General features: G+C 50.7%; 7 protein-coding genes across 9 annotated transcripts; 4 read left to right on the top strand and 3 right to left on the bottom strand.

Moving 5' to 3' along the window:
- Positions 1 to 8,082: 8,082 nt before the first annotated feature.
- Positions 8,083 to 10,615, top strand: GCHFR (GTP cyclohydrolase I feedback regulator). Its single transcript, XM_038741426.1, has 3 exons — positions 8,083 to 8,184; positions 8,991 to 9,085; positions 10,232 to 10,615. The coding sequence occupies exons 1-3, from the start codon at positions 8,149 to 8,151 to the stop codon at positions 10,353 to 10,355; spliced, it is 255 nt and encodes an 84-aa protein (XP_038597354.1). The 5' UTR covers positions 8,083 to 8,148; the 3' UTR covers positions 10,356 to 10,615.
- Positions 10,616 to 10,744: 129 nt separating this feature from the next.
- On the bottom strand, positions 10,745 to 42,311 carry DNAJC17 (DnaJ heat shock protein family (Hsp40) member C17). Its single transcript, XM_038741423.1, has 11 exons — positions 42,226 to 42,311; positions 30,250 to 30,319; positions 29,984 to 30,042; positions 28,552 to 28,639; positions 22,947 to 23,026; positions 22,752 to 22,848; positions 22,334 to 22,377; positions 21,014 to 21,091; positions 20,611 to 20,691; positions 20,352 to 20,468; positions 10,745 to 10,932 (listed from the first exon to the last, which is right to left on the bottom strand). The coding sequence occupies exons 1-11, from the start codon at positions 42,301 to 42,303 to the stop codon at positions 10,810 to 10,812; spliced, it is 915 nt and encodes a 304-aa protein (XP_038597351.1). The 5' UTR covers positions 42,304 to 42,311; the 3' UTR covers positions 10,745 to 10,809.
- C12H15orf62 (chromosome 12 C15orf62 homolog) lies at positions 19,465 to 20,151 on the top strand. The gene is given in 2 exon segments (XM_038741425.1): positions 19,465 to 19,582; positions 19,584 to 20,151. Coding segments are annotated over 2 exon segments (567 nt in total). The 5' UTR covers positions 19,465 to 19,496; the 3' UTR covers positions 20,065 to 20,151.
- Positions 42,312 to 47,998: 5,687 nt separating the features above from the next.
- On the top strand, positions 47,999 to 63,571 carry ZFYVE19 (zinc finger FYVE-type containing 19). Of its 3 annotated transcripts, none has more exons than XM_038741331.1 (11): positions 47,999 to 48,133; positions 50,049 to 50,170; positions 53,925 to 53,978; positions 54,192 to 54,310; positions 55,428 to 55,570; positions 56,474 to 56,588; positions 60,160 to 60,360; positions 61,842 to 61,909; positions 62,075 to 62,173; positions 62,680 to 62,822; positions 63,225 to 63,571. In XM_038741331.1, exons 1-11 carry the CDS (start codon positions 48,080 to 48,082, stop codon positions 63,301 to 63,303), a joined length of 1,197 nt encoding a protein of 398 aa, XP_038597259.1. In that variant the 5' UTR covers positions 47,999 to 48,079; the 3' UTR covers positions 63,304 to 63,571. The 3 variants fall into 3 exon arrangements, with proteins under 3 accessions (XP_038597259.1, XP_038597258.1, XP_038597260.1); XM_038741330.1 differs by having other exon boundaries at positions 61,842 to 61,921; XM_038741332.1 differs by lacking the exon at positions 60,160 to 60,360 and having other exon boundaries at positions 61,842 to 61,921.
- A 732-nt stretch (positions 63,572 to 64,303) lies between these two features.
- PPP1R14D (protein phosphatase 1 regulatory inhibitor subunit 14D) lies at positions 64,304 to 69,145 on the bottom strand. Its single transcript, XM_038741481.1, has 4 exons — positions 68,879 to 69,145; positions 67,908 to 67,991; positions 66,339 to 66,371; positions 64,304 to 64,635 (listed from the first exon to the last, which is right to left on the bottom strand). The coding sequence occupies exons 1-4, from the start codon at positions 69,143 to 69,145 to the stop codon at positions 64,558 to 64,560; spliced, it is 462 nt and encodes a 153-aa protein (XP_038597409.1). The 3' UTR covers positions 64,304 to 64,557.
- Positions 69,146 to 71,070: 1,925 nt separating this feature from the next.
- On the top strand, positions 71,071 to 97,979 carry SPINT1 (serine peptidase inhibitor, Kunitz type 1). Its single transcript, XM_038741296.1, is given in 12 exon segments — positions 71,071 to 71,235; positions 72,339 to 72,820; positions 84,295 to 84,422; positions 84,519 to 84,657; positions 84,743 to 84,913; positions 86,945 to 86,974; positions 87,096 to 87,236; positions 87,397 to 87,447; positions 90,754 to 90,767; positions 90,769 to 90,925; positions 94,010 to 94,057; positions 97,678 to 97,979. Coding segments are annotated over 11 exon segments (1,530 nt in total). The 5' UTR covers positions 71,071 to 71,235; positions 72,339 to 72,375; the 3' UTR covers positions 97,884 to 97,979.
- Positions 97,980 to 110,576: 12,597 nt separating this feature from the next.
- Positions 110,577 to 113,460, bottom strand: RHOV (ras homolog family member V). The gene is made up of 3 exons (XM_038741432.1): positions 113,250 to 113,460; positions 111,509 to 111,567; positions 110,577 to 111,092 (listed from the first exon to the last, which is right to left on the bottom strand). The coding sequence occupies exons 1-3, from the start codon at positions 113,440 to 113,442 to the stop codon at positions 110,649 to 110,651; spliced, it is 696 nt and encodes a 231-aa protein (XP_038597360.1). The 5' UTR covers positions 113,443 to 113,460; the 3' UTR covers positions 110,577 to 110,648.
- Between the last annotated feature and the right edge of the window lie 9,382 nt (positions 113,461 to 122,842).

Below are 122,842 nucleotides of genomic sequence, written 5' to 3'. Positions count from 1 at the left end.
GATCACCCTGTAACCTCCCCAGCGCTTAGAACAGTGCAGTGCACATAGTAAGCGCTTAATAAATGCCATTATTATTATTATTATTATTATTATAATTAAGTGGATGACCTTTGACTCCAAAGCCCGGGCTCTTTCCACTGGGCCACGCTGCTTCTCTTGCTCCAACCCAGCCCCCACATTTTGCTCTTTTAATGCCAATCTCCTCACTGTACCTTGATCTCTTCTAGCTGAGCGCCTGACCTTCGGCCCTCGTCCCGCCTCTGGTCTGGAACCCCCTCCCTCTTCAGATTCCCTCTCCCCACCTTCAAAGCTTTATTTCAACGCCTCCTCCGAGAGGCCTTCCCTGACTGAGCCCTCATTTCCTTCTCCCCCCACTCCCTTCTTTGTCGCCCCGCCCTTGCATTTGCGATTTTCACCTTTTACTAACAATCATAATGGCATTTATTAAGCGCTCACTACTACTATAATAATAATAATGATGATGGCATTTGTTAAGTGCTTACTATGTGCAAAGCACTGCTGTAAGCGCTGGGGAGGTTACAAGGTGATCAGGATGTCCCCCGGGGGGCTCACAGTCTGAATCCCCCTTTTGACAGATGAGGTAACTGAGGCTCAGAGAATAATAATAATAATGGTGGCACTTATTAAGCGCTTACTATGTGCAAAGCGCTGTTCTAAGCGCTGGGGAGGTTACAAGGTGATCGGGTTGTCCCACGAGGGGCTCACAGTCTGAATCCCCCATTTGACAGATGAGGTAACTGAGGCTCAGAGAATAATAATAATAATGATAATGATGGCATTTGTTAAGCGCTTACTATGTGCAAAGCACTGTTCTAAGCGCTGGAAGCGCTGGGGAGGTTACAAGGTGATCAGGTTGTCCCACGGGGGGCTCACAGTCTTAATCCCCATTTTACAGATGAGGGAACTGAGGCCCAGAGAAGTGAAGTGACTTGCCCAGAGTCACCCAGCTGACAAGTGGCGGAGCTGGGATTTGAACCCATGACCTCTGACTCCACAGCCCGGGCTCTTTCCACTGAGCCACGCTCCTGTAGTAGGAAGGTCACCCCCGATCCTGTCCACATGTTTTGTTTTGTTGTCTGTCTCCCTCTTCTAGACTGTGAGCCCGTTGTCGGGTATCATCATCATCAATCGTATTTATTGAGCGCTTACTATGTGCAGAGCACTGTACTAAGCGCTTGGGAAGTACAAATTGGCAACAGATAGAGACAGTCCCTACCCAACAGTGGGCTCACAGTCTAAAAGGGTAGGGACAATGGTCTCTGTATGTTGCCGACTTGGACTTCCCAAGCGCTTAGTCCAGTGCTCCGCACACAGTAAGCGCTCAATAAATACGATGGAATGAATGAATGAATGATCCCAACTGGCAGAAATAGACAGCAGAGGGATCATGCCTGCCCATGGTGGCACAGTCCCTCCTCAGGCCCCACCATTGTTTTTTGTTCTCTATCTCCCCCTTCTAGACTGTGAGCCCACTCTTGGGTAGGGACTGTCTCTACATGGTCAATCAATCGTATTTATTGAGCGCTTACCGTGTGCAGGGCACTGTACTAAGCGCTTGGAAAGTCCAAGTTGGCAACATCTAGAGATGGTCCCTACCCAACAGCGGGCTCACAGTCTAGATGGGGGAGACAGACAACAAAACAAAACATATCAACCAAATAAAATAAATAGAATAAATATGTACAAGTAAAATAAATAAGAGTAATGAATATGTACAAACATATATACAGGTGTTCACTTCACTAGGCCACCCTACTGAAGGAAAATTTTGGTTATGCGTAAGAAAGAACTTCTTTGTTCCAGGGGCAATTAGACCATTCATTCAATTGTCTTTATTGAGCGCTTACCGTGTGCAGAGCACTGTACTAAGCGCTTGGAAAGTCCAATCAATCAATCAATCGTATTTATTGAGTGCTTACCATGTGCAGAGCACTGGACTAAGCGCTTGGAAAGTCCAAGTTGGCAACATCTAGAGACGGTCCCTACCCAACAGCGGGCTCACAGTCTAGATGGGGGAGACAGACAACAAAACAAAACATATCAACCAAATAAAATAAATAGAATAAATATGTACAAGTAAAATAAATGAGTAATGAATATGTACAAACATATATACATATATACAGGTGTTCACTAGGCCACACTACTGAAGGAAAATTTTTGGTTATGCGTAAGAAAGAACTTCTTTGTTCCAGGGGCGATTAGACCATTCATTCAATCGTATTTATTGAGCGCTTACCGTGTGCAGAGCACTGCACTAAGCACTTGGAAAGTCCAATCAATCAATCAATCGTATTTATTGAGTGCTTACCGTTTGCAGGGCACTGTACTAAGCACTTGGAAAGTCCAAGTTGGCAACATCTAGAGACGGTCCCTACCCGACAGCGGGCTCATAGTCTAGATGGGGAAGACAGACAACAAAACAAAACATATAAACCAAATAAAATAAATAGAATAAATATGTACAAGTAAAATAAATAAGAGTAATGAATATGTACAAACATATATACATATATACAGGTGTTCACTTCACTAGGCCACACTACTGAAGGAAAATTTTGGTTATGCGTAAGAAAACTTTGTTCCAGGGGCAATTAGACCATTCATTCAATCGTATTTATTGAGCGCTTGCCGTGTGCAGAGCACTGTACTAAGCGCTTGGAAAGTCCAATCAATCAATCAATCGTATTTATTGAGTGCTTACCGTGTGCAGAGCACTGTACTAAGCGCTTGGAAAGTCCAAGTTGGCAACATCTAGAGGCGGTCCCTACCCAACAGCGGGCTCACAGTCTAGATGGGGGAGACAGACAACAAAACAAAACATATAAACCAAATAAAATAAATAGAATAAGTATGTACAAGTAAAATAAATAAGAGTAATGAATATGTACAAACATATATACATATATACAGGTGTTCACTTCACTAGGCCACACTACAGAAGGAAAATTTTGGTTATGCGTAAGAAAGAACTTCTTCGTTCCAGGGGCAATTAGACCATTCATTCAATCGTCTTTATTGAGCCCTTACTGTGTGCAGAGCACTGTACTAAGCGCTTGGAAAGTCCAATCAATCAATCAATCGTATTTATTGAGCGCTTACCATGTGCAGAGCACTGGACTAAGCGCTTGGGAAGTCCAAGTGGGCAACATCTAGAGGCGGCCCCTACCCAACAGCGGGCTCACAGTCTAGATGGGGGAGACAGACAACAAAACAAAACAAAACATATCAACCAAATAAAATAAATAGAATAAATATGTACAAGTAAAATAAATAAGAGTAATGAATATGTACAAACATATATACAGGTGTTCACTTCACTAGGCCACACTACTGAAGGAAAATTTTGGTTATGCGTAAGAAAGAACTTTGTTCCAGGGGCAATTAGACCATTCATTCAGTCGTATTTATTGAGTGCTTACCGTGTGCAGAGCACTGTACTAAGCGCTTGGAAAGTCCAATCAATCAATCAATCGTATTTATTGAGCGCTTACCATGTGCAGAGCACTGCACTAAGCGCTTGGAAAGTCCAACCAATCAATCAATCGTATTTACTGAGCGCTTACCGTGTGCAGGGCACTGGACTAAGCGCTTGGAAAGTCCAACCAATCAATCAATCGTATTTACTGAGCGCTTACCGTGTGCAGGGCACTGGACTAAGCGCTTGGAAGGTCCAATCAATCAATCAATCAATCGTATTTATTGAGCGCTTACCGTGTGCAGAGCACTGTACTAAGCACTTGGAAAGTCCAATCAATCAATCAATTGTATTTTTTGAGCACTTACTGTGTGCAGAGCACTGTACTATTGCCAACTTGTCCTTCCCAAGCACTTGGTGCTCTGCACACAGTAAGTGCTCAATAAATAGGATTGATTGATTGATTTCCACAGGGGCTCAGCGTGGATTAAAAAAAGAACACTGGTGGTCTTTTTCATTTCAGACCATAGCGATGGGTCCCCCTCGCCCCCCAGCCACCCGCTACGCCTCGCTCGCGGCCTCCTCCATCGCCCCCGACGTACTATCATCTGCCAGCGGATATTAAAGATGGTATCTGGGCACGACCAGGCTCGCTGTGCAGAGACGGCCGAGCCACCTATCGCCTCCCGCATCTGCGAAAAATTTGGGCGGCAGCACCACAGACGGCTCCTCGGCTGGAGATTAGGCATCTGGGGACGTGCTCTGCCTTCTGTCTAATAATTAATAATAATGATAATAATAATAATGTGGGTATTTGTTCATTTGTTAATAATAATCGTGGCGTTTGTTAAGCACTTACTACGTGCTAGGCGCCGTGCTGGGGTAGATACAAGGGAATCGGGTTGGACGCAGGCCCTGTCCCCAACCCGATTTCCTTGTATCTCCCCCCAGGCCTGCCACATAGCATGGCGCAGTGGAAAGATCCCAGATTTGGGAGCCATAAGTCATGGGTTCTAATCCCGCCTCCGCCGCTTGTCAGCTGGGTGACTTTGGCCAAGCCGTTTAACTTCCCAACGCTTAGAACAGCGCCTTGCCCATAGTAAGCGCTTAATAAATGCCATCATTATTATCACTATTCATTATTCATTATCATAATTATTATTATTATCATTACTATTAATAAATAGGATTGAGGGAACGGAGAACAGACTGTTAAGACTGTGAGCCCTTTTAGACTGTGAGCCCACTGTTGGGTAGGGACCGTCTCTAGATGTTGCCGATTTGTACTTCCCAAGCGCTTAGTCCAGTGCTCTGCACATAGTAAGCGCTCAATAAATACGATTGATGATGGGAACAGTGCTTGGCACATAGTAAGCACTTAATAAATACCATTATTATTATCAATCATAATAATAATGATAATAATAATAATAATAGGATTGAGGGAACGGAGAAAGTGCTTGGCACATAGTAAGTGCTTAATAAATACCATTATTATTATCAGTATTATTATTATTATTAATTATAATAATAAATCGGATTGAGGGAACGGAGAACAGTGTCTGGCACATAGTAAGCGCTTAATAAATGCCATTATTATTATTATCATTATTATTATTATTAAATAGGATTGAGGGAACGGAGAACAGTATTTGGCACATAGTAAGTGCTTAATAAATGCCATTACTATCATTATTATTAATAAATAGGATTGAGGGAACGGAGAACAGTGCTGGGCACATAGTAAGCGCTTAATAAATGCCATTATTATCATTATTATCATTATTATTAATAAATAGGATTGAGGGAACGGAGAACAGTGCTCGGCACATAGCGCTGAATAAATACCATTATTATGATGATTAACAATAATAATAAATAGGATTGAGGGAACGGAGAACAGTGCTTGGCACATAGTAAGTGCTTAATAAATGCCATTATTATCATTATTATTAATAAATCGGATTGAGGGAACGGAGAACAGTGCTCGGCACATAGTAAGCGCTGAATAAATACCATTATTATGATGATTAATAATAATAATAAATAGTGGGAGCGGAGAACAGTGCTTGGCACATACTAAGCACTTAATAAATCTCATTATTATTATCATTATTATTAATAAGTAGGACTGAGGGAACGGAGAACAGTGCTCGGCACATAGGAAGCGCTGAATAAATACCATTATTATGATGATTAATAATAATAATAAATAGGATTGAGGGAGCGGAGAACAGCGCTGGGCACATAGTAAGCGCTTAATAAATGCCATTATTATCATTATTATCATTATTATTAATAAATAGGATTGAGGGAACGGAGAACAGTGCTCGGCACATAGTAAGCGCTGAATAAATACCATTATTATGATGATTAACAATAATAATAAATAGGATTGAGGGAACGGAGAACAGTGCTTGGCACATAGTAAGCGCTTAATAAATGCCATTATTATCATTATTATTAATAAATCGGATTGAGGGAACGGAGAACAGTGCTCGGCACATAGTAAGCGCTGCTGAATAAATACCATTATTATGATGATTAAGAATAATAATAAATAGTGGGAGCGGAGAACAGTGCTTGGCACATACTAAGCGCTTAATAAATCTCATTATTATTATCATTATTATTAATAAGTAGGATTGAGGGAACGGAGAACAGTGCTCGGCACATAGGAAGTGCTGAATAAATACCATTATTATGATGATTAATAATAATAATAAAAAATAAGATTGAGGGAGCTGAGAACAGCGCTGGGCACATAGTAAGCGCTTAATAAATGCCATTATTATTACTATCATTATCATTATTATTAATAAATAGGATTGAGGGAACGGAGAACAGTGCTCGGCACATAGTAAGCGCTGAATAAATACCATTATTATGATGATTAACAATAATAATAAATAGGATTGAGGGAACGGAGAACAGTGCTGGGCACATAGTAAGCGCTTAATAAATGCCATTATTATTATCATTATTATTATTATTAATAGATAGGATTGAGGGAACGGAGAACAGTGCTCGGCACATAGTAAGCGCTGAACAAATACCATTATTATGATGATTAATAATAATAATAAATAGGATTGAGGGAGCAGAGAACAGTGCTCGGCACATAGTAAGCGCTGAATAAATACCATTATTATGATGATTAAGAATAATAATAAATAGGATTGAGGGAACGGAGAACAGTGCTTGGCACATAGTAAGCGCTTAATAAACGCCATTATTATTAGTAGTATCATTATCATTATGATTAATAAATAGGATTGAGGGAATGGAGAACAGTGCTCGGCACATAGTAAGCGCTGAATAAATACCATTATTATGATGATTAGCAATAATAATAAATAGGATTGAGGGAACGGAGAACAGTGCTTGGCACATAATAAGCGCTTAATAAATGCCATTATTATTATCATTATTATTAATAAATAGGATTGAGGGAACGGAGAACAGTGCCGAGCACATAGTAAGCGCTTAATAAATGCCATTATTATTATCATTATTATCATTATTATTAATAAATAGGATTGAGGGAACGGAGAACAGTGCTGGGCACATAGTAAGCGCTGAATAAATACCATTATTATGATGATTAAGAATAATAATAAATAGGATTCAGGGAGCGGAGAACAGTGCTGGGCACATAGTAAGCGCTTAATAAACGCCATTATTATTAGTGGTATCATTATTATTATGAATAATAAATAGGATTGAGGGAACGGAGAACAGTGCTTGGCACATAGTAAGCGCTGAACAAATACCATTATTATGATGATTAAGAATAATAATAAATAGGATTGAGGGAGCGGTGAACAGTGCTCGGCACATAGTAAGTGCTGAACAAATAGCATTATTATGATGATTAATAATAATAATAAATAGGATTGAGGGAGCGGAGAACAGTGCCGGGCACATAGTAAGCGCTTAATAAACGCCATTATTATTAATAGTATCATTATTATCATTATTATCAATAAACAGGATTGAGGGAACGGAGAACAGTGCTCGGCACACAGTAAGTGCTGAACAAATAGCATTATTATGATGATTAACAATAATAATAAATAGGATTGAGGGAACGGAGAACAGTGCTTGGCACATAGTAAGCGCTTAATAAACGCCATTATTATTATCATTATTATCATTATTATTAATAAATAGGATTGAGGGAACGGAGAACAGTGCTCGGCACATAGTAAGCCCTTAATAAATGCCATTATCATCATTATTATTATCATTATTATTATTAATAATAAATAGGATTGAGGGAACGGAGAACAGTGCTCGGCACATAGTAAGGGCTTAATAAATGCCATTATCATTATTATTATTATCATTATTATTATTAATAATAATAAATAGGATTGAGGGAACGGAGAACAGTGCTCGGCACATAGTAAGCGCTGAATAAATACCATTATTATGATGATTACGAATAATAATAATAAATAGGATTGAGGGAACGGGTGGAGGAAAGGGGGCGTGGGAAAGCCGGCCCAGCCACGTGATGAGACGGACCGGGCTCCGATTGGTGGGCTTGGCGGGGCGGGGCCCCCTCCCTCCGTCCGTCCGCGCCTCTGATTGGCCCAGGGGTTGGGGCTGTGCCCCCCTCTCCCGGCTCCGGACGTCCCTGGGCCCTCGGGCCGGGCCCTTGGAGGGGGGGCTCCTAGTCGGGGTCCGCCTGGCAGCTCGGGACGATGCCCTACCTGCTCATCAGCACCCAGACCCGCATGGTGAGGGAGGGAGGGAGGGAGGGAGGGAGAGAGGGAGGGAGGGAGGGAAGGAGGGAGGGAGAGAGGGAGAGAGGGAGGGAGGGAGGGAAGGAGGGAGGGAGAGAGGGAGGGAGGGAGAGAGGGAGGGAGGGAAGGAGGGGCCAGTGGCCCCCCGACCTGCCGGGGATGATGATGGTGATGGCATTTCTTAAGCGCTTACTATGTGCAAAGCACTGTTCTAAGCGCTGGGGAGGGGATACAAGGTGATCAGGCTGTCCCACGCGGGGCTCACAGTCTTCACCCCCATTTTACAGACGAGGGAACTGAGGCTCAGAGAAGTGACTTGCTGAGGGTCACACAGCAGGCACGTGGCGGAGCCGGGCTAATTACCCTTTTTTTTTTGTTTGTTTAATGGCATTTATTAAGCGCTTACTATGTGCAAAGCACTGCTCTAAGCGCTGGGGAGTTACAAGGTGATCAGGTTGTCCCGCGGGGGGGCTCACAGTCTTCATCCCCATTTTACAGATGAGGGAACTGAGGAGGTACAGAGAAGTGAAGCGACTTGCCTAAAGTCACACAGCTGACAATTGGCGGAGCTGGGATTTGAACCCATGGCCTCTGACTCCAAATCCCATGTTCTTACCACTGAGCCACGCTGCTTCTCTGCCCTCTTGGCCAGGGGGGCGAGGGTGGAGCGGAGAGGGGTCCGGGATGAGGGGGCGGGGGGCGTCGCCCGGGGCTTAAGTTAGGTTGCCAGCTTGCCTTTCCCAAGCGCTTAGCACAGTGCTCTGCATGCACTAAGCGCTTAATAAATACGATTCCCGCAGGAGGAGGGTCCCACGATGGTGGGGGACGAGCAGTCGGACCCCCAGCTGATGCTGTGCCTGGGAGCCACCAAGAGGAACACGCTTGGGAACCATTTGTAAGTAGGCAGAGGCGGGGACCTCTGACCTCTCCCCCCCCCCCTTCCTGGGCATGCCCTGCCCAACCCCCTCCCCTCTGCTTGGCACCCAGGGGGTCAGACAGGGCCACCCGCGCCCAGCGCTGGCACGGACTGGTACCCCCTTCTCACTCAGCCCCCGGCCCGGCAGTCCGATACCCTGTAATCAAGGCAGTTGGGGTCACGGCCTGCCCACCGATTAATAATAATAATGATGGTATTTGTTAAGCGCTTACTATGTGCCAAGCACTGTTCTAAGCGCTGGGGGGAAATTACAGGGTGATCAGGTTGTCCCACGGGGGGCTCACAGTCATAATAATGGCATTTATTAAGCCCTTACTATGTGCAAAGCACTGTTCTAAGTGCTGGGGGGATACAAGATGATCAGGTTGTCCCACGGGGGGGCTCACAGGCTTCATCCCCATTTTACAGATGAGGGAACTGAGGCCCGGAGAAGTGAAGTGACTTGCCCAAAGTCACACAGCTGGCAACCGGCGGGGCTGGGATTTGAACCCATGACCTCTGACTCCAAAGCCCGGGCTCTTTCCACCGAGCCACGCTGCTTCTGCCCAGCAGAAGCAGATTAGAGGTCTACCTCCGGACAAGGGCTTGGTCAGCCAGCAAAGCCACATCCCCCCCGCCCCGTCTTCCCCTGTTGAAGGAACGGGGCTGGGGTCCCCCCTCGGCTTCTGTCCTCCTTCCTTCCCCTGAGGGATGGGTGGGCCAAACCCACACCTCCCCGGATCGGCTGAAAGCGTGGCAGAAGTAGGGCCACCAGCATTCTTTTCTTTTATTTTGTTAGTATGTTTGGTTTTGTTCTCTGTCTCCCCCTTTTCAACTGTGAGCCCACTGTTGGGTAGGGACCGTCTCTAGATGTTGCCAACTTGTACTTCCCAAGCGCTTAGTACAGTGCTCTGCACACAGTAAGCGCTCAATAAATACAATTGATGAGGATGAAGAGGCGGTGCCAGCCCTGGAAGCAGGTGCCCGGGTTGCAGACACCCAGTGCCCCCCCTGCGCCTCGCCCCTTGCTCAAAACCCGTCCCCGTGGGGGTTCTGGCCAAGAAGGGGGTGGTCCCCGGGGGCTCTCCCCCCAAGTCCGGCCTCACTGCCCCCCTTTCTCCGCAGCTGGGAGTACTTTGTCAACGACCCGCCCCGTGTGGTCCTGGACAAGCTGGAGGGTCAGGGCTTCCGTGTGGTCAGCATGACGGGGGTGGGCCAGACCCTGGTGTGGTGCCTGCACAAGGAATAGCCCCCCTCCGCCGCCGCCGCCGCCACGGGGGAGCAGCTTGGGCCTCCCCTGACCTGGGGTTGCCCACCCCATCCCTCGTTCCTCCCCGGGCCCTCTTCCTCCTCCTCCTCTTGACCCACTGCTGGCCCCTGATGCCCAGATGGCTGTCCCAGGCGAGGGGGGCGGCTGAGCGGGCCCCTAAAGCCCAGGCCCCGTGCAAAATGTTAACCAGCCCCGTACCCGTCCAGACTTCAGGTCAATAAAGAGCTGCGGTGCCATCAGGGACTTCTTCTCCTTTCTGACAGCGGGCACGGCCTCCCACCCGGGCAGGGGCCAGAAGGCTTCTCGGGGGAGACCCCCCCGGCGACCCGGCTCCCGGTTGCGGCCCAATCCCCGCCACGACTTGCCTCTTAGAAAAAGCGTTTTTAATGGCAGTGTTAAACCGAGGGGGCTGGGGGCCGGGGGGCGAGCCCGGCTACGTGGGCAGGGCTTCCTCGTCCTCCCGCTGCATCTGGGCGATCAGCTGCTGCCGCTCCGCCGCTTGGCGCAAACGCATCATGACCAGACTCTCGTAGTCCCGCTCCGATACCACCGAACCCTGCGGGGAGAACGTGCGGGCAGAGGTCGAGGCCCCGCCGGCCCAGAGGCCGAGGAGCTTGGACGCCCCAGGAATAATAATAAAATAATAATAATAATAGCATTTGTTAAGCGCTTACTATGTGCCAAGCACTGTTCTAAGCGCCAGGGAGGATACAAGGTGATCAGGTTGTCCCAAGTGGGGCTCACACTCTTAATCCCCATTTTACAGATGAGGGAACTGAGGTATAGAGAAGTGAAGTGACTTGCCCGAAGTCACCCAGCTGACAAGTGGCGGAGTTGGGATTTGAACCCATGACCTCTGACTCCAAAGCCCGGGCTCTTTCCACTGAGCCACGCTGCTTCTCTAATAATAATAATCCATAATATGAAATATAATCCATAACTATGAATTCATAATAATAATGATGGCATTTGTTAAGCGCTTACTATGTGCCAAGCACTGTTCTAAGCGCTGGGGGGGATAAAAGGTGATCAGGTTGTCCCAAGTGGGGCTCACAGTCTTAATCCCCATTTTACAGATGAGGGAACTGAGGCATAGAGAAGTTAAATGACTTGCCCAAAGTCACACAGCTGACAAGTGGCGGAGTTGGGATTTGAACCCATGACCTCTGACTCCAAAGCCCGGGCTCTTTCCACTGAGCCACGCTGCTTCTCTAATAATAATAATCCATAATATGAAATATAATCCATAACTATGAATTCATAATAATAATGATGGCATTTGTTAAGCGCTTACTATGTGCCAAGCACTGTTCTAAGCGCTGGGGGGGATACAAGGTGATCAGGTTGTCCCGTGTGGGGCTCACAGTCTTAATCCCCATTTTACAGATGAGGGAACTGAGGCACAGAGAAGTTAAATGACTTGCCCAAAGTCACACAGCTAAGTGGTGGAGTCGTAATTTGAACCCATGACCTCTGACTCCAAAGCCCGGGCTCTTTCCACTGAGCCACGCTGCTTCTCTAATAATAATCCATAATATGAACTATAATCCATAACTATGAATTCATAATAATAATGATGGCATTTGTTAAGCGCTTACTATGTTCTAAGCGCTGGGGGGATGCAAGGTCATCAGGTTGTCCCACACGGGGCTCACAGGGAGCCCGCTGTTGGGTAGGGCCCGTCTCTCTACGTTGCCAACTTGGACTTCCCAAGCGCTTAGTCCAGTGCTCTGCACACAATAAGCGCTCAATAAATATGAACGAATGAATCCCCATTTTACAGACGGGGTAACTGAGTGACTTGCCCAAAGTCACCCAGCTGACAGCTGGCAGAGCTGGGATTTGAACCCACGACCTCCGACTCCCAAGCGCGTACGCTTTCCACTGAGCCACGCCGCAGAGGGCGGCGGGGCCGGCTCGGAGGGCACGGGGGGCGAGGGGCAGCCCCCCGACCACCCCTCCGGAGAAAGGGCTACTGATGAGACAAGGACCAGTACATGGGACCACCTGGCCGGGTGGGCTGCCCACCCGGACTGCAGGCCGCCCGCGGAGGGGGCGGATTTGGGGAGCGGGCCTGGGAAGGAAGAGGCCTTGCCCCTTCACCCAGTCCACCCCTTGTCCCTTGCCCAATGGGATGCCCCCCCTGCCACCCTCCCACGGGGCAGGTGCGGTGGCCTCGCGGTCAGCCCGAGCCAGGCCGGGTCACAGCGGGGTCGGACACTCGGAGGGACAGTCCCCTCCTGTCCCAGCCCGTGTCCGCTCCCGGCCCGCCTTGCCCGGGGACCGGAGGTGGTTAGGGTGGAGGGCAGGTGGGGTGAGTCACCCAGTCTGCCTTGCCCACCCTCCCCCGGGCAAGGGGCACCCCGGGGGAAAGGGTGCAAATTAGAATAATAATAATGATGATGGTGTCTGTGTGGGAGTGTGCACTGGACGAGGGAAAGGGTGGAAATAATAATAATGATAATAATGATGGTGTGTCTGTGTGGGAGCGTGCACTGGAAGGGGGAAAGGGTGCAAATAATAATAAGAATAATAATAATGATGATGGTGTGTCCGTGTGGGCGTGTGCACTGGACGGGGGAAAGGGTGGAAATAATAATGATAATAATGATGGTGTGTCTGTGTGGGAGCGTGCACTGGACGGGGGAAAGGGTGCAAATTAGAATAATAATAATGATGATGGTGTCTGTGTGGGAGTGTGCACTGGATGGGGGAAAGGGTGGAAATGATAATAATAATAATGATGGTGTGTCTGTGTGGGAGTGTGCACTGGATGGGGGAAAGGGTGGAAATAATAATGATGGTGTGTCTGGGAGCGTGCACTGGACGGGGGAAAGGGTGGAAATGATAATAATAATAATGATGGTGTGTCTGTGTGGGAGTGTGCACTGGACGGGGGAAAGGGTGCAAATAATAATAATGATAATGATGGTGTGTCCGTGTGGGAGTGTGCACTGGATGGGGGAAAGGGTGGAAATGATAATAATAATAATGATGGTGTGTCTGTGTGGGAGTGTGCACTGGACGGGGGAAAGGGTGGAAATAATAATGATAATAATGATGGTGTGTCTGTGTGGGAGCGTGCACTGGACGGGGGAAAGGGTGCAAATTAGAATAATAATAATGATGATGGTGTCTGTGTGGGAGTGTGCACTGGATGGGGGAAAGGGTGGAAATGATAATAATAATAATGATGGTGTGTCTGTGTGGGAGTGTGCACTGGATGGGGGAAAGGGTGGAAATAATAATGATGGTGTGTCTGTGTGGGAGCGTGCACTGGACGGGGGAAAGGGTGGAAGTAATAATAATAATAATGATGGTGTGTCTGTGTGGGAGTGTGCACTGGACGGGGGAAAGGGTGCAAATAATAATAATGATGATGGTGTGTCTGTGTGGGAGCGTGCACTGGACGGGGGAAAGGGTGGAAGTAATAATAATAATAATAATGATGGTGTGTCTGTGTGGGAGTGTGCACTGGACGGGGGAAAGGGTGAAAATAATAATAATAATAATAATAATAATAATAATAATAATAACGATGGTGTGTCTGTGTGGGAGTGTGCACTGGATGGGGGAAAGGGTGGAAATAATAATAATAATAATAATGATGGTGTGTCTGTGTGGGAGTGTGCACTGGACGGGGAAAGGCTGGAAATAATGATAATAATAATAATGATGGCATTTATTAAGCACTTACTATGTGCAAAGCACTGTTCTAAGTGCTGGGGAGGTTACAAGGTTTTCAGGTTGTCCCACGTGGGGCTCACAGTGCTAATCCCCATTTTACGGATGAGGTAACTGAGGCCCAGAGAAGTTAAGTGACTTGCCCAAAGTCACAGAGCTGACAATTGGCGGAGCCGGGATTTGAACCCGTGACCTCTGACTCCAAAGCCCGGGCTCTTTCCACTGAGCCACGCTGCTTCTCCAAATGACACAGGTGTGTGTGTGTGTGTGTGTGTGTGTGTGGGTGTGGGTGTGGGTGTGTGTGGGTGACAGTCCCCGACAGGACTTCAACCAATCATATTTCTTAATAATAATAATAATGGCATTTATTAAGCGCTTACTATGTGCAAAGCACTGTTCTAAGCGCTGGGGAGGTTCCAAGGTGATCAGGTTGTCCCATGGGGGGCTCACAGTCTTCATCCCCATTTTACAGATGAGGGAACTGAGGCCCAGAGAAGTGAAGTGACTGGCCCAAAGTCACCCCGCTGACAAGTGGCGGGGCCGGAATTTGAACCCACGACCTCTGACTCCAAAGCCCGGGCTCTTTCCACTGAGCCACGCTGCTTCTCAGTTCCTAAACACTAGTGTTCTTGAACACTAACTGTCTACAGATCACTTACTAAGCGCTTGGGAGAGTACAACACAACGCTCTCTAACCACAGGCTTACGGACTAGAAAGGGAGACAGACGTTAAATATAAATATATATGTAAGTGCTGTGGGGCTGAGGGAGGGGTGAAAAATGAAAGGGAGATAGACATTAAATATAAATATATCTGTAAGTGCTGTGGGGCTGAGGGAGGGGTGAAAAATGAGGCAGAAGTCAGCGCTTTGCACATAGTAAGCGCTTAACAAATACCATCATCATCATGAAAGAGAGAGAGAGACCGTGACTTGGGCGGCGGGTGGGTGTGGGATGGAAGACAGACAGACAGATGGACAGATGGACAGACTCCGGCGGCGGGCGGTTGTGAGAGAGAAATTCTGGTGGCGGGCGGGTGGATGGGTTGACAGAGAGAAAGAAACTCCGGTGGCAGGCGTGTGATGGAAGGAAGAGAAAGAGACAGAGAGACAGAGACAGAGAGAAAGAAACTCCGGCGGCGGGCATGTGACATGAGGGACAGAGAGACAGAGAGAAAGAAACTCCGGCGGCGGGCATGTGATGGAAGGAAGAGAAAGACAGACAGAGAGAGAGAGAAAGAAACTCCGGTGGCAGGCGTGTGACATGAGGGACAGAGAGACAGAGAGAAAGAAACTCCGGCGGCGGGCGTGTGATGGAAGGAAGAGAAAGACAGACAGAGAGAAAGAAAGAAACTCCGGCGGCAGGCGTGTGACATGAGGGACAGAGAGACAGAGAGAAAGAACCTCCAGCGGTGGGTGTGTGACAGAAAGAAGAGACAGAGAGAGAGAAAGACACTCTGGTGGTGGGTGGGTGACAGAAGGAAGAGAAATAGAGAGAGACAGAGAGAAAGAAACTCCGGCGGCGGGCGTGTGATGGAAAAGAAAGACAGAGAGAGAGAAAAAAACTCCGGCGGCGGGCGTGTGACATGAGGGACAGAGAGACAGAGAGAAAGAAACTCTGGTGGTGGGTGGGTGACAGAAAGAAGAGAAAGAGACAGAGAGAGAGAGAGAAAGAAACTCTGGCAGCGGCCATGTGACATGAGGGACAGAGAGACAGAGAGAAAGAAACGCCGGCGGTGGGTGTGTGACAGAAGGAAGAGAGACAGAGAGAGAGAAAGACACTCTGGTGGTGGGTGGGTGACAGAAGGAAGAGAAATAGAGAGAGACAGAGAGAAAGAAACTCCGGCGGCGGGCGTGTGATGGAAAAGAAAGACAGAGAGAGAGAAAAAAACTCCGGTGGCGGGCGTGTGACATGAGGGACAGAGAGACAGAGAGAAAGAAACTCTGGTGGTGGGTGGGTGACAGAAAGAAGAGAAAGAGACAGAGAGAGAGAAAGACACTCTGGTGGTGGGTGTGTGACAGAAGGAAGAGAAATAGAGAGAGACAAAGAAACTCCGGCAGCAGGCGGAGATGGAAGGAAGAGAAAGAAACTCCGGCGGCAGGCATGTGACATGAGGGACAGTGAGACAGAGAGAAAGAAACTCCGGTGGTGGGTGTGTGACAGAAAAAGAGACAGAGAGAGAGAAAGACACTCTGGTGGTGGGTGTATGACAGAAGGAAGAGAAACAGACAGAGAGAAAGAAACTCTGGCGGCGGGCGTGTGATGGAAGGAAGAGAAAGACAGAGAGACAGAGAGAGAGAAAGAGACAGACAGCGAGAAAGACACTCTGGTGGTGGGTGTGTGACAGAAGGAAGAGAAATAGAGAGAGACAGAGAGAGAGAAAGAAACTCCAGCAGCAGGCGTGTGACATGAGGGACAGAGAGACAGAGAGAAAGAAACTCCGGCGGTGGGTGGGTGACAGAAAAAGAAAGAGACAGAGAGACAGAAAGACACTCTGGTGGTGGGTGTGTGACAGAAGGAAGAGAAATAGAGAGAGACAGAGAGAAAGAAACTCCGGCGGCGGGCGTGTGATGGAAGGAAGAGAAAGACAGAGACGGAGAGAGAGAAACTCCGGCGGTGGGCGTGTGACATGAGGGACAGAGAGACAGAGAGAAAGAAACTCCGGCGGTGGGTGTGTGACAGAAAGAAGAGAAAGAGACAGAGAGAGAGAGAAAGACACTCTGGTGGTGGGTGGGTGACAGAAGGAAGAGAAATAGAGAGAGACAGAGAGAAAGAAACTCTGGCGGCAGGCGTATGATGGAAGGAAGAGAAAGAGAGAGAGAAAGAAGCTCCGGCGGCGGGCATGTGACATGAAGGACAGAGAGACAGAGAGAAAGAAACTCTGGCGGTGGGTGGGTGACAGAAAGAAGAGAAAGAGACAGAGAGAGAGAAAGACACTCTGGTGGTGGGTGTGTGACAGAAGGAAGAGAAATAGAGAGAGACAGAGAGAAAGAAACTCCGGCGGCGGGTGTGTGATGGAAGGAAGAGAAAGACAGAGAGACAGAAAGACACTCTGGTGGTGGGTGTGTGACAGAAGGAAGAGAAATAGAGAGAAAGAAACTCCGGCAGCAGGCGTGTGACGGAAGGAAGAAAAAGAGAAAGAAACTCTGGCGGTGGGTGTGTGACAGGAGGAAGAGAAAGAAACTCTGGCGGCGGGCGTGTGACAGAAAGAAGAGAAAGACAGAGAGATAGAGAGAGAGAAAGAATCTTCGGCAGCGGGAGTGTGACACAGAAGGAAGAGAGAGAGACAGAGAGAAAGAAACTCTGGCGGTGGGTGTGTGACAGGAGGAAGAGAAAGAAACTCCGGCGGCGGGCGTGTGACAGAAGGAAGAGAAATAGAGACAGAGAGATAGAGAGAGAGAAAGAATCTTCGGCGGCGGGAGTGTGACACAGAAGGAAGAGAGAGAGACAGAAAGAAACTCTGGCGGTGGGTGTGTGACAGGAGGGAGAGAGACAGAGAGAGAGAAACTCCGGCAGCGGGCGGGTGACAGAAGGAAGAGAAATAGAGACAGAGAGAAAGAAACTCCGGCGGCAGGCGTGTGAAGGAAGGAAGAAAGAGAAAGAGAGAGAGAGAAACTCTGGCAGTGGGTGTGTGACAGGAGGGAGAGAAAGAAACTCTGGCGGCGGGCGTGTGACGGAAGAGAAACAGAGAGAGGGAGCGAGAAGCAGTGTGGCTCAATACAAAGAGCCTGGGCTTGGGAGTCAGAGGTCATGGGTTCAAATCCTGCCTCCACCAATTGTCAGCGTGTGACTTTTGGCAAAGCACTTCACTTCTCTGAGCCTCAGTTCCCTCCTCTGGAAAACGGGGATGAAGACTGCGAGCCCCACGAGGGACAACGTGATCACCTTGTAATAGTAATAATAAGGACGGCATTTTTAGCCTCCCCAGTGCTTGGAACAGTGCTTGGCACATAGTAAGCGCTTAACAAATGTCATTGTTATGAGAAGGAGAGAGGAGGGAGGGGGAGAGAGAGGGAGAGAGAAGGAGGGGGGGAGAGAGAGAGAGGAAGGGAGGGAGAGGGAGGGAGAGAGGAAGGGAGGGAGGGATGGATGGGGAAAGCAGGAGAGCCAGGGAGAACCCCTCTGTCCACCAGGGTGCTTAGAACAGTGCCAGGCACATAGTAAGTGCCTAACAAATACCATAAAAAAGGAGAGAGATTAAGAGAGGGAGGGATGGAGGTGTGGGGAAAGCGGGAGAGCCAGGGAGGCCCCTCTGTCCCACAGGGAGCTTAGAACAGTCCCAAGCACATAGTAAGCGTCTAACAAATACCATAAAAAAGGAGAGAGGGAGGGATGGGGAAAGCAGGAGAGCCAGGGAGACCCCTCTGTCCGTCAGTGTGTTTAGAACAGTGCCAGGGACATAGTAAGCGCCTAACAAATACCATAAAAAAGGAGAGACAGAGGGATGGGGAAAGCAGGAGAGCCAGGGAGACCCCTCTGTCCGCCAGGGCGCTTAGAACAGTGCCAGGCACATAGTAAGTGCCTAACAAATACCATAAAAAATAAAAAAAGGAGAAGGGGGGGAGAGAGGGAGAGAGGGGGGAGGGAGAGAGAGGGGGAGGGAAGGAGAGGGAGGGAGGGAGATGGGGGAAGGGAGAGAGAGAGGGGGAGAGAGGGAGAGGGAGGGAGGGAGACGGGGAAGGGAGAGAGAGAGGGGGAGGGAGGGAGAGAGGGAGGGAGGGGGGAGAGGGAGAGGGAGACAGAAGGGGAGGGAGGGAGAAAGAGGGAGGGACGGAGAAAGAGGGAGGGACGGAGAAAGAGGGAGGGAGGAAGAAAGAGGGAGGGAGAGAGGGGGAGGGAGGAAGGGAGAGGGGGGAGGGAGGGAGGGAGAGAGAAGGGGAGGGAGGGAGGGAGAGAGAAGGGGAGGGAGGGAGAAAGAGGGAGGAGGGAGGGAGAAAGAGGGAAAGAGAGGGAGGGAGAGAGAAGGGGAGGGAGGGAGAAAGGGAGGGGGGAGGGAGGGAGAAAGAGGGAGAGAGGGAGGGAGAAAGAGGGAGAGAGGGAGAGGGGGGAGGGAGGAAGAAAGGGAAGGGGGAGGGAGAGACAGGGAGGGAGGGAGAGGGAGAGAGGGAGAGGGAGAGAGAAGGAAGGAGAGAGAGGGAGAGGAGAGAGAGGGAGAGGAGAGGGAGCGAGAGAACGCGCGCGCACTAGCGCCGTCTCGCGCGTCCCAGAGCAGGGCCCCGCCCCCGCCGGCGGGCGTGGCCTAGCGTTGGGTGGGCGTGTCCCGCCGGCCCCGCCGGCCAATCCCGCGTCTCGCCCGGGCGTTTCCCGCCCCCGCCGACCAATCCCGCGTCAGCGCGGGGACAAAAGCGTCCGGGCGGCGCTCGGCCCCCCGCAGTAGGCCGGGAGGCGGCGGCGGCGGCGGCGGCGGGGAGGAGCCGCCCTCGCCCCTCGTGGTGGATGGAGCGGTGTCGTTGGGGCTCCGTGCGGTCGGCGGCCCTCTGGAAGCGGCTGAGCCTGGGCCGGGCCCCGGGGGGCAGCGGGCCTCCTCAGGGGGCTCCCGGGGCTCCCGCGCAGGCAGGGCCGCGTGCTGAGCAGGGCCAGCTTGGCGGGCGGCGCCCACCAGGAGTACAGCGAGCGCGAGGTCGGCCGAGAGCTGAGGGGCCGCGGGCCCGACGGCCGCCGCCTGCCCCTCTGGGGGGACCCCCCAACCGGGGCCACCCTCCCGCCGCCCCCCAAGCCGCCGCGCCTCTACCGCGACAGCTGCAGCTGCCCCAACATCCTCCACTCGACGCCGACCTTCGACGCCCGCCTGCCCGCCGCACGCTCCCTGGCCGGACCGCTCCACGGCTACGACGACGACGACGACGACGACGACTCAGAAGGACCCCCTGACCATCCCCACCCGTCCCCGGGTGACCCCGACGACCCCCTGCTCAACTTCCAGCTGGACCTGGGCAGCCTGTCGCTGCTGGAGGAAGTGCTGGAGACGCTGCGGGAGCGCTTCCCCCGCGAGCACGGCGGCTGAACCCGACCGGCCGGGGCCCCGCGACGACACCCCGCCTCCGGCCGGGCCGGCCGGACCGGTCCCGTGGGGGGCCGCTCACCCCGCCGCACGACCGGACCGGGCCGCCTGCCCCGAGCGCCGCCGGGGCAGAGACGTTCAATAAAAGTCGTTGCCTAAAGGGCCCTCGTGAAGGCTTGGGGAAGCGGGCCGGGGGCGTGAGGCCGACGGGGTGACATCCGGGGAGAGGGAAGAGACGCCCAGCGTGGGGGGCAGGGGCGTGGGGACCCGGGGACGTAAGCCCTCCCTACCTGGGGCAGCGGCACGTGGCCGTGGCCGTGGCCGTCCGGGTCCAGCGGCCGCCCCTCCAGCCACGACACCTTCAGCGGGTTATCCACCAGCCCCACTTCGTTCCGGACGGCCAGCGCCTGCCGGAGACGGGGAGGGAGGGGGACGGTCCTGCGGATACCCCCCCACCCCCGGCCCATTTCGGGTCCGCGACGGCCGCGCCCGCCTCCTCCCGTGACCAGAGGCTCGGTCGAGGCCTCCCACCGGGCCGCCGATACCCACCGCGGCCTGGACGGTGGCGAACTCCACCACGGCGCTGCCGGTCTTCTTGCCAGAGACCACCAGGTTGAGGACTTGGCCGTACTGTTGGGGCAAGGAGAGGGGACGGGGGTGGGACCGGCGCCCTGCCTGGTCCCCCGGATTCCCTGCGCCAGGCCCCCACCCCGGTCCTCCTCCCTGCCCCAGTGGAGTTGGTTTGGCCCCAAGGCATCCGGCCTGGACGGGGAGCAGGACGAAGACGGGTGGGAGCGTCGACGGGATGGGCAGGCGGATGGACAGACGGGATGGCAGGTCCGGGGAGGTCAGTGTCCCCAAGAGAGGCCACTGAGGCACAGGGACAGGACAGAGGGAGAGGCGGAGCGGCCGGGGGGCCCTGGGGCAGAGTCCGGCCGCGTCCCGGACGGACCTTTTCCAGGATCCTCAGGAGGACGTCCTTCGAGTAGCCGCCTTGAGTGTGGTCATCCTTCTTGCACTTCCATTTGAGCTGCAGAGAGCCCGGGGGGGGGTTGACGCGGTCCCTGCCTTCGGGGAGCCTCCCTCCTCCCTCTCGTTGCGGGCAGGGACTACGTTGACCGACGCTGTTCTACCGTCCTCGCCCAAGCGCTTAGTGCAGTGCTCTGCACACGGTATGCACACAAACGATCGGATGACCCATCAGTGCCTTCAAGGGAACCGTGGGCTCCCCGGGGGCTGGCCAGTCACGGCCTAATAATAATAATAATTACGGTATTTGTTTTGCACTTACTGTGGGCCGGGCGTCGTTCTAAGCACTGGGGTGGATACAAGCAAATCTGGTTGGATGCAGTCCCTGCTCCACATGGGGCTCACAATCTTCATCCCCATCAATCGATCAATCGTATTTATTGAGCGCTTGTTGTGTGTGGAGCACTGTACTAAGCGCTTGGGAAGTACAAATTGGCAACACACAGAGACGGTCCCTACCCAACAGTGGGCTCGCAGTCTAGAAGACTGTGAATCCCCATTTTATGGATGAGGTAACTGAGGCCCAGAGAAGTGACTTGCCCAAGGTCACACAGCAGGCCTGTGGCAGAGCCGCGAAGGAGCGTGGCTCAGTGGAAAGAGCATGGGCTTGGGAGTCAGAGGTCATGGGTTCAAATCCCTGCTCTGCCGCTTGTCAGCTGTGTGGCTGTGGGCAAGTCCCTTAACTTCTCTGTGCCTGTTACCTCATCTGTAAAATGGGGATTAAGGCTGTGAGCCCCACATGGGACAACCTGATCACCTTATATCCTCCCCAGCGCTTAGAACAGTGCTTTGCACATAGTAAGCGCTTAACAAATACCAAAATTATTATTATTCTCTGGGCCTCAGTAACCTCTTCTGGAAAATGGGGAGGAAGACTGGGAGTCCCCGTGGGACAACCTGATCACCCTATATCCTCCCCAGCACTTAGGACAGTGCTTTGCACATAGTAAGCGCTTAACAAATACCAAAATTATTATTATTCTCTGGGCCTCAGTGACCTCTTCTGGAAAATGGGGAGGAAGACTGGGAGCTCCCCATGGGACAACCTGATCACCTTGCAACCTCCCCGGTGCTTAGAACAGTGCTTTGTACATAGTAAGCGCTTAATAAATGCCATCATCATTATTATTATTCGATCCTTCTGACTCCAAGGCCCGCGCTCTATCCGCTAGATCACAGGGTTCGAATCCCCCTCCCCTCCGTCCCCCCAACACCCCAGGCGGGATGGGCGCCCCGGCCTCACCTTCAGCTTTGGGGTCCCTCTGCCTTCTCCGCTTTCGAGTTTCCCTAGAGGGCAATCAATCGATCGTATTAATTGAGCGCTTACTGTGTGCAGAGCACCGTACTAAGCGCTTGGGAAGTCCAAGTCGGCAACATATAGAGGCGGTCCCTACCCCACAGTGGGCTCACAGTCTAGAAGCAGCGTGGGGTGGGGGGCTGAGGGGAGACGGTTCACCCCACCAGTCCCCAGCCCCAGCACGATGGCTCGGTCTCAGGGGGTGTAAACTGAGGCGCACCCCGCGCCGCGCGTGACCCGCGGTCAGGCCTGGGAGAGGGACACGGAGGGTGGCTGGGGATTGGGGGCTCCTCCTCCCTCCACCCAGGGACCGCGGGGGCCGAGGAGGGGGTGGCAGAGCGGCCCCCGACCCCCGGCTCCTCACCCCTGAGTCGCTGCTCGCGCTCCTGGCGGATCTGGTCCTGGATTAACCGCTGCTGCTCCTCCAGCTGCCGGGACCCTTCCTCTCGCAGCCGTTCGATCTGCGGGGGCCGGCCGCGGACCCGGTCACCGGGATCCCGGGGACGCCCCCCCTCTCCGCCCCGGGTACCCACCCGCCCACCCTCCGGGCCCTGCCCACCTCCTGCTCTAAGGTCCTGGTGTTTCGCGTCTCCTCCTCGCTCCCCTGGGCCTGGGCTTGCCGTTCCCGGGCCTCGAGGTCTGCACAAGGAGAAAGGAAGAAGTCGGCGTGCCAGGGCGGGAAACATATCGGGGAAGACCCCCGCCCCGGGCGTTGACCAAAGCCCCGCTGGGACCCCCGGCTCGGGGCCTGGGAGTTCATTCTGGGGCCCCAGCTGGGCGGCAGCATTCATTCATTCAATTGTATTTATTGAGCGCTTACTGTGTGCAGAGCACTGTACTAAGCACTTGGGAAGTACAAGATTAGCAGCGGCCTAATCATCATCAATCGTATTTATTGAGCGCTTACTGTGTGCAGAGCACCGTACTAAGCGCTTGGGAAGTACAAATTGGCAACATCTAGAGTCAGTCCCTACCCAACAGTGGGCTCACAGTCTAGAAGGGGGAGACAGAGAACAAAACCAAACATACTAACACAATAAAATAAATAGAATAGATATGTACAAGAGTAATAAATATGTACAAACATATACATATACATATAATCCACGGGCCTCAGAGGGTTAATTCATAAGAATAATAATAATTGTGATATTTAAGCGCTTACTCTGTGCCGGGCACTGAACTAGGCGCTGGGGTAGATTCGAGTTCATCAGGTTGAACACGGTTCCCGTCCCGCACGGGGCTCACAGTCTTAATCCCCATTTTACAGGTGAGCTATCTGAGGCCCAGAGAAGTGACATTCATTCATCCAATCGTATTTATTGAGCGCTTACTGTGTGCAGAGCACTGGACTAATCATTCGTATTTATTGAGCACTTACTGTGTGCATAGCAATCAATCCATCGTATTTATTGAGCGCTTACTGTGTGCAAAGCACTGGACTAAGCGCTTGGGAAGTACAAGTCAGCAACATGGTCCCCCAACAGATGGGTGGACGAGCGGGCATTACGGTAAAGAAGACAATTACGATGGTATTTGTTAAGCGCTTACTGTGTGCACAGCAATCAATCAATCTATCCATCATATTTATTGAGCGCTTCCTGTGTGCAGAGCACTGGACTAAGCGCTTGGGAAGTACAAGTCGGCAACATGGTCCCCCAACAGATGGGTGGATGAGCCGGGATTACGGTAAAGAAGACAATTACGATGGTATTTGTTAAGCGCTTACTGTCTGCAGAGCAATCAATCAATCAATCCATCATATTTATTGAGCGCTTACTGTGTGCAGAGCACTGGACTAAGCGCTTGGGAAGTACAAGTCGGCAACATGGTCCCCCAACAGATGGGTGGACGAGCGGGGATTACGGTAAAGAAGACAATTACGATGGTATTTGTTAAGCGCTTACTGTGTGCCAGGCACTGTACTGAGCACTGGCCTGGATTCGGGCAAATCGAGTTGGACACAGTCCCTGTCCCACGTGGGGCTCACGGTCCCCATCCCCATTTTACAGATGAGTTAACTGAGGCCCAGAGAAGTGAAGTGACACAATAATAACTGTGGTGCTTGCTAAGCATTCACCGTGTGCCAGGCACTGTACTAAGGGCAGGGGTGGATACAAGCCAATCGGGTTGGACACAGTCCCTGTCCCACGTGGGGCTCACGGTCCCCATCCCCATTTTACAGATGAGTTAACTGAGGCCCAGAGAAGTGAAGTGACACAATAATAACTGTGGTGCTTGCTAAGCATTCACCGTGTGCCAGGCACTGTACTAAGGGCAGGGGTGGATGCAAGCCAATCGGGTTGGACACAGTCCCTGTCCCACGTGGGGCTCACGGTCCCCATCCCCATTTTACAGATGAGTTAACTGAGGCCCAGAGAAGTGAAGTGACACAATAATAACTGTGGTGCTTGCTAAGCATTCACCGTGTGCCAGGCACTGTACTAAGGGCAGGGGTGGATGCAAGCCAATCGGGTTGGACACAGTCCCTGTCCCACGTGGGGCTCACGGTCCCCATCCCCATTTTACAGATGAGTTAACTGAGGCCCAGAGAAGTGAAGTGACACAATAATAACTGTGGTGCTTGTTAAGCATTCACCGTGTGCCAGGCACCGTACTAAGGGCAGGGGTGGATGCAAGCCAATCGGGTTGGACACAGTCCCTGTCCCAAAAGGGGCTCACCATCTCCATCCCCATTTTCCAGATGAGGTAACTGAGGCCCAGAGAAGCGAAGTGACTTCAGCAGTCGAGTGGCGGAGGCTGGATTAGAACCCACGACCCGACCCCCCCCCAGGCCACGCCGCTTCTCCGGCGGCTCGGGCTCTCGCCCCGCCAAACCAGTTCCCCGGGCCCGAGGGGCGGCACGCGTGTCGGGCGAGTGGCCCGTGCGGTCGGGCCGGTGCCGGGCGGAGGCCGGACCGACCAGTAGTGCTGCGGTTCGGTCCCCGCCCCGGCTTCCTCTTCCTCACGTAAGGCCCGGGGTCTCTGCCGGTGGTGTTTGGGCTCGGCCCCTTCCCGAGGACAGCAGCGCGGCCCAGTCCCCGGCTCCCGGCGCCTCAGCGGGGAGCGCCCACTCCTTGCCTCCCGGCCTCAGTCTCCAGAACCGGCCCCAAACCTGCTCGTCGGAAGGGAGTCGGCTGCTTCCCCGACCCGCTCCGGTAATCGGAAAAATAACAATCACAACCATAATAATGGCATTTCTTAAGCCCTTACTAGACGCCAAGCTCCTGGCTAAGCGCTGGGGTGGAGGCGGTCGGAACAGAGAAGCAGCAGAGGCCAGGCCTGGGATTAGGAGAAGCGGCGTGGCTCAGTGGAAAGAGCCCGGGCTTTGGAGTCGGAGGTCATGGGTTCGAATCCAGGCTCCACCACTGGTCTGCTGGGTGACTTTGGGCGAGTCACTTCGCTTCTCTGGGCCTCAGTTCCCTCATCTGTAAAATGGGGATGAAGACTGTGAGCCCCCCATGGGACAACCTGATCACCTTGTAACCTCCCCAGTGCTTAGAACAGTGCTTTGCACATAGTAAGCGCTCAATAAAAGCCATCATTATTATTATTTGGGTGGTCATGGGTTCTAATCCAGGCTCCGCCACTGGTCTGCTGGGTGACCTCTGGGCGAGTCACTTCGCTTCTCTGGGCCTCAGTTCCCTCCTCTGTAAAATGGGGATGAAGACTGTGAGCCCCCCATGGGACAACCTGATCACCTTGTAACCTCCCCAGTGCTTAGAACAGTGCTTTGCACATAGTAAGCGCTCAATAAAAGCCATCATTATTATTATTTGGGTGGTCATGGGTTCTAATCCAGGCTTTGCCACTGGTCTGCTGGGTGACCTCTGGGCGAGTCACTTCGCCTCTCTGGGCCTCAGTTCCCTCCTCTGTAAAATGGGGATGAAGACTGTGAGCCCCCCATGGGATAACCTGATCACCTTGTAACCTCCCCAGTGCTTAGAACAGTGCTTTGCACATAGTAAGCGCTCAATAAAAGCCATCATTATTATTATTATTTGGGTGGTCATGGGTTCTAATCCAGGCTCCGCCACTGGTCTGCTGGGTGACCTCTGGACAAGTCACTTCACTTCTCTGGGCCTCAGTTACCTCATCTGTAAAATGGGGATGAAGACTGGGAGCCCCCCATGGGACAACCTGATCACCTTGTAACCTCCCCAGTGCTTAGAACAGTGCTTTGCAGATAGTAAGCGCTCAATAAAAGCCATCATTATTATTATTTGGGTGGTCATGGGTTCTAATCCAGGCTCCACCACTGGTCTGCTGGGTGACCTCTGGGCGAGTCACTTCGCCTCTCTGGGCCTTAGTTCCCTCCTCTGTAAAATGGGGATGAAGACTGTGAGCCCCCCATGGGACAACCTGATCACCTTGTAACCTCCCCAGTGCTTAGAACAGTGCTTTGCACATAGTAAGCGCTCAATAAAAGCCATCATTATTATTATTTGGGTGGTCATGGGGTCTAATCCAGGCTCCGCCACTGGTCTGCTGGGTGACCTCTGGGCGAGTCACTTCGCCTCTCTGGGCCTCAGTTCCCTCCTCTGTAAAATGGGGATGAAGACTGTGAGCCCCCCATGGGACAACGTGATCACCTTGTAACCTCCCCAGTGCTTAGAACAGTGCTTTGCACATAGTAAGCGCTCAATAAAAGCCATCATTATTATTATTTGGGTGGTCATGGGTTCTAATCCAGACTCCGCCACTTGTCTGCTGGGTGACCTCTGGGCGAGTCACTTCGCCTCTCTGGGCCTCAGTTCCCTCCTCTGTAAAATGGGGATTGAGACCGTGAGCCCCGCGTGGGATGGGGACCAGGTCTAACCTGATTAGCGTGGCTCAGCGGCGAGATCAAGGGCTTGGGAGTCAGTGGTCGTGGGTTCTAATCCCGGCTCCCCCGCACGTCTGCTGGGTGACCTTGGGCAAGTCACTTCACTTCTCTGGGCCTCAGTTCCCTCGTCTGTAAAATGGGGATGAGGACTGGGAGGCCCACACGGGACAACCTGATCACCTTGTATTCCCCCGCAGCCCACTGTTGGGTAGGGACTGTCTCTATATGTTGCCAATTTGTACTTCCCAAGCGCTTAGTACAGTGCTCTGCACACAGTAAGCGCTCAATAAATACGACTGATGATGATGATAAGCACTTCACAAATGCCACCATTATTATTATCTTGTACCTACCCCAGTGCTTAGAACAATGCTTGGCACATAGAAAGAGCTTAATAAGTATCATAATTAGACTTTTAGACTGTGAGCCCACTGTTGGGTAGGGACTGTCTCTATATGTTGCCAATTTGTACTTCCCAAGCGCTTAGTACAGTGCTCTGCACATAGTAAGCGCTCAATAAATATGACTGATTGATTGATAATTAGTATTAATAATAATAACGTTGGTATTTGTTAAGCGCTTACTATGTGCAAAGCACTGTTCTAAGCGCTGGGGTGGATACGAGGTAATCAGGTTGTCCCACGAGGGGCTCCCAGTCTTCACCCCCATTTTGCAGATGAGGGAACTGAGGCCCAGAGAAGCGAAGTGACTGGCCCGAAGTCACACAGCTGCCAAGCGGCGGAGCCGGGATTCGAACCCGCGGCCCCTGACTGCAAAGCCCGGGCTCTTCCCACCGAGCCACGCTGCTTATCCTCATCATCATCAGACACACTCGCTGTGGCTGACGGTTTAAGGAAGGAGAGAAAACGGTAATTAATTGTAATTACGGCATTTATTAAGTGCTTACTATGTGCAAAGCACTGTTCTAAGCACTGGGGAGCTTACAAGGAGATCAGGTTGTCCCATGTGGGGCTCACAGTCTTAACCCTCATTGGACAGATGAGGTAACTGAGGCACAGGGAAGTGAAGTGACTTGCCCAAAATCACACAGCTGACAGTTGGCAGAGCCGGGATTCGAACCCATGACCTCTGACTCCAAAGCCTGGGCTCTTTCCACTGAGCCACGCTGCTTCTCATAATCCCCACTGTATGGGTGGGGAAACTGAGGTATGGCAGAGTGAAGTCACCCGGCTAAGGCCACACGGCCGCCGAGGGACCGAGATGGGATTAGTGGGGGCGATGCCCCCCGCCATGCCCTCCCTCCCACCCCCCCGCCATGCCCTCCCTCCCTCCCACCCCCCGCCATGCCCGCCCTCCCTCCCTCCCGCCCCCTCTATACCGAGCTTGACTTTCTTCCTCCTCTCGTCGAGTTTCTGGGTCCTCTCCGCTGCCTGCTTCCTGGCTCTGCGGATCTTGTCGTAGGCGGCCTGAGGGGAGGCAGGGAGGCTGAGGCAGAAGAGGCCAAACGAGACCCGTCTCCCGTGCCCCGTGCAATCCGTCGTATTTACTGAGCGCTTACTGTGTGCAGAGCACTGTACTAAGCGCTTGGGAAGTACAAATTGGCAACATATAGAGACAGTCCCTACCCAACAGTGGGCTCACAGTCTAAAAGTCTAATTATGATACTTATTAAGCTCTTTCTATGTGCCAAGCCTTGTTCTAAGCACTGGGGTAGGTACAAGAGAATAATAATGTAAGCGCTCAATAAATACGATTGATGATGATGATGATGATGATGATGATGTACTAAGCGCTTGGGAAGGACAAGTTGGCAACATCTAGAGACGGTCCCTACCCGACAGCGGGCTCACAGTCTAGAAGCGTCTCGTTGTCCATCTGGGCACCGGGGGTGGGAGGGAGGGAGTCCTAGTCCCGCCACGGGAGAGAGACGCTCACAGCCGCGGCACCGCCCCGGGGGGAGATAATAATAATAATAATAATAATAATAATGTTGGTATTTGTTAAGCGCTTACTGTGTGCAAAGCACTGTTCTAAGCGCTGGGGTAGGTACAAGGTCATGAGGTTGTCCCACGAGGGGCTCCCAGTCTTCAGCCCCATTTTACAGATGAGGGAACTGAGGCCCAGAGAAGTGACTTGCCCAACGTCACAAAGCTGACAAGTGGCGGGGCCGGAATTTGAACCCACGACCTCTGACTCCAAAGCCCGGGCTCTTTCCACTGAGCCATGCTGCTTCCCCAATAATAATAATAATTGTAATAATAATAATAATAATAATAATAATGATGATGGCATTTGTTAAGGCCCCTGTGCCCAGGCTGGCTCCTCTGCCCGATACCCCGTCCCCCTTTTAGACTGTGAGCCCACTGTTGGGTAGGGACTGTCTCTATATGTTGCCAACTTGGACTTCCCAAGCGCTTAGTACAGTGCTCTGCACACCGTAAGCACTCAATAAATACGATTGATTGATTGATTAAGCGCTTACTATGCGCAAAGCACCGTTCTAAGCGCTGGGGGGGGATGCAAGGTGATCGGGTTGTCCCACGTGGGGCTCCCAGTCTTCACCCCCATTTTCCAGATGAGGGAACTGAGGCGCAGAGAAGTGACTTGCCCAAGGTCACACAGCGGACAGGCGGAGGAGCCGGGATTCGAACCCCTGACCTCTGACTCCAAAGCCCGGGCTCTTTCCACTGAGCCGCGCTGCTTCTCCGGCAGCCGCCGCCTCGCCTGCCAGGCCGGGAGGCGGGCGCTGCCCTGGGACTGGGGCCGGACAGCGGGAGTCGGGAGGGGGGAGCGAGGCCGGGAAAACTCACCCTGGCAGCGGCGTCGGTGAGCACCTCCAAGGCCTGGGACAGCCGGTGGAAGAGCTCGACTGGACGGGAGCCCCGGAAGCGCGGGAAAAGAGCGGCGGTGGGCCGGAGCAGGAGCCGAGGAGCCGGACAGGGAAGGAGGCGGCAAGGATCAGCCTCCCTTGGAATCCGGAAACTCCCGCGGCCACCCGAGGCCCGGCCCCCCCCAGAAGGCGGACACCCCCTCCCCGCCCCCCGCGAGGGCCGAAGCCCCCCCAAAATGGGCTCACCTGCTTGGGGGTCGTCGGGGTTCTTGTCCGGGTGGCACGTCAGGGCCTTCTGCCTGTAGGCCTTCTTCACCTGGGGACGGGGCAGAGATGGTCACCCTCCGGCCCCCCTTCCGCGGCCCTGCCCCAGGACACCGCGGGAAACCCGGGGTAGTACTGCTGTGTGACCTTGGGCAAGTCACTTAACTTCCCTGAGCCTCAGCTACCTCATCTGTAAAATGGGGTTTAAGACTGTGAGCCCCCCGTGGGACAACTTGATCACCTTGTATTCCCCCCCCGCGCTTAGAACAGTGCTGTGCACATAGTAAGCGCTTAACAAATGCCATTATTATTATTATTACTAACAGACACGATAGCTCCTTTTTGGTTTTCAACGGTATTTGCTAACGGCTTACCCTGTGTCATCATCATCATCAATCGTATTTATTGAGCGCTTACTGTGGGCAGTACTTTTAGACTGTGAGCCCACTGTTGGGTAGGGGCTGTCTCTATATGTTGCCAATTTGTACTTCCCAAGCGCTTAGTCCAGTGCTCTGCACATAGTGAGCGCTCAATAAATACGATTGATGATGATGATGATGATGGGCAGAGCACTGTGCTAAGCGCTTGGGAAGTCCAAGTTGGCAACATAGAGAGACAGTCCCTACCCAACAGTGGGCTCACAGTTTAAAAGGGGGAGACGGAGAACAAAACCAAACATACTAACAAAATAAAATAAATAGAATAGATACTTACAAGTAAAATAAATAAATAAATAGAGTAATAAATATGTGCAAACATATATACATATATACAGGTGCTGTGGGGAAGGGAAGGAGTTAAGATGGGACGCTACTAAGTACCGAGATAGAAGCTAATTGTCGGGTTGGACCAGTCCCTGTCCCACGTGGAGCGCCCAGTTTCAATCTCCATTTTACAGATGAGGAAACTGAGGCCCAGAGAAGTGACTTCAAAGTCGCACAGAAGACAAGTGGCGCAGCCGGGATTATGATGATGATGATGATGACATTGTTAAGCGCTTACTATGTGCAAAGCACTGTTCTAAGCGCTGGAGAGGTGGTCACGTTGTCCCACAGAGGGCTTACAGTCTTTATCCCCATTTTACAGATGAGGTAACTGAGGCCCAGAGAAGTGAAGTGACTTGCCCAAAGTCACACAGCTGACAGTTGGCGGAGCCGGGATTTGAACCCACGACCTCTGACTCCAAAGCCCGTGCTCTTTCCACTGAGCCACGATTCCCTTCAAGGTCCTACTGAGAGCTCACCTCCTCCGGGAGGCCTTCCCAGACTGAGCCCCCTCCTTCCTCTCCCCCCCACCCCCCCGCCTTACCTCATTCCCCTCCCCACAGCACCTGTATATATGTTTGTACATATTTATTACTCTACTTATTTATGTATTTTATTTGTACATGTTTATTCCATTTATTTTATTTTGCTAATATGTTTTGTTCTGTCTCCCCCTTCTAGACTGTGAGCCCGCTGTTGGGTACGGGCCCATCTCTATATGTTGCCAACTTGGACTTCCCAAGCGCTTAGTCCAGTGCTCTGCACACAGTAAGCGCTCAATAAATACGATTGAATGAATGAATGAAAGAACCACTTAATTCCTCTGGGGCCTCGGACAAAGCAGAGGGTCTGGGTGACTTAAGAGATCAAGGGGTTTAATCGTATACTAGAAGATCCGACTGCTTCTCAGAAACACTTCCCTCCGTGTTCTCTCTCATTCCATTTTGTTCTCAGAAACACTTCCCTCCGTGTTCTCTCTCCTTCCATTTTATTCTCACGACATCCTTGGGAGGCAGGGAGATGCGTGTGTTATTTCTCTCATTTTACAGATGAGGAAGTTGGGGCCCAGAGAGGTTGGTGACTTCCCCCAGATTATACAACAGGTTAGGAGCAGAGCTGGGTGGGAAAGACAGAAGGAAGGAGAGAAGGAAAGGGAGAGAGAGAGAAGGGGTGGGGAGAAGGGTGGGAAAGACAGGAGAGAAGGAAAGGAAAAGAGAGGAGAGAAGGAAAGGAAAAGAGAGGAGAGAAAGAAAGGAAAGAGAGGAGAGAGGAAAGGAAAGAGGAGAGAAAGAAAGGAAAGAGAGGAGAGAGGAAAGGAAAGAGGAGAGAAAGAAAGGAAAAGAGAGGAGAGAAGGAAAGGAAAAGAGAGGAGAGAAAGAAAGGAAAGAGAGGAGAGAAGGAAAGGAAAGAGGAGAGAAGGAAAGGAAAAGAGAGGAGAGAAGGAAAGGAAAAGAGAGGAGAGAAGGAAAGGAGAGGAGAGAAGGAAAGGAAAAGAGAGGAGAGAAGGAAAGGAAAAGAGAGGAGAGAAGGAAAGGGAAAGAAAGGAAAGAGAGGAGAGAAGGAAAGGAAAGAGGAGAGAAGGAAAGGAAAAGAGAGGAGAGAAGGAAAGGAAAAGAGAGGAGAGAAGGAAAGGAAAGAGAGGAGAGAAGGAAAGGAAAAGAGAGGAGAGAAGGAAAGGAAAAGAGAGGAGAGAAGGAAAGGAAAAGAGAGGAGAGAAGGAAAGGAAAAGAGAGGAGAGAAGGAAAGGAAAAGAGAGGAGAGAAGGAAAGGAAAAGAGAGGAGAGAAGGAAAGGAAAAGACAGAAGGGGAGATTGGGGGAGGGAGAGGGAGAGAAAAGGAGGGATGGGGAGAGAAAGAGAGAAGGGGAGAAGGAAAGGAATACAAGATGGTCGGGGAGGGATGGAGGGAGAGAGAGAGAGAAGGGAGAGAAGGGTTGGGGAATTTAATAATAATTGTATTTGTTAAGCACTTACTAGTAAAGCACTGGGATAGATACAAGAAAATCGGGTTGGACACAGGCCCTGTCAGTCAATCAATCAATCAATCGTATTTATTGAGCGCTTACTGTGTGCAGAGCACTGGACTAAGCGCTTGGGAAGTACAAGTTGGCAACATCTAGAGACAGTCCCTACCCGACAGTGGGCTCACAGTCTAAAACGGGGAGAGAGAGAACAAAACCAAACATACTAACAAAATAAAATACATAGAATAGATATGTACAAGCAAAATAAATAAATAAATAAATAAATAGAGTAATAAATCTGTACAAACATATATCCATATATACAGGTGCTGTGGGGAAGGGAAGGAGGTAAGATGCGGGGGATGGAGAGGGGGACGAGGGGGAGAGGAAGGAATGGGCTGAGTGTGGGAAGGCCTCCTGGAGGAGGTGAGCTCTCAGTAGGGCCTTGAAGGGAGGAAGAGAGCGAGCTTGGCGGATGGGCAGAGGGATTGGGGGCATTCCAGGCCCGGGGGATGGCGTGGGCCGGGGGTCGATGGTGGGACAGGCGAGAACGAGGCCTAACGGTGAGGAGATTAGCGGCGGAGGAGCGGAGGGTGCGGGCTGCGATGGAGAAGGAGAGAAGGGGCTCACAGTCTTAATCCCCATTTTCCAGCTGAGGTAACTGAGGCCCAGAGAAGTGACCCAGCGGACAGGTGGAAGAGCCGGGATTAGAACCCAGCTCTTTCTGACTCCCAGCCCGTGCTCCATCCACTACGCCACGCGGCTTCCCTTCCGTTCAGTTTCCAGCAGGGCTGGGCCAAGTCCTGATCTCGCCTGGAATTCAGAAAGCGGTGGCAAAATCCAAGTTGATGGATAGAACGATTTTCAATCACCAGGGTTTCTCCCTTTATTTATAACAGGGAATTGTGGAAGCTAGGGAAGCAACAGTCAGAGAGGAAGGTGGTCCCCTGAGGGAGTAGAGTAGACTATGAGGTGGGCCCGGGACACACATCTGCTGCGTGACCTTGGACAAGTCACTTGATTTCTCCGTGCCTCGGTGTCCCCATCTATAAAATGGGAATTCAATGCCTGTTCTCCCTCCTACTCACACCCCGTGTGTGTCCGACCTGATTAGGCTGTATCCACCGCAGCGCTTGGAACAGTGCTTGACCCATAGTAAGCACCAAAGATTACCGTACTGAGTGCTTGGGAGAGTTCAGTACAACAGAGGTGGGAGACCCGTTCCCTGCCCACTGTGAGCTTACAGTCTAGAGATAATAAGTTTTGGCTCCTCCCTGCCCTCCCTGCTCCTGGCTTGCAAGTCAGTCAGTCACACTTATTGAGCGTCTACCGTGTGGAGAGCACTGTACTAAGCCCTTGGGAGAGGACACTACAACAATATAACAATCAATCGTACTTATTGAGCGCTTACTGTGTGCAGAGCACTGTACTGAGCGCTTGGGAAGTACAAGTTGGCAACATATATATATGTATATATGTTTGTACATATTTGTTACTCTATTTTACTTGTACATATCTATTCTATTTATTTTATTTTGTTAGTATGTTTGGTTTTGTTCTCCGTCTCCCCCTTTTAGACTGTGAGCCCACTGTCGGGTAGGGACCGTCTCTAGATGTTGCCAACTTGGACTTCCCAAGCGCTTAGTACATCATCATCAATCGTATTTATTGAGCGCTTACTATGTGCAGAGCACTGGACTAAGCGCTTGGGAAGTACAAATTGGCAACATACAGAGACAGTCCCTACCCAACAGTGGGCTCACAGTCTAAGAGAGTGGGCTCACAGTCTAAAAGTACAGTGCTCTGCACACAGTAAGCGCTCAATAAATACGATTGATGATGATGATGATATAGAGATATATATATATATATATAGATGATATGATATAGAGATATAGGTCCCTACCCAACAGCGGGCTCACAGTGTAGAGGACACATTCTCTGCCCACAGTGAGCTTACAGTCCAGAAACGGAGGCGCTCAGCTCTGCACCCCCTCCCCACCCCAGGGGGACGCCCCTGGTCGGATGTCTTGCCCCCCCAGAGGGCTTTGAGACCCGCCACTTTGGGCTCCCCGCTCCGCCACTTGTCGTTGCCTTGGGCAAGTCACTTCACTTCTCAGTGACCTCATCTGGAAAATGGGGACTGACACTGGGAGCCCCATGTGGGACAGGGACTGTGTCCAACCCAATTTGCTTGTGTCCTCCCCAGCGCTTGGCACAGCGCCGGGCACACAGTAAGCGCTTAAATACCATCGTTATTACTATTATTGATTGGGGTGCCGACTCAGGGGAGCTGCAGGGTTATCACCAACCTGTGGGCACCCACAGCGGGCCGGTCAGTGCCACCCTCCCCGCTACCCGCCGTAGCCCCGCTGGGCACCCTGCTGTCCTCTCTCCCGGCCCCTCGGCCTACACGGGATGGATTCCCCAGCCCTAACTCAAGCTCCGGAGAGTCCCTGGGGTAGACCGAGGCAGAGTCAGGACCGGGTCAGCCCGCTCCTCCGCGCCCCGCTCCGAGCCGGCCGACCCGACGGGCTCCCCGGGCCGCAAACTACTGGGGGTCCGGGCGATTCCCGCCGTCGGGGAGACGGGCAGCTCCATCGGGCCCGAGCGGGCGAGGGCCGAGGGAGGGGCAGGCCGCATTCCGGCGGCTGCCTTGGGTTTTGGGGAATAACTCCTGCCCGGAATTACCGCTTCAACAGCATGTTTGAGCGGCAGGAGGGTGGCGGCCCAAGTGGGCGGGAGGAGGGCCCCGATGCCGGTCCTCATCATCATCAATCGTGTTTATTGAGCGCTTACTATGTGCAGAGCACTGGACTAAGCGCTTGGGAAGTACAAATTGGCAACATATAGAGACAGTCCCTACCCAACAGTGGGCTCACAGTCCTCGACTCCGGGAGATGCCCCGGGCTCCGGACGAGAGCTCCCCAAATCACCGGCCTCTTCTTCGGCCACAGAAGGGCCCTACGGCCCGAGTCCGCTGGCGGAGGGGGGTCGGAGACGTGGGGACGGCCGTGGGGGCCCCATCGGACACCGGGCGGCTAATTCCCAAGGCCCAGCGGCTGCCCGTCTTCCGCCAAGCCACGACGCTTAGGTCCGGAGAAGCAGCATGGCTCAGTGGTAAGAGCACGGGCTTTGGAGTCATGGGTTCAAATCCCGGCTCCGCCAACTGTCAGCTGGGTGACTTTGGGCAAGTCACTTCACTTCTCTGGGCCTCAGTGACCTCATCTGTAAAATGGGGATGACGACTGTGAGCCCCCCGTGGGACAACCTGATCCCCTTGTAACCTCCCCAGCGCTCAGAACAGTGCTTTGCACATAGTAAGCGCTTAATAAATGCCATTATTTATTATTTGGAGAAGCAGCGTGGCTCAGTGGAAAGAGCACGGGCTTTGGAGTCAGAGATCATGGGTTCAAGTCCCGGCTCTGCCAACTGTCAGCTGTGTGACTTTGGGCAAGTCACTTCACTTCTCTGTGCCTCAGTTACCTCCTCTGTGAAATGGGGATTAAAACTGTGAGCCCCCTGTGGGACAACTTGATCACCTTGTAACCCCCCCCAGCGCTTAGAACAGTGCTTTGCACATAGTAAGCGCTTAACAAATGCCATCATCATCATCATCATCATTATTATTATCCGTATCCATAATTTATCCATTCATATTAATAATAATAATAATAATGGCATTTGTTAAGCACTTACTATGTGCAAAGCACTGTTCTAAGCGCTGGTGATCAGGCTGTCCCACGTGGGGCTCACGGTCAATCCCCATTTTACAGATGAGGTAACTGAGGCTCAGAGAATTGAAGTGACTTGCCCAAGGCCACACAGCAGACATGTGGCGGAGCCGGGATTCGAACCCATGACCTCTGACTCCAAAGCCCGGGCTCTTTCCACTGAGCCACGTTGCTTCCCGTCTTTATTACCGTCTCCCCTTCTAGAACATCAGCTCATTGTGGGGAGGGAAGCAGTGTGGTCTAGTGGCTAGAGCCCGGGCCTGGCACTCAGGAAGACCTCGGTTCTAATCAATCAATCAATCAATCGTATTTATTGAGCGCTTACTGTGTGCAGAGCACTGGACTAAGCGCTTGGGAAGTACAAGTTGGCAACATCTAGAGACAGTCCCTACCCAACAGCGGGCTCACAGTCTAGAAGGGGGAGACAGAGAACAAAACCAAACATACTAACAAAATAAAATAAATAGAATAGATATGTACAAGTGAAATAAATAAAGAAATAGAGTAATAAATATGTACAAACATATATACATATATACAGGTGCTGTGGGCAAGGAAAGGAGGTAAGATGGGCGGGATGGAGACGGGGACGAGGGGGAGAGGAAGGAAGGGGCTCAGTCTGGTTCTAATCTTGGTTCCACCACTTCATTCATTCAATGGTATTTATTGAGCGCTTACAGGAAGACCTGGGTTCTAATCCCGCTCCACCACTTCATCCATTCATTCGTATTTATTGAGCGCTTACTGTGTGCAGAGCACTGGACTAAGCGCTCGGGAAGGACAAGTCGGCAACATACAGGGACAGTCCCCACCCGACAACGGGCTCACGGTCTAGAAGACTTGTCTGCCGTGTGACCTGGGGTGAGGCCTTTCACTTCTCCGGACCTCAGTTGCCTCATCTGTAAAACGGGGATGAAGACTGGGAGCCCCACGTGGGACAGGGACTGTGTCCAACCTGATTAGCTTCTATCTACCCCAGTGGCACACGGTATGCGCTTATCAAATTCCGTAATAAAAAAAAAAGCTCGTCTACCAGCTGTTGGCATCTCCCAAGGGCTGGTACAGTGCTCCGCGCGCAGTCGACGCCCAATAAATATGCTTGAGTGATTGGAGGGTTTTGCCTCAAACATGGAATATTTAGGGAAAGAGGAGCAGAGGGGAAAAGACTTCGTGGAAAGAGCACAGGATTGGGAAGCAGGGGACACGGATTCTAATCCCGACTCTGCCACTCACCGGCTACGTCACCTCGGGCAAGTCCCTCCTCTAGACTCTAAGATCACTGCGGGTGGGGAATATGTCGATTTATTGCTATATTGTAATAATAATAATGGCATTTATTAAGCACTTACTACGTGCACAGCACTGTTCTAAGCGCTGGGGAAGTTACAAGGTGATCAGGTTGTCCCACAGGGGGCTCACAGTCTTAATCCCCATTTTACAGATGAGGTAACTGAGGCCCAGAGAAGGGAAGTGACTTGCCCAAAGTCACACGGCTGACAAGTGGTGGAGCCTGGATTTGAACCCACGACCTCTGACTCCCAAGCCCACGCTCTTTCCACTGAGCCACGCTGCTTCTGTACAGCTTCTGTACTCTCCCAAGCTTTTAGTACAGTGCTCTGCACAAAGTAAGCACTCAATAAATATGATTGGCTGACTTGTCGTCTCTGTGCCTCACTTTCCTCATCTGTAAAATGGGGACTAAATCAATCAATCGTATTTATTGAGTGCTTACTGTGTGCAGAGCACTGTACTAAGCGCTTGGGAAGTCCAAGTTGGCAACATACAGAGACGGTCCCTACCCAACAGTGGGCTCACAGTCTAAAAAGGGGAGACAGAGAACAAAACCATACTAACAAAATAAAATAAATAGAATAGATATGTACAAGTAACATAAATAAACAGAGTAATAAATATGTACAAACACATATACATATGATGATGACGATGATGGCACTTATTAAGCGCTTACTATGTGCAAAGCACCGTTATAAGCGCTGGGGAGGTTACAAGGTAATCAGATTGTCCCACGGGGGGCTCACAGTCTTCATCCCCATTTTCCAGATGAGGGAACTGAGGCCCAGAGAAGTGAAGTGACTTGCCCAAGGTCACCCAGCTGACAATTGGCGGAGCCGGGATTTGAACCCATGACCTCTGACTCCAAAGCCCGGGCTCTTTTCCACTGAGCCACGCTGCTTCTCTATATATAGAGAAGCTTCTCTCTATATATATGCTTCTCTAGTATATATATATATATATACACACATATATATACTAAATGCCCATTCTCTCTCCCCCTTAGACTTTGAGCCCCAAGTGGAATAAGGACTGTGTCTGATCACCCCCAAATCTAACCCAGAGGTTAACACATAGTAAGCACTTAAGGAATATCACAATTATTATTATTATTTTTCACATTACCACCTGTATCAAAGAACATTTCAAAAGGGTCCGAGTCACTACAGTTTCCACCACAAGCCAGATAATAATGGTAATAGTAACAACAATAATAGTGGTATATATTAAGCGCTTACTATATACCAAGCACCGTTCGAAGCGCTGGGGGGGATACAAGGTCATCAGGTTGTCCCACGTGGGGCTCGCAGTCTTCATCCCCGTTTTACAGATGAGGTCACTGAGGCACAGAGCAGTTAAGTGACTTGCTCAAGATCACACAGCGGACATCCTCTGATTCCCAAGCCCGGGTTCTCGCCATTACGCTGCATTGCTTTTCTACTTAGTAACCTCCCAGCAGGGCAAAAGGAGAGAGCAGGATGGGAAATTCCTTCATCATCATCAATCATATTTATTGAGCGCTTACTATGTGCAGAGCCCTGTACTAAGCGCTTGGGAAGTACAAATCGGCAATATCAATATGATTGACTGATTGGATCGACACTGAGCAAATGTCGTATCAAAGAGCTTGCCAACAAATCACACGCCACTTGCACTCCCTGCCCTCCCCTTTCATTCATTCAATCGTATTTATTGAGCGCTTACTGTGTGCACAGCACTGTGCTAAGCGCTTGGGAAGTCCAAGTTGGCAACATCTAGAGACGGTCCCTACCCAAAAGCGGGCTCACAGGCTAGACAGGATAAAGCCTGCAATTTTATTTATTTGTACTGATGTCCGTCTCCCCACCTCTAGACTCGCTGTGGCAGGGAATGTCACTGTTTCTTGGTGGATTATACTTTCCCAAGCACTTAGTACACTGTTCTGCACACGGTAAGCGCTCAATAAATACGATTGATTGATTGGTAAGCACTTAATATGCTGTTCTGCACACAGTAAATGCTTAAGAAGTCCGATTGAATGAATGACTGCAAGCGCTTAGTACAGTGCTCTGCACACAATAAGCGCTCAATAAATACGACCAAATGAGTGAAAGCCTGGATCGAACCAAGAGCTGTCTATCAGCCCCATTTCTGGGTATTTATTAATTCATTCATTCAATAGTATTTACTGAGCGCTTACTGTGGGCAGAGCACTGCACCAAGTGCTTAGAAAGTACAAGTTGGCAACATAATCGGAATCGGGCAGAGGAGCCAGCCTGGGGTAGGGTCATGTCTTTCATTCATTCATTCAATCGTATTTATTGAGCGCTTACTGTGGGCAGAGCACTGTACTAAGCGCTTAGGAAGTACAAGTTGGCAACATAATTGGAATCGGGCATCATCATCATCATCATCAATCGTATTTATTGAGCGCTTACTGTGTCCAGAGCACTGTACTAAGCGCTTGGGAAGTCCAAATTGGCAACATATAGAGACCGTCCCTACCCAACAGTGGGCTCACAGTCTAAAAGGGGGAGACAGAGAACAAAACCAAACATACTAACAAAATAAAATAAATAGAATAGATATGTACAAGTAAAATAAATAGATAAATGAATAGAGTAATAAATATGTACAAACATATATACATATATACAGGTGCTGTGGGGAAGGGAAGGAGGAGCCAGCCTGGGGTAGGGTCATGTCTTTCATTCATTCATTCATTCATTCATTCATGTTTATTTATTCATTCATTCATTCAATCGTATTTATTGAGCCGCTTACTGCGTGCAGAGCACTGTACTAAGCGCTTGGGAAGTACAAGTTGGCAACATAACAGCCTTCTTCCAGAAGGCTGAACAGCCACTCCCTCCCCCAGAAATTATAATAATAATAATTAGGATATTTGTTAAGTGCTTACTATGCTTAACTATGCTTCTAGACTGTGAGCCCACTGTTGGGTAGGGACCGTCTCTGTGTGTTGCCGACTTGTACTTCCCAAGCGCTTAGTACAGTGCTCTGCACACAGTAAGCACACAAGAAATACGATTGGTTGATTGATCGATGTGCCAGGCGCCGTACTAAGCGCTGGGATGGATACAGGCAACTCGGGTCAACTACAGTCCTTTGTCCCACGTGGCGCTCACAGTCTCAACCCCCATTTTCCAGATGAGGTAACTGAGGCCCAGAGAAGTGCTCTGCACATAGTAAGCGCTTAATAAATGCCGTCATTATTATAAGTGAAGTGACTTGCCCAAGGTCACACAGCAGACGAGTGGCAGAGGCAGGATTAGAACCCATGTCCTTCGGGTTCCCAGGATGGTGCTCTATCTGCTACCCCACACTGCCTCGTGTCTGATCTGGCCAGACTACTGTGAGCCCACTGTTGGGTAGGGACCGTCATTAGAAGTTGCCAACTTGTACTTCCCAAGCGCTTAGTCCAGTGCTCTGCACACAGTAAGCGCTCAATACGATGGAATGAATGAATGAATTGGCAGAGGCGGGATTAGAACCCATGACCTTCCCTTCCCCACAGCACCTGTATATATGTATATATGTTTGTACCTATTTATTACTCTATTTATTTATTTTACCTGTACATATCTATTCTATTTATTTTATTTTGTTAGTATATTTGGTTTTGTTCTCCGTCTTCCCCCTTTTAGACTGTGAGCCCACTGTTGGGTAGGGACTGTCTCTATATGTTGCCAACTTGGACTTCCCAAGCGCTTTGTCCAGTGCTCTACACCCAGTAAGCGCTCAATAAATACGACTGAATGAATGTATTAATTGGCAGAGGCGGGATTAGAACCCATGACCTTCCCTTCCCCACAGCACCTGTATATATGTATATATGTTTGTACCTATTTATTTATTTTACCTGTACACATCTATTCTATTTATTTTATTTTGTTAGTATGTTTGGTTTTGTTCTCTTGTCTCCCCCCTTTTAGACTGTGAGCCCACTGTTGGGTAGGGACTGTCTCTAGATGTTGCCAACTTGGACTTCCCAAGCGCTTAGTCCAGTGCTCTGCACACAGTAAGCGCTCAATAAATACGATTGATGATGATGATGATGATTGATTGATTGACCTCTGACTCCAAAGCCTGGGCTCTTTCCACTGAGCCACGCTGCTTCCCCATTTATTCTAATATAAATAGAATTATAGCTGTAGACACCTCACTGATGAAATAAATGGAGTCACCGAAGCCCAGGCCCCCTCACCTCCTTGTCGGCCGCCTTCTCTTCCACCCCCAGCAGGGCGTACAGGTCGAGCTGGAGCAGCTCCTTAGTTAGCGCCATGGCTTCGGCCCCCTCCCGAGGACTACAACCCCCACAATGCCCAGCGCGCGCATGCGCAGGGGCTGACGTGAGGACGCTCGGATCCCCTGTCCCAGAGGGCTGCGCGCGCACTGGCGCTCGGCCCGCCGGGAGTTGTAGTCTTTTCAGGGAGGGCGGTGCCGTTGTTCTGAAGCACTTCCGGGAGGGGATGGACTACGTTTCCCGACAGGCTCCGCGGGGGGGGGCCTGAATCCCTCCTGTCAGAACAGGGGAGGTCGGCTGCATTCATTCATTCAGTCAGTCAGTGGTATTTATTGAACGCTCACTGTGTCCTCACTCATTCCTATTTATTGAGCGCCCGCTGTGGCAGAACAGGGGTGGTCATTCATTCATTCAGGAGCAGCTCAGTGGGTGCGTCATTCTTTCGTATTTATTGAGCGCCCCCTGGGTCAGAACGGGGGTGGTCATTCATTCATTCAGGGGTCTTTATTGAGCGCTCACGGGGTGCGTCGTTCTTTCGTATTTATTGAGCGACAAGGCTGGTCATTCATTCATTCATTCATTCAGGAGCAGCTCAGTGGGTACGTTATTCATTCGTATTTATTGAGCGCCCGTTAGGTCAGAACAGGGGTGGTCATTCATTCATTCCGTGGTACTTATTGAGCGCTCACTGGGTGCGTCATTCATTCGTATTTATTGAGCGCCCCCTGTGTCAGAACAGGGGTGGTCATTCATTCCGTGGTATTTATTGAGCGCCCACTGGGTGCGTCATTCTTTTGTATTTATTGAGCGCCCACTAGGTCAGAACAGGGCTGGTCATTCATTCATTAATTCAGGAGCAGCTCAGTGGGTACGTCATTCATTCGTATTTATTGAGCGCCCTTGTGTGGTCATTCATTCATTCCGTGGTACTTATTGAGCGCTCACTGGGTGCGTCATTCTTTCGTATTTATTGAGCACCCACTAGGTCAGAACAGGGGTGGTCATTCATTCATTCAGGAGCAGCTCAGTGGGTGCGTCATTCTTTCGTATTTATTGAGCACCCCCTGTGTCAGAACAGGGGTGGTCATTCATTCATTCCGTGGTACTTATTGAGCGCTCACTGGGTGCGTCATTCTTTTGTATTTATTGAGCGCCCGCTGTGGCCGAACAGGGGTGGTCATTCATTCATTCCGTGGTATTTATTGAGCGCCCACTGGGTGCGTCATTCTTTTGTATTTATTGAGCGCCCACTAGGTCAGAACAGGGCTGGTCATTCATTCATTAATTCAGGAGCAGCTCAGTGGGTACGTCATTCATTCGTATTTACTGAGCGCCCCTTGTGTCAGAACAGGGGTGGTCATTCATTCATTCCGTGGCATTTATTGAGCGCTCCCTGGGTGCGTCATTCTTTTGTATTTATTGAGCGCCCACTAGGTCAGAACAGGGGTGGTCATTCATTCATTCAGGAGCAGCTCAGTGGGTGCGTCATTCTTTCGTATTTATTGAGCACCCCCTGTGTCAGAACAGGGGTGGTCATTCATTCATTCAGTGGTACTTATTGAGCGCTCACTGGGTGCGTCATTCTTTTGTATTTATTGAGCGCCCGCTGTGGCCGAACAGGGGTGGTCATTCATTCATTCATTCAGGAGCAGCTCACTGTGTGCGTCATTCATTCGTATTTATTGAGCGCCCGCTGTGTCAGAACAGGGGTGGTCATTCATTCATTAATTCAGGAGCAGCTCAGTGGGTACGTCATTCGTATTTACTGAGCGCCCCTTGTGTCAGAACAGGGGTGGTCATTCATTCATTCAGTGGCCTTTATTGAGCGCTCACTGTGTCCTCACTCATTCCTATTTATTGAGCGCCCGCTGTGGCAGAACAGGGGTGGTCATTCATTCATTCAGGAGCAGCTCAGTGGGTACGTCATTCATTCGTATTTATTGAGCGCCCCATGTGTCAGAACAGGGGTGGTCATTCATTCAGTGGTATTTATTGAGCGCTCACTGGGTGCGTCATGCTTTCGTATTTATTGAGCACCCACTAGGTCAGAGCAGGGGTGGTCATTCATTCAGGAGCAGCTCACTGGGTGCGTCATTCATTCGTATTTATTGAGAGCCCCCTGGGTCAGAACAGGGGTGGTCATTCATTCATTCCGTGGTACTTATTGAGCGCTCACTGGGTGCGTCATTCTTTCGTATTTATTGAGCGCCCGCTAGGTCAGAACTGGGGTGCCCATTCATTCAGGAGCAGCTCAGTGGGTACGTCATTCATTCGTATTTATTGAGCGCCCTTGTGTGGTCATTCATTCATTCCGTGGTACTTATTGAGCGCTCACTGGGTGCGTCATTCTTTCGTATTTATTGAGCGCCCACTAGGTCAGAACAGGGCTGGTCATTCATTCATTAATTCAGGAGCAGCTCAGTGGGTGCGTTATTCATTCGTATTTATTGAGCGCCCCCTGGGTCAGAACAGGGGTGGTCATTCATTCATTCCGTGGTACTTATTGAGTGCTCACTGGGTGCGTCATTCTTTTGTATTTATTGAGCGCCCGCTAGGTCAGAGCAGGGGTGGTCATTCATTCAGGAGCAGCTCAGTGGGTACGTCATTCATTCGTATTTATTGAGCGCCCTTGTGTGGTCATTCATTCATTCCGTGGTATTTATTGAGCGCCCACTGGGTGCGTCATTCTTTTGTATTTATTGAGCACCCACTAGGTCAGAACTGGGGTGGTCATTCATTCATTCAGGAGCAGCTCAGTGGGTGCGTCATTCTTTCGTATTTACTGAGCGCCCCTTGTGTCAGAACAGGGGTGGTCATTCATTCATTCCGTGGTACTTATTGAGCGCTCACTGGGTGCGTCATTCTTTCGTATTTATTGAGCGCCCACTAGGTCAGAACTGGGGTGGTCATTCATTCAGGAGCAGCTCAGTGGGTACGTCATTCATTCGTATTTATTGAGCGCCCTTGTGTGGTCATTCATTCATTCCGTGGTACTTATTGAGCGCTCACTGGGTGCGTCATTCTTTCGTATTTATTGAGCGCCCGCTGTGGCAGAACAGGGGTGGTCATTCATTCATTCAGGAGCAGGTCACTGGGTGCGTCATTCATTCGTATTTATTGAGCGCCCCCTGTTTCAGAACAGGGGTGGTCATTCATTCATTCCGTGGTATTTATTGAGCACTCACTGGGTGCGTCATTCTTTTGTATTTATTGAGCGCCCACTAGGTCAGAGCAGGGGTGGTCATTCATTTAGGAGCAGCTCACTGGGTATGTTATTCATTCGTATTTATTGAGCACCCGTTAGGTCAGAACAGGGGTGGTCATTCATTCATTCCGTGGTATTTATTGAGCGCTCGCTGGGTGCATCATTCTTTCGTATTTATTGAGCACCCACTAGGTCAGAACAGGGGTGGTCATTCATTCAGGAGCAGCTCAGTGGGTACGTCATTCATTCGTATTTATTGAGCGCCCTTGTGTGGTCATTCATTCATTCTGTGGTACTTATTGAGCACTCACTGGGTGCGTCATTCCTTCGTATTTATTGAGCGCCCACTAGGTCAGAACAGGGCTGGTCATTCATTCATTAATTCAGGAGCAGCTCAGTGGGTACGTCATTCATTCGTATTTATTGAGCACCCCCTGTGTCAGAACAGGGGTGGTCATTCATTCATTCCGTGGTACTTATTGAGCGCTCACTGGGTGCTTCATTCTTTAGTATTTATTGAGCGCCCACTAGGTCAGAACTGGGCTGGTCATTCATTCAGAAGCAGCTCATTGGGTACGTCATTCATTTGTATTTATTGAGCGCCCACTAGGTCAGAACAGGGCTGGTCATTCATTCATTCCGTGGTACTTATTGAGCGCTCACTGGGTGCGTCATCCTTTCGTATTTATTGAGCGCCCGCTAGGTCAGAACGGGGGTGCGTCATTCACTTGTATTTATTGAGCGCCCGCTGTGTCAGAACAGGGGTGGTCGTTCATTCAGTGGTACTTATTGAGTGCTCACTGGGTGCGTCATTCTTTTGTATTTATTGAGCGCCCGCTGTGTCAGAAAGGGGTGGTCATTCATTCATTCCGTGGTATTTATTGAGCGCTCACTGTGTCCTCGTTCATTCCTATTTATTGAGCACCCGCTGTCTCAGAACAGGGGTGGTCATTCATTCATTCATTCAGGAGCAGCTCACTGGGTGCGTCATTCATTCGTATTTACTGAGCGCCCGTTGTGTCAGAACAGGGGTGGTCGTTCATTCAGTGGTACTTATTGAGCGCTCACTGGGTGCGTCATTCATTCGTATTTATTGAGCGCCCGCTGTGTCAGAACAGGGGTGGTCGTTCATTCAGTGGTACTTATTGAGCGCTCACTGGGTGCGTCATTCATTCGTATTTATTGAGCGCCCGCTGTGTCAGAACAGGGGTGGTCAGTCATTCAGTGGTATTTATTGAGCGCTCACTGGGTGCGTCATTCATTCGTATTTATTGAGCGCCCGTTGTGTCAGGACAGGGGTGGTCAGTCATTCATTGGTATTTATTGAGCACTCACTGGGTGCGTCATTCATTCGTATTTATTGAGCGCCCGCTGTGTCAGGACAGGGGTGGTCAGTCATTCAGTGGTATTTATTGAGCGCTCACTGGGTGCGTCATTCATTCGTATTTATTGAGCGCCCGCTGTGTCAGAACAGGGGTGGTCAGTCATTCAGTGGTATTTATTGAGCGCTCACTGGGTGCGTCATTCATTCGTATTTATTGAGCGCCCGTTGTGTCAGGACAGGGGTGGTCAGTCATTCATTGGTATTTATTGAGCACTCACTGGGTGCGTCATTCATTCGTATTTATTGAGCGCCCGCTGTGTCAGAACAGGGGTGGTCGTTCATTCAGTGGTACTTATTGAGCGCTCACTGGGTGCGTCATTCATTCGTATTTATTGAGCGCCCGCTGTGTCAGAACAGGGGTGGTCAGTCATTCAGTGGTATTTATTGAGCGCTCACTGGGTGCGTCATTCATTCGTATTTATTGAGCGCCCGTTGTGTCAGGACAGGGGTGGTCAGTCATTCATTGGTATTTATTGAGCACTCACTGGGTGCGTCATTCATTCGTATTTATTGAGCGCCCGCTGTGTCAGGACAGGGGTGGTCAGTCATTCAGTGGTATTTATTGAGCGCTCACTGGGTGCGTCATTCATTCGTATTTATTGAGCGCCCGCTGTGTCAGAACAGGGGTGGTCAGTCATTCAGTGGTATTTATTGAGCGCTCACTGGGTGCGTCATTCATTCGTATTTATTGAGCGCCCGTTGTGTCAGGACAGGGGTGGTCAGTCATTCATTGGTATTTATTGAGCACTCACTGGGTGCGTCATTCATTCGTATTTATTGAGCGCCCGCTGTGTCAGAACAGGGGTGGTCATTCATTCAGTGCTATTTATTGAGCGCTCACTGGGTGCGTCATTCATTCGTATTTATTGAGCGCCCGCTGTGTCAGGACAGGGGTGGTCAGTCATTCAGTGGTATTTATTGAGCGCTCACTGGGTGCGTCATTCATTCGTATTTATTGAGCGCCCGTTGTGTCAGGACAGGGGTGGTCAGTCATTCATTGGTATTTATTGAGCACTCACTGGGTGCGTCATTCATTCGTATTTATTGAGCGCCCGCTGTGTCAGAACAGGGGTGGTCATTCATTCAGTGGTGTCTATTGAGCGCTTACTGTGTGTGTCGTTCTTTTGTATTTATTGAGCGCCCGCTGCGCGCAGAGCACTGTACTAAGCGCCTGGAAAGCAGGATTCAGGCCCAGCAGGGCCGGGAGCCGGCCTGTCGCTGTCGCGATGGAGAGCAGGTGCTACGGTTGCGCCGCCAAGTTCACCCTCTTCAAGAAGGAGGTAAGTAGTCCTCACGGGGCCATCCGGGAGGGCTTCCTGGAGGAGGGGAGCCCAATCAAGAATAATAATAATAATAATAATGACGGCATTTATTAAGCGCTTACTACGTGCAAAGCACTGTTCCAAGCGCTGGGGAGGTGACAAGGTGATCAGGTTGGGTTGCCAACTTGTACTCCCCAAGCGCTTAGTCCAGTGCTCTGCACACAGTAGGCGCTCAATAAATACGATTGATCGATTAATCCCCATTTTCCAGATGAAGTATTAAAGAGGTGAATTGGCCCAGGGGGAAGACGGTCAGAGGGTCCTTGGCCGGAGCGGGGAGCCGTGGTGTAGTGGGACAGTGCTTTGCACAGAGTAAGCGCTTAATAAATGCCATCATCATTATTATTATTATTAATGGGAGAAGAGGGTTTGCCTTGCACAGAGTAAGCGCTTAATAAATGCCATCATTATTATTATTATTATTAATGGGAGAAGAGGGTTTGCCTTGCACAGAGTAAGCGCTTAATAAATGCCATCATTATTACTATTATTAATGGGAGAAGAGGGTTTGCCTTGCACAGAGTAAGCGCTTAATAAATGCCATCATTATTATTGTTATTATTGATGGGAGAAGAGGGTTTGCCTTGCACAGAGTAAGCGCTTAATAAATGCCATCATTATTATTATTATTATTGATGGGAGAAGAGGGTTTGCCTTGCACAGAGTAAGCGCTTAATAAATGCCATCATTATTATTATTATTATTGATGGGAGAAGAGGGTTTGCCTTGCACAGAGTAAGCGCTTAATAAATGCCATCATTATTATTATTATTATTATTGATGGGAGAAGAGGGTTTGCCTTGCACAGAGTAAGCGCTTAATAAATGCCATCATTATTATTGTTATTATTGATGGGAGAAGAGGGTTTGCCTTGCGCAGAGTAAGCGCTTAATAAATGCCATCATCATTATTATTATTAATGGGAGAAGAGGGTTTGCCTTGCGCAGAGTAAGCGCTTAATAAATGCCATCATTATTATTAATAATGATGGCATTTATTAAGCACTTACTATGTGCAAAGCACTGTTCTAAGCGCTGGGGGATACAAGGTAATCAGGTTGTCCCATGGAGGGCTCCCAGTCAATCCCCATTTTCCAGATGAGGGAACTGAGGCACAGAGAAGTGAAGCGACCTGCCCAAAGTCACACAGCTGACAGTTGGCGGAGCCGGGATTTGAACCCATGACCACTGACTCCAAAGCCCGGGCTCTTTCCCACTGAGCCACGCTGCTTCTCCTATTATTAAATAGGAGTCAAATTTATTTTACTCTATTTATTATTATTATTAATAATAATAATAATGTTGGCATTTGTTAAGCGCTTACTATGTGCAAAGCACTGTTCTAAGCGCTGGGGGATACAAGGTAATCAGGTTATCCCATGGAGGGCTCCCAGTCAATCCCCATTTTACAGATGAGGGAACTGAGGCACAGAGAAGTGAAGCGACCTGCCCACAGTCACACAGCTGACAGTTGGCGGAGCCGGAATTTGAACCCATGACCACTGACTCCAAAGCCCGGGCTCTTTCCCACTGAGCCACGCTGCTTCTCCTATTATTAAATAGGAGAATTTATTAAATAAATATTAAGTTAAATAAATATTAAATTTATTAAGTAAATTTATTTTACTCTATTTATTATTATTATTATTATTAATGGGAGAAGAGGGTTTGCCAGGTCAGGAGGGCGGAGGAAGGAGAAAAAGAGGCAATGCTGGAGGATTAAATGCGTCCCCCGGGGAGCCAGAACTGCTGAATTTGAACTCAGCCCTCTGGGGGCCATTGGGCCCTCTGATACCCACCCCTTCCCAGAAGTGCTTGGAGATCCCCGAGATGGAAAGTGACCGCACCCCCTGCCCCCCCCGCTCTGCCCGCAGTGTGGCTGTAAGAACTGCGGCCGCTCCTTCTGCTCCGGCTGCCTCAGTTTCACCGCCGCCGTTCCCCGGGCGGGCAGCGCCCAGCACAAGGTGTGCAAGCCCTGCCATGAGCTGCTGACCAGGTGAGAGGGCCTATACCGGGAGGGATCCGGGTGAGAAGGGCGCGGGCCAGATGCCGCCTGGGGCACGGCGGGGTACGGAGCTGGGGGTGCCCACGGTGCCACCCTGCCCAGGCTGGCTCCCTTTCATCTCTAGAATCTCTTCCTCCTCCAGGAGGCCTTCCCAGACTGAGCCCCTTCCTTCCTCTCCCTCTCCATGCCCCCCATCTTACCTCCTTCCCTTCCCCACAGCACCTGTATATATGTTTGTACATATTTATTAATCAATCAATCAATCAATCGTATTTATTGAGCGCTTACTATGTGCAGAGCACTGTACTAAGCGCTTGGGAAGTACAAATTGGCAACATATAGAGACAGTCCCTACCCAACAGTGGGCTCACAGTCTATTACTCTATTTATTTTACTTGTACATATCTATTCTATTTACTTTATTTTGTTAGTATGTTTGGTTTTGTCTCCCCCTTTTAGACTGTGAGCCCACTGTTGGGTAGGGACTGTCTCTAGATGTTGCCAACTTGTACTTCCCAAGCGCTTAGTACAGTGCTCTGCACACAGTAAGCGCTCAATAAATACGATTGATGATGATTATGTATATATGTTTGTACATATTTATTACTCTATTTATTTATTTATTTTGCTTGTACATAGCTATTCTATTTATTTTATTTTGTTAGTATGTTTGGTTTTATCTCCCCCTTTTAGGCTGTGAGCCCACTGTTGGGTAGGGACTGTCTCTATATGTTGCCAATTTGTACTTCCCAAGTGCTTAGTACAGTGCTCTGCACACAGTAAGCGCTCAATAAATACGATTGATGATGATTATGTATGTATGTTTGTACATATTTATTACTCTATTTATTTTGCTTGTACATAGCTATTGTATTTATTTTATTTTGTTAGTATGTTTGGTTTTGTCTCCCCCTTTTAGACTGTGAGCCCACTGTTGGGTAGGGACTGTCCCTAGATGTTGCCAACTTGGACTTCCCCAGCGCTTAGTCCAGTGCTCTGCACACAGTGAGTGCTCAATAAATACGATTGATGATGATTATGTATATATGTTTGTACATATTTATTACTCTATTTATTTATTTTGCTTGTACATATCAATTCTATTTATTTTATTTTGTTAGTATGTTTGGTTTTGTCTCCCCCTTTTAGACTGTGAGCCCACTGTTGGGTAGGGACTGTCTCTAGATGTTGCCAATTTGTACTTCCCAAGCGCTTAGTACAGTGCTCTGCACACAGTAAGCGCTCAATAAATACGATTGATGGTGATGATGATAATTATGAATATATGTTTGTACATATTTATTACTCTATTTTACTGGTACATATCTATTCTATTTATTTTATTTTGTTAGTATGTTTGGTTTTGTTCTCTGTCTCCCCCTTTTAGACTGTGAACCCACTGTTGGGTAGGGACTGTCTCTAGATGCTGCCAACTTGGACTTCCCAAGCGCTTAGTCCAGTGCTCTGCACACAGTAAGCGCTCAATAAATACGATTGATTAGAATCGATCGATCTAGAATCCCCTTCTAGACTGTGAGCCCACTGTTGGGTAGGGACGGTCTCTATATGTTGCCAACTTGGACTTCCCAAGCGCTTAGCACAACACAGTAAGCGCTCAATAAATACGATTGATTGATTGATTGATCAGTGGCATTTACTGGGGCTCCCTTGGGTACAGGGCACTGTCCTAAGTGCGTCACAAGCAAGACACGGTCACATCCTGCTCTCAAGGAGCGTTCAATCGAGTGGACTCCAGGCATCTAGCTAGGGCCCGGCGGGACTTGGGGGCCGGAGCGAAGGAGTCTGAGAGAGGGAGGGACTGACCCCCAGGGAGTGGGGGAACGAGGGAGGGGGCAGTCCAGAGGGTTAATAATAATAATGTTGGTATTTGTTAGGCGCTTACTATGTGCCAAGCCCTGTTCTAAGCACTGAGGGGATACAAGGTAATCAAGGTTGTCCCACGTGGGGCTCACAGTCTTAATCGGGGATACAAGATAACCAAGGTTGTCCCACGTGCGGCTCCCAGTCTCCATCCCCATTTTACAGATGGGGAAACTGAGGCCCAGAGAAGTGAAGTGACTTGCCCAAAGTCACACAGCTGACTGTTTAATTTGTGCATATCTATTCTATCTATTTTGTTAGTATGTTTGGTTTTGTTCTCTGTCTCCCCCTTTTAGACTGTGAGCCCACTGTTGGGTAGGGACTGTCTCTAGATGTTGCCAACTTGGACTTCCCAAGCGCTTAGTACAGTGCTCTGCACACGGTAAGCGCTCAATAAATATGATTGATTGATTGATTGACAAGTGGCGGAGCCGGGATTAGAACCCATGACCTCTGACTCCCGAGCCCGGGCTCTTTCCACTGAGCCAGACTGTAAGCTTCTTGTGGGCAAGGAACGTGTCTACCATCTCTGTTGTCCTCTCCCAAGGGCTTAGTATGGTGCTCTGATGATGATGGCATTTATTAAGCGCTTACTATGTGCAAAGCACTGTTCTAAGCGCTGGAATAAAGGCAGTTTGCAGGAGTGGGGTTCAAACCCACAAGGAAACACGCACAGTAGATTTTTCAGTCCAGTGCCTTAATCATTCATTCATTCATTCATTTAATTGTATTTATTGAGCACTTACTGTGTGCAGAGCACTGTACTAAGCGCTTGGGAAGTACAAGTCGGCCACATATAGAGACGGTCCCTACCCAACAGTGGGCTCCAGTCAGTCATCCTGATTCATTCATTCATTCAATTGTATTTATTGAGCGCTTACTGTGTGCAGAGCACTGGACTAAGCGCTTGGGAAGTCCAAGTTGGCAACATCTAGAGACGGTCCCTACCCAACAGTGGGCTCACAGTCTAGAAGGGGGAGACAGACAACAAGACAAAACATATTAACAAAATAAAATGAATAGAATAAATATGTACAAATAAAATAGAGTATTAAATACGTACAAACATGTATACATATATACAGGTGGTGTGGGGAGGGGAAGGAGGTAAGGTCACAGTCTGAATCCCCATTTTCCAGATGAGGGAACTGAGGCTCAGGGAAGTTAAAAGTGACTTGCCCAAGGTCACACGGCTGAAAAGAGTGTTAATTAGAGAATTAGAGAAGCTAATTAGAGAAGCAGAAGCAGCATGGCTCAGTGGAATGAGCTCGGGCCTTGGAGTCAGAGGTCATGGGTTCAAATCCCTGCTCCGCCAATCAATCAGTCGATCAATCGTATTTATTGAGCGCTTACTGTGTGCAGAGCACTGTACTAAGCGCTTGGGAAGTCCAAGTTGGCAACATATAGAGATGGTCCCTACCCAACAGCAGGCTCACAGTCTAGAAGGGGGAGACAGAGAAGAAAACCAAACATATTAACAAAGTAAAATAAATAGATATGTACAAGTAAAATAGAGTAATAAATATGTACAAACATATATGCATATATACAGGTGCTGTGGGGAAGGGAAGGAGGTAAGACGGGGGGTTGTGGAGAGGGAGAGGAAGGAGGGGGCTCAGTCTGGGAAGGCCTCCTGAAGGAGGTGAGCTCTCAGTAGGGCCTTGAAGGGAGGAAGAGAGCGAGCTTGGCAGATGTTGCGGATCAATGCCACTGATTGATTGATAGGCGACGGAGCAGGGCAGAAGCCTGAGTCGGAGGGCTCCGAATCAGGCCAGGGCCCTCAGGAGCTCAGAGGGCCCCGGATAGGGGGGCTTAGACCATCTTGGCGAGGGGGCATGGGCTGACGTTGAGTTTCCCCTCGCAGGGGGTCCTCTGTGGCCAGTGCTGCCAGGCGGTCCCCCCCTGAGAACTACAAGAGGTGAGTGCCTCCAGGGGAGGGCCTCCCCCAAACCCCAGCCCCCCTCCCCAGCTGCTCCATCTCTGGGGACGAGACCCCCAAGGAGGGATTGGGCCCGAAACCCCCGGCAGCGCCCGCTGCAGCCCCGGCCTCTGCGGGATGCCGCTCGGGATTCCCCTCCTTGGCCCTGTCTGCTGGGAAATCCGACGGCCGGTTTCTCCGACCCCTCCGCAGACGTGTCGCCGAGCTGGAGGCCAGACGGGGTCCAGCAGCCTCCGGCCCCGCGGGCCTCCTCTCCCCGGACCAAGTCATCGCCCAGCGCCTGGAGAGGCTCCGGCAGGACGGCCAACCCAGTGAGCCACCAGGGACGGGGTGGGCTGGGAATAAGGCCTCATTTTGTTTTAGACTGTAAGCCCACTGTTGGGTAGGGACCGTCCCTATATGTTGCCAACTTGGACTTCCCAAGCGCTTAGTCCAGTGCTCAGCACACGGTAAGCGCCCAATAAATACGACTGATTGATTTGGTCGCCAACTTGTACTTCCCAAGCGCTTAGTACAGTGCCCTGCACACAGTAAGCGCTCAACAAATACGACTGAATGAATTTAGTCGCCTGCTCAGCGTGCCTCAGTGGAAGGAGCCCGGGCTTTGGAGTCAGAGGTCATGGGTTCACATCCCGGCTCTGCCAGTTGTCGGCTGGGCGACTGTGGGCGAGTCACTTCATCATCATCAATCGTATTTACTGGGCGCTTACTATGTGCAGAGCACTGTACTAAGCGCTTGGGAAGTACAAATTGGCAACTAATAGAGACAGTCCCTACCCAACAGCGGGCTCACAGTCTAAAAGGGAAATTCACTTCACTTCTCTGGGCCTCAGTGACCTCATCTGTAAAATGGGGATTGAGCCCCCTGTGGGACAACCTGATCACCTTGTACCCTCCCCAGCGCTTAGAACAGTGCTTTGCACATAATAAGCGCTTAATTTATTTTACTTGTACATTTCTATCCTACTTATTTTATTTTGTTGGTATGTTTGGTCCTGTTCTCTGTCTCCCCCTTTTAGACTGTGAGCCCACTGTTGGGTAGGGACTGTCTCTATGTGATGCCAATTTGTACTTCCCAAGCGCTTAGTACAGTGCTCTGCACATAGTCAGCGCTCAATAAATACGATTGATTGATTGATTGATTGATAAATGCCATTATTATTATTTAGTTCTTCTATAATCTATACATAGGTAACTTACTTTCTATTATACTTATTAGGTCTGTAATTTAGTATATCTGTAACTTATATTAATGTCTGTCTCCCCCTCTAGACAGCAAACTCGTGGGAAGGGAATGTGTCCATTTATTGTTATTTGGTCGTCTCCCAAGCTCTTAGTATAGTTCTCTACACACAGTAAGCCCTCAATAAATTCGATTGAATGAATGAATGGGGGGGCGCGTGCTGCGTCTAAGCGGTGTCCCCACAGAGCCCGTGCCCTCGCCAGCGGAGATTGAAGCCCGGCTGGCAGCCCTGCAGGCCCCGCGAGGCCCCGTGCCCCCCGTCCGGGAGATGGAAGAGCGTCTGGCGGCGTTGCGGGGTCACCCACCGCCCGCCCGGGCCCCCCGGCCGGTAGGAGTCCGGCCCGAGACCGCCGCTGGGGTGGCCGGGGGCTGAGGGAAGGCAGACAATGTGCCAGTGTGCAAAGCACTGTTCTAAGCGCTGGGGTAGATACAAGGTAATCAGGTTGTCCCAGATTCTGCACCTCTTGGTTGGGCTTTCCACAAGACTGGGGAGCTTGGGGGTTCAATCCCGGTATTATTGTGTTATATATTTGCTTCCCCCTCGTCCCCCTCTCCATCCCCCCCATCATCATCATCAGTCGCATTTATTGAGCGCTTACTATGTGCAGAGCACTGTACTAAGCGCTTGGGAAGTACAAATTGGCAACACATAGAGACAGTCCCTACCCAACAGTGGGCTCACAGTCTAAAAGGGGGAGACAGAGAACAAAACCAAACATACCAGCAAAATAAAATAAATAGGATAGATATGTACAAGTAAAATAAATAAATAGAGTAATAAATATGTACAACCATATGTACATATATACTTCACTTCTCTGGGCCTCAGTTACCCCATCTTACCTCCTTCCCTTCCCCACAGCACCTGTATATATGTATAGATGTTTGTACAGATTTATTACTCTATTTATTTTACTTGTACCTATCTATTCTATTTATTTTATTTTGTTAGTATGTTTGGTTTTGTTCTCTGTCTCCCCGTTTTAGACTGTGAGCCCACTGTTGGGTAGGGACCGTCTTTATATGTTGCCAATTTGTGCTTCCCAAGCGCTTAGTACAGTGCTCTGCACGTAGTGAGCGCTCAATAAATACGATTGATGATGATGATGATGAGACAACACCCACCGTCCGGCGGTCTGCCCCTTCCCCGAGCTGGTGCTGGGCTGTGGGGCCTTGGGTGCCCCCTCTTTGCCCCGGCTGATGCCCTTTACCCCCCCCGTCCCCGTGCCAGGCCCATCAGCCCCCCGACCCCAGGACCCAGGCCCGGCAGGCGGAGGACTTACTGGCCCAGCTGGCAGCCGAGGTGGCCATCGATGAGAGCCAGGAACGGGTGACCCCGCCGGCAGGTAACACCCCGTTCCACCCCCTTCCCATCCTTACCTCCCTCGGCCAGTTTCTTATAATAACAATCAATCGATCGTATTTATTGAGCGCTTACTATGTGCAGAGCACTGGACTAAGCGCTTGGGAAGGACAAGTTGGCAACATATAGAGACATATAGAGACGGTCAACATATAGAGACAGTCATCATCATCGATCGTATTTATTGAGCGCTTACTATGTGCAGAGCACTGGACTAAGTGCTTGGGAAGGACAAGTTGGCAACATATAGAGACATATAGAGACGGTCAACATATAGAGACAATCATCATCATCAGTCGTATTTATTGAGCGCTTACTATGTGCAGAGCACTGGACTAAGCGCTTGGGAAGGACAAGTTGGCAACATATAGAGACGGTCAACATGTAGAGACAGTCATCATCATCAGTCGTATTTATTGAGCGCTTACTATGTGCAGAGCACTGGACTAAGCGCTTGGGAAGGACAAGTTGGCAACATATAGAGACATATAGAGACGGTCAACATATAGAGACAGTCATCATCATCGATCGTATTTATTGAGCGCTTACTATGTGCAGAGCACTGGACTAAGCGCTTGGGAAGGACAAGTTGGCAACATATAGAGACAGTCAACATATAGAGACAGTCATCATCATCAATCGTATTTATTGAGCGCTTACTATGTGCAGAGCACTGGACTAAGCGCTTGGGAAGGACAAGTTGGCAACATATAGAGACAGTCAACATATAGAGACAGTCATCATCATCAGTCGTATTTATTGAGCGCTTACTATGTGCAGAGCACTGGACTAAGTGCTTGGGAAGGACAAGTTGGCAACATATAGAGACATATAGAGATGGTCAACATATAGAGACAGTCATCATCATCAGTCGTATTTATTGAGCGCTTACTATGTGCAGAGCACTGGACTAAGCGCTTGGGAAGGACAAGTTGGCAACATATAGAGACAGTCAACATATAGAGACAGTCATCATCATCAGTCGTATTTATTGAGCGCTTACTATGTGCAGAGCACTGGACTAAGTGCTTGGGAAGGACAAGTTGGCAACATATAGAGACATATAGAGACGGTCAACATATAGAGACAGTCATCATCATCAATCGTATTTATTGAGCGCTTACTATGTGCAGAGCACTGGACTAAGTGCTTGGGAAGGACAAGTTGGCAACATATAGAGACATATAGAGACGGTCAACATATAGAGACAATCATCATCATCAATCGTATTTATTGAGCGCTTACTATGTGCAGAGCACTGGACTAAGCGCTTGGGAAGGACAAGTTGGCAACATATAGAGACAGTCAACATATAGAGACAGTCATCATCATCAGTCGTATTTATTGAGCGCTTACTATGTGCAGAGCACTGGACTAAGTGCTTGGGAAGGACAAGTTGGCAACATATAGAGACATATAGAGACGGTCAACATATAGAGACAGTCATCATCATCGATCGTATTTATTGAGCGCTTACTATGTGCAGAGCACTGGACTAAGCGCTTGGGAAGGACAAGTTGGCAACATATAGAGACAGTCAACATATAGAGACAGTCATCATCATCAATCGTATTTATTGAGTGCTTACTATGTGCAGAGCACTGGACTAAGCGCTTGGGAAGGACAAGTTGGCAACATATAGAGACAGTCAACATATAGAGACAGTCATCATCATCAGTCGTATTTATTGAGCGCTTACTATGTGCAGAGCACTGGACTAAGCGCTTGGGAAGGACAAGTTGGCAACATATAGAGACATATAGAGACAGTCAACATATAGAGACAGTCATCATCATCAATCGTATTTATTGAGCGCTTACTATGTGCAGAGCACTGGACTAAGTGCTTGGGAAGGACAAGTTGGCAACATATAGAGACATATAGAGACAGTCAACATATAGAGACAGTCATCATCATCGATCGTATTTATTGAGCGCTTACTATGTGCAGAGCACTGGACTAAGCGCTTGGGAAGTACAAGTTGGCAACATATAGAGACAGTCAACATATAGAGACAGTCAACATCATCAATCGTATTTATTGAGCGCTTACTATGTGCAGAGCACTGGACTAAGCACTTGGGAAGTCCAGGTTGGCAACATATAGAGACAGTCCCTACCCAACAGTGGGCTCACAGTCTAAAAGATAATAATAACGATAACTGTGGTATTTGTTAAGCGCTTACCATGCGGCAGGCACTCTTCTAAGCCCTGCGGTAGGTGCAAGCTGTTCAGGTTGGATTCATTCATTCATTCAGTCGAATTTATTGAGCGCCTACTGTGTGCAGAGCACTGGACTAAGCGCTTGGGAAGTCCAAGTCGGCAACATATAGAGACGGTCCCTACCCAACGGCGGGCTCACAGTCTAGAAGGGGGAGACGGACAACAAAACAAAACACATTAACAAAATAAAATAAATAGAATATGTACAAGTAAAACAGGGTAATAAATATGTACAAACTGCACACCATTAACAAAATAAATGGAATAGTCAATACTTACAAGTAAAATGGCGTACTAAATCTGTCCAAATATATATACACATGCTGTGGGGAGGGGAAGGCTTGTACAGTGGGAACATCATCATCATCAATTGTATTTATTGAGCGCTTACTATGTGCAGAGCACTGTACTAAGCGCTTGGGAAGTACAAATTGGCAACAGTGCCGAGGACGTAGGGAGCGCTCATTAAATACCATTATTGTGATGATAATAATGTTGGCATTTGTTAAGCGCTTACTATGTGCCAGGCACCCGGGCTCTTTCATTCATTCATTCATTCAATCGTACGCAGTCCACAGTCAGGGCCTTCACCCCCGTTTTCCAGATGAGGTAACTGAGGCCCAGAGAAGCGAAGTGACTTGCCCGGGGTCACACAGCAGACAAGTGGCAGAGCCCGGAACTAGAACCCAGGTCCTTCTGGTGTCCAGGCCCGGGCTCCGTGCACTAGGCCATGCTGTTTTCCAGCGTGTCCGGAAAGGAGGCATCCAAACCAGGGGAGCGGGGCCCCGGTAGGGACCCAGCTTGTACTTCCCAAGCGCTTAGTACAGTGCTCTGCCATCATCATCATCATCTGATGATTTTGAGGGGTATTTACTACATGCCAGGCGCTGTAGGGGGTAGATAGGCTAAGATAGGTAGATACCTGTATATATGTTTGTACATATTTATTACTCTATTTTACTTGTACATATTTATTCTATTTTATTTGGTTTATATGTTTTGTTTTGTTGTCTGTCCCCCCCTTCTAGACTGTGAGCCCGCTGTTGGGCAGGGGCCGTCTCTAGATGTTGCTACCATGTACTTCCCAAGCGCTTAGTACAGTGCTCTGCACACAGTAAGCGCTCAATAAATACGATTGAATGAATGAATGAATGCTCTGCACACAGTAAGCGCTCAATAAATACGATTGATTGATGGATTGACAGGCCCTGATCTGGAAATGGGGGGCCCCCACCGCAGGGCCCAGACCCCCGAAACGCTCCTGCCGCCTTGGGAGCGGCGGGCCCTTGGTCCCCGCCCCCCCAACCCGCCTCCCGCTCTGGCCTCTTCCAGCCGCCGCCCCCCAGAATGACCTGAACAGGGGCAGCCGGAGCGGGGGTCCGGCGGGCCCGGCCCCCCGCCAGCTGGAGGAGGAGAAGAGCCGGCTGCTGGCCGAGGCCGCGGCCGAGCTGCGGGAGGAGAACACCCGGCAGGAGCGATTCCTCGCCCTGGCCAAGCGCCTGGCCGTGCTGCGGGGCCTCGACCCCGACCGAGGTGGGCACCGGGGGCATGGCAGAGACGGGAGGTGGCGGGGGGCCCGGATCGCCCGCCCCAGAGGGGTCTCTTAATTATGGTATTTGTCCAGCACTTGCTATGAACTTGAAAGGCTGGGAGCCCGTCTCTATATGTTGCCGACTTGTACTTCCCAGGCGCTTGGTACGGTGCTCTGCACACAGTAAGCGCTCAATAAATACGATTGATTGATTCCCAAGTGCTTAGTACAGTGCTCTGCACACAGTAAGCGCTCAATAGATACAATCTCCCCCTTCTAGACTGTGAGCCCACTGTTGGGTAGGGACCGTCTCTATATGTTGCCGACTTGTACTTCCCAGGCGCTTGGTACGGTGCTCTGCACACAGTGAGCGCTCAATAAATACGATTGATTGATTCCCAAGTGCTTAGTATAGTGCTCTGCACACAGTAAGCGCTCAATAGATACGATCTCCCCCTTCTAGACTGTGAGCCCACTGTGGGACCGTCTCTATATGTTGCCGACTTGTACTTCCCAAGCGCTTAGTACAGTGCTCTGCACACAGTAAGTGCTCAATAAATACGATTGAATGAATGAATGAATGAATGACCCCCGATCCCATCCCCACTCCGGGCCAGCGGGCCCTTCCTCCATCTCTACCCCTTCTATCAATCAATCAATCAATCATATTTATTGAGCGCTTTCTGTGTGCAGAGCACTGTACTAAGCGCTTGGGAAGTCCAAGTTGGCAACATATAGAGACAGTCCCTACCCAACAGTGGGCTCACAGTCTAAAAGGGGGAGACAGAGAACAAAACCAAACATACTAACAAAATAAAATAAATAGAATAGATATGTACAAGTAAAATAAATGGAGTAATAAATCTGTAGAAACATATATACATATATACAGGTGCTGTGGGGAAGGGCAGGAGGTAAGATGGGGGGATGTGAGCCCGCTGTTGGGTAAGGACCGTCTCTATATGTTGCCGACTTGTACTTCCCAAGCGCTTAGTACAGTGCTCTGCACACAGTAAGCGCTCAATAAATACGATTGAATGAATGGATACCGGGCACCGTTCTAAGCGCTGGGGCGGATACAAGCAAATCGGGTTGGACGCGGTCCCCGGCGCACGTGGAGTTCCCAGTCTTCATCCCCGTTTTACAGATGAGGGGACTGAGGCCCAGAGAAGTGAACTGAAGTTCCCTCATCTGTAAAATGGGGATTAAGACTGTGAGCCCCACGTGGGACAACCTGATCACCTTGTAACCTCCCCAGCGCTTAGAATGGTGCTTTGCACATAGTAAGCGCTTAATAAATGCCATAAAAAAAAAATTGACTGACCCAAGGTCACGCGGCGGACAAGTGGCAGAGCCGGGGTTAGAACCCGGGTCCTTCTGAGTCCATCCATTAGGCCACACTGCCTCTCTCGGGTTGGGGGGGCGGCCCGGGGTAACGGTGTGGGCCAGCCCTCAGCGTTACCCCCTTCCCCTCCCGGCCCAGTGACCCTCCAGGACTACCACCTGCCCGACAGCGATGAGGACGTGGAGGAGGAAGAGGCCATCCGCAGGGTGGTACAGCAGGTGCTCCCGCCCCCGGAGCTAAAGCCGGGACTGTGGGATTGGGAATGTTGGGGAGGGGAAAAGGCAGGGAGTGGGGTGGGGTTGGGGGGCACGGCTGGACTCGGTGGGAATGCCCGCCTTCCCTCCCTCCCCGTCCCATCCGCCCTCCCGCAGCTCGTGGAAGAAGCAGCCCTGGACGAGGCCGGCGGCTTCAACATCCCCGCGGGGCGGCCACCCCACAGCCAGCCCCGGCTCCACCTCCCGGAGGGCCAGGTGAGGGAGGAGCGGCGGGGCGTGGGCCAGGTCCCGCTTAGTACAGTGCTTTTAGGCCCTACGGAGAGCTCACCTCCTCCAGGAGGCCTTCCCAGACTGAGCCCCTTCCTTCCTCTCCCCCTCGTCCCCCTCTCCATCCCCCCCGCCTTACCTCCTTCTCTTCCCCACAGCACCTGTATATATGTATATATGTTTGTACATATTTATTACTCTATTTATTTTACTTGTACATATCTATTCTATTTTGTTAGTATGTTTGGTTTTTTTCTCTGTCTCCCCCTTTTACACTGTGAGCCCACTGTTGGGTAGGGACTGTCTCTAGATGTTGCCAACTTGGACTTCCCAAGCGCTTAGTCCCGTGCTCTTCATGCAGTAAGCGCTCCATAAATATGATTGATTGATTTAAGCGCTCAATAAGTACGATCGGATGAACGAATAAATGAATGAATTCTTCATCTCCTGTGTCAACCCACGGCCCCAACCTCTTTTCCTCCTCGATGTCCCAGGGCTCACCCCCCGTGCCCGCTGTGCCCACTTCGCCCATCACGCCTACGGAGGAAGAGCTGCCCTGGTGCTGCATCTGTAACGAGGACGCGACCCTCCGTTGCCACGGCTGTGATGGGGACCTCTACTGCTCTCGCTGCTTCGGGTGAGCGGTGGGAGGACACCCACACCGGCCCTCTCTGGACTCGGGGGAGGAGGGGGTACTTCTGGCCACGTTGGTGCCCGACGGAGGTCAGACCCTCCTCACCATTGGCAGAAGAAGAAGAGAAGCAGCGTGGCTCAGTGGAAAGAGCCCGGGCTTCGGAGTCAGAGGTCATGGGTTCAAATCCCGGCTCTGCCAATTGTCAGCTGGGTGACTTTGGCCAAGCCACTTCACTTCTCTGGGCCTCAGTTCCCTCATCTGTAAAATGAGGGTAAAGACTGTGAGCCCCACCGTGGGACAACCTGATCACCTTGTAACCTCCCCAGTGCTTAGAACAGAGCTTTGCACATAGTTAGCGCTTAATAAATGCCATTATTATTATTATTATTATCTCCTTGTCCACAGGGAGGGCCACGATGCCTTCGAGCGGAAGGAGCACAGGACGACCGCCTTCTGCGCGCCCCGGGCAGGCCAGGACTACTGAGGCAGGGCCGCCCGGCCAAGGAGGAAACCCAGTCCCGGCCCTGGCTGACGGGTGCCCGACCCGGCGCAAGGCGGTGGCTGGAAACTGAGGCAGACCTGTCGGCTCTGGGCACCAACACAGAAGGCCATCTCGTTCTCCGGACCTCGGTTTCTCCACATCTGGAGTGAAGAGGGCAACCGGCCTAAGGGGAAGTGCCGGGGAGAAGAAGTCCCCTACAGCTGGTCTGGACTCTCTGGCTCCAATAAAACATACCACCCACTCTCCCTGATCCCCAAATAGCCCAGCCATCTCTCTCTAGGGGGGCATTGTCAGGTGTCCAGCCAGGGACCGGCGTTTCCTCTTCCCGCCTCCTGTATCCTTCTCCTGAGATTCCTGCCGGGTGGTCTTGGAATAGCTGTACTAAGCACTGTACTAAGCGCTTGGGAAGTCCAAGTTGGCAACATCTAGAGACAGTCCCTACCCAACAGTGGGCTCACAGTCTAAAAGGGGGAGACAGAGAACGAAACCAAACATACTAACAAAGTAAAATAAATAGAATAGATATGTACAAGTAAATAGAGCAATAAATATGTACAAACATATATACATATATATGGGGGAACTGAGGCACAGAGAAGCAAAGTGACTTTCCCAAGGTCACACAGCTGACAGTTGGCCGAGCTGGGATTTGAACCCACGATCTCTGACTCCAAAGCCCACGTTTTCCCCACTGAGCCACGCTGCTAATAGCGTGGTATCATCATCATCATCAATCGTATTTATTGAGCGCTTACTATGTGCAGAGCACTGTACTAAGCGCTTGGGAAGTACAAATTGGCAACATATAGAGACAGTCCCTACCCAACAGTGGGCTCACAGTATCCAGCGGGTAGCCATCCCCCCTGGGCTGCCCTGCCTATGCCCCCTTGGACCAAGGGAATGTGTCTGTTTAATGTTACCTTGTACTCTCCCATGCTCTTAGTACAGCGCAGCGCTCAATAAATACGATTGAACGGATGGATACAACACAGGTGCAACCCTTCTAGGCTTTATCGTTGTACAGGTGGCCATTCGGGCTTCCTGGGGTTCACATTGCCCAGAAACACCCCCCCAAAACACACACCCACTTTCATTCTCTCCCTTAGGGGGTCCCTGGCAGCCCCCAGGGGTACCATACCATCTTCCGAAGACCCCACATCCCCCGTCACGTGTGTCCTGGATGTATGTCCCGTTTGGAGCGGTGGGCAGGGTTGGTCCCGACGACTTCGGGGTGGGTCAAGCGTCGCTGTACTTCTGAGGCTGATTGAGTGGCCGGAGTTTCTTGAGGTGGCTGAGCAGCCCCGAGATGAACTCCTGGAAAGGAAGGGGGCAGGGGGCACTGGACCCCGGGTCCTGCACCTTCTGTCAATCAATCAATCAATCGTATTTATTGAGCGCTTACTGTGTGCAGAGCACTGGACTAAGCGCTTGGGAAGTCCAAGTTGGCAACATCTAGAGACGGGCCCTACCCAACAGCGGGCTCACAGTCTAGAGGGGCGAGATGGAGAACGAAACAAAACATATTAAAATAAAATAGATATGGACAAGTAAAATAGAGTAATAAATACATACAAATGTATATACAAGTGCTGTGGGGAATCAATCGATCGTATTTATTGAGCGCTTACTGTGTGCAGAGCACTGGACTAAGCGCTTGGGAAGTCCAAGTTGGCAACATCTAGAGACGGGCCCTACCTAACAGCAGGCTCACGGTCTAGAAGGGAGAGACAGAGAACGAAACGAAACATATAAACAAAATAAAATAGAATAGCTTTGTACAAGTAAAATAAATCAATGAATAGAGTAATAAATACATACAAACATATATACATATATACAGGTGCTGTGGGGAATCAGTCAATCAATCGTATTTACTGAGCGCTTACTGTGTGCAGAGCACTGGACTAAGCGCTTGGGAAGTACAAGTTGGCAACATCTAGAGACGGGCCCTACCCGACAGTGGGCTCACAGTCTAGAGCGGGGAGACAGAGAACAAAACAAAACATATTAAAATAGAATAGATATGGACAAGTAAAATAGAGTAATAAATACGTACAAACATATGTACAGGTGCTGTGGGGAATCAATCAATCAATTGTATTTATTGAGCGCTTACTGTGTGCTGAGCAATGGACTAAGCGCTTGGGAAGTCCAAGTTGGCAACATAGAGACGGTCCCTACCCAACAGCGGGCTCACAGTCTAGAAAGGGGAGACAGAGAACGAAACAAAACATATTAACAAAATAAAAAAAATAGAATAGATACGTACAAGTAAAATAAATAAATAGAGTAATAAATCCGTACAAACATATATACATATATACAGGTGCTGTGGGGAATCAATCAATCAATCGTATTTATTGAGCGCTTACTGTGTGCAGAGCACTGGACTAAGCGCTTGGGAAGTACAAGTTGGCAACATGTAGAGACGGTCCCTACCCAACAGCGGGCTCACAGTCTAGAAGGGGGAGACAGAGAACAAAACAAAACATATTAACAAAATAAAATAAATAGAATAGATATGTACAAGTAAAATAAATAAATAGAGTAATAAATCTGTACAAACGTATATACATATATACAGGTGCTGTGGGGAAGGGAAGGTGGTAAGGAGGGGGCTCAGTCTGGGAAGGCCTCCTAAACGGGGTGTGACTGTGAGCCCGCTGTTGGATAGGGACCGTCTCTAGATGTTGCCAGCTTGGACTTCCCAAGCGCTTAGTCCAGTGCTCTGCACACAGTAAGCGCTCAATAAATACGATTGAATGAGCGAATGAAGGCACCCCACTGCTCCTGCCCTCTGACCTCGCTCACCTCCCCGCTTTTTTTCTGCCCCATCCACTCCCTGCTGGCGGCCTGTCTACCCAAGCCGGCCCTGGGGGGTCTCTCCCTGCCCTCCCCCCCCCGTCACCGTGGTCCAGACTAGTGGACTCAGTCTTCCTTCCCACCACCGTCCCCAGCCTGGTCACATCTTCCCATTGGTTTGCTCCCCTGGGCAGGAGTTGCGGCGGGGGGCTCACCTCCGTGGGCCGCGAACAATTGCTGAGAAGTCCCTGCAGATGAGAGAGGGTGGTCAGAAGGCCCAAGTTGCCTGGCTCGGGACCCCACACCAATTCCCCTAAACTGCCCAGTTCCCCACACCCGCCCTTCTTGTGGGTCTCCTGATCTCATAGTAATAATAACGATGGCATTTGTTAAGCGCTTACTACGTGCAAAGCACTGTTCTAAGCGCTGGAGGGGGATACAAGGTGATCAGGTTGTCCCACGGGGGGCTCACATTCTTAATCCTCATTTTCCAGATCAATCAATCAATCAATCAATCGTATTTATTGAGCGCTTACAGTGTGCAGAGCACTGTACGAAGCGGTTGGGAAGTACAAGTTGGGGATACAAGGTGATCAGGTTGTCCCACTTGGGGCTCACAATCTTAATCCTCATTTTACAGCTCAATCAATCGTATTTATTGAGCGCTTACTGTGTGCAGAGTACTGTTCTAAGTGCTGGGGAGGTTACAAGGTGATCAGGTTGTCCCACAGGGGCTCACAGTCTTGATCCCCATTTTTCAGATGAGGTCACTGAGGCCCAGAGAAGTGAAGTGACTTTCAGAGAAGCAGCGTGGCTCAGTGGAAAGAGCACGGGCTTTGGAGTCAGAGGTCATGGGTTCGAATCCTGTCTCCACCATATCAATCAATCAATCAATCAATCGCATTTATTGAGCACTTACTGTGTGCAGAGCACTATACTAAGCGCTTGGGAAGTACAAGTTGGCAACATATAGAGATGGTCCCTATCCAGCAGTGGGCTCACAGTCTAGAAGGGGGAGACAGAGAACAAAACAAAACATTAACAAAATAAAATAATAATAATAATAATAAGATAATAATAATAATAATAAATAATAATGTCTGCTGTGTGACCTTGGGCAAGTTACTTAACTTCTCTGAGCCTCAGTGACCTCATCTGTAAAATGGGGATTAAGACTGTGAGCCCCACATGGGACAACCTGATCACTTTGTATCCCCCCCCCAGCACTTAGAACAGTGCTTTGCACATAGTAAGCGCTTAACAAATGCCAACATTATTATTATTATTATTATTGCCCAAAGTCACACAGCTGACGAGTGGCGGAGCCGGGATTTGAACCCACGACCTCTGACTCCCAAACCCGTGTTCCTTCCACTGAGCCACGCTGCTTCTCAGGGTACAGACCCTGAGGGGTGCCCCTCAGTGCCCGGGGGCCCTATTGAGGCTATTGAGAAGCAGTGTGGCTCAGTGGAAAGAGCCCGGGCTTTGGAGTCAGAGGGCATGGGTTTGAATCCCGACTCCGCCACATGTCTGCTGTGTGACCTGGGGCAAGTCACTTCACTGCTCTGAGCCTCAGTTACCTCATCTGTCAAATGGGGATGAAGACTGTGAGCCCCACGTGGGACAACTTGATCACCTTGTATCCCCCCCAGCGCTTAGAACAGTGCTCTGCACATAGTAAGCGCTTAACTATTATTATTATAATATGTATAATATGTAATATAATATAATATTATAATATAATAATGTGCCGCTATTATTATTATTATTATTATTATTATTACCTGCAGCCGAACCTTCTGCTCCTCTCTGGGCAGCTCCATCAGTGCTTCCAGGTCAATCTCTGGCTCCGAATCATCAGGCATCTCCTGCAACCGGAGTAGGGGGCTCAGCGAGGTGATGCCCCCGGACCACCGCCCTCTTCTTCACCCTATCCAGCCTTCCAAACTACCAGCCTCCCTTACTCCCTCCCGGCCACAATCAATCAATCAATCAATCAATCAATCAATCATATTTATTGAGCGCTTACTGTGTGCAGAGCACTGGACTAAGCGCTTGGGAAGTCCAAGTTGGCAAGATCTAGAGATGGTCCCTACCCAACAGTGGGCTCACAGTCTAGAAGGGGCAGACAGGAGCAGACAGAGGCCACTTGTCAGCTGGGCGACTTTGGGCAAGTCACTTCACTTCTCTGAGCCTCAGTTACCTCACCTGGAAAATGGGGATTAAGACTGTGAGCCCCCCGGGGGACAACCTGATCACCTTGTAACCTCCGCAGCGCTCCACCAGTTGTCAGCTGGGTGACTTTGGGCAAGTCACTTAACTTCCCTGTGCCTCAGTTCCCTCATCTGTAAAAATGGGGATTAAGACTGTGAGCCCCCCGCGGGACAAACTGATCACCTTGTAACCTCCCCAGCGCTTAGAACAGTGCTTTGCACATTGTAAGCGCTTAATAAATGCCATTATGATTATTATTATGTGCGGAGGGAGGGCATTCCAGGCCAGGGGGATGACGTGGGCCGGGAAGTGAAAGGACTTGTCCAAGGTCACGCAGCTGACAAGTGGCGGACGCACGGCCCAGAGCCTATCGCCCTCCTCCTCCTCCTCCTTATCATCATTTATTAAGCGCTGGGGAAGGCCAAGTTGGCACCAGATAGAGACGGTCCCTACCCAACAACGGGCTCACGGTCTAGAAGGGGGGGACTGTGCCCCGTGTCAACCAACCGCCCCTTCCGCCGAGGCCCATCCTTTGGCTCACCTGGTACAACTCCCGCAGCCTGGCATCCACCCACTCCTCCACCTCCAGCCAACGCTGCAGTTGCCCCCGGTCATATCTGACGGTCACCTGGCTGTTTCGCCGCCGGGCCGGCCGCTTCACGTGAGGTGGGGGCTCGGGGGCTTCTGGCTGGGCCTGGAAGGTTACAGGGCGACGGGCCCCCTTTTTTGCCCCCTCCGGTCCCCTCGCGGACCCCCCTCCGCCCTGGCTGACCCCGGCCGGGCAGGAAGCGGAGCTCGAGGACAGCATGGCTGGCACAGAAGGGAGGGGCACAACCCTGGTGACCTGTGCGGGTGAGAAAGGCACAGGAGGGACAGAGGAACGGCCTGAGACGGGGAGGGGCAGGAGGTTAAAGTTCAGTGGGATGGTTTCAGGGAGAAGGAAATCCAGCCTCTCTCCGCCTGGCACCTGCCACTTAAGGGGCAGAATGGAGCCTGGGGCTCCTCAATCAATCAATCAATCAATCAATCGTATTTATTGAGCGCTTACTGTGTGCAGAGCACTGTACTAAGCACTTGGGAAGTACAAGTTGGCAACATATAGAGACAGTCCCTACCCAACAGTGGGCTCACAGTCTAAAAGGCTCCTCCTCTTCCAGCAGCCAGGATAGGGGGCAAAGAGGCAGGGAGGGGACAACCAGACTGGAAAAGGATAGACCTGGGAATGGTCTATTCATTCAATCGTATTTACTGAGCGCTTACTGTGTGCAGAGCACTGGACTAAGCGCTTGGGAAGTCCGAGTTGGCAACATCTAGAGACGGTCCCTACCCAACAGTGGGCTCACAGTCTAGAAGGGGGAGACAGAGAACGAAACAAAACATATTAACAAAATAAAATAAATAGAATAAATATATACAAATAAAATAGAGTAACAAATACGTACAAACATATATACATATATACAGGTGCTGTGGGGAGGGGAAGGAGGTAAGGCGAGGGGGAGGGGGAGGTCTATCCCTTCCCACCCCCCCACACCAACCCCTTATAGACTGTGAGCCCACCGTTGGGTAGGGACCGTCTCTATATGTTGCCAACTTGTACTTCCCAAGCGCTTAGTACAGTGCTCTGCACACAGTAAGCGCTCAATAAATACGAAAATAAATACGGCCCACGTCATCCCCCTGGCCTGGAATGCCCTCCCTCCACACATAATAACAATAATAATTGGCATTTGTTAAGCGCTTACTATGTGCAAAGCACTGTTCTAAGCGCTGTGGAGATTACAAGGTGATCAGGTTGTCCCACGGTGGGGCTCACACTCTTAATCCCTATTTTACAGATAAGGGAACTGAGGCCCAGAGAAGTGAAGTGACTCACCCTAAGTCACACAGCTGACAGTTGGCGGGGCCGGGATTTGAACCCAAACTTGTCCTTCCCAAGCGCTTAGTCCAGTGCTCTGCACACAGTAAGCGCTCAATAAATACGATTGATTGATTGATTCACAGCACCTGTATATATGTATATATGTTTGTACATATTTATTACTCTATTTATTTATTTATTTATTTTACTTGTACCTATTTATTTGGTTTTGTCCTCCGTCTCCCCCTTCTAGACTGTGAGCCCACTGTCGGGTAGGGACCGTCTCTAGATGTTGCCAGCTTGGACTTCCCAAGCGCTTCGTACAGTGCTCTGCACGCAGTAAGGGCTCAATAAATACGACTGATTGATTGAGTCCAGCGTTTAGAACGGTGCTTGACCCATAATAAGCGCCCTTCTCGGGGCGGGGCTAGAGGCTCAGGGGTTAACGTCCGGCCCCGCCCCGGGCCGGGCCCTGCTGACTCAGTTTCACCTGAAACTCTGCGGGTGGAGGGAGAGGAGGAGGGGGGGGGAGAGGAGGAGGAAGAGGAGGAGGAGGGAGAGAAGGGAGAGAGGATGGGGAGGGGGAAGGGGAGGAGGAGGAGGGGGAGAGGAGGAGGAGGGGGGGAGGAGGGGGAAGGGGAGGAGGGGGAGGAGGGGGAGGGAGAGAAGGGAGAGAGGAGGAGGGGGAGAGAAGGGAGAGAGGAGGGAGAGGAGGAAGGAGAGAGGAGGGAGAGAAGGAGGAAGGAGAGGAGGGAGAGGAGGAGGAGGGAGAGAGGAGGGAGAGGAGGAGGAAGGAGAGAGGAGGGAGAGGAGGAGGAAGGAGAGAGGAGGGAGAGAGGAGGAGGAAGGAGAGAGGAGGGAGAGAGGAGGAGGAAGGAGAGAGGAGGGAGCCAAAGGCGGGCCGGGCAAGGGAAAAGCAGAGGAGGCGGCAGTGGTAAGAGGGGAACACACCGGGAACCTTTCCCGGCTGGGAGGGAGACGAGGCCCGGCCTGGCCCGGCCCGGCTCGGCTCGGCTCGGCTCGGCTCACCTGCCCAGGTAACCGCGACGGGGGCGGGCCTTCGTTGGGTCACCCTTTGTTGGAGTCCTGGGACTCTGGGGCCCTTTGTGGGTCCCTGGCCCCTTGTGGGCCTGTGGTTTTCCCTTGGGGGTCTGTGGCCCTTTGTAAGTCCTTGTCCCCTTCTGGGTCTGTGTCCCCTTGTGGGTCTGTGGTGTTCCCGTATGGGCCTGTGTTCCCTTGTGTGTCCCTGTCCCTTTGTGGGTCAGTGGCCCTTTGTGGGTCTGTGTTCCTTTGTAGGTCCGTGTCCCCTTGTGGGACTGTGTCCCTTTGTGGGTCCCCGTCCCCCTGTGGGTCCGTGTCCCCTTGTGGGTCCGTGTTCCCATGTGGATCCGTGTCCCCTTGTGGGCCTGTGTTCCCTTGTGGGTCCGTGTCCCTTTGTGTGTCCCTGTCCCCTTGTGGGTCCGTGTCCCTTTGTGTGTCCCCGTCCCCTTGTGGGTCTGTGTCCCCTTGTGGGTCTGTGTTCCTTTGCGGGTCCGTGTCCCCTTGTGGGTTCGTGTTCCCTTGTGTGTCCGTGACCCCTTGTGGGTCTGTGTTCCTTTGCGGGTCCGTGTCCCCTTGTGGGTTCGTGTTCCCTTGTGTGTCCGTGACCCCTTGTGGAGCTGTGTCCCCTTGTGGGTCTGTGTTCCATTGTGGGTCCGTGTCCCCTTGTGTGTCCGTGACCCCTTGTGGAGCTGTGTTCCCTTGTGTATCCGTGTCCCCTGGTGGGTCCGTGTCCCCTTGTGGGCCTGTGTTCCCTTGTGGGCCTGTGTTCCCTTGTGGGCCTGTGTTCCCTTGTGGATCCGTGTCCCCTTGTGTGTCCGTGCCTCCCTTTGTGGGACTGTGTCCCCTTGTGGGTCTCTGTCCCCTTGTCGGTCAGTGTCCCTTTGTGTGTCCGTATCCCCTTGTGTGTCCGTCCTGCCGGGGCGTGTCCAGTGGCCCCGGGCTACTTCATTCATCCAATCACTTCATTCAGTCTTATATACTGAGCGCTGCCTGTGTGCGGAGCACTGGACTAAGCGCTTGGGAAGGACAGAAGGCCAACGACGGGTTCCCAATCTACAAGCCTGTTACCTCTTCTTTTTCCTCCTCCTCTTCCTCGCAGCGCAGAGCATCCCGCAGAAGGTGACGGAAGGAGAGCGATGTCCGGCCTGGTGGGCCTGGGGCTCCTGCTGGCCCTGAGCGGGGCGGGCCGGGCCACGGGCCCCGCCGAGCCCCCGGCCGGACCGTCCTGCCTGGCCCGCTTCACGGCCGGTGTCCCGGCCTTCGTGCTGGACCGCGACGCCTCCATCCGTCACGGGGCCACCTTCCTGGGGTCCCCTCCGTCGTCGCGCAGGAGCCGGGATTGCATGCGGGCCTGCTGCGCCCTGCCCAGCTGCAACCTGGCCCTGGTGGAGCTGCCCCCCGAGACCGGAGGCCCACCAGGAGGAGGAGAAGACCAGCCCGTGACGGCCTGCTACCTCCTCGACTGCCTCTACGAGCAGGCCTTCGTCTGCAAGTTCTCCCGCAAGCAAGGCTTCCTCAACTACCTGACCCGAGACGTCTATCACGCCTACCGCGACCTGCAGAAGCACGGCTTCGGCGGGGGTGAGGCCCCGGGCCCGGGGGGCGGCAAGGGGCCCCTTGGGGTGCCCAGGTCGGTGGCCCCGCTCGCCCACCCCTGGGCCAAACTTGGGGCCGTCATCATCATCATCGTCATCAATCGTACTTATTGAGCGCTTACTGTGTGCAGAGCACTGTACTAAGCGCTTGGGAAGTACAAATTGGCAACATATAGAGGCAGTCCCTACCCAACAGCGGGCTCACAGTCTACACAGCCATCGGTCGCGTGGAAAGAGCCCGGGCTTGGGGGTCAGAGGTCGTGGGTTCTAATCCCAGCCCCGCCACTTGTCAGCTGGGTGACTGTGGCCAAGTCACTTCTCTGGGCCTCAGTTCCCTCACCTGGAAAATGGGACTGAAGACTGGGAGCCCCATGTGGGACAACCCGATCGCCTTGTACCCCCCCAGCGCTTAAAACGGTGCTTCACACATCATCATCATCATCAATCGTATTTATTGAGCGCTTACTATGTGCAGAGCACTGTACTAAGCGCTTGGGAAGTACAAATTGGCAGCATATAGAGACAGTCCCTACCCAACAGTGGGCTCAAGCAGCGGGGCTCAGTGGAAAGAGCCCGGCCTTTGGAGTCAGAGGTCGTGGGTTCTAATCCCTGCTCCCCCACATGTCTGCTGTGTGACCTTGGGCAAGTCACTTCACTTCTCCGAGCCTCAGTGACCCCATCTGTAAAATGGGGATTAAAACTGTGAGCCCCACGCGGGACAACTTGATCACCTTGTATCCCCCCCGGTGCTTAGAACAGTGCTCTGCACATAGTAAGCGCTTAACAAATGCTATTACTATTACCGCTAGTAAGCGCTTAACAAATACCGTCATTATTATTATTATTACAGTAGGGTCGAAGATACGAGCCCTGCCCTCGAGGAATCTACGGTCTAGTCAGTCAACGGTATCTATCGCGCGCCTACTTTGCGCGGAGCACTGTGTACTTGGTAGGGGCTGAGAGCTGTGTACGATAGGCGCCCTCCTCAAATGGCCCCGAGTGGTCCTGTGGAGGGAAAGGCCCCATCCACTACACTGCCTGTGTCGTTTAGTCAATCAATCGTATTTATTAAGCATTTACTGTGTGTAGAGCACTGTACTAAGCTCTTGGGAGAGTACAGTGGTGTTGATGAGGGTGTTTGTTAAGCGCTTACTATGTGCCAAGCGCTGTGCCAAGCGCCGGGGTGGATACAAGATAATTAGGTTGTCCCACATCATCATCATCATCAATCGTATTTATTGAGCCCTTAACTATGTGCAGAGCACTGTACTAAGCGCTTGGGAAGTACAAATTGGCAACATATAGAGACAGTCCCTACTCAACAGTGGGCTCACAGTCTAAAACTAAGACTCACAGTCTTCATCCCCATTTTACAGATGAGGTAATAATAATAATGATGGTATTTGTTAAGCACTTACTATGTGCCAAGCGCTGTGCCAAGCGCCGGGGTGGATACAAGATAATTAGGTTGTCCCGCATGGGACTCACAGTCTTCATCCCCATTTTACAGATGAGGTAATAATAATAATGATGGTATTTGTTAAGCACTTACTATGTGCCAAGCGCTGTGCCAAGCGCCGGGGTGGATACAAGATAATTAGGTTGTCCCGCATGGGACTCACAGTCTTCATCCTCATTTTACAGATGAGGTAATAATAATAATGATGGTATTTGTTAAGCGCTTACTATGTGCCAAGCGCTGTTCCAAGCACCGGGGTGGATACAAGATAATTAGGTTGTCCCACATGGGACTCACAGTCTTCATCCCCATTTTACAGATGAGGTAATAATAATAATAATGATGGTATTTGTTACGCGCTTACTATGTGCAAAGCACTGTTCTAAGCGCTGGGGAGGTAACAAGGTGATCAGGTTGTCCCGGGGTGGGGGTTGGGGGGGCTCACAGTTTTAATCCCCATTTTACAGATGAGGGAACTGAGGCACAGAGAAGTGAAGTGACTGCCCAAAGTCACACAGCTGATAAGTGATGGAGCTGGGATTAAAACAACAACAGTACAACAATAGGCTGTGGCCCCTTAAGACTGGAAACTTGGGGGCCGCGTGGTGGTCAGCCCCCTGCTCCTCCAGCGCTTAGAACAGTGCTTGGCGCATAGTAAGCGCCTGAATACCTTCGTCATCATCTGGGGTCGGCTTCGGGGTTGAGTCCTTCCCTTCCGGAAAACGGGAAGGTGTAGATCCTGTGGACGTGTCCAAGGCCTTCCCCAGCCCGGTCCATCCTGGGTCTGTCCACCTGCCTCGGCTTCCCCCCCAGGAGCCCGAGGGCTTCATATAGCCGCCCCCCAACCCCATCCTCAGGACCACCGCTTGAGGAGAGGGAGAATCTAGGTCATCATCAACCATCAATCGTATTTATTGAGCGCTTACGGTGTGCAGAGCACTGTACTAAGCGCTTCAGCACTGTACTTTCCCCTCCCCGAAGCAGCGTGGCTCATTGGAAAGAGCCCGGGCTTTGGAGTCAGAGGTCATGGGTTCAAATCCCGGCTCCGCCAATTGTCAGCTGTGTGACTTTGGGCAAGTCACTTCACTTCTCTGGGCCTCAGTTACCGCATCTGTAAAATGGGGATTAATAATAACAATTTAATAATAATTTTGGTATTGGTTAAGTGCTTACTATGTGCAAAGCACTGTTCTAAGCGCTGGGGGGGGGCTACAAAAAAAAATAAAATAATGGCATTTATTAAGCGCTTACTATGTGCAAAGCACTGTTCTACAAGGTTATCAGGTTGTCCCACGGGGGGCTCACAGTCTTAAACCCCATTTTACAGATAATAATAATAATAATTTTGGTATTTAAGTGCTTACTATATGCAATTAAGACTGTGAGCCTCAAGTGGCACAACCTGATCACCTTGTATCCTCCCCAGCGCTTAGAACAGTGCTTTGAACATAGTAAGCGCGTAACAAATGCCATCAAAAAAAAAAAAAAGAGGACCGTCCCCCTCTGCCGTAGCGGACCCTCGCCCCCACGGGTCAGTTGATCACTTGGGAGCAGCCAGCCTCGATTTGGGTTAATCAATCAATCGTATTTATTGAGCTCTACTATGTGCAGAGCACTGTACTAAGCGCTTGGGAAGTACAAGTTGGCAACATATAGAGACAGTCCCTACCCAACTGTGGGCTCACAGTCTAAAAGACTGGGTTAACTGGGCCCTTGAGCAGGGGGAGAGGTCAGAGAGCCCCTGAAGTTGGGGAAAGTCGGAGGGGGCTTAGGCCTGCCTCTGGGGGGGGTGCCCGCTGGCAAGGGCAGAGGGAATCAATCAATCAATCAATCGTATTTATTGAGCGCTTACTATGTGCAGAGCACTGTACTAAGCGCTTGGGAAGTACAAATTGGCATCACATAGAGACAGTCCCTACCCAACAGTGGGCTCACAGTCTAAAAAGATGGCAAAGGGAAGATGGCGAGGCAGAGGCCAAGTCGGGCAGGGGCGATTGAACTGAACCTCTCTGTTCCGGCTGGAGCCAGGAAATCGCCCGCCTTTGTTTACCTCTGAAGGTGAAGTCACCTTCCCTCTGGTCCCCTCCCTCTTGGGGCCTCTCCTTAACTCCTTCTAGGGGAGGCCTCTCTGGAGCCCTGAAGGGGGGCTGGGGTCCCCTCAGCGGCGCCGAGGGACTGAATTTAGCTTCCAGGGGGGCTGCGTGGTCCCTGCTCTACTCCTGCCCGGCCAGAGGCCGGGACTTGGGAAGTAACCCGATTTCCATGTCCCTCCTCAAAGAGCCCTGTGGTGTAGGCCCCCTCTTTCCATCCTGGAGTCCCCCCGGGGCCGGTCAAGCTGGCCTCCAGGTCCCGTTGGGCCGCCAGGACCGCAGCCTGTTCCTCAAGGAAGTGGCTGGTCACTTGGGTGGTAATTAGCTCTAATTGGCTCTGCTCAGGCTGGGCCGGGCCCATCCCTGCCCTCTTCTTCCTCCTCCTCCTCCTCCAGGGAACGGCTGTCCTGGAAGGGCCCCTGCCCCTATGCCCTGGAAACCCCAGGGCAATTCCAGGGAACAGGGCAGTCCCGAGTGGACTGAGGGGCAGAGGAGGCTGATGTGACGGATATTCCCAGGAGCCTGATGGCCAATCAATCAATCAATCGTATTTATTGAGCGCTTACTATGTGCAGAGCACTGTACTAAGCGCTTGGGAAGTACAAATTGGCAACACATAGAGACAGTCCCTACCCAACAGTGGGCTCACAGTCTAAAAGGGGGAGACAGAGAACAGAACCAAACATACCAACACAATAAAATAAATAGGATAGAAATGTACAAGTAAAATAAATAAATAAATGAATAGAGTAATAAATATAAATAAATATGGCCAGAGATTGCCCCTGATGGATTGAGCGAATGGTCCAGTCAGCCCCCTCCTCATGGTCCAGTGGGGGACCAGGATGGTTGGGAGAGTCCTGGAGGACTTGGATTAAAAATCTCCACCCAAACCCAGCTCACTTCCTCCCTTTTCCACTCCTGGATCAGCTGCTCCCTCCCTCCGGGAAGTTGAGGTGGGGAGGGGCTGCGGTTGCCTTGGCAACATTCCCGCTGGGCCGGCTTTATGGCCTCTCCAGGTAGGGCAGGGAGAGTCCAGGAAGTTCAGGCGGTGGCTCCCAGGGACAGGAGAGGCAAGGGCCACACTGCTTATCCTGACTGATTCTTCCTGCGTGAGGCATCCATCATCATCATCATCAATCGTATTTATTGAGCGCTTACTGTGTGCGGAGCACTGGACTAAGCGCTTGGGAAGTACAAATTGGCAACATATAGAGACAGTCCCTACCCAACAGTGGGCTCACAGTCTTCCATTTTGGGCCTTGGTTTCCTCCCTCTGCTCATGGGGTGGCGGCGAGGCAGGGACACGTAGGGTCAGAGAAGCAGCGGGGCTCAGTGGAAAAGAGCCCGGGCTTTGGAGTCAGAGGTCATGGGTTCAAATCCCCACTCTGCCAACTGTCAGCTGTGTGACTGTGGGCAAGTCACTTCACTTCTCTGGGCCACAGTTCCCTCATCTGTAAAACGGGAATGAAGACTGTGAGACCCCTGTGGGACAACCTGATCACCTTGTATCCACCAGCGCTTAGAACAGTGGTTTGCACATAGTAAGTGCTTAATAAATGCCATTATTATTATTATTATTATTATTATTATTATTATTCTCTGTGCCTCAGTTCCCTCATCTGTAAAATGGGAATGAAGACTGTGACACCCCTGTGGGACAATGTGATCACCTTGTATCCCCCAGTGCTTAGAACAGTGCTTTGCACATAGTAAGTGCTTAATAAATGCCATTATTATTATTATTATTATTACTTCTCTGTGCCTCAGTTACCTCATCTGTAAAACGGGAATGAAGACTGTGAGCCCCCCGTGGAACAATCTGATCACCTTGTATCCCCCCCAGCGCTTAGAACAGTGCTTTGCACATAGTAAGCGCTTAATAAATGCCATCATTATTATTCAGAGAGAAAGTAGAACTCCGGGGTCCAGACCGCCAGCCTCCCTAACCGTCTGCTTCCTTGTAATAATAATAATAATAATGGCATTAGTTAAGCGCTTACTATGTGCAAAGCACTGTTCTAAGCACTGGGGGGGGGAATAGAAGGTGATCAGGTTGTCCCACAGGGGGCTCACAGTCTTCATCCCCATTTTACAGATGAGGTAACTGAGGCTCAGAGAAGTTAAGCGACTTGCCCAAGGTCACACAGCAGACATGTGGCAGAGCAGGGATTCGAACGCATGACCTCTGACTCCAAAGCCCGGGCTCTTTCCACTGAGCCATACTGCTTCTGTAGCCACGTGAACCCAGAGAAGCAGCGTGGCTTAGTAATAATAATAATGCTGGTATTTGTTAAGCGCTTACTATGTGCGAAGCACTGTTCTGAGCGCTGGGGAGGCTACAAGGTGATCGGGTTGTCCCAAGGGGGGCTCACAGTTTTAATCCCCGTTTTACAGATGAGGGAACTGAGGCACAGCCAAGTTAAGTGACTTGCCCAAAGCCACACAGCTGACAGTTGGCGGAGCCGGGATTTGAACCCACGACTAGAGCCCGGGCCTGGGAATAAGAAGGATCCAGGTTCTAATCCTGACCCTGCCACTTGTCTGCTGTACGACCCTGGGCAAGTCACTTCACTGGGCCTCAGTTACCTCATCTGTAAAATGGGGATTGAGACTGTGAGCTCTGTGTGGGACAGGGAATGGGCCCAACCCGATTACTTTGTATCTACCCCAGCGCTTAGTCCAGTGGTAAGCGCTAAACAAATTTTATTATTATTATTTATTTATTATTATTACTATTAACCCACCCTCTGTGCCTGGGCCTTCAGAGTCGGCAAGGGTCAGTGTGAGCTCAGCCTCCTCTTCTTATCCTTGTTCCAGGCCTCCTCCTTGAGTTTATAAATACATAAATATATTATAATATTTAAATATTATATATTTACATACATTTTATATTAATCTATTTATGTTCTATATTATATTAATCTATTTATATTAATAAATATATACAATGCATGGCTCAATGGAAAGAGCACAGGCTTTGGAGTCAGAGGTCATGGGTTCAAATCCCGGCTCCGCCAGTTGTCAGCTGGGTGACTTTGGGCAGGTCACTTCACTTCTCTGGGCCTCAGTGACCTCATCTGTAAAATGAGGGTAAAGACTGTGGGCCCCCCGTGGGACAACCAGATCACCTTGTAACCTCCCCAGCGCTTAGAACAGTGCTTTGCATGTAGTAAGCGCCTAGTAAATGCCATCATTTACTATTATTTAGACTCTTTTAGACTGTGAGCCCACTGTTGGGTAGGGACTGTCTCTATATGTTGCCATTTTGTACTTCCCAAGCGCTAAGTACAGTGCTCTGCACACAGTAAGCGCTCAATAAATACGATTGATGGATTATTATTTGTTTAGCTCTTACTAGATAATAATAATAATAATAATGTTGGTATTTGTTAAGTGCTTACTATGTGCCAAGCCCAGTTCTAAGCACTGAGGGGATATGAGAAGCAGCGTGGCTCAGTGGAAAGAGCCCGGGCTTTGGAATCAGAGGTCATGGGTTCAAATTCCGGCTCGCCAGTTGTCAGCTGTGTGACTTTGGGCAGGTCACTTCACTTCTCTGGGCCTCAGTGACCTCATCTGTAAAATGAGGGTAAAGACTGTGAGCGTCCTGTGGGACAACCAGATCACCCGCAACCTCTGACTCCAAAGCCCGGGCTCTTTCCACTGAGCCACGCTGCTTCTCTCGTGGACAGAGGATAGAGACAGTAGATAGAGCTCGGGCCTGGGAGTTAGGAGGACCTGGGTTCTAATCCCGGCTCTGCCTCTTGTCTGCTTTGTGACTTCTGGGCAAATCACCTTCAATTCTCTGTGCCTCAATTCCCTCATCTGTAAAATAGGGATTAAGACTATGAGCTCCGTGAGGGACAAGAGACTGTCCAATCTATGTTTTATCTACCCCAGCTGTTAGTATAGAGCCCAGCACAAAGACCAGGGCTTAGTACAGTGCCCGGCACACAATGAGCGCTTAACAAATGCTGTTTTTATTATTATTACGTAGTAAGCGCTTAACAAATATAAAAATTTCAGAAGCAGCGTGGCTCAGTGGAAAGAGCACGGGCTTTGGAGTCAGAGGTTGTGGGTTCAAATGCCAGCTCCGCCTCATGCCTGCTGTGTGACCTTGGGCAAGTCACCACTTCTCTGAGCCTCAGTGACCTCATCTGTAAAATGGGGATTAAGTCTGTGCACCCCGCGTGGGACAACCTGATTGCCTTGTATCCCCCAGCGCTTAGAACAGTGCTTTGCACATAGTAAGCGCTTAACAAATGCCATCATTATTATTATTATAAAAATGTTTGTAAAAAGAGAGAGATTTGGGCTCTAGGCTCGCTCTGCCGTTGGCCAGCAGTGGGACCTCAGGCTGGTCACTTAACCTCTCTGGGCCTCAGTTTCATTATCTGCAAAATGGGGATCAGATACCAGCTCTCCTTTCTTGAACTGGGAGCCCCAGGTGGGACAGGGACCGTGTCCGATCTCACTATACTAATAGCTGGGGTAGATAAAAGATAGATTTTTTATCGGCGCTCACAGTCTCAATCCCTATTTTACAGATGAGGGAACTGAGGCACAGAGGAGTGAAGGTGATTTGCCCAGAAGTCACAAAGCAGACAAGAGGCAGAGCCGGGATTAGAACCCAGGTCCTCACGGAGCTCATAGTCTTAATCCCTATTTTACAGATGAGGGAACTGAGGCACAGAGGAGTGAAGGTGATTCGCCCAGAAGTCACAAAGCAGACAAGAGGCAGAGCTGGGATTAGAACCCAGGTCCTCACAGAGCTCATAGTCTTAATCCCTATTTTACAGATGAGGGAACTGAGGCACAGAGGAGTGAAGGTGATTTGCCCAGAAGTCACAAAGCAGACAAGAGGCAGAGCCGGCATTAGAACCCAGGTCCTCACGGAGCTCATAGTCTCAATCCCTATTTTACAGATGAGGGAACTGAGGCACAGAGGAGTGAAGGTGATTTGCCCAGAAGTCACAAAGCAGACAAGAGGCAGAGCCGGGATTAGAACCCAGGTCCTCACGGAGCTCATAGTCTCAATCCCTATTTTACAGATGAGGGAACTGAGGCACAGAGGAGTGAAGGTGATTTGCCCAGAAGTCACAAAGCAGACAAGAGGCAGAGCCGGGATTAGAACCCAGGTCCTCACGGAGCTCATAGTCTTAATCCCTATTTTACAGATGAGGGAACTGAGGCACAGAGGAGTGAAGGTGATTTGCCCAGAAATCCAAAGCAGACAAGAGGCAGGGCCGGGATTAGAACCCAGATCCTCACGGAGCTCATGGTCTTAATCCCTATTTTACAGATGAGGGAACTGAGGCACAGAGGAGTGAAGGTGATTTGCCCAGAAGTCACAAAGCAGACAAGAGGCAGAGCCGGCATTAGAACCCAGGTCCTCACGGAGCTCACAGTCTTAATCCCTATTTTACAGATGAGGGAACTGAGGCACAGAGGAGTGAAGGTGATTCGCCCAGAAGTCACAAAGCAGACAAGAGGCAGAGCCGGCATTAGAACCCAGGTCCTCACGGAGCTCATAGTCTTAATCCCTATTTTACAGATGAGGGAACTGAGGCACAGAGGAGTGAAGGTGATTTGCCCAGAAGTCACAAAGCAGACAAGAGGCAGGGCCGGGATTAGAACCCAGGTCCTCACGGAGCTCATAGTCTCAATCCCTATTTTACAGACGAGGGAACTGAGGCACAGAGGAGTGAAGGTGATTCGCCCAGAAATCACAAAGCAGACAAGAGGCAGGGCCGGTATTAGAACCCAGGTCCTCACAGAGCTCATAGTCTTAATCCCTATTTTACAGATGAGGGAACTGAGGCACAGAGGAGTGAAGGTGATTTGCCCAGAAGTCACAAAGCAGACAAGAGGCAGAGCCGGGATTAGAACCCAGGTCCTCACGGAGCTCATAGTCTCAATCCCTATTTTACAGATGAGGGAACTGAGGCCCAGAGGAGTGAAGGTGATTCGCCCAGAAGTCACAAAGCAGACAAGAGGCAGAGCCGGGATTAGAACCCAGGTCCTCACGGAGCTCATAGTCTCAATCCCTATTTTACAGATGAGGGAACTGAGGCACAGAGGATTGAAGGTGATTTGCCCAGAAGTCACAAAGCAGACAAGAGGCAGAGCCGGGATTAGAACCCAGGTCCTCACGGAGCTCATAGTCTCAATCCCTATTTTACAGATGAGGGAACTGAGGCACAGAGGAGTGAAGGTGATTTGCCCAGAAGTCACAAAGCAGACAAGAGGCAGAGCCGGGATTAGAACCCAGGTCCTCACGGAGCTTATAGTCTTAATCCCTATTTTACAGATGAGGGAACTGAGGCACAGAGGAGTGAAGGTGATTTGCCCAGAAGTCACAAAGCAGACAAGAGGCAGGGCCGGCATTAGAACCCAGGTCCTCACGGAGCTCATAGTCTCAATCCCTATTTTACAGATGAGGGAACTGAGGCACAGAGGAGTGAAGGTGATTCGCCCAGAAGTCACAAAGCAGACAAGAGGCAGAGCCGGGATTAGAACCCAGGTCCTCACGGAGCTCATAGTCTTAATCCCTATTTTACAGATGAGGGAACTGAGGCACAGAGGAGTGAAGGTGATTTGCCCAGAAGTCACAAAGCAGACAAGAGGCAGAGCCGGGATTAGAACCCAGGTCCTCACGGAGCTCACAGTCTTAATCCCTATTTTTACAGATGAGGGAACTGAGGCACAGAGGAGTGAAGGTGATTTGCCCAGAAGTCACAAAGCAGACAAGAGGCAGAGCCGGGATTAGAACCCAGGTCCTCACGGAGCTCATAGTCTTAATCCCTATTTTACAGATGAGGGAACTGAGGCACAGAGGAGTGAAGGTGATTCGCCCAGAAGTCACAAAGCAGACAAGAGGCAGAGCCGGGATTAGAACCCAGGTCCTCACGGAGCTCATAGTCTTAATCCTTATTTTACAGATGAGGGAACTGAGGCACAGAGGAGTGAAGGTGATTTGCCCAGAAGTCACAAAGCAGACAAGAGGCAGAGCCGGGATTAGAACCCAGGTCCTCACGGAGCTCATAGTCTTAATCCCTATTTTACAGATGAGGGAACTGAGGCACAGAGGAGTGAAGGTGATTTGCCCAGAAGTCACAAAGCAGACAAGAGGCAGGGCCGGGATTAGAACCCAGGTCCTCACGGAGCTCATAGTCTTAATCCCTATTTTACAGATGAGGGAACTGAGGCACAGAGGAGTGAAGGTGATTTGCCCAGAAGTCACAAAGCAGACAAGAGGCAGAGCCGGGATTAGAACCCAGGTCCTCACGGAGCTCATAATCTCAATCCTTATTTTACAGATGAGGGAACTGAGGCACAGAGGAGTGAAGGTGATTTGCCCAGAAGTCACAAAGCAGACAAGAGGCAGGGCCGGGATTAGAACCCAGGTCCTCACGGAGCTCATACTCTTAATCCCTATTTTACAGATGAGGGAACTGAGGCACAGAGGAGTGAAGGTGATTCGCCCAGAAGTCACAAAGCAGACAAGAGGCAGGGCCGGGATTAGAACCCAGGTCCTCATGGAGCTCATGGTCTTAATCCCTATTTTACAGATGAGGGAACTGAGGCACAGTGGAGTGAAGGTGATTTGCCCAGAAGTCACAAAGCAGACAAGCGGTAGAGCCGGGATTAGAACCCAGGTCCTCAGGGAGCTCCTAGTCTTAATCCCTATTTTACAGATGAGGGAACTGAGGCACAGAGGAGTGAAGGTGATTTGCCCAGAAGTCACAAAGCAGACAAGAGGCAGAGCCGGGATTAGAACCCAGGTCCTCCTGACTCTGTCTATCAACGTGAGGTTTAGCAAGGGATTTAGCGCGGAATAATCACCGAGGAAACGACGTAATTAATAATAAGGGCAAGGCCCACCCAGCAGCGTCCCCCTCTCTTCCCCAGGATCCCTGATCCCCCGAACCTGGGCAGGCACCGACATGAAAGTCCAGGCCCAGGAGCCGCTGGTCCTCCGCGGCACGGGTGACACCGAGTGGCACCTCCGGCAGGGCGATGCCTCCGTGAGAGTGGAGGTGAGGAGGAGGCGGCGGCGGGTAGGGGTGGGTGCCACAGGAGAAGGGTCCTGGGGGTGCCCAAGGGGTCCACATCGTGCCTCCTGCCCCCCTCAGAAAAAGGAGCCGGACCAGCTGGAGATATGGGGGCTGAAGGAGGGCACCTACGTGTTCCAGCTGACGGCCACCGACCCAGACGGGCGGGGAGACACGGACAACGTCACCATCACCGTGCTGACCAGCGAGCAGACCGCAGGTGAGGGGAGTCTGTCCGGTTCGGGACGAGACGGGGGGAACCCCTCGGCCTCTCCGTCACACCCTTCTCTCCCCCGCCGCCCCAGAATACTGTCTGGTCCCCAAAAAGGTGGGACGCTGCCGGGGCTCCTTCCCTCGCTGGTACTACAATTCCACGGAGCAGCAGTGCCAGGCGTTTGTCTACGGCGGTTGCTTGGGAAACAAGAACAACTACCTGCGGGAGGAAGAGTGCAAGTTGGCCTGCAAAGATGTCCAAGGTCTGTCGGGGAGGGCCGGGTAATCAATCGATGGTATTCAACAATAATAATAATGGCATTTGTTAAGCGCTTACTATGTGCAAAGCACTGTTCTGAGCTCTGGGAGGATACAGGGTGATCAAGTCCGACGTGGGGCTCACAGTCATCATCCCTATTTTACAGATGAGGTAACTGAGGCTCCGAAAAGTTAAGTGACTTGTCCAAGGTCACACAGCAGACATGGGGAGGAGAGTGCTTACTATATGCGGGCATTGTCCTGATTGCTTGGGGAGAGGGCATTACAGGCTCTAGTACAGGCTAGAGGGGGGAATCAATCAATCAATCAATCGTATTTATTGAGCGCTTACTTTGTGCAGAGCACTGTGCTAAGCGCTTGGGAAGTACAAGTTGGCAACATATAGAGACGGTCCCTACCCAACAGTGGGCTCACAGATATTAGTATAAATAAAGAAATTTTGGAGATACACGTAAGTGCTACGGGGGGAATAAAGGGTGCGGGAGGGAGTGGGAGAAGAGAAAATGAGGGCTTAGTTGAGGAAGGCGTATTAGGTAATATGTTTTTTTTTAATCGTATTTATTGAGCGCTTACTGTGTGCAGAGCACTGTACTAAGCACTTGGGAAGTACAAGTTGTTTCGTTGCCTGTCTCCTCCCTCTAGACTGTGAGCCCGCTGTTGGGTAGGGACCGTCTCTATATGTTGCCAACTTGCACATATTTATTCTATTTATTTTATTTTGTTAATATGTTTTGTTTTGTTCTCTGTCTCCCCCTTCTAAACTGTGAGCCCACTGTTGGGTAGGGACCGTCTATATGTTGCCAATTTGGACTTCCCAAGCGCTTAGTCCAGTGCTCTGCACACAGTAAGCTCTCAATAAATATGACTGAATGAATGAATGAATTGGAGATGTGGTTTTAAAAGGGTTTCGAAGATGGGGAGAGTGACCGTCTGTCAGAATCCTGGCTCCGCCACTTGTCAGCTGTGTGACCTAGGGCAAGTCACTTACCTTCTCTGTGCCTCAGTTACCTCATCTGTAAAATAGGGAGGAAGACTGTGAGCCCCACGTGGGGCAGCGCGATCACCTTGTATCCCCCAAGCGCTTAGAACAGTGCTTTGCACATAGTAAGAGCTTAACAAATACCATCATTATCACTGTTGGGTAGGGACTGTCTCTATATGTTGCCAACTTGTACTTCCCAAGCGCTTAGTACAGTGCTCTGCACACAGTAAGCGCTCAATAAATACGATTGATTGATTATCATCATCATCATCATCAATTGTATTTATTGAGCACTTTATTGATTATTATATGAAGGTCGAAGGGAGTTCCAGGTCAGAGGTAAGACTCGGGCGAGTGGGCAGTGGTGAGATAGGTGAGCTGGAGGAACAGTAAGTAGGGTTGCGGGGGACAGGGGTAATGGAAATGGGGAGGAGTGGGTCATCCCGCCCCGCCGCCTTCACCGAGTTCGCTGTGGGGAGGGAGTCTTTTTTCCCCGGGCTGGACTCCTGTCTGCTTCCTCACTCACCGTACCTCGTTCTCACCCGTCCCGCCATCGACCCCCGGCCCACATCCTGCCCCGGGCCCGGAATGCCCCCAATCCCTCTGCCCATCCGCCAAGCTCGCTCTCTTCCTCCCTTCAAGGCCCTGCTGAGCGCTCACCTCCTCCAGGAGGCCTTCCCACACTCAGCCCCTTCCTTCCTCTTCCCCTCGTCCCCCTCTCCATCCCCCCATCTTACCTCCTTCCCTTCCCCACAGCACCTGTATATATGTATATATGTTGGTACATATTTATTACTCTATTTATTTATTTATTTTACTTGTACATATCTATTCTATTTTATTTTGTAAGTATGTTTGGTTTTTTTTTCTCTGTCTCCCCCTTTTAGACTGTGAGCCCAATGTTGGGTAGGGACTGTCTCTATATGTTGCCAACTTGTAATTCCCAAGCGCTTAGTACAGTGCTGGGCACATAGTAAGCGCTCAATAAATATGATTGATTGATTGATTGATCCATGCTTTCCTCCCTCCCCAGGCGCCGTGGTGGAAAGTCGTCAAAATCCAGGTGGGTCTTCTGCTCCCATCCCCTGCGGCTTTCCCTCCCCGGGCCCCACTGTCCTCCCCGCTCCCGCCCCGTGGTCCCCCGTCCGGGCAGGGTCTCACCTTGGCCCCCCCCGGACCCCCAGACCCCCCACGCCATACATGCTCCGAGGTCTGCCGGGCCTCCCAGTTCCGCTGCCGTAACGGCTGCTGCATTGACGCCTACCTGGAGTGCGACGAGACGTCCGACTGCTCCGACAACTCCGACGAGACGGCCTGCGACCAGTGTGAGTCCCCTGTCCGGGGGGGATACGGACACCCTCAGGGGGTGGGAGAGCCCGTGCCTTGGGCCGGTCCTGGGCCCCCCCCAAATCCTTCTGTGGCCCCCCACCCACCCAGCCCCTCTCCCCAAAACCGCCGTCTCTGAACCCCGCTCCTCACCCGCAGACATCAGTGGCTTTGATGAGCTGAAGCAGGCCGACTTTCCCAGCGAGAAGGGTGAGTGAGCGGAGCCTGGGCGCCCACCTCGATGATAAATAGTATTTATCATTCGATCAGTCAGATATATTGCGCATTTACTGTGTGCAGAGCACTGAAATAATAGTAATAATAATAATAATGGCATTTATTAAGCGCTTACTATGTGCAGAGCACTGTTCTAATCAATCAATCTTAAAGCACTTACTATGTGCAGAGCACTGTTGTAATCAATCAATCAATCTTAAAGCACTTACTATGTGCAGAGCACTGTTCTAATCAATCAATCTTAAAGCACTTACTCTGTGCAGAGCACTGTTGTAATCAATCAATCAATCTTAAAGCACTTACTATGTGCAGAGCACTGTTCTAATCAATCAATCTTAAAGCACTTACTATGTGCAGAGCACTGTTGTAATCAATCAATCTTAAAGCACTTACTATGTGCAGAGCACTGTCCTAATCAATCAATCAATCTTAAAGCGCTTACTATGTGCAGAGCACTGTTCTAATCGATCAATCGTATTTATTGAGCGCTTACTGTGTGCAGAGCTAAGCGCTGGGGAGGTTACAAGGTGACCAGGTTGTCCCCCGGGAGGCTCACAGTCTTAATCCCCATTTTACAGATGAGGGAACTGAGGCGCAGAGAGGTGAAGTGACTTGCCCAAGTCACCCGGCTGACAATTGGTGGAGCCGGGATTTGAACCCATGACCTATGACTCCAAAGCCCAGGCTCTTTCCACTGAGCCACACTGCTGGATGAAGACTGTGAACCCCACACGGGACAACCTGATCACCTTGTCTCGCCCCCAGCGCTTAGAACAGTGCTTGGCACATAGTAAGCGCTTAACAAACACCATCATTATTATTATTCTGTGGGACAACCTGATTATCTTGGATCTACCCCAGTGCTTAGAACAGTGCTTGGCACATAGTAAGCGCTTAATAATAATGATGGTATTTAAGTGCTTACTATGTACTGAGCACTGTTCTAAGCGCTGAGCGCTTAATAATAATAATAATGATGGCATTTGTTAAGCGCTTACTATGTGCAAAGCACTGTTCTAAGCACTGGGGAGGATACAAGGTGATCAGGTTGTCCCCTGTGGGGCTCACAGTCTTCATCCCCATTTTACAGATGAGGTCACTGAGGTGAGAAGCAGCGTGGCTCAGTGGAAAGAGCCTGGGCTTTGGAGTCAAAGGTCATGGGTTCAAATTCCGGCTCCGCCAACTGTCAGCTGTATGACTTTGGGCAAATCACTTAACTTCTCTGGGCCTCAGTTACCTCATCTGTAAAATGGGGACTAAGACTGTGAGCCCCCCAATGGGACAACCATATCACCTTATAACCGCCCCAGCGCTTAGAACAGTGCTTTGCACATAGTAAGGGCTTAACAAATACCATCATTATTATTATTATTATTACAGAGAAGTGAGTGACTTGCCCAAAGTCACACAGCTGACAAGTGGCAGAGCCGGGATTAGAACCCATGCAAATACCATCCCCAGCGCTTAGTCCAGTGCTGTGCACACAGTAGGCACTCAGAGAAGCGGCGTGGCTCAGTGGAAAGAGCCCGGGCTTTGGAGTCAGAGGTCATGGGTTCAAATCCTGGCTCCGCCACTTGTCTGCTGTGTGACTTTGGGCAAGTCACTTCACTTCTCTGGGCCTCGGTGACCTCATCCGGAAAATGGGGGTTGACTGTGAGCCCCACGTGGGACAACCTGATCACCTTGTATCCCCCTCAGCGCTTAGAACAGTGCTTTGCACATAGTAAGCGCCTAGCAAATACCATCATTATTATTACTACAGAGAAGTGAAGTGACTTGCCCAAAGTCACACAGCTGACAAGTGGCAGAGCCGGGATTAGAACCCACGCGAATACCCTCCCCAGCGCTTAGTCCAGTGCGCTGCACACAGTAAGCGCTCAGTAAATACGATTGATTGATTGATTAAATAGGATTGAACGAAGGAATGTTGCCAACTTGCACTTCCCAAGCGCTTAGTCCAGTGCCCTGCACACAGTAAGCGCTCAATAAATACGATTGATTGATTGATTAAATAGGATTGAATGAAGGAATGTTGCCAACTTGTACTTCCCAAGCGCTTAGTCCAGTGCCCTGCACACAGTAAGCGCTCAATAAATACGATTGATTGATTGAATAGGATTGAATGAAGGAATGCTGCCAACTTGTACTTCCCAAGCGCTTAGTCCAGTGCCCTGCACACAGTAAGCGCTCAGTAAATACGATTGATTGATTAAATAGGATTGAATGAAGGAATGTTGCCAACTTGTCCTTCCCAAGTGCTTAGTACAGTGCTCTGCACACAGTAAGTGCTCAATAAATACGATTGATTGATTAAATAGGATTGAATGAAGGAATGTTGCCAACTTGTACTTCCCAAGCGCTTAGTCCAGTGCTCTGCACACAGTAAGCGCTCAATAAATACGATTAACTGATTGATTAAATAGGATTGAATGAAGGAATGCTGCCAACTTGTACTTCCCAAGCGCTTAGTCCAGTGCTCTGCACACAGTAAGCGCTCAATAAATACGATTAACTGATTGATTAAATAGGATTGAATGAAGGAATGTTGCCAACCTGTACTTCCCAAGCACTTAGTCCAGTGCCCTGCACACAGTAAGCGCTCAATAAATACGATTGATTGATTGATTAAATAGGATTGAATGAAGGAATGCTGCCAACTTGTACTTCCCAAGCGCTTAGTACAGTGCTCTGCACACAGTAAGCGCTCAGTAAATACGATTGATTGATTAAATAGGATTGAATGAAGGAATGTTGCCAACTTGTACTTCCCAAGCGCTTAGTCCAGTGCCCTGCACACAGTAAGCGCTCAATAAATACGATTAACTGATTGATTAAATAGGATTGAATGAAGGAATGTTGCCAACTCGTACTTCCCAAGCGCTTAGTACAGTGCTCTGCACACAGTAAGCCCTCAGTAAATACAGTTGATTAAATAGGAGTGAATGAAGGAATGTTGCCAACTTGTCCTTCCCAAGCGCTTAGTCCAGTGCTCTGCACACAGTAAGCGCTCAGTAAATACGATTGATTGATTAAATAGGATTGAATGAAGGAATGTTGCCAACTTGTACTTCCCAAGCGCTTAGTCCAGTGCTCTGCACACAGTAAGCGCTCAATAAATGCAATTGATTGATTGATTGAATAGGATTGAATGAAGGAATGAATTCCCCACCCACCCACCCACAGTGGGCTTCCAGTCTAGAGCTCCTTGGAGGGCAGTGTGGGAGGGGGAGGGGGGGGTGGGGAGGGGGGGTCCTCACGCTCACCCCCCCCCCCACCCAGGCTACTGTGTGGACCCCCCCCGACTCGGGCCTGTGCGAAGAGAGTCAGCTGCGCTGGTACTACAACCCGTTCACAGAGCGCTGCTCCCGCTTCACCTACAGCGGCTGCCATGGCAACAAGAACAACTTCGCGGGGGAGCAGGAGTGTCTCCAGGCCTGCGAGGGCGTGTCCAGTGAGCGGAGCGCGGGGCGGGGCGCGGCCAATCAGCGGGGCCTGGGGGCGGGGCCTGCGAGGGGGCGGCCAATGAGCGGCGCGCGAGCGGCCTGAGGGGGCGTGGCCAATGAGCGGAGCGAGGGGGGCGGCCAATGAGCGACGCGCGAGGGTGCTGGGGGCGGGGCCAGCGAGGAGCCCGATGCCTTGGAGGGCGGGGCCAATGAGCGGAGCTCGGAGGCGGGGCTTGCTAGGGAGCGGCCAATGAGCGACGCGCGAGGGTGCTGAGGGGCGTGGCCATTGAGGAGCACCGTGCCTTAGGGGGCGGGGCCTCCTGGGGTGCGGCCAATGAGCGACGCGCCAGGGGCTTAAGGGGGCGGAGCCTGCGGTTATCCGAGCCTGATGCTGAGGGGGCGTGTCCTCTGGAGGGATGGGCTGAGGGGGCGGGGCCTATTGGGGCTCGTCCAATGAGGAGCGTAGGGCTTAGAAGCGTGTCCTCTGATTGGAGGGATTAATCCATCAATCGTATTGAGCGCTTATTGGGTGCAGAGCACTGGACTAAGCGCTTAATGGACTATGGGCGCTGAGGGGGCGGGGCCTGCTGGGGAGTGTCCAATGAGGAGCGTAGGGTTTAGAAGCATGTCCACTGATTGGTGGGATGGGCAGCGCTTAGAACAGTGCTTGGCACATAGTGAGCACTTAATAACTACCACCATTATTATTATTGTTACAAGGTGATCAGGTTGTCCCATGGGGGACTCACAGTCCTAATCCCCATTTTACAGATGAGGTAACTGAGGCACGGAGAAGTTAAGTCTTCGCACTTAACAAATACCACCATTATTATTATTATTATTGTTATTGTTACTATTATTACAAGGTGATCAGGTTGTCCCATGGGGGACTCACAGTCTTAATCCCCATTTTACAGATGAGATAACTGAGGCCCAGAGAAGTTGTCTTCGCACTTAACAAATACCACCATTATTATTATTATTATTATTATTATTACAAGGTGATCAGGTTGTCCCATGGGGGACTCACAGTCTTAATCCCCATTTTACAGATGAGGTAACAGTGGCATACAGAAGTTAAGTCTTCACACTTAACAAATGCCACCATTATTATTATTATTATTACAAGGTGATCAGGTTGTCCCATGGGGGACTCACAGTCAATCCCTATTTTACAGATGAGGTAACAGAGGCACAGAGAAGTTAAATCCACCATTAAATACCACTATTATTATTATTACAATAATAATTGTAGCAGCAGGAGAAGGGAAGAGCCTGGGCTTTGAAGTCAGAGGCCATGAGTTCAAATTTCGGCTCCGCCGCTTGTCAGCTGTGTGACTTTCTGCAAGTCACTTCACTTCTCTGGGCCTCAGTTCCCTCATCTGTAAAATGGGATTAAGACTGTGAACCCCACGTGGGACAACCTGATCACTTTGTAACCTCCCCAGCGCTTAGAACAGTGCTATGCACATAGTAAGTGCTTAGCAAATACCACCATCATTATTTATTTATTTATTACAAGGTGATCAGGTTGTCCCATGGGGGACGCACAGTCTTAATCCCCATTTTACAGATGAGGTAACTGAGGCACAGAGAAGTTAAGTCTTCGAGACTTCACAGTCTTCTAGACTCTGAGCCCGTTGTTGGGTAGGGACCGTCTCTATAGGTTGCCGACTTGTGCTTCCTATGCACACAGTAAGCGCTCAGTAAATACGATTGAATGAATGAATGAATGTTGTGACGTGCCCCAAGTCACACAGCTGACAATTGGCGGAGCCGGGATTTGAACCCATGACCTCTGACTCCAAAGTCCGTGTTCTTTCCACCGAGCCACGCTGCTTCTCTACAAGGGGAAGCTCCCTGTGGGTGGGGATTGTATCTGTTTGTTTCCGCAGTGTCCGCTCCCAAGTTCTTAGTACGGCGCTTGGCACGCAGTAAGCGCTCAATAAGTACGATTGAATGAGGAAGGGGAGGGGTTAGCAATGGGAGTCAGGAGTTCCTGGTTGCCCTCCTGCAGCCAGCAATCCCTGCCAGGGGAAGGGGAGACGTTTGCTATCAATCAGTCGTATTTATTGAGCGCTTACTGTGTGCAGAGCACTGTACTGAGCACTTAGGAGAGTACAGTATATGAGCGTAGGGAAACACGTTCCCTGCCCATCCGTTCAGGTGTATTTATTGAGCACTTACTTTGTGCAGAGCACTGTACTAAGCCTTGGGAGCATGCGATGCAACAACGAACAGACCCCTTCCCTGCCCACAATGAGGTCACGAGGAGCGATGCTTCTCATTATCATCATCATCATCAATCGTATTTATTGAGTGCTTACTGTGAGCAGAGCACTGTACTAAGCGCTTGGGAAGTACAAGTTGGCAACATATAGAGACAGTCCCTACCCAACAGTGGGCTCACAGTCTGGCTCAGTGGAAAGAGCGCAGGCTTTGGAGTCAGAGGTCACGGGTTCAAATCCTGTCAGCTTTGTGACTTCGGGCAAGTCACTTCACTTCTCTGGGCCTCAGTTCCCTCATCTGGAAAATGGGGATTAAGACCATGAGCCCCCCCGTGGAACAACCGGATCACTTTGTAACCTCCCCAGTGCTTAAAACAGTGCTCTGCACGTAGTAAGCGCTTAATAAATGCCATCATCATCATTATTATTATTATTATTATTCATTCATTCAATCGTATGTATTGAGCGCTCAGTCCTGCCCCTTACGTGGGACTGCCAGCAGCAGATAGAAGCAGCGTGGCTCAGTGGAAAGAGCCCGGGCTTTGGAGTCAGAGATCATGGGTTCAAGTCTCGGCTCCGCCACTTGTCACCTGTGTGACTTTGAACGAGTCACTTAAACTTCTCAGTGACCTCACTTGTAAAATGGGGACTGCGAGCCCCCCGTGGGACCCTAATCACCTTGTAACCTCCCCAGCGCTTAGAACAGTGCACGTAGTAAGCGCTTAATCAATGCCATCATTATTATTATTATCCGGTGGGATAATCAGGGGCCCGGCTGGGGTCAGGGGAGGATTAGTGGGTCCACTTGCACCCGTGGCTGAGGCTGTGTCGCTCCCCCGTCCCTCTTCCCCTTTCCCTTCCTAGAGAAAGATGTGTTTGGCCTGAGGCGGGAGACTCTGACTGCTGGCTCAGGTGAGCACTGGAAGGTGGGAGGGTATTTAGGAGCTCTTGTCTCCAAATAACAGCTCTTCCCCCTCCTTACTCATCCCCTCTCCCCTCCCTGATGACCTCGGCCCTCCCCGTCATCCCCCCCAGCCCCCTTTCCCTTGGCCTAGTGGGAAGACGGTGGGCCTGGGATCAGAGGACCTAGGTTCTAATCCCACCCTTGCCCCATCTCTGCTGTGTGACTTTCACCCTTTTTTGTGTGTGTGGTATTGGTTAATCAATCAATCGTATTTATTGAGCGCTTACCGTGTGCAGAGCACTGTACTAAGCGCTTGGGAAGTACAAGTTGGCAACACATAGAGATGGTCCCTACCCAACAGTGGGCTCACAGTCTAGAAGCACTTCCAATGCGCCAGTCACCGTATTGAGTCCTGGAGTAGGTACAATTTACACAGTCCACGTCCCACATGGGGCTCACAATCGTGATCCCCCTTTTACAGATGAGGGAACTGAGGCACGGAGAAGTGACTTGCCCGGGGCACACAGCAGACAAGTGGCAGAGCCAAGATTAGAACCCAGGTCCCTCCCAGGATTTTGTTCTGCCCACTAGGTCGTGGTGCTTCTCTGTGGAACTTCTCCATGCCTCATCATCATCATCAATCGTATTTATTGAGCGCTTACTATGTGCAGAGCACTGTGCTAAGCGCTTGGGAAGTACAAATTGGCAACATATAGAGACAGTCCCTACCCAACAGTGGGCTCACAGTCTAAAAGGGGGAGACAGAGAACAAAACCAAACATACTATCAAAATAAAATAAATAGAATAGATATGTACAAGTAAAATAAATAGAGTAATAAATATGTACAAACATATATACATATATACAGGTGCTGTGGGGAAGGGAAGGAGGTAAGATGGGGGGGATGGAGAGGGGGACGTGGGGGAGAGGAAGGAAGGGGCTCAGTCTGGGAAGGCCTCCTGGAGGAGGTGATAATGTACTTATAATGCACTAGGCACCGTATTGAGTCCTGGAGTAGGTACAATCTAATCAGGTTGGACACACGTCCCACATGGGGCTCACAATCGTGATCCCCCTTTTACAGATGAGGGAACTGAGGCACGGAGAAGTGACTTGCCCAGGGCACACAGCAGACAAGTGGCAGAGCCAAGATTAGAACCCAGGTCCCTCCCAGGACTTTGTTCTGCCCACTAGGTCGTGGTACTTCTCCGTGCCTCGGTTCCCTCCTCTGTGAAAACGGGGATTTAATAACCTGTTCTTAGTCTTACGTGGACAGGGACAATGTCCGCCGTGATTATCTTTTATCTTCGATAGCGCCTCTAGAACAGTGCTTGACACGTCAATCAATCATATTTATGGAGCGCTTACCATCTGCAGGGCACTGTATTAAGCGCTCGGGAGAGTCCAACGTAACAATATAACAGACACATTCCCGGCCCACAGTGAGTTTACAGCCTAAAGGGGGAGGCAGACATTAATAGAAATAAATTATGGATATGTACAGAAGTGCTTTGGGGCTGGGGAGGCGGGGGTGAATAAAGGGAGAAAGTCAGGGTGATGCAGAGGAAAAGAAGAAACAAGGTCATAAGGAAGGCCGCTTGGAGAAGTGCCTTTCCTAAGACTTTGAAGATGGAGAGGGTGATTGTCAGATCATCATCATCATCATCATCAATCATATTTATTGAGCACTTACTATGTGCAGAGCACTGTACTAAGCGCTTGGGAAGTACAAATTGGCAACATATAGAGACAGTCCCTACCCAACAGTGGGCTCACAGTCTAAAAGGGGGAGACAGAGAACAAAACCAAACATACTAACAAAATGAAATAAATAGAATAGATATGTACAAGTAAAATAAATAGAGTAATAAATATGTACAAACATATATACATATATACAGGTGCTGTGGGGAAGGGAAGGAGGTACGGAAAGGGAGCGTGTTTCAGGCCAGAAACAGGATGTGGGTGAGATAGGCGCGATTGAGGTACAGTGGCAGGTTGGATTAGAGGAGCGAAGACATCATCATCATCATCATCATCATCAATCGTATTTATTGAGCGCTTACTGTGTGCAGAGCACTGTACTAAGTGCTTGGGAAGTACAAATTGGCAACATATAGAGACAGTCCCTACCCAACAGTGGGCTCACAGTCTAAAAGGGGGAGACAGAGAACAAAACCAAACATACTAACAAAATAAAATAGAATAGATATGTACAAGCAAAATAAATAGAGTAATAAATATGTACAAACATATATACATAATCATCATCAATTGTATTGAGTGCTTACTGTGTGCAGAGCACTGTACTAAGCGCTTGGGAAGTACAAATTGGCAACATCTAGAGACAGTCCCTACCCAACAGTGGGCTCACAGTCTAAAAGGGGGAGACAAAACCAAACATGTGGGCTGGGTTGGAGTAGGAGATTAAAGATGTGAGGTAGAAGAGGGCAAGGTGATTGAGGGCTTTAAAGCCGATGGTGAGGAGTCTCTGTTTTGTCGCCGAGTCGGATGGGCAACCCCTGGAGGCTCTTGAGGAGAGGGGAAACGCGGCCCGAACGTTTTTAGAGAAAAATGATCCGGGCAGCAGAATGAAGGATGCACTGGAGTGGGGAGAGACAAGAAGCAGGGAGGTCAGCGAGGAGGCTGATGACAGTAATCAAGGTGGGGTACGATAAATGCCGTTGGGAAGGAGAGGAAAGGGTGGATCTTAGCGATGTTGTGAACTGTGAGCCTGTTGTCGGGCAGGGACCGTCTCTGTGTGTCGCTGATTTGCACTTCCCAAGCGCCCGGTGCAGTGCTCTGCACACGGTAAGCGCTCAATAAATACTACGATCGAATGAATGAATGCATAGCCAACAGGATTTAGTGATAAATCGAATATAGGGGTTGATTGAAAGAGTCAATGTGTCTGTTATATTGTACTTGCCCAAGAGCTCAGCAAAGTGCCCGGCACTCAGTAAATACGATTGACGACTGACAAGGCCATGATTAAGTGCTTAGTACAGTGCTCTGCACACAGTAAGCGCTCAATAAATACGATTGATGATGATTACAGGGTTGTGAGACAATCGTAATAACGATAATAATAATGGTGAGATTTGTTCAATGCTTACCATGTGTCAAGCACCGTTCTGAGCCCTGGAGTAGATAGAGGCTAATCAGGTGGGACAGAGTCGCTGCCCCACGTGGGGATCATCATCATCATCAATCGTATTTATTGAGCGCTTACTATGTGCAGAGCACTGTACTAAGCGCTTGGGAAGTACAAATTGGCAATATATAGAGACAGTCCCTACCCAACAGTGGGCTCACAGTCTAAAAGGGGAGACAGAGAACAAAACCAAACATACTAACAAAATAAAATAAATCTTAATCCCCATATTACCGATGAGGAGACTGAGGCCCAGAGACGGGAAGTGACTTGCTCAAGGTCACGCGGCGGACAACCGGCTGAGCCGGGATTAGAACCCGGGTCGTGCAGACTCCCGGGCCCGTACTCCATCCGCTAGACCGTTCTGCGTGCTGAGCGCTTAAAAAAAAAAATATCGCGATTTCTGTACGGGCGAGGGGGCGTCTAGCTGGGGGCGCTGGGTGACCGGTGGGGCGCCCCTGTCCTCTCCTAGCCTCGGTGGAGGTGGCGGTGGCCGTGTTCCTGGCCACCTGCATCGTGGTGGTGCTGGCCCTCCTCGGCTACTGCTTCTTCAAGAAACGTCGCAAAGGGAGCAGCCGCCACCGCCCCCCGCCCCCGCCGACGGGGGCCAGCTCCACCGTCTCCACGGCCGAGGACACCGAGCACTTGGTCTACAATCACACCACCAAGCCCCTCTGAGCCGGGGGCTCCGGTCAGCTCTTCCCCGGCCCCCTCCCGCTCCGCCAGACCCCCTCCCTCCCTCCAGCTGGCGGGCATCCCTGCCGGACCCGGGCACCGGCCGCCTTCTAGACGCCCCCACATCCCGGCACGGCGGGAGGTGAGCGCGGTGGGTCCGGGAATCCCAGCCCGGATTTGAGGGGGGAAAAGTCTCCCCATCCGCCCCACTCCTTCCCGTTCTTCCCACCCCAGGGGCTGGAGCCAGGAAACACAGAGGCTGCTCTTTCCCTAGGCTGGAGGTGCCCTCAGACCTGGCAGTTGCCAGAGAACGGGAGACTCCTGTGTACATTTTGCTGTAAACGTTGTTGCTTTTCTTATTTAAGGACGTTCTTCCCTCTTAACTACCCTCCCTCCCACTCCCCAGACCTGTCCTTTCCTCCTCAGTGGTATTTATTGAGCGCTTAAAGGGCAGAGACCGCAGTGTTAAGCGCTTGGGAGGGTACGACAGTTCACTGCCTTAGTGGGTAGGCTGGGCAGGTAAGGTGGGGCCATGTAATAAATCATCTTGCCGCTCAGTCTCTTTCTGCTTTGTGTCTGATTGGGGGGGGGCTGGGGGGGCGACCCCGGTGTACCCCCCAAGAAGAGGGTGTAGACGGGCATCTGTCTCCCCCTTTATAGACTGTGAGCCCACTGTTGGGTAGGGACTGTCTCTATATGTTGCCAACTTGTACTTCCCAAGCGCTTAGTACAGTGCTCTGCACACAGTAAGCGCTCAATAAATACGATTGATGATGATGATGATGATGATGATGACTGTCTCTATATGTTGCCAACTTGTCCTTCCCAAGCGCTTAGTACAGTGCTCTGCACACAGTAAGCGCTCAATAAATACGATTGATGATGATGATGATGATGATGACTGTCTCTATATGTTGCCAATTTGTACTTCCCAAGTGCTTAGTACAGTGCTCTGCACACAGTAAGCGCTCAATAAATACGATTGATTGATTGATTGATTGATCTGAGCTGCGGCCTGTTCTCAGGCCACAGGAGATGCCACCAGCAAACGTCGACCTACTGTCTGGCCCCCCACCGGTCTGCGGGATGTGCCAGGCTAGGCCCCTGGCTGTGACCGAGGTTGGCATTCAGGAATACCAGACCCCAGTGCTGGGACTCCGGGCACGCGGCCCGTCGGGATACCACGGGCCGTTCGGCGGGAATTCGCCTCAGCACGCGGGTCTGCCAATTCGCTATGCTCCAGATCCTGGGCGTCCCCTTCCTAGACAATAATAATAATAATGATGGCTTTTAGTAAGCACTTACTATGTGCGAAGCACTGTTCCAAGCACTGGGGAGCTTACAGGGTGATCAGGTTGTCCCACGGGGGGGCTCACAGTCTTCATCCCCATTTTCCAGATGAGGGAACTGAGGCCCAGAGAAGTGAAGTGAGTTGCCCGAAGTCACACAACTGACAACTGGCGGAGCTGGGATTCGAACCCATGACCTCCGACTCCAAAGCCCGGGCTCTTTCCACTGAGCCGCGCTGCTTCTCTGTCGGCAGGAGCTGAGGCGGAGGGAGGGAGGCTGGGCTTTGAAGATGCAGGAAAGAAAGATGGCCTTTGTCTTATCCATAGCCACACTGGACAGGGGGCAGATTGGGTGGACGCCCAACTCCACACTCTCCCTCTCTCTCACTCACCTGTGGGCAAGAAGGTTTGTGTCTGAGGGGCAGGGGACGGACTGGCTGGACTCCAGAATCTCTCTTCAGTAGTATAACACACACAGACACATATACAGTCTCTCTCACTCACCCACCTGTAGGCATTCATTCATTCAGTCAGTCGTATTTATTGAGCGCTTACTGTGTGCAGAGCACTGTACTAAGCGCTTGGGACGTCCAAGTTGGCAACATATAGAGACGGTCCCCACCCAACAGCGGGCTCGCAGTATGGTTGTACATATTTATTACTCTATTTATTTATTTATTTATTTATTTTGCTTGTACATTTCTATCCTATTTATTTTATTTTGTTGGTATGTTTGGTTCTGTTCTCTGTCTCCCCCTTTTAGACTGTGAGCCCACTGTTGGGTAGGGACTGTCTCTATGTGTTGCCAATTTGTACTTCCCAAGCGCTTAGTACAGTGCTCTGCACATAGTAAGCGCTCAATAAATACGATTGATTGATTGATTGATTGATCACGTGCAGACAGGAAGGCAGGAAGGTTTAATCAATCAATCGTATTTCTTGAGCGCTTACTTTGTGCAGAGCACTGTACTAAGCGCTTGGGAAGTACAAGTTGGCAACATATAGAGGCAGTCCCTACCCAAAAGTGGGCTCACAGTCTAATAATGGCATTTGTTAAGTGCTTACTATAAGCACAGAGGTAATCAGTTTGTCCCACATGGGGCTCCCAGTCTGCATCCCCATTTTCCAGATGAGGGAACTGAGGCCCAGAGAAGTGAAGTGACTTGCCCGAAGTCACACCGCTGACAGACAAGTGGTGGAGCCAAGATTAGAACCCACTACCTCTGATTCCCAAGCCCGTGCTCTTTCCACTGAGCCACGCTGCTTCTCATGAAGTATTTAAGCGCTTACTATGTGCCAAGCACTGTTCTAAGTGCTGGGGGAGATACAAGGTGATCAGGTTGTCCCACATGGGGCTCCCAGTCTTCATCCCCATTTTCCCGATGAAGGAACTGAGGCCCAGAGAAGTGAAGTGACTTGCCCAAAGTCACACCGCTGACAAGTGGCAGGGCCAAGATTAGAACCCACGACCTCTGATTCCCAAGCCCGTGCTCTTTTCACTGAGCCACGCTGCTTCTCATGAAGTATTTGTTAAGCGCTTACTATGTGCCAAGCACTGTTCTAAGCGCTGGGGGAGATACAAAGTGATCAGGTTGCCCCACGTGGGGCTCACAGCCTTAATCCCCATTTTCCAGGTGAGGTAACAGGCACAGAGAAGTTGTGACTTGCCCAAAGTCACGCAGCTGACAAGTACAGAGCCGGGATTAGAACCCACGACCTCTGACTCCCAAGCCCGGGCTCTTTCCACTGGGCCACGCTGCTTCCCAGCTGCTTCTTGGCTTGTGTCCAAGGCTAGGAGGTCAGGATCTGATGCCTCAGTTTCCCCCTAACTGCTGGGACAGATGACCAGCTGCGAACAGGTAAGTGGGCATCGGCCCATTTTTAGCTGGTGTGTCCTAATAATAATAATAATGATGGCATTATTAAGCGCTTACTATGTGCAAAGCACTGTTCTAAGCGCTGGGGAGGTTACAAGGTGATCAGGTTATCCCACGGGGGTCTCATAGTCTAAATCCCCATTTTACAGGTGAGGGAACTGAGGCATAGAGAAGTGAAGTGACTTGCCCAAAGTCACCCAGCTGACAGTTGGCAGAGCGGAGATTTGAACCCATGACCTCTGACTCCAAAGCCCGGGCTCTTTCCACTGAGCCACGCTGCTTCTCTGTGGGCAGGATCCCGTGTCGGCAGGAGCTGAGGTGGAGGGAGGGAGGCTGGGCTTTGTCCTCTCCCTGGAACTGCAATAATAATAATAATAATAATAACGATGGTATTTGTTAAGCACTTACTATGTGCAAAGCACTGTTCTAAGCGCTGGGGAGGTTACAAGCTGATCAGGTTGTCCCACGGGGCTCACAGTTTTAATCCCCATTTTCCAGATGAGGTAACTGAGGCACAGAGAAGTTAAGTGACTTGCCCAAAGTCACACAGCTGACAGTTGGCGGAGCCGGGATTTGAACTCATGACCTCTGACTCCAAAGCCCAGGCTCTTTCCACTGAGCCATGCTGCTTCCCCAGTATGCCCAGTCTGGAAAAAGACATCCAGTGTCCGGGCAGCATGATCCTTCCTGCCTTGGGGCTCGTTGCGTTCCCCTCAACACTTTTTTTTTTTGCTAATGCTATTTGTTAAGCGCTTACTATGGGCCAGGCGCTGTACTAAGCGCTGGGGTAGATACGAGCTAATCAGGTTGGACACCATCCATGTGCCATGGGAGGTCACAGTCAAGCCCCATTTTACAGATGAGGTAACTGAGGCCCAGAGCAGCTCAATGGCTGGCCCAAGGTCACGCTGCAGATGGGTGGCGGAGCTGGGATTAGAACCCAGGTCCTTCTAACTCCCGGCCCCTGCTCACCTCCACGCCACCTAAGCACTCAGAAGCAGCGTGGCTCAGTGGAAAGAGCCCGGGCTTTGGAGTCAGAGGTCGTGGGTTCAAATCCCGGCTCCGCCAACTCAGCTGTGTGACTTTGGGCAAGTCACTTCACTTCTCTGGGCCTCAGTTCCCTCATCTGGAAAATGGGGATGAAGACTGCGAGCCCCCCGTGGGACAACCTGATCACCTTGTAACCTCCCCAGCGCTTAGAACAGTGTTTTGCACATAATAAGCGCTTAACAAATACCATTATTATTATTAGAGGGGGAGACAGACATCAATATAAATAAATTATGGCGTATTCATAATTGCCGTATTTATGTACCCATCGGAAGGATCTAATTATGGCTCCACCGCTTGTCAGCTCTTTGCTAACAACAGCTGCCAAAAACTCTTGAGTAAATTAGATTTCTTAAGTCACTCCAGGCCCTGGGGAACAGCAATATGGCCTGGAATTAGAAGGACTTGGGTTCTAATCTCAGCTCTGCCACTTTTTTTTTTAATCAATCAATCAATCAATCGCATTTATTGAGCGCTTACTGTGTGCAGAGCACTGTACTAAGCGCTTGGGAAGTACAAGTTGGCAACATATAGAGACAGTCCCTATCCAGCAGTGGGCTCACAGTCTAAAAATGGCATTTATTAAGCGCTTACTATGTGCAAAGCACTGTTCAAAGCGCTGGGGAGGTTACGAGATGATGATCAGGTTGTCCCAAGGGGGGCTCACAGTCTTCATCCCCATTTTACAGATGAAGGAACTGAGGCCCCGAGAAGTGAAGTGACTTGCCCGAAGTCACCCAGCTGACAATTGGCGGAGCCGGGATTTGAACCCATGACCTCTGACTCCAAAGCCCGGGCTCTTTCCACCGAGCCGTGACCTTGGATAAGTCACTTAACTTCTCTGTGCCTCAGCACATCTGTAAAATGGGAATTAAGACTGTGCCCCATGTGGGAAAGGAACTGTGTCCTACCTGATTAGCTTGTGTCCACTCCGGTGCTTAGTACAGTGCTGCGCACATAATAAACACTTAAATACCCACATCACCCTGGCTTGCTCCCTCGGCTCTTCCCCCCTCCCAACCCCAGGCCCACCACAGAGAAGCAGCGTGGGTCAGTGGAAAGAGCCCGGGCTTTGGAGTCAGAGGTCATGGGTTCAAATCCCAGCTCCGCCAATTGTCAGCTGTGTGACTTTGGGCAAGTCACTTCACTTCTCTGGGCCTCAGTTACCTCACCTGTAAAATGGGGATGAAGACTGAGCCCCCCGTGGGCCAACCTGATCACCTTGTGACCTCCCCAGTGCTTAGAACAGTGCTTTGCACATAGTAAGTGCTTAACAAATGCCATTATTATTATTATCTGTCATTTTATTTATTTGCAGGACAACCTGATCACCTTGTAACTTCCCCGGTGCTTAGAACAGTGCTTTGCACATAGTAAGCGCTTAACAAATGCCATTATTATTATTATCTGTCATTTTATTTATTTGCATTGATGTCTGTCTCTCCCCCTCTAGACTGTGAGCTCGTTGTGGGCAGGGAATGTCACTGTTTATAATAATAAATTTGTTAAGCACTCACTATGTGCGAGGCACTGTACTGAGCGCTGGGGTAGATACAAGGTAAATCATGTTGGACACAGTCCCTGTCCCACGTGAGGCTCAGGGTCTCAATCCCCATTTTACAGATGAGGTAACTGAGGCCCAGAGAAGTGAAGTAACTTGCCCCAGGTCACACAGCAGGCAAGTGGCTTAGTGGAAAGAGCCCGGGCTTGGGAATCAGAGGTCGTGGGTTCTAATCCCAGTTCCGCCACTTACCTGCTGTGTGACCTGGGGCAAGCCACTAACCTTCTCCGTGCCTCAGTTCCCTCATCTGTAAAATGGGGATGAAGACTGTGAGCCCCAAGTGGGACAACCCGATTACCTCGTCTCTACCCCAGCGCTTAGAACAGTGCTTGGCACCCAGTAAGCGCTTAACAAATACCGTCATTATTAAGTGGAGGAGCCGGGATTGGAACCCGTGACCTTCTGACTCCTAGCTTTCTCCACTTCGCCATGCTGCTTCTCCACGATAATACGATCGTTGCATTGCACTGTCCCAAGCGCTTCCCAGGGAAGGGAAGCGCAGAGCACATAGTAGGCGCTCAATAAATACGAATGAATGAAGGACTGACAAAACGGAAGTCCCACGCACCGGTAGTCTGACGGGAGAATCCATGGAGCCACCTTCCCTGTGCGCTGGCAGGGAGGAGGCAGGAGGAATGACTCACGGTAGTTTCGGGAAGGAGGTGAGGGCTCAAGGCAAATCCCAGAGGAGGCAACCCCAGCCTGGAGGGGAAGGAATCAATCCATCAATCAATCAATCGTATTGATTGAGCACTTACTGTGTGCAGAGCACTGTACTAAGCGCTTGGGAAGTCCAAGTTGGCAACGTATAGAGACGGGAAGGGGACGGGAGGAGCAGCAGAGGGAAAACGGTTAATAGACACCCACATTTTGGGCCCAGGGGGAACCCCGTCCCACAACCTGACTTCCCGCCAGAGTTAGGGACCCCAGGCCTCCCGGTCACCTCGGGCCTGACTCTTGACCCCGTCTGACTAAATAATAATAATAATAATGGCATTTATTAAGCGCTTACTATGTGCAAAGCACTGTTCGAAGCGCTGGAGGGGCTACAGAGTGATCAGGCTGTCCCACGGGGGGGCTCACAGTCTTCATCCCCGGGCCTGGAATGCCCTCCCTCTGCCCATCCGCCCAGCTCGCTCTTTTCCTCCCTTCAAGGCCCTGCTGAGAGCTCACCTCCTCCAGGAGGCCTTCCCAGACTGAGCCCCTTCTTTCCTCTCCCCCTCGTCCCCCTCTCCATGCCCCCGTCTTACCTCCTTCCCTTCCCCACAGCACCTGTATATATGTATATATGGTTGTACATATTTATTACTCTATTTATTTATTTATTTATTTATTTTACTTGTACATTTCTATCCTACTTATTTTATTTTGTTGGTATGTTTGGTTCTGTTCTCTGTCTCCCCCTTTTAGACTGTGAGCCCACTGTTGGGTAGGGACTGTCTCTATGTGATGCCAATTTGTACTTCCCAAGCGCTTAGTACAGTGCTCTGCACATAGTAAGCGCTCAATAAATACGATTGATTGATTGATTTACAGATCGGAGAAGTGAAGTGACTTGCCCAAGGTCACACAGCAGGCATGTGGCGGGGCCGGGATTCGAACCCATGACCGCTGACTCCAAAGCCCGGGCTCTCTCCACTGAGCCACGCTGCTTCTCCTTATTATTATTATATTATTATTACCGACTGACTTTCCCCAGCTGAGCCAGGGCAGCGCCCGGAGAGACTGCGTCACTGCCCTCTGCCCAAGGTTCGGAGCGCCGGTCCCACAAGAAGCGGGGACGCACACAGACACAAACACACCCTCTCTGTGCCCAAGGTAGGACGCCGCTCCCACAGAGAGCAGGGGACACAGCCCGTGCCAGGGTGCGTGCGAATACACACCCACGCGTACATACACACCCACACCCTGTGTCCAAAGTAGAGCTCTGCTCCCACAAAGAGCAGAGGGGACATACACACTCTCTCTTTTTTCTTTTTAATGGCATGTATTAATCAATCAATCTTATTTATTGAGCGCTTACTGTGTGCAGAGCACTGTACTAGGCGCTTGGGAAGTACAAGTTGGCAACGTATACAGTCCCTATCCAACAGTGGGCTCACAGTCTAGAAAGCACTTACTATGTGCAAAGCACTGTTCTAATAATAATAATGATAGCATTTGTTAAGCGCTTACCATGTTACTATACTTACTATACTTACTTAATACTTACTATCTTACTATACTTACTATAAACTATTGTGTTGCCAATCTGTACTTCCCAAGCGCTTAGTACAGTGCTCTGCACATAGTAAGCGCTCAATAAATACGATTGATTGATTGATTATGTGCAAAGCACTGTTCTAAGCGCTGGGGAGGTTGCAAGGTGATCAGGTTGTCCCCTGGGGGGCTCCCAGTCTTCATCCCCATTTGACAGATGAGGGAACTGAGGCCCGGAGAAGTGAAGTGACTTGCCCAAAGTCACACAGCTGACAATTGGCAGAGCCGGAACTTGAACCCATGACCTCTGACTCCAAAGCCCGGGCTCTTTCCAGTGAGCCACGCTGCTTCTCTCGACCTTAGTACAGTGCTCTGCACACAGTAAGCGCTCAATAAATACGATTGATGATGACGATGACCTCCCCCACCCAAATGGTGGACGACCCAGACGATTTAATAATAGTAATGATGGCATTTGTGCCAAGCACTGTTCTGAGCGCTGGGTTAGATACAAGGTGATCAGGTTGCCCGACGTGGGGCTCACAGTGTTCATCCCCATTTTACGGAGGAGGGAACTGAGGCACAGAGAAGTCAAGTGACTTGCCCAGAGTCACACAGCTGATCGGTGGTGGGGCCGGGATTGGAACCCACGACCTCTGACCCCTAAGTCCGTGCTCTTGCCATTAAGCCATGCTGCTTAATAATAATAATAATAATAATGGCATTTGTTAAGCACTTACTATGTGCAAAGGACTGTTCTAAACACTGCGGGGGGGGGGATACGAGGTGATCAGGTTGTCCCACGGGGGGGGCTCAGTCTTCATCCCCATTTTCCAGATGAGGTAACTGAGGCACAGAGAACTTAAGCGACTTGCCCAAAGTCACACAGCTGACAATTGGCAGAGCGGGGGTTTGAACTCGTGACCTTTGACTCCAAAGCCCGGGCTTTTTCCACTGAGCCACGCTGCTTCTCTGCTCGGTTGTTCACTCAGCTCTCCTATTAATAATAATAATAATAGTATTTGTTAAGCACTTACTATGTGCCGGGCACTGTGGTAGATACAAGGGAATCAGGTTGGACACAGTTCCAATCCTACACGGGGCTCACGGTCTCAATCCCCATTTTACAGATGAGGTAATTGAGGCCCAGAGAAGTGAAGTAACTTGCAGGAGTGAAGTAAAGTGCCCAAGGTCACACAGTAGGCCATCAATCCATAGTAGTAGTTCATTCATTCATTCATTCATTCAATCGTATTTATTGAGCGCTTACTGTGTGCAGAGCACTGTACTAAGCGCTTGGGAAGTCCAAGTTGGCAACATATAGAGACGATCCCTACCCAACAGTGGGCTCACAGTCTAGAAGGGGGAGACAGAGAACAAAACAAAACATATTAACAAAGTAAAATAAATAGAATAAATATGTACAAATAAGAGTAATAAAATTATCAATGGCATTTATTGAGCGCTTACTGTGTGCAGAGCACCATACTAAGTGCCTGATTACAAGAGACTAAGCAGACGCATTCCCTGCCCATAATGAGCTGAGGGCTTTGGAGAGGACAAAAAGAGTTAAATCTTTGACCTCAAAGAGCTTACAGTCTAGCAGGGCAGACAGATGCTTAAAGCAGCGTGGCGCAGTGGAAAGAGCCCGGGCTTTGGAGTCAGAGGTCATGGGTTCAAATCCCGACTCCCCACTTGTCAGCTGTGTGACTTTGGACAAGTCACTTAACTTCTCTGGGCCTCGGTTCCCTCATCTGTAAAATGGGGGTGAAGACTGTGAGCCCCCTGTGGGACAACCTGATCGCTTTGTAACCTCCCCAGCGCTTAAAACAGTGCTTCGCACATAGTAAGTGCTCAATAAATTCCATTATTAGAGAAGCAGCGTGGCTCAGGGGAAAGAGCATGGGCTTTGGAGTCAGAGGTCGTGGTCAAATCCCAGCTCCGCCAATTGTCAGCTGTGTGACTTTGGGCAAGTCACTTCACTTCTCTGGGCCTCAGTTCCCTCATCTGTAAAATGGGGATTAAGACTGTGAGTCCCCCCCATGGGACAACCCGATCACCTTGTAACCGCCCCAGTGCTTAGTACAGTGCTTTGCACATAGTAAGCGCTTAGAGCCCGGGCTTTGGAGTCAGAGGTCAGGGGTTCGAATCCCGGCTCCACCACATGTCTGCTGTGTGACCTTGGGCAAGTCACTTCACTTCTCGGAGCCTCAGTTCCCTCATCTGTAAAATGGGGATGATGACTGTGAGCCCCACACGGGACAACCTGATCACCTTGTATCCCCCCAAGTGCTTAGAACAGTGCTTTGCACGTAGTAAGCGCTTAACAAATGCAACCATTATTATTATTATTATAAATACCATTATTATTATTATTAAATAACATAAAGATGGAGGAGGACAAAGAAGTGAGGAGCCTCTCTAGATTGTAGACTCTTGGTTCCATTCATTGTCATATTTGAGCGCTTACTGTGTGCAGAGCACTGTACTAAGCCCTTGGGAGAGTACAATATTACAACAGACGCAATCCCCACCCACAATGAGCCGACAGTCTGCCCCATGTGGGACAGGGACTGTATCCAACACGATTTGCTTGTAACCACCTCAGCGCTTAGTACAGTGCTTGGCACATAGTAAGCGCTTAATAAATACAATTATGGGGAGAAGCAGCATGGCCTAGTGGATAGAGTACGGGCCTGGGAATCAGAAGGACCTGGGTTCTAATTCCAGCTCTGCCACGTATCTGCTGTATGACCCTGGGCAAGTCACTTCACTCCTCTGGGCCTCAGTTACCTCATCTGTAAAATGGGGATCGAGACTGTGGGCCCCACGCGGGACAGGGACTGTCCCCAACCCAATTTGCTCATCTCTACCCCAGAGCTCGGCACACAGTAAGCGGTTAACAAGTCCCGTAACTAATTATTACTATTCCAAGCGCTTAGTTCAGCGCTTTGCACACAAGAGAAGCAGCGCGGTTCGGTGGAAAGAGCACGGGCTTTGGAGTCAGGGGTCCCGGGTTCAAATCTTGGCTCCGCCACTTGTCAGCTGTGTTACTTTGGGCCAGGCACTTAACTTCTCTGGGCCTCAGTTCCCTCATCTGTAAAATGGGGATTAATGTGAGCCCCCCGCGGGACAACCTGATCACCTCGTAACCTCCCCAGCGCTTAGTGCATAGTAAGCACTTAATAAATGCCATTATTATTATTATTAAGTGCTTGATAAATCTGATTAAGGGGGTTCACCTTGCATGGCAACCTGGATGCCAGGGCCCAGCCTAGTCCGGGAAACAAGGCAAGAGTTCCCAGCTGAGCCCCAGAGCCGCTGCCCTCCCCGGGGCTGAGTGCGAGGCGCGGGGGGGGGATAAGGGGGGAGGCCGCCCTCTCGGTCGGTGAAGTCATGGGAAAACAGCCCTGGCACGGACACCTGGGGAAACCCGTTTCCCGGCTGCTTCCCACGCCTGCCCGCCTGGGAAAAGGGGAAGCCCCGCCCCAACAGCCCCACGCCCCAGTCCCCACTCCCTCGGGAGACTGTCATGAACTGGGGGTAAGAGGTTGAGGGGGTGGGGGAGACCCCCACAAGGCCGCGGACCACCCTGGTCCTAAGCAGGTAGACCCCACCACAGCCGCTCCACCCCAACCCCGGGCCCCTCCATTCATTCCAATGTATTTATTGAACGCTTACCGTGTGCAAAGCACTGTACTAAGCTCTTGGGAGAGGACAGTACAACACCTCCCCTCAGCCCACTGGTCCCCTAGACTGTAAACTCATGGTGGGCAGGGAATATGTCAGTTTATTGTTGTATTGTCCTCTCCCAAGCACTTAGTACAGAGCTCCGCACCCAGTAAGCGCTCAATAAATACTACTGAATGAATGAAAGAAGTGACTAGCCAGCCGTGAGAGTTGCCGGCCACCGTGTCATCCCTCCGAAAATGACCCAGGCGGACAGCTGCTTCAAGACACGGGGGTTTTATTCAGAGTGTGGCGGGACCCACAGCCCTTTCCTCTCTCTACTTCTTTCAGCTCCTCTTCTCCTCACAGCTCTCCCCCCGCACCGCGGGCCCGCCACCCCTGCTCCCTGTCCAGCCAGTTTGGGCAGTGCGTAAGAAACCGGGACAGAGAGCACTCCTCTCACTCCTGCCCCCCTTCCCCGGCTCTTCCCTCTCCAGCCCCAGGCGGGGTTGGGCTGAGGCCAGGGAGAAGGACCTCACAATGTCATCACTGACCTCTGCTCCTCCCTCCGACTCCTCTTTCCTTGGCTCTGGCCTGCGTCCCGCTCTCCGGGCGAGTCCCCTTAGGCCTCTCTGTCCACTGCTTTCTCAGGCCCGGCCATCGCTCGGGCTGTCCCTCTTCCATCCTTCCTCAGGGCCGGGAATCTGGGAGGCCTTGAGGTGGGTATGGGAGAGTTTTAGGTCATGGGGGGTCCCCGCTCCCAATCCAGTAGGGATTTTTCCTTGTTTAGGGACACCCGGTGGGCCCTAGGCTGGGATGCTTTGAACCGCATCCCGGAATGCGCCGGGGCAGCAGGCAGCCAGCTTCCCAGTGAAGGCCACGCTCCCTTCAAGGGGCTCCGGAATCCGGCTCCGGCTCCTTCCACGTGCTGCGGTTCCAAGAGGGAATTCCACGCAGGGGTCACCGGGAAGGGGGACCCCGGCTTGGGGTTGAGGAGGGAGGTGGCTCACCTTGGCACTGCCACTCCCTCGCCCCCCGCTCCACTCCCCTCAGTCCCGGCCTTCCGCTGCCCTCCACCCCCTGCTGCTTCCTGACCCGCCAGGGTCGGGGGGCGGCGGGGGGTTCAGACGAAGCAGAAGAACTTCTTCCACCGGCAGCGGGAGAGGGTGCGGACGCCTTTGGCATTGAGCTTCTTCTCCAGCCGGGCCTTATGTTCGATGGCGCTGAGGATGGCTGCGTCAAATACCTCCTTGAGGTTCTTCTGGGTCAGGGCCGAGCACTCCAGGTAGCCCTGGGCCCGGATCTTCTCAGCCAGTCCCTGGGCCTGGGGCGGGGGCACGGGGCCCTCCCGGCCCCCCTGGTCCAGACGGATCAGCACGTTGACATCATCCCGCAGGTCGGCCTGGGTGCCCACCAGCAGCACGGGCGCCTGCGGGTTGTGGGTGCGGATCTCGGGTAGCCACTTCTCGGCAATGTTCTGGAAGGAGCCGGGCTGGACCACGCTGAAGCAAGCCAGGAAGACGTCCGTGTCGGGGTAGCACAGGGAGCGCAGGCGGTCAAACTCCTCCTAATAATAATAATCACGGTATTTTTTGGGCACTTGCTACGTGCCAAGCACTGTTCTAAGCACTGAGGTGGATACAAGCAAATCGGGGTGGACACAGTCCCCGTCCCACGTGGGGCTCACGCTCTCAATCCCCATTTTACAGAGGAGGGACTGAGGCATAGAGAGGTGAAGTCACTTGCCCAGGGTGACACAGCGGACAGGTGGCAGAGCTGGGATCAGAACCCAGGTCCTTCTGACTCTCGAGCCCGTGTCTGGCTGGCGTCCGGAGGGGGTTCACCAGTGCAAGTGGACCCAGGGAGAGCAGGGATGGTCAGCACGGGGACCCCACAGCAGCCGCACCGGGACAGAAGACAAGGGTTGGGGGTGTGGGGGGGAGACCCTCCCGCTCCCCTCCTCCCAAGTGAGACCCCTCTCACCTGTCCAGCCGTGTCCCAGAGTTCAATCCGCATAGGGGCTCCGTCCACCATGACCTGTACTGTAGGGGGAGAGATGGGTGGGTGGGGGGGAATGGATCCAGTTAGGGATCTCCCCAAGCTAGTCCTCCTTACACACACACACACACACACACACACACACACACACACACACACACACACACACACACACACACACCACACACACAGCCCCCCAGTCCTGCCTCTTCCTGAGCCTGGGGTTCTCTTCTTCCACCGTGGGCTCTGCCTACGCCCCTGACATGGAAAGATGCCACCCCCCACCACCACAGTATGCAACAGTCTCCCCCAACGCCTGTCCACCTGGTCTCCCTCCTTCCCTCTGCCCAGGCCCCTTGAGCCCGTCCTAGTCTCCTTCCCTCAATCCTGGTCCCCTCTTCTTCATCGGGTCCACCTTCTCCTGTCCCAAACCCCCCTCTCCCCTTCTCCCCGTTCCCTTTTCCAGGCACCCTCTCCCCTTCTCCCTGCCTCTGTCCCAACCTCCCTCTCCCCTTTTCCCCTAGCCCCAGGCCCCTTCTCCCCCTTCCCTCTTCCAGGCTCCCTCTCCCCTTTCCCCACCTCTAACCAGGCTTCCTATCCCCTTCCCCCACCTCTGTCCCAGGCTTCCTAACCCCTTCTCCCCTACCCCTTTCCCAAGCTTACTCCCCCATTCTCCAGGCTCTGTCTCTCCCCTTTTCCCCTGCCCCTTTTTCAGGTTCCCTCTCCCCTTTTGCAGGTTCTGTCTCTCCCCTTCTCCCCTGCCCCTTTCCCAAGCTTCCTCTCCTCTTCTCCCCTTTCCCAAGCTTCCTCTCCCCTTTTCCCCTGCCCCTTTTCCAGGCTCTGTCTCTCCCCTTCTCCCCTGCCCCTTTCCCAAGCTTCCTCTCCCCTTCTCCCCTTTCCCAAGCTTCCTCTCCTCTTCTCCCCTTTCCCAAGCTTCCTCTCCCCTTTTCCCCTGCCCCTTTTCCAGGCTCTGTCTCTCCCCTTCTCCCCTGCCCCTTTCCCAGGCTATCTCTCCCCTTCTCCCCTTTCCCAGGCTTCCTCTCCCCTTCTCCCCTTTCCCAGGCTTCCTCTCCCCTTCTCCCCTTTCCCAGGCTTCCTCTCCCCTTCTCCCCTTTCCCATGCTTCCTCTCCCCTTCTCCCCTTTCCCATGCTTCCTCTCCCCTTCTCCCTTTCTCATGCTTCCTCTCCCCTTCTCCCCTTTCCCAGGCTTCCTCTCCCCTTCTCCCCTTTCCCATGCTTCCTCTCCCCTTCTCCCTTTCCCATGCTTCCTCTCCCCTTCTCCCCTTTCCCAGGCTTCCTCTCCCCTTCTCCCCTTTCCCAGGCTTCCTCTCCCCTTATCCCCTTTCCCAGGCTTCCTCTCCCCTTCTCCCCTTTCCCAGGCTTCCTCTCCCCTTCTCCCCTTTCCCAGGCTTCCTCTCCCCTTCTCCCCTTTCCCAGGCTTCCTCTCCCCTTCTCCCCTTTCCCATGCTTCCTCTCCCCTTCTCCCTTTCCCATGCTTCCTCTCCCCTTCTCCCCTTTCCCATGCTTCCTCTCCCCTTCTCCCCTTTCCCTTTTCTCCAGGCTCCCTCTCCCCTTTTCCCCTGCCCATTTTCCAGCCTCCCTTTTCCAGGCTCCCTCTCTCCCCTTCTCCCCCGGCCCTTTCCCAAGCCCCCTCGTCTCCCCTTCCTTCTCCCCTGTCCCCTCTGGCCCCGTCCCCCCCACCGTCCCCCCGGTCCCCAGCGGGTACCTGCGAAGGTGTCGAGGGCGGTGGGGCGGTAGCAGTTGGGGTAGCCATTGCAGGTGTAGCTGACGATGAGGCTGCTCTTGCCCACGGCGCCGTCGCCCACCAGGACGCACTTGATGCCCAGCTCGGTGGGCGCGCTGCTCCGGCGGGGCCCCTGGGCCGCCTGGGCCACGTCCGGCAGGTCCCTGGGGGGCATGGACGGATGGACGGATAAAGGGATGGAGGGATCGGGAGGATGGAGGGAGGGATGCAGGGAGGGAGGGAGGGATGCAGGGAGGGATGGAGGGATGCAGGGCTGGGCACCGGGCTGCGCGTCGCGGCTCGGGCCGGTCCGGGCACAGCGGGGCCAGGGCCCAGACGCCGAGCGCCTCCCCGGGGCTCATTTGCATAGCCACGCCCCCACCGCTGGGAAATTTACATGGCCCCGCCCCTCCCATCGCCGCTTCATTTGCATGGCTCCGCCCCTCGCGGGGAGACAGAGACAAAGAGACGGAGAGACAGAGGCAGAGACAAAGAGACGGAGAAGGAGAGGCAGCCACAAAGGCACAGGGACAGAGAGACAGGCGGACAGAGACAAGGAGACAAAGACGGAGAGACAGAGGCCGACACAGAGAGGGAGAGACAAAGACAGAGAGACAGACGGACAGAGACAAGGAGACAAAGGGACAAAAAGAGGGAGAGACAGAGGCAGAGACGGAGAGGCAGAGGCAAAGAGACAGAGACAAAGAGACGGAGAGACAGAGGGAGAGACAGAGACGGAGACAAAGAGACAGGGAGACAAAGATGGAGAGACAGAGGCAGAGACGGAGAGGCAGAGGCAAAGAGACAAAGACAGAGGCAGAGACAAAGGGACAGACGGACAGAGACAAGGAGACAAGGGGACAGAGACAAAGAGACAAAGACGGAGAGACAGAGGCAGAGGCGGAGAGATAGGGAGGCAGAGACAAAGGGACAGACAAAGAGACAGACGGACAGAGACAAGGAGACAAAGGGACAGAGACAAAGGGACAAAAAGATGGAGAGACAGAGGCAGAGACAAAGGGACAGAGACAAAGAGACAAGGGGACAGAGACAAAGACGGAGAGACAGAGGCAGAGACGGAGAGATAGAGAGGCAGAGACAAAGGGACAGACAAAGAGACAGACGGACAGAGACAAGGAGACAAGTGGACAGAGACAAAGACGGAGAGACAGAGGCAGAGACGGAGAGATAGGGAGGCAGAGACAAAGGGACAGACAAAGAGACAGACGGACAGAGACAAGGAGACAAGTGGACAGAGACAAAGACGGAGAGACAGAGGCAGAGACGGAGAGATAGGGAGGCAGAGACAAAGGGACAGACAAAGAGACAGACGGACAGAGACAAGGAGACAAAGGGACAGAGACAAAGGGACAAAAAGATGGAGAGACAGAGGCAGAGACAGAGACGGAGAGGCAGAGACAAAGAGACAAAGGGACAGAGACAAAGAGACAAGGGGACAGAGACAAAGACGGAGAGACAGAGGCAGAGACAGAGAGACAGAGAGGTAGAGACAAAGGGACAGAGACAAAGAGACAAGGGGACAGAGACAAAGAGACAAAGACGGAGAGACAGAGGCAGAGACAGAGACGGAGAGATAGAGAGGCAGAGACGGAGAGACAAAGACAGAGAGGCAGCGACAAGGAGACAGACGGACAGAGACGAGGAGACAAAGGGACAGAGACAAAGAGACAGAGACAAAGATGGAGAGACAGAGGCAGAGACACAGAGACGGAGAGACAGAGATGGAGAGGCAGAGACAAAGAGACAGAGAGGCAGAGATGGAGAGACAAAGACAGAGGCAGAAAGGGACAGACGGACAGAGACAAGAAGGCAAAGGGACAGAGACAAAGAGACAAGGGGACAGAGACAAAGAGACAAAGACGGAGAGACAAAGAGAAGGAGAGACAGAGACAAAGATGGAGAGACAGAGGCAGAGACAAAGGGACAGAGACAAAGAGACAGAGAGGCAGAGACAAAGGGACAGAGATGGAGAGACAGAGAGGCAGAGACAGAAAGGCAAAGAGAAGGAGACAGAGGCAGAGACAGACGGACAGAGACGGCAAGACGGAGGTAGAGACAAAGAGAGGCAAAGAGACAGAGAGGCAGAGACAATGAGACAAAGACAAAGAGACAGAAAGGCAGAGACAGTGAGAAAAAGACACAGAGAGAGAGACAGCGAGAAAAAGACAGAGTTAGGTTTGCCAACAGGCAAGGATGATCAGAGAAACCGGGGGAGAGACAGAAATCCCTCCCAAATCCCTCCTGCTGCTAAAGGAGGCCTCAGTCAGCCCTCCAGAGAAACTCTCCTAGACAGGCCCCGCTCTGCTCTGCACCCCTGATCTCACCCCCATGGGGAGCGTTCACCAGAGATGGGGAGAATAAATAAATACATCTTCCTACCGCTGGACCGACCTGATGACATCAAAGTCATCCAAGACCTGCAAGCGCTTAGAACAGTGCTCTGCACATAGTAAGCGCTTAACAAATGTCATTAAAAAAAAAAAAACCAATTCCACCAGATTCCCTCTAGACTAGAAGCCCCTCAAGGGGTGCAATGCCTCAGTCTGTAAACCACACCATCCCAAGTGCTTAGTACGGTGCTCGGCCCACAGTAAGCACTGAATAAGAAGCAGCATGGCTCAGTGGAAAGAGCCCGGGCTTGGGAGTCAGAGGTCGTGGGTTCTAATCCTGCCTCTGCCACTTAGCAGCTGTGTAACTCTGGGCAAGTCACTTCTCTGTGCCTCAGTTGCCTCATCTGTAAAATGGGGATTAAGACTGTGACCCCCACGTGGGACAACCTGATCACCTTGTATCTACCCCAGGGCTTAGACTGGTTCTTGGCACATAGTAAGTGCTTAACAAATACCATCATTATTATTATCATTAATATAGTCAATTGAGGTTTTAAATGGTATTTGTTAAGTGCTTACTATGTGCCAAGCACTGTTCTAAGCGCTGGGGAGGTTACAAGGTGATCAGGTTGTCCCACAGGGGGCTCACGGTCTTAATCCCCATTTTAGAGATGAGGGAACTGAAGCCCAGAGAAGTTAGGTGACTTGCCCAAAAATCACACAGCTGACAAGGGTCAGAGTCAGCATTAGAACCCACAACCTCTGACTCCCAAGCCCAGGCTCTTTCCACAGCCACTCGTCTGCTGTGTGACCTTGGGCACATCACTTCACTTCTCTCTGCCTCAGTTGCCTCATCTGTAAAATGGGGCTCAACACTGAGTGCTTAGTACAGTGCTCTGCACACAGTAAGCGCTCAATAAATACGAATGAATGAATGAATGAGCCCCCTGTGAGACCAGAATTTGTTTGTATCCAAGTCTGGCGCTTAGTACAATGCCTGTACATAGTAAGCGCTTAAATACCACAATTGTCATTATTATTAGGGGATCTGATTATCTAGTATCCGTGGCTCAGTGGAAAGATACCGGGCTTTGGGGTCAGAGGTCATGGGTTCGAATCCCGACTCTGCCACATGTCTGCTGTGTGACCTTGGGCAAGTCACTTAACTTCTCTGAGCCTCAGTTCCCTCATCTGTAAAATGGGGATTAAGACCGTGAGCCCCACGTGGGACAACTTGATCACCTTGTATCCCCCCGAGCGCTTAGAACAGTGCTGTGCACATAGTAAGCGCTTAACAAATGCCATTATTAGTATCTACTCCAGTGCTTAGTTCAGTGCTTGACAAATACCAATTATTTTTATTATTATTTTACCTTGGGTCTTCTGAGGGAGAAACTGAGAGACAGGAAGTAATCTGAGAGATGGGAATGAGTGTGCGGTATTGTTCTCACCCAAGCGCTTAGTACAGAGATCTGCACACAGTCAGCGTTCAATAAATAAGGTTGACTTGGAGGCTCAGGCAGAAGAAGAGAAGCAGCGTGGCTCAGTGGGAAAGAGCCCGGGCTTTGGGGTCAGAGGTCATGGGTTCAAATCCCAGCTCTGCCACTTGTCAGCTGTGTGACTTTGGGCAAGTCGCTTAACTTCTCTGTGCCTCAGTTCCCTCATCTGTAAAATGGGGATGAAGACCGGGAGCCCCACGGGGGGCAACCTCATCACCTTGTATCCCCCCAGCGCTTATTGCACATAGTAAGTGCTTAATAAATGCCATCATTATTATTATTATTATAAGGGGAAGGAAGGATTAGCCTTTCAGAAACCATTGGTGTTCAGATTCGAGGCTCCAGGCTGTTTCATCCGGGCTAATGATCCCCAGAGATAATTTTGGGAGAGGTCTAAAGCACTTTTCAACTCTTATCTTTTGAGCACCCCTTTCCAAGCCTTTGGGGGAAGATAATGATGACAATAATCATGATAATATTTGTTATTTGCGTACTCTGCGCTAAGCAGTGAGGTAGACACCAGATAATCAGGTCCCACATGGGGCTCACATTCTAAGAGGGACCACATGTAAAAGCCCAGAGAAGTTTTTTGGTGTTCTTTAAATGGTATTTGTTAATTAATTATAATAATAATAATGGCATTTATTAAGCGCTTACTATGTGCAAAGCACTGTTGTAAGCACTGGGGGGATACAAGGTGATCAGGTTGTCCCACGGGGGGCTCACAGTCAACCCCCACTTTCCAGATGAGGTAACTGAGGCCCAGAGAAGTTAAGTGACTTGCCCAAGGTCACACAGCTGACAAATGGCGGAGCCGGGATTTGAACCCACGACCACTGACTCCAAAGCCCATGCTCTTTCCACTGAGCCACGCTGCTTCTCTTAATTAATTGTGGTACTGTACTAAGTGCTGGGGTGGATACAAATAAATCGGGTTGGCATAGTCCCTGTCCCGCATAGGGTTCATAGTCTTAATCCCCATTTTACAGATGAGGTAGCTGAGGCCCAGTGAAGTAATAATAATAATAATGATGTTGGTATTTGAGAAGCAGCGTGGCTCGGTGGAAAAAGCACGGGCTCTGGAGTCAGAGGTCGTGGATTCAAAACCCGGCTCCGTCACTTGTCAGCTGTGTGACTTTGGGCAAGTCACTTAACTTCTCTGTGCCTCAGTTACCTCATCTGTAAAATGGGGATTAAGACTGTGAGCCCTTCGTGGGACAATCTGATCACCTTGTAACCTCCCCAGCGCTTGGAACAGTGCTTTGCACATAGTAAGCGCTTAATAAATGCCATTATTATTATTATTATTATTATTATTATCATTATCATTATCTGTAAAATGGGGATTAAGACTGTGAGCCCCTGTAGGACAACCTGATCACCTTGTAACCTCCCCAGCGCTTAGCACAGTGCTTGGCACATAGTAAGCGCTTAATAAATGTCATCGTTATTATTATTATTTGTTAAGCACTTACTATGTGCAAAGCACTGTGCTAAGCACTGGGGTAGCTACAAGGTAATCAGGTTGTCCCACGTGGGGCTCACAGTCAATCCGCATTTGACAGATGAGGTCACTGAGGCCCAGAGAAGTGAAGTGACTTGCCCAAAGTCACACAGCTGACAAGTGGGGGAGCCGGGATTAGAACTCACAACCTCTGACTCCGCAGCCCGGGCTCTTTCCATTAAGCCACACTGCTTCTCCTATAAGTGCTTACTATGTGTCAAGGACTGGGGTAATAATAATAATAATAATAATAATAATAATAATAATAATAATGATAATAATAGGCATTTGTTAAGCGCTTACTATGTGCAAAGCACTGTTCTAAGCGCTGGGGAGAATACAGGGTGATCAGGTTGTCCCACGCGGCGCTCACAGTCTTAATCCCCATTTTACAGATGAGGTAACTGAGGCCCACAGAAGTTAAGTGACTTGCCCAAGATCACACAGCAGAAGTGTGGCAGAGCGGAATTCGAACCCATGACCTCTGACTCCAAAGCCCCGGCTCTTTCCACTGAGCCACGCTGCTTCTCTGTATACACAAGTTGTTAAGGTTGGACCTAGTCCCTGGGGCTCACAGTCTAAATAGGAGTGAGTAGGATTTAATCCCTATTTTACAGTTGAGATAACTGAGGCACAGAAGTTTAGTGACTTTAGCAAGGTCACACAGCAAGCAGTGGGCAGAACGGGGATTAGAACCCAGGTCCTCTGACTCCCAAGCCCATTCCACCAGGCTACAGTGATTAAGGTGGTGAGCCCTGTGAGAGGCAGCGTGGCTCAGTGGAAAGAGCCCGGGCTTTGGAATCAGAGGTCATGGGTTCGAATCCCGGCTCCTCCACATGTCTGTTGTGTGACCTTCGGCAAGTCACTTAACTTCTCTGAGCCTCAGTTACCTCATCTGTAAAATGGGGATTAAGACTGTGAACCCCACATGGGACAACCTGATCACTTTGTATCCCCCCCAGCGCTTAGAACAGTGCTTTGCACATAGTAAGCGCTTAACAAATGCCAACATTATTATTATTATTATTATTATTATTATTATTATTATTATTATTATTATTATTATTATTATACAGATTGCATAAGGAGCACCTAGACTGTAAACTCCATGTGGGCAGGGAATGAGTCTGCTATATTGTACTCTCCCACACGCTTAGTACAGTGCTCTGCATGCAGTGAGCGCTCAATATGATTGACTGAGAGGGCAGAGAGGGGAAATTAATCCTTACACAACAGAACCAGACTCCTAATTCACACTGAGCTTTGTGAACCCTATTCAAGTCACTTAACTTCTCTGTGCCTCAGTTACCTCATCTGTAAAATGGGGATTAATGATAATGACGGCATTTATTAAGCGCTTACTATGTGCAAAGCACTTTCTGAGTGCTGGGAAGGTTACAAGGTGATCAGGTTGTCCCGGGGGGGCTCACAGTCTTAATCCCCATTTTACAGATGAGGGAACTGAGGCACAGAGAAGTTAAGTGACTTGCCCAAAGCGACACAGCTGACACTTGGCACAGCTGGGATTTGAACCCATGACTTCGGACTCCAAATCCCAGGCTCTTTCCACTGAACCACGAGCCCCCCACGGGACAACCTGATCACCTTGTAGCATTTAGAACAGTGTTTTGCACATAATAAGTGCAGCAGCGTGGCTCAGTGGAAAGAGCCCGGGCTTTGGAGTCAGAGGTCATGGGTTCGAATCCCGACTCCGCCAATTGTCAGCTGTGTGACTTCGGGCAAGTCGTGGCTCAGTGGAAAGAGCCTGGGCTTTGGAGTCAGAGGTCATGGGTTCAAATCCCAGCTCCGCCGCTTGCCAACTGTGTGACTCTGGGCAAGTCACTTCACTTCTCTGGGCCTCAGTTACCTCATCTGCAAAATGGGGATTAAGACTGTGAGCCCCACATGGGACAACCTGATCACCTTGTATCCCCCCCAAACGCTTAGAACAGTGCTTTGCACATAGTAAGTGCTTAACAAATACCAAAATTATTATTAATAATAATAATAAATGCCATTATTATTATTATTTGGTGAGCACTCACTGTGTGCAAAGCACTGTACTAAGCGCTTGGGAGAGGACAATACAACAGCAGACACATTCCCTGCCCGCAACGAGCTCGGAGTCTAGAGAGGGAGAGAGACATTAATGTACATAAATTAATAAATTACAGATCTATAGATATGTGCTGTGGGGCTGGGAAGGAGGATCATCATCATCATCAATCGTACTTATTGAGCGCTTACTGTGTGCAGAGCACTGTACTAAGCGCTTGGGAAGTCCAAGTTGGCAACATATAGAGACAGTCCCTACCCAACTGAGGCAGGGTGATGCAGAAGGGAGTGGGAGAAGAGGAGAGGGGGAGCTTAGTCAGGGAAGGCCGCTATTCTTTGTCATTTGCTCTTTGGTTCCATATCTTTATTACTTTATTTATTACTTTATTACTTTACTTTATTACTTTATTATTTTTAATCTAGCTGTTGGTACAACCTCTTGGCGGGGCATCGTTTGCCCTGGTTCCACCCCCTTCGCTCCCTCCCCACCCCACAGCATTTGTATGTACACATTTACGTATTTATAATTCCATTTATTTTATCATCATTATCAATCGTATTTATTGAGCGCTTACTGCGTGCAGAGCACTGGACTAAGCGCTTGGGAAGTACAAACTGGCAACATCTAGAGACGGTCCCTACCCAACAGTGGGCTCACAGTCTAAAAGGGGGAGACAAAACCAAACATCCTAACAAAATAAAATAAATAGAATAGATATGTACAAGTAAAATAAATAGACTAATGCTTTGCACATAGTAAGCGCTTAATAAATGCCATTATTATTATTATTATTAATGATGTGTATATGTCTCTAATTCTATTTATATTGATGCCTGCTTATTTGGTTTGCTGTCTGTCTCCCCCCTCCACCCACTTCTAGACTGTGAGCCCCTTGGGGGCAGGGATCGTCTCTACTTGGGGCTCAGTTGTACTTTGCAAGTGCTTAGTACAGTGCTCTGCGCACAATCAGCGCTCAATAAATACGGCTGAATGAATGAATAAGCTCTTTGAGGGCAGGGATGATGTCATACTTTCTTTTGCAACTCCCCTCGGCTCCATATGCATCACAGACGATGACCTGACCGCCTTGACTGGATGGAGACTTTCCCTGGGGGGGAGGGAGGGATGACTCATCCCTCCCTAGGTCACTGAAAGAGAAACTGAGGCGGGTACTGGATGAGGTGAGTGGCTCTGCCACTTGTCTGCTGGGTGACCTTGGGCAAGCCACTTCACTTCTCCTTGCCTCAGTTACCTCATCTGTAACATGGGAAGACTAATAATAACAATGTTGGTATTTGTTAAGCGCTTACTATGTGCCAAGGACTGGTCTAAGCGCTGGGGTAGGTACAAGGTGAGCAGGTTGTCCCACGTGGGGCTCACAGTCTTCACCCTCATTTTCCAGATGAGGGAACTGAGGCCCAGAGAAGTGAAGTGACTCAGTTCCCTCATCTGTAAAATGGGGATGAAGACTGTGAGCCCCCCGTGGGACAACCTGATCACCTTGTAACCTCCCCAGTGCTTAGAACAGTGCTTTGCACATAAATGCCATCAAAAAAAAAAAGGTCACACAGCTGACAAGTGGCGGAGCCGGGATTTGAACCCACAACCTCTGACTCCAAAAACCGGGCTCTTTCCACTGAGCCACGCTGCTTCTCTATTTGTTAATTTTGTCTATTTTGTTAACATGTTTTGTTTTATTCTCTGTCTCCCCCTTCTAGACTGTGAGCCCACTGTTGGGTAGGGACCGTCGCTATATGTTGCCAACTTGGACTTCCCAAGCGCTTAGTACAGTGCTCTGTCACCCCACTCTCCCCCCTAGAGTGATTATATACATATCTGCAATTTATTTTCATATCTGTCTCGCCCCCTGGACCGTCAGCTCATCATTAACAAAATAAATAGAATAGTAAATATGTACAAGTAAAATAGAGTAATAAATCTGTACAACTGTATATAAACTATAAACTATATAGAAACCGCCTTCCCTACAGAAAAAACCTTGTAACCTTCCCAGCTCATAGAACAGTGCTCTGCACATAGTAAACGCTTAATAAATGCCATTATTATTATTATTATTGTACCCTTTAAACACTTGAGAATCACCCCACTCTCCCCCCTAGAGTGATTATATACATATCTGCAATTTATTTTAATATCTGTCTCAC

This window comes from Tachyglossus aculeatus, assembly GCF_015852505.1.
Source record: "Tachyglossus aculeatus isolate mTacAcu1 chromosome 12 unlocalized genomic scaffold, mTacAcu1.pri SUPER_6_unloc_1, whole genome shotgun sequence".
NCBI classification, from domain to species: Eukaryota; Metazoa; Chordata; class Mammalia; order Monotremata; family Tachyglossidae; genus Tachyglossus; species Tachyglossus aculeatus.
This window is presented reverse-complemented; position numbering and strand designations above follow the sequence as displayed.

Excerpts from the sequence above, each read along its gene's own strand:
- GCHFR (XM_038741426.1), top strand. The coding sequence starts at position 8,149 with ATGCCCTACCTGCTCATCAGCACCCAGACCCGCATG. Across the intron at positions 8,185-8,990 it reads TCAGCACCCAGACCCGCATG|GAGGAGGGTCCCACGATGGT; the intron begins GTGAGGGAGGGA and ends CGATTCCCGCAG. Across the intron at positions 9,086-10,231 it reads AACACGCTTGGGAACCATTT|CTGGGAGTACTTTGTCAACG; the intron begins GTAAGTAGGCAG and ends CTTTCTCCGCAG.
- DNAJC17 (XM_038741423.1), bottom strand. The coding sequence starts at position 42,303 with ATGGCGCTAACTAAGGAGCTGCTCCAGCTCGACCTGTACGCCCTGCTG. Across the intron at positions 30,043-30,249 it reads CCCCGACGACCCCCAAGCAG|TCGAGCTCTTCCACCGGCTG; the intron begins GTGAGCCCATTT and ends GCTCCCGTCCAG. Across the intron at positions 20,469-20,610 it reads TCGCCACCGTCCAGGCCGCG|GCGCTGGCCGTCCGGAACGA; the intron begins GTGGGTATCGGC and ends CGTCTCCGGCAG.
- ZFYVE19 (XM_038741330.1), top strand. The coding sequence starts at position 48,080 with ATGGAGAGCAGGTGCTACGGTTGCGCCGCCAAGTTCACCCTCTTCAAG. Across the intron at positions 53,979-54,191 it reads CCCCCTGAGAACTACAAGAG|ACGTGTCGCCGAGCTGGAGG; the intron begins GTGAGTGCCTCC and ends ACCCCTCCGCAG. Across the intron at positions 62,174-62,679 it reads TCCACCTCCCGGAGGGCCAG|GGCTCACCCCCCGTGCCCGC; the intron begins GTGAGGGAGGAG and ends TCGATGTCCCAG.
- PPP1R14D (XM_038741481.1), bottom strand. The coding sequence starts at position 69,145 with ATGCTGTCCTCGAGCTCCGCTTCCTGCCCGGCCGGGGTCAGCCAGGGC. Across the intron at positions 67,992-68,878 it reads GGCTGCGGGAGTTGTACCAG|GAGATGCCTGATGATTCGGA; the intron begins GTGAGCCAAAGG and ends CTCCGGTTGCAG. Across the intron at positions 66,372-67,907 it reads AGCAGAAGGTTCGGCTGCAG|GGACTTCTCAGCAATTGTTC; the intron begins GTAATAATAATA and ends TCTCATCTGCAG.
- RHOV (XM_038741432.1), bottom strand. The coding sequence starts at position 113,442 with ATGCCCCCCAGGGACCTGCCGGACGTGGCCCAGGCGGCCCAGGGGCCC. Across the intron at positions 111,568-113,249 it reads CGCCCTCGACACCTTCGCAG|TACAGGTCATGGTGGACGGA; the intron begins GTACCCGCTGGG and ends CTCCCCCTACAG. Across the intron at positions 111,093-111,508 it reads TCTGGGACACGGCTGGACAG|GAGGAGTTTGACCGCCTGCG; the intron begins GTGAGAGGGGTC and ends TATTATTATTAG.